Consider the following 144,179-nt stretch of genomic DNA (forward strand, 5'->3'; position numbering starts at 1 on the left):
GACAGTTGAGCCACAGGTAGGGTGGCCAACTTTGCCAAGGTTGTCACACACCCACGTTATCTGCACAGCAGGGAAGCAGACCCATGTACATAACTCTTCCAATTACTGATTTCCACGGAACATAACTGAAAGGACAGGGAATGTGCATGTCTTCTTTCTTCTTTGTTCAAATAAGTCATGTCCCTCAGTTCCTTTTGAGAGGAAACAAGCATCAGACTCTAGTTGTCCAAGTCTGTCAGAGGCTTTTAACTTATGTCTCTCTTTGGCTTTCAAGATCATACTCTGAGAACTGCTGAACTTTAAAGAGCTTATTGAGTAAGTCCAAACATTTTGGCATAATTCTAGTACAATTGTAAGTTTTTACATAAACTGTTTAAACATTTTTTACTGTGTAGGGATTTATTGTTGTTTGTAATAACAATCTGCTAGCATCAGTAAGTGGTAAGTGACTGGTTGGGTCCAACAGTTGATGCGCTGGTTTTGGGAGATATTTGTTTATGAGCAACTTTGACAAGGATTGTGCAGGCATCTGTGGAGACAAGAACCAACGGCATAGGGTATACAGGACTGTCCTGTTCAATGAATTAATTTGGCCAAGCTTTAGCTGTCATACAGATGGCCTCACATTTAACTCTGTTTTATATGAAGAGAACATACAGTTTTCAGTATGATGAAACCGTTATACTACACTGCAGATATAAAAAATACAATAAAAAAAAAAAAGCCACACTGCACATACAGCGCAATAACTTAAAAACGCGTACATCTTAACATCCACAGCTTTTATCAGTTAACTACAAAAAAGGGCTTTCTCCAAAATCACTCCATTACTGGTGCCCGACAAAACAGAGCAGCAGAGATGAACATATCCAAATGTTCTGCTAGCTTACATGTTAAAGTAGACAAAAGAAATGTGAGGCTGTGACGTCTTGATGCAGTGATGCCCACGTTTTCAGTGGGAGAAACGTTTTGTCACTTGCATACATTTGCATACCTCCCAGCCCATTGTTCCTTCAGTGGGCTGCTTTCAGCCATTATGCAAATGTACTGTTTATAAGATCGGGGAAACCTGCAGTCAGCTGAGACTGAAGAAGTCACTTGGATGAGTGACGAAACGTTTCTCCCACTGAAAACGCTGCGTCCAGATGAACAGAATCACCTTTTGGAGATGTGATGCTATAAGCTATTTTACAGACCAGCAGCTCGCCTAGTGGCACACAGCCCAGATCATCACCCCTCCACCACCATGCTTAACAGTTCATATGAGACGTTTTGAACAGAGTAGCCTCTGAATTTAAAAGTCAGAGGCTACTCCGTTTCCACTGAAACTGATACCATTAAATATAAAAATCACCAACAAAGATGGTGGATGAGAACTGATGGATAGACATGAGTAACGCCGTCTTAAACCTTTAACAACTTTATATACTGTTTGTTTTGCATGGATAACTTGGTTTGCCAGACAATTTATCTAATTTAACAGAGAAAAAAAACATTTTCTAGCTCCAACAACATTTTAAAGACGAGATGATATCTGGGATTATTTCAGAGGGTTTCAAATGTGCTGCTAGAGACACATATCACAGGGCACCTTCGGGGGTCTTGATTAGTTAATATCCCAGCTGGTCAGGACTGTTTTGGTGGCACTTAGTGGACCAGCTGTGCATTAGCCAGGGTCATCACGCTTTGGGTCATCAGTGTAATCGAATCGTCCTTTTAATAGGCATACTTAAGCCCTCAGTTATTCTCTTGCTGCTAAACCTGCTGCCACACAGTTCACTTGAAAGCTGCCATGCCACTTATTGTTACTGTTTCTGGCCCTGTGTTTTGAAAGCCTAACCCATGGGGGTGTAAATAAAAGCACAGCAAGGGACGTTATTATGGGCACGCTCCAGTCTGCAGAGCTGAGCTTCGATGCTTCTTCATGCCAGATTAAACCAGGCGATAGAAGTTACCTTTAAATGTGTCAGCACTAATCAAAATTAATATGTCACTTGCCTATTTGCAAAAAAAGGAAGAAAAATCAGCATTGGATGTGATAATTAGAATAAATGAATACTTATCCTAATAATAAACAAGTATAGAGAAAATCAAAATGAAGAGTCAAATTTAAACAAGAAGCTTCAATTAAATAACGCCAACATTAGATCACAACAACTGCTGCTTGTCCTCAGCTTTTTATTATATTTTATTATATATTTTTCTATTATATTCAATTCTCTCTGTCATCTTCCTTTTAGAAGTCTACAGCCTGGGGCTCGCTCGGGCCACTTCGGGGGTGGGGTGCCCTCGGTCACTCTGGCACAGCTGGCTGCCGGCGGAGCTCACGGGCACGTCACTGCAACTCCCCCTGGCTTCTGCTCCGCGTCTGCTGAGTGAGCCCTCATCTGGGACTCTCCTCAGCTCTTACTGGGACAGTGGCGCGGCTGCCCCTCTGTTGGTCTTCCTTGGTCTCTTGTGCTCTGAGGGCCTCTGGATGTCTGGAGCCTTGATCTCCTCCATACCTGCTTCATGCCCTGGAGGACGGGGCAGTGGCCCCCCCACACCCTCTAGCAGATCATTACATGAAGGAACCTTTTAAAAAAACAAGCGCGTCCATGCTCACAGGTGTACACACGGGGACTCACACACACAAACTACACCCTTTTTGGCTCCTGCCTCAAAGCACACTGTGCGCTGTCGATCTTACAATAATGTTTAATATTTAGTATTTACTGTTATATTCCCATATATCATTGTGATGTTGTTTATTCTATTACACTTGTTCTCTTCTGCTTGTTTTCTTTTTTCATTCTCAACAGGTGAAATTAAAAAAGTATCTACTGTTATTTATTGTTAGCTAGTTTATTGTGATGGTGTTGTTTTTATTATGTTGCTCTTTGTTGTTTGTTTTCTCTTCTGGTTTTTTATCTCCATACAGGTGATCCAGGTGTTTTGTTTTTTCTTCCCCCCTCTCTCACCGTCTCTTCTCCCCTCTATTTGTTTTCTCTATTTTTCTTTCTCTCCCTCTCTTTCTTTCATTCTTTCTCCCTGTCCTATCCCCCAGTCATGTCTGTCCCGTCTTTAAAAAATGAAAATAAAATAAATACATAATTATAATAAAGGTCAATCAAACGGACCAATATGGCAAGGCCATGATGATCCACTATTTTTTTTTCCAATTATAGAGGCTTTGGGATCCTTTTGGGATTTCCTGGAGGAGCTCTCTGGATCCTATTGTTTGTCTTAATCAAGTCCCTAGAAGACTTGGAAGGGAAATAGAGACTTGCATGAAAGTGCACACAAAAAAGCCAGACAATGTCTTCCACAGTTTTAAAGTGTGATTGCTTAAAGATCCCAGTCCAGCTTGGTGTCAGTGCACGTGTTAAGTGAACATCGCTTAGCAGTTCAGCAAACACGGGAACAACACGGTGGCCCAACCGTCAGATCGTCATTTTTAAAATGCAGTGCAATCACAAATGAATGTGATTGCCATCAGCTAAAGCTATACGGTTTCCTCTTTGTTTCCTTTATATGTTACAGATATATTCAGATATTCATTACCTTTAGAAAGTACTCTTCCCTGAGAGTCCTTTGGAGAGTTATCCTCAGATTAACTTTTGTCAGAACAAAAAAGCTCAAGTTAATTTATCAGAGCACCCTCCTTTTGAAACAGAACTTAGATCCTACAGCAAAATACTTTTTCCATTTTAATAAAGAAATATCTAGTTGCCTGAGTGATTAACATTTAACATAATCGCTATGCTTTTCTCCACTGACGATAGTAATATAAAAGTAACTTGTAAAACACTCTTTATTTAACAGTGCAATATTACCGGAGTGATCTGTAGCACAGAATCACAGACTGTAGATACCAAAGTTTTACCTTGTACAGCTGAGGGCTGCAAAAATGACTGGAAAGTGTGTCTTTTGTTACTAGCAGTGAATGGACAAGTTTGAATGCAGTGAATTTGAGGTACTTTTTTCAAAGCGGTACCACATCTCATACACTCATCTTCCAGTCATACTGTAGATATATAAATGCCTTCCTGCACTACCCTCCCTCACCTTTTCTAACTGGATCTAGCTGGCCTGCGAGCTGCCCTGTCCTTAATAAGGACCTTCCTCAAATCACAGTCTCTGAAATATCATTATTTTAATTTTTTAAAAGTGAAAATTGTGTAATTGTATTTTTTAGCCCTCGGTGTTGTCACTTTCAGTAAAATTATCTGTTTTTAACTAAATTCAAACTTTGGAAAGGGCCTCAGAGATATCCCAGTTTAGTCTTTCTAATTAGTTTTTATTTTTAATTTCCTTTTGAGTTTTTGTTTTCATTGTGCTTTAGTTTCAGTTAGTTTATAGTCTTGAGGTTTTTTTTAGTCTTATTTCAGTGTTATTTTCCAATTTTATGTACTTGTTCTAATACAAAGTGGGTTTTTCAGCGGCAAAATTAATTAAAATTAAAATAGTCATTAAAGTTCAAATGCAATGATTCATTCATTGTAGGCAGTTCACTCTTCTTTGCTTAAAATCTTCTTAAAAGTGTAGCCTTTTCTTTTCCCAGTTAATGTCAAGTTTGCTCCTGTAAAAGAAAAAAAAAACTTTATATTGTATCAACAAAATATAATTGGTTTCGTGGAAGCAAATCAATCCCTGGCTGCTCCAGCCTGCATGCCGAATATCCTTGGGCAAGATACTAACTACAACTGGAAACGAAGGGCACCCAGCAAGCTGCATCTAAACTTCTTGGAGTAGCAGGAAACAGCGTTCCTTTACTCGAAGAGAACTGAAGTGAATGCGAACCCTGAGGAATGCAAACCTCTGCCACAGAAAATAGGAGAGAGAAATCAGCAAATCAGTGTTGGCCAGAGGGGCCGATGGCGCGATATGGCAACCTCGCTTCTGTCAGTCTGCCCCAGGGCAGCTGTGGCTACAACCGTAGCTGCCTCCACCAGTGTGTGAATGCGAGAGTGAATGAATAGTGGCATTAAAAAATGCTTTGGGTGCCTTGAAAAGCGCTATATAAATCCAATCCATTATTATTATTATTATAAAATTGCCCCGACATTGTCTGTACGGTTTTTTACTAAGCTAACTACCTTTAATTTAGTAAACTCCCACCGTAAGGGTGTGTTTTAACTGCTGAAACTGTGTCGTACTCAGGCTCGGACATCTGATTGCTGCCTTTTATAAGCTTTATTGCACAAGCATAAGCTAACACCAGTACAGTAACCGCGCCTTTACAGAAGCCAGGTAATCAACTGAAAGACACAAAATAAAACAACCATACAACATTAACAAAGCAACACTATTAATGACAGTACAGTTTAGCAATAGTCATATTTATAGCTTTAACATGTTACTTAGTTAACACAGAAACTCACCAGCTCGGCTTCGTCAGTCATAACAGCAATATCAATGAAAAGAAGATCCGGCAGGTAGGATCTATAAGCGGCCGTTAATACGTACCATCCCAGACTTACATAAATCACTCCGTCTTAAATAAATTTGTCATTTAAAGCAAATATGGGTGTGGCTGATAATAAATCACAACAAACAAATTGGCATGTTAGTAATATGGGAAAAAACCACACATTGTCAGTGACACTGCCCTGGAAGCACGGCTTCCTCAAGCAAAGGAAAATCCAAACTACTTGGACTAATTGCAAAATTCTTATTAAACGGAAAGGGACAACAGAAGCACTCATAATTATATGTACAAGAGAGAATACTAGTCATCACAGCACAACTAGAAATGTACCCAACATATACAAAAAGAACAGTGACTGGCTCCACCCATTCAACCATGTTCAAAGACTATACGTTCTTCTCAAAGGATTGTTGAACATGATGTACTGGACAGAATAGGTATGGAGCATTAACTTTTTTACCAGCGCCATTAACACTTGCTGTTACCTCGTGTGTGAACAGTTCCACAGACAGACAAGATAGTAAAATATCAATTACCCACTTTAACAGCAGAAGCCTATTTGCCAACATCAAAGAATATTCAATCAAATTCGCAAATCCTTTCAATGCAACAGCAATAATAGTGATTTGTCTGGAGAAGGGAGTAGATATGGAGCTTGATGGATATATATGAACAGAAAGGGCAGTGAGCACAGGGCCCACTAGAGGACGTTGGGCCCCTCAGGCCACCCTCGCGAAATCGGTTTCTGATTGTTTGGTCAGAGACATTCACACTAGTGTCCTACTGGAGGTCATCTTGTAGCTCTGGAAGTGCTTTTCCTTCTTGCACACAGCAGCAGATACCAGCCCTGCTCATGGTCTAAGGATTTTCTATGGTCTTGTCCAGCTATTGGTGAAAGACACAGCAAACTTCTGGCATTGACACTCTGATTTACCACTCTGGAGGAGTGCAACCTCTGTAGGGTCCAGGTATCGTATCACACTGTCAGTAGTGACACCTACCCTGGCCAAATGCAAACTAGTTTCATCAAGGAAAGATGAAAAATGTCATTTCCCTTCTCCTGTAAAACCATTCCTGTTTTGGAGTTTGTCTCATAGTTGCCCCTCTAAAGCAAGTGAAACTGATCAATCCCCTCTGATACTTACCTGACCAGACGTTTACTAACTAGACCCTATACTCTGATCAGAAAGTGTTCCCTATGATTAGATACATTAAGCTTCACTTGGGAATCAGGTGTTTATAGGCACATGGGATGCACATTATCTCATATGTATATAAAAACAAGTTTAAAAACGGTACCATTCTCAGGGACTGTACAAGGAAGTACAAAGCCAAAGCTGGCCACATGACAATCCTGACCTAAAATAATCTTGTTGATGTTGTTTTTTTATTGTACTATAGGTTCTAGGTGGTAATTCTACAGCTCAAACCTTAAGAGTTGCTGGGGGCCTGATCGGTGTTGAGTTTATGACATCTGATGTAAACCCAATGTTTTGATCTCTAAAAATCGCCCTTGTCAGTTCCAGTTAAGCCTGAACAAAAGCTTCTCTCAACAAACATTTTTCTCTTTCAGGGAATATATTACACTCTGTTACAGCACCAAACTGTTAGACTCCAATCTAATTGGATTGTGAGCAAATTTCACATTAACCTCCTATACCAGGGGTCGGCAACCTGCGGCTCTTTAGTCCGTATAGTGCGGCTCTGCCTGGTTTGGGAAAATAAATTAGAAGTATTTAGCTGAAATGTATTTTATTTATGTTAGTTCTTTTTTAACTTGTAGTTCTAAATTGGAAGATGATTCTGATATTGAAATATAAAAATAAAATTATATCCTATTATTTTTTCATCGCTCAAAATAAGCGTCACACATAGTGCTTTTTTCCAATTATTTTTTAAAAGTCAGGTCAAGGCTCCAAAAGCCCAAAGGCGATATAAGGCTGGCTCACAGCTACATCATTTTAATTCAGCTGGGTGTCTTTCCTTTTGATATATTTCTTTAAAAGTTCAAAGTGTGTTAATTACATAAATAAAATGTAATTTTCTCTGTAGCACTTTATGGATTTCATAAGCAACACATACATAAAGGTAAAAAACAATATATACAGTGTTATCTTCATTTTTCAATTCAATTTAATTCAATAAAACTTTATTGATCCTGAAGGTTGACCCCAATGATTGGGTACATTTTAGATGTCAAAAAGTATTTGCGGCTCCCAGTGTTTTCTTTTGCGTGGAAACTGGGTCCAAATGGCTCTTTCGGTGTTAAAGGTTGCAGACCCCTGTCCTAGGACCTGGCGTCCACATATGTGGACATCACATTGTGGGTTGTCTAGACCAAAATACTAAATTTTGCTCTGCAAGGGCCTGATATCCACTTACGAGGACATTATACTGCCACTGTTCAATCAAAATTTTAAACTAATATCCTCATATGTGGCTCTCATTTTTCTTAGAAACAGAAATCAGGTAAAAAAAGAAAATCTGGTAATTCTTTGTTTTTACATTCATCAGGTCCCAATATGGCCAAATATCAAAGAGAAATTAAAAATGCATGCCGTGGAAGAGTTCAGGTCTTAGGAGGTTAAATTAGATCAAAAGAAAATGGCTTGGCATTGTTTCTGCCTGTGAGATGAGAATGAAGAGCAGGCAGAGGCTAAATGGTCCCAGGTTTAGTTATTTGATGACAAAACCACGTGTGAGGCTTTGTCCACTTAAAATATTCACAATAAACAGGCATCAAGCATGAGTGCAAACCCTGGAGTAGTTTTAAAACTTTTATTTATCAAAAACTAATGATTAATACAAGTACTAGTGGTGGGCAGATCGATCCAAATATCGATTGTATCGTTACCAAGTCAGCATCGGTATCAGATCAATACTAGCCTGGTAAGATGGATTCTTTACTTTAAATTCCGCTCTTGTTTGCAATGGTGTGGTTTCGGCAAAGGCGAAACAGCCAGACTCGCCGCTATCGTGTCAGCGCAGAGCACTTTCCTCCCCCTCCCCCCTCTTGTGTTTAGATGTTGCGCTGTCACGTGACGTGACTTAGACGCTTTTGGGGTTGTTAAGTTGTTTACGTATTATTTATGTTTTCACCAGTTTTTCTTGTTGGGAATTTTAATTGTAATTTTGTAATATAGTTTCTCAACTGTACTAATTTTAATTTGTTTATTGGCTTGTATGCACTTTTTATTTATGATTTTTTCTAAAAAGAAAAATTGATAATAAAGCATTTTCTATTTAATTATAAACTTTGTCGTGATTATGTCCTGGGTTTTAACTATTCAATAATAAAAAACACATAAGGTCATGAAAATTAATTGAGATTTTGCAATTCAGTGATGCATCCACCTTATTTATTGTCAAGTATCGGTATCGGGGATAGTGGCCCGTATTTACTTGGTATCGGATCGATACCAAAACATGTAGTATCGCACACCGCTAACAAGTACATTGATTTAATGTCTCCTAAATAAAAATCTAACAAACACAGGAAATCCAAGGAAAATATATCCACCAATCCTTTGACCAGCTTTTTAAGGTAATGAACTAAAGAAATCTTTGTCCACTCTTCTTTGCAAGCATTCATTTATCCACAACTCTGAAGGTCCCACCATAGCATGTCAGTCGGGCTGAGGTGTGTCCTTGGGATCATTATCCTGTTGTACGAACCAGTTTCGGCCAAACTTTAGCTGACAGACAGATGGCCTTACATTTGACTCTAGAACATTCTGGTTTAAACAAGGCCTAATTACCAGTTCTCCTCCTCTCTGCTTGACATTTGCTCTGAGGTGTTTACCTAGCAAACATCCCCCATTGGGGCCCATGGGTCTGCTCGCTTGGGGCATGCCCTATATTTTGCACCAGTCTGCAAATAGATTGAGTAAGCTCTTACAAAATAAATAAGATTAGAAATTAATTCATTGAATTCATTAAATGTGAGTCAGTATGAACAATATCAGGACACTGACATTGGTGCACCTGAACTTAATGCAAACTGCTTTTGGTCTTTGACAGCTTTTCTAAATATTCTCTATGAATTTTTCATTTGACTCTTTGTGTGAAGTTGAATGACAACACAGACATTATAAGGGAGACCTCTCACACTTAACTCGATATCTAAGAGAATTGTGTCATGCCCAAGATGACAGATGCCCAGTTCCTCCTCTTTAAAAGTTGATCATTTACTATAAAACAGCAAACCAGGTTACAACAGTGTTGCTGCACAAACTCAGATACACAGCTAAGGTTCATGAAATATTCAGTTGTCTGGCAGGAGGCATATGTGCTCTTTATCACTGTACAGATTATGGGGAAAGTACAAGAATCCCACCTCAGTGACAGTCAGCTCATTTCAGCCTGTTTTATCTTTGCTGTTTGAGCTGATTATTCATGGCAGGCCAAAGCATTCTTCAGGCCAACAGAAATGTCCTGGTGCTCGCCATGGCCCTTGGTCATGTGATAACTCACTACAGTGATAGTTTGTTCTTACAGTATAAAGCTGAAAAAGACTATGAGGCTGTTATCTGTGGTATGAACTGTCAAGTTAAAATATGTCACATTTGATCTCTGCGGTCCCCAGCCTTTTTTGCGCCACGGACCGGCCTTTAAGGTGTCGCTGATAAATACAACAAAATAAAAGCAGTACTGGTACCAAAAACCCAGATTTATTCGTAACACATGGGAAAAGACACAGGGAAACCGAGTTAATGATAAAAAATAACGATACAACTGATAAAAACACTGAAAAACATAAATTTCACGCCTGAGCCTCAACTCTCACGGCCCGGTTCCAAACGTCTCACAGACCTGTACCGGTCTTTGGTCCGGGGGTTGGGGACTGCTGATATATAGGGAATGGTTTTGACCTCTGGCTTCTTCAAATAACCTCAAAATTTCATAAAATGTCATAAAATAAAATTTTGTCTTTAAAGCTATGCCTCTGGCCTCAATTTTACATTTCACATCTGCCTTTCTTTAAAGTTGACCCCAAAATGCATTTTAACTTTAAGTACGTTATTATCAAGGGGAAGAGAACGAGCTGGCTGGTTAGTTAGAAATTTACTGTAGTGTAATATTATTAAATAAGCTCAGTTATTATTGTCCAGATATTTACAAATCATTAACTGGTATCCAAGACCTACTCCCACATAATGTTGGTGTAATCAAAGAAAACCAAATACATATATAGAACATACAAAACTATTGCGTAAAGAGTAAAAACTGCTCAGACAGTGAGCAGCCTTGGTGGAAGCTTCTTGTTAATGAACTGTTTTATTAGACAGGTTTGGTGGGTGTAATTGCAGAAATTCTGTCTTAAATTCTACCTTCACATTTTTACACTTAAAAGAGGATTATGAACTAAGGAGTGTTGTGAGCAAAGGTCCTCTCTGCGTGATGGAAGCCCAGAGGGAGCCTGCTGCATTCAGTGCTGGACACTTTGTGAGGATCAGCCGATGTAGTTTTATTACAGACTTTAAATTCCCAGGTGGCATTTAACTTTGAGCCGGCCAGAGGAAATGTGGTGCCGCTGCGGTATGATCTGTGCTGCTGGCAAATTCATCAGACTCACAAAGCTGCCCGGCAAATGTCAGGCTTAGAAAACCCCTGTAGCACTCATGGGTTTCCTACAATTTCTAATGTGTATCTGAGATGCACTCTAAGAACACGTTTGACTGGATGAAACTTTTGTTCCTTCAGCATCGAGCAATTAGGTTTCCTCCTGCTGCTGAAAGAAAAACATTCCAACTCAAGGCTCCCCGAGAAATCCTGAAACTACACAGGTGCTAAAACACTCACTGTGCTGCCCACTAACTCCTATATGTCAATGTTTATGTCTCATATCTGTTCATGGAGGTTTGTACGTTTTTGTTTAACTGCTGCTTAATTTGGTATTTTAAAGATACAGTGAACTTATTTGACATTTTGGTTTAATAACATGGTCCTGACTAATGGTTAATGGGCTCTGTGCAGACATGAGGAATGGATATTTTCAGTGTTGGAAATAGTTGTTGAGGTTGTAATAGTAAGAAAGGATATATGACTGCTTTTAGAAGAGTAGAATAAGAAGGCTAGGAAGCCAAAGGACAAATTATTACCTCTGACGCATGAATGACATTTAAGTGATTCCACATGAACCACATTTTCTTCCACCAGAGCATCATTTTCAAACAGAGATGAGTTCATCGCTATGCAATGTGTGCGCCTGTATGATAAAATACGCCAGCAGATGACTGGAGCATGCTGTTCCTCCCATCAATCCTCCTGCTCTGTGCTGTGCTTTGAAAAGACCTGCTGACCCACCTGACAACTGACACAGTGATGAGGAAGACACTTTTCATCGTTGCTGTCATGTAGCTGTCTCCATGTATTCAGCTGACCCCACGATGTTCGATTTGCAGGTTTCTTTTCCGAGACTCTTATTGTAGGTTTGTTGCACTGATGAAAAATTGGTAAGCTCGCTTTAAGCTCGCACACTGTGTGTGCATAATCTCCCAAGGGTCATGAAAGCATGCGGATGTCTTTTTTACTGCCAATTTGAGATTAAAAAAATCACTTTATGATGATATATATTTGTATAAAGATTTGCCTTACTTCTATTTAGCTTAATTTTACTTCCCCCTATTTTCCCAAAAAAGATAAGAAGCTAAGAAATGTAAAAAATAAATAAAAAATTAAATCCCAGCATGCAATGCTGCAAACAATTTAAAAAATATATATTTTATTTTTTTAATAGTATAAGCCAGCAGCACTTCAAAGAACTCAGAGCAGGGGCTGATTCTCACTTTTTTCACGTCTTCTTTGAGCAAGACTCTTGAAGCGTTTGAGGACTGAGCTGACCGGCTGCTCTGGTTTAGTTCTTGATTTAGAGCTTCAGCTGCTCCAAAGTTCACAGCCTTCTCTATCACATTTTCTTCTCCAAAATGTGCTAAAAGATTATTTCATTGGGTGGGAGGTGTGAACTGCAGGGAGGCACCTGGACAGTTATTATGGAGATTTGCCTTTCAAAAACATGTAGATTTGTAGGTTTAGTGTTGTTTTCTTGTTGTAATCAGAGCTTTCCATGAAAAGGTCACGAAAGAGTTTTGTTTTCTGCTTGGTTAAATCCCCAAAACAGTCTAAGTGTGACAGGAAGCAGTATTAAAAATAGATGGAGGAACATGAGCAGGCTGTTTGGTTGGTTTTAAACACCTTATTGCCAAACTGTTAGCAGGCAGAAGCATAAATTAACTTCAGGGAGAGCCAAGGCCAACACAATGAACAAAACAGTCCTAACTTAAAATAAAACCCCATCAACAGATTAACCTACACCTCGACTCCCTGTCAACCAAGGAAGACCAGGAGAAAAGGGTTGATATTAAAAGAAAATGGCAGCTCTTCCCCTCAAGCTTCTTCTGAAGGTAGAGTCAACAACCAAAATCAAGCTAGCCAAAAACATTAGCCTAGCAAAAACAGGCACGCAAAACTAAGACTAGCAGCATATTCAAAAACACCTACAGTATCTAAGCTTCAGTCAGCTTATATAGGCTCTGTAGTCAGCTTTTATGGTTGCATGACCAGACCTCAGCCAATTACAGGAAAACAGGCTCAGCAGGAGCCAGTAGGAGGGAAGGGTGGGACTCAGAGGTCAGGACCTGGAAGCAGCGTAAACGCTGAGCTTATGCATTTTACATTCTTCTAAGAGAATGTAACAATTGTAAATGGTAGTATTTATTTTATTTTGTTAATTGTTTTTATGTATATTTTTTTAAACCAGATAGAACAGAAAGTCTTTGATATGGATGGTTGTTCTCCTTGTTCTTGAGCTGCAGCCACATCGATACCCCTGGAAAAATTATCCACTGGGTTCCCAGATTGTCCTCTTGCTGACATTAGGAACCTGACCAGATTTTTCTTCAGTCTCAGACTCTGCACAGTCGTTTGTGGCTTATTTAACACATAGAGTGTTTTTAAAAGGGTACTAAACAGGGCTGGATCCAGCTGAGACTACTTGTACATTCCTGCTATTCTGTGTAATTGCCTCTGGTTACAAATGTCATCTGGTTGTTTCTGTTTTTTGTTTGTTTTGTATTGTTTTATATAGAGTGGAACCTTCTTGTTTATCAGAGGATATGCATGTTGTAATCATGTGGGAATTCAATGCAAATAAATTAGTCTGTCATTTGTTTTCAGTTGTTGGAAATTGGTGCAGAGGACCTCTGCTGCTGCTGCTGCAGTGGTGTGTGGGTAGCTGTGTTTGAATCACTGGGGAGTAACTGCATCAGTGTGTGTGCAGTAGTGTGCTCACATACAGACACATTTATCTGCCATCTCTACTGTAGGCTATGTACTAAACCTCAACAGAATCAGTTTTTAGGTTATTTCTTAATTTTCATTTTCTGCTTTTGCAAATTCAAATGCGTAAATGATATTTAAACTTTGTCCAAAGGGACAATAAATGCCCAAAGTTGTGCAATACAATTCAGTGCACTGAAGCTTGCAGCTTGAAATTTGTACAAAAAAATGAAACAAGCGCAACACAAACAGGAAATGGAGAGAGTTCATCTTCAAAATAAAAACTGGATCTTTTGTCAGTTAACGGCAAGTGGTAAAATCTACAGACTGAAGGCACGGTTGGCCTTAGAGATCAAATGCACTGTAACTTAAGAAAACACCAGCAAATAGAAAAACATTGCAAATGCACACAAAACACAGCAGAAGCTGAGTAAAACACAATCAAAGTGCTTTTGATTGGATGGGTCATGGGTCATGATCTACAAGATTGCATTGAAATGAATGCAAACCATCATGCTTGAATGGAGCCGTATTTAATATAATTACTTTCACCTGGAGGTGCATACAAAGTGTTTACAAGGAACAGAACACAAAGTACAATTTATGGATAATACATTGTGTATCATACATGTATATCTGTTGTTCAAGAAAACATAATTGTTCTCAGAAGTAAATTCAACTTTTTAGTAACTAAGCAACTATTCATGCAATGGACAAATTACAGGGAGTGCAGAATTATTAGGCAAATGAGTATTTTGTCCATATCATCCTCTTCATGCATGTTGTCTTACTCCAAGCTGTATAGGCTCGAAAGCCTACTACCAATTAAGCATATTAGGTGATGTGCATCTCTGTAATGAGAAGGGGTGTGGTCTAATGACATCAACACCCTATATCAGGTGTGCATAATTATTAGGCAACGTCCTTTCCTTTGGCAAAATGGGTCAAAAGAAGGACTTGACAGGCTCAGAAAAGTCAAAAATAGTGAGATATCTTGCAGAGGGATGCAGCAGTCTCAAAATTGCAAAGCTTCTGAAGCGTGATCATCGAACAATCAAGCGTTTCATTCAAAATAGTCAACAGGGTCGCAAGAAGCGTGTGGAAAAACCAAGGCGCAAAATAACTGCCCATGAACTGAGAAAAGTCAAGCGTGCAGCTGCCAAGATGCCACTTGCCACCAGTTTGGCCATATTTCAGAGCTGCAACATCACTGGAGTGCCCAAAAGCACAAGGTGTGCAATACTCAGAGACATGGCCAAGGTAAGAACGGCTGAAAGACGACCACCACTGAACAAGACACACAAGCTGAAACGTCAAGACTGGGCCAAGAAATATCTCAAGACTGGTTTTTCTAAGGTTTTATGGACTGATGAAATGAGAGTGAGTCTTGATGGGCCAGATGGATGGGCCCGTGGCTGGATTGGTAAAGGGCAGAGAGCTCCAGTCCGACTCAGACGCCAGCAAGGTGGAGGTGGAGTACTGGTTTGGGCTGGTATCATCAAAGATGAGCTTGTGAGGCCTTTTCGGGTTGAGGATGGAGTCAAGCTCAACTCCCAGTCCTACTGCCAGTTTCTGGAAGACACCTTCTTCAAGCAGTGGTACAGGAAGAAGTCTGCATCCTTCAAGAAAAACATGTACCAAGTACTCCACAGCGTGGCTGGCAAGAAAGGGTATAAAAGAAGAAAAACTAATGACATGGCCTCCTTGTTCACCTGATCTGAACCCCATTGAGAACCTGTGGTCCATCATCAAATGTGAGATTTACAAGGAGGGAAAACAGTACACCTCTCTGAACAGTGTCTGGGAGGCTGTGGTTGCTGCTGCACGCAATGTTGATGGTGAACAGATCAAAACACTGACAGAATCCATGGATGGCAGGCTTTTGAGTGTCCTTGCAAAGAAAGGTGGCTATATTGGTCACTGATTTGTTTTTGTTTTGTTTTTGAATGTCAGAAATGTATATTTGTGAATGTGGAGATGTTATATTGGTTTCACTGGTAAAAATAAATAATTGAAATGGGTATATATTTGTTTTTTGTTAAGTTGCCTAATAATTATGCACAGTAATAGTCACCTGCACACACAGATATCCCCCTAAAATAGCTCAAACTAAAAACAAACTAAAAACTACTTCCAAAAACATTCAGCTTTGATATTAATGAGTTTTTTGGGTTCATTGAGAACATGGTTGTTGTTCAATAATTAAAATTATTCCTCAAAAATACAACTTGCTTAATAATTCTGCACTCCCTGTAGTAACTTGATATTATTCACTCTTCTCTTTTTGCACATTTCATTGTGTTGTAGAGTTTGTTTTAAATGGATAAAATTGGATTTCATGCCGACTCAATCTGTGGGACACACCTGTGTTTGAGGTTCCACAATTCCTATGACATGTCAAGACAAAAAAGAAGTCAGTCAAGTATAACAGGCTCTCTCAAGACCTTTGTGATAAAATTGCGTTGGGATGTTGATCAGGACAGGGGGCATAACATCATATCTAAACTTTGAGTGTTTCTAGCGGCGCGAGTGAGTTAATAACAGCGAAAAATGAGTTGTAATCAAAATTATTTCTGAGAGTACTGTGGGCAAACTAACAACAGGAGGAAGGGGTTTAGTCACTGTAGTGAGTGGTGAATATTAACTGTAGCAGAGCTTCTACAGAGATGGAGGAATCTGCTTTTTGGGAGGGGTGTCTAAGACAATGCTTGGTGTTCTTCTCAGTTTTTATATCTGCCAGAAATCTGCAAGTGTAAGAATTTTTTCTAAGAAATGAAAAAGTATTTATTTTTGAAAACACTTCACATTTTTATGGGATAATTGTGTCTGAATCTGCAGTTTTATCAATTTAAAGCCATTTACTGTAAACACAAAGGCTAACTCTCTTTACTATGAAGTCAGAGAGAAACATGTACCAGGATGAGCAGCTGTTCAAGATTAGTGGGCTATCTGCAAATCATCTTATATATATTATGGACTACACTACATTGTGTTTCAAGTAGCTTTATTTACAAGCCCAAGACAGAAAGACCTACTTGCTTTTAACAGTCTGCATTTGATACCGAGGCAACCAGCAGCATCAGTAGGAACAAACTTCATTCACAGACACTGACAGAATAGCTTTGTGCTGTTCAGTCACCGCCAGAGAAACTCCACACAGATCATCAACCTCCCTTTACTCTTTGGCTTGAATTCCTGTTTCTTTGATCATCTGACTATGGAGCCAGCAAAAGCCAACTATTTATTGGCCGACTGACATGTGGGTGTGTAGTCACATGTGTACGTTCACTGCTCTTGTACATAGTCATAGTCTGACAGCAGCTGGAGGAAAGACCTCCGAAATCTCTCCTTCGCACACCATGGGCGCAGCAGCCTGTCACTGAGGAGCTGCTCAGTGCTGCATGGGGTGGGAGGTGTTATCTAACAGGGATAACAAGTCTCACTACTTTAGAGCCATCTTGAAATGTCTATGGACATTTTTCTAATTTATTATTATTCATCGTATATTTATTTTTGTCTTTCTCTCGTGTCGTCTCGGGTACTGCAGAAGCTGATGGAAGTGTCAAGAGCTTTGCAGATTGGTAAGTGTAGTACAACTAGAACTGCATAAAATGAATAAAAATATTGAATAAAAAGTTAACTCAGTGGAAGTCATCATGAAGTGCCTGTGAATATTCAGCATGGAGATTTTGCGAATTTGGCTCCAATTGATCAAGTAGTCCAGTAGAAACAAAGCACAAACAGGCATAACTGTTAACCTCACAGTTAGAATAGTTGAGGTGTCATAAGGTCATCAAAACCCACAAAGACCCAGCTGTGAACATCTGCCAAATTTTATGTCAGCCCAAAAAGCACTATACGAATTATTCTGTATTGCGCTAGTGTTGGTCAGCTGGCTGATTTTCTGACTAAGTGGCTTTCTGACTAAACAAAGGGCTACAGCAGTGTTTCAGCACATGCCCAGTGTTAGCTGTAGTAGCTGAGTGGGTTTAACTAACAAGCATGAGTTTCAAGTTTTCATTTAAAAAGTTGTTTCTGGAAAAGGGGACTAAATATATTTACAGTCCTGAGCCCCCACTCACTGAAGACTGATGATTAAAAAGAACAAGTCCTTGTGAGCTAACCTGCTTGTTAGTTTACAGAAATGGAAAGGTAAATGGCTTGATAATACCAGTTACTCGTGATGGTTAAAACTGGTACCTGGAAATATTTACAAAGGAAAACTGTGGTACATATCCAGTGGTATTTAATCATTATTTATTTTTTAAATTTTGCATTTTGTGGAGGTTTTTTTTTTAAGTCTTCGATTTAAAGACTATAAGAACAGACAAGCAGATAAGTCACTGCACAGTGTGTATAGATGTTGTGCTGCAGTGTTAACAGAGCCTGACTTTTTTAAGCTAATGCAAGAAGTTGAATAAAAATTAGATAATACTTTAATGACGCTTTAGCAATTCCACCAATTTGAACAAGATGTTTAACACCACTGGCTGATTTTACAGGTTGTAGACACTCACTGCTTTACCTCTGTCCTGATGCCTTTGCTCATCCTCACTGAGGTGATTTCTGATGGCTGTTTCAGCTAATGTGGATCTAGGGCCAGATGCATTTCTGACATCATGTGTAAAGTCTTTGCTGGATTTTTTTAAATTTCATGACTATCAGATACTATTCAATTGCTATATATATATATATATATATATATATATATATATATATATATATATATATATATATATATTGCACATCATGTATATATATATATCATATATATATACACATTATATATATATATATATATATATATATATATATATATATATATATCATATATATATATATATAATAGCTTTTTGGGAATCAGCTTGTTGGTGTTATTAAATTCCGTTCATTTGAATTCTTTTGGCGACAGAGAAAAACTGGACTCAGAGTGGTCAAGCTCAAAAAATGATCTTTATTTTTACATTTCCAGAAATGGAGGCCTGAACAGCAGAAAAATAATATTGTAATGCCTGTAAAACGGTGTTAGCCTTGGCATTTTTTGGTAGATTCAAACAAACTGAAATCAATTATGTGTTTTTCTTACATCCTGCAGATAACAAAGAGCCTTATAAATTGGTTCTTTGTTAAGCCGTTGGTGGAAAAAATGACTCATCTCTTGAGTTGGGTGCTTTCTTTATGCTTGAATGGTTCAGAGGTTAGAGTTAAGTGGTTTAACAAACAAAAAACGTTCCCCTGAGAATAGTCAAGCACAAGACTGGACAGAAAATTAGATAAAAGTCAGCCAATGTCTAAACAAAAACATTAAAAGACCCCCAGAGAGCCTGAAGAAGTATTTTTGAAAAAGAAAAAACAAAGGTTTGTCTCCTCGGATGCAACATGTGTATAAATAAATCATGGATCAAAATCTTTGCACTTTATTATTCAAAGTTTAGTTCCTATATCTGCCCATCTGGCTATAAAGAGGCTTCTAAAACCCCAAACTGTAGTTTATACTGCAGCATAATAACATGGGTGAGGAAATGCATTATTGGTTTGGGTCCATATATCCAGGCCAACAAACTGGTGATATGTATACCAGGTAATTGATTTAATGCGCATCATTTTTAAATTTTAAACACTTTCTCAGCTCCTGTGGTGATCAGCAGTTACTATCACTCAGTATCACTGTTACTGTTTAGGTATAGTCCAATTAATCCAATTTCTAAGCTGCAATCATCAGATGTTTTGCTATCTTGGTACCATTTTCTGATTCATCTCTGCAAAATGATCAGGAGAGCATGCACAATCCTAATCAGCAGTGGATCTCTCGGGACAACATATTGTGCCAATGTCTTCATGGCAAAAACTAAGACACTGGAGCTCACTATCAAGTCCACTACAAGCTTCGTACCATCCATGGTTAAGATAACCATTTTGCTTGAGTGAGAGCAAAAATATCTTGGTCACTAGCTATGGGCTAGTGCTTGCACTGTGGCATCAAATGTACAGAGGAGTCATATTAGAGTTCAAAACCTATATTTCAGTATAAGCCCCAGTCCATCCCATCTGTCCATGAACATCATTAAGGGCACGCCTGACCCAGTTTTTACTAAATCTAGAGGATTTTGGTTAGGTGGCTGAGGGCGGGAGGGAAGGATTTTCTGCAGAGGGTGACTTCAATGTGAGCAGAGACTTCTCAAATCTTTTTAGCTAATGGTGCCCATAGTTAACAAGTGAGGAAAACTGATATGTAGTAGTGAAGTTTGCCTTTAGGATTTTCTGGCAGAGGGGCTCTGTGCCAGAAAGGTTTTAAGAAGTCATGTGAGGTAATATAAAGAATAAGGTTTGAAGTAGGAAGCAGTTCTGTTGATCTTTCATCCAGATGACTTTGGTTTGTGTCTCGTTTAACTTAGTTAGCTTATTATTTTTAAGATTTACTTTATTATTTTCTGTTTTAGTTACAGTTTGGTTGGATGTCAGCCAGGGGCGTAATTTCCACGGGGGTTAGGGGGGTTATGACCCCCCAATAATCAGACCCAAGCAATATAACCCCCCCAATAAAATTATGAATTATCTTGCATAAATAGGCTGTTGATTTTCTTTACTCATTTCAGGTATTACCAGCAAAATAGTTGCAATGTTTAATCATCTGGGAATTTACCAAGATTTATTTATTTATTTAGACAGAGATCTTGACCCCCCCAATGTTCAGCACAAAGTTACACCGATGATGTCAGCACCAGATGGACTTAGTTAGCTGTGGGAAAAATTCATGTTTAGCTTAAATGGATTTAGATGAATATCAGTGCGTGTATTGTTAGCTAGCATGCATGTAATAAACGGTCACAAATGCTTGTGATGGCTTCATTTGTCTCATGCTCAACAGGAAAAAAAAACATGTATAACATGATAAAATAGTAAGTGGGGTTAAAATCCATTAACTCCTGCATTTGATTTTACAATATATTCTATTAAAAAAATAAAGACGGTAATAGGCAGGTCAAACATATTTTTAATAACAATGTACATAATTTATATCACTCACTGTCATCACTGGAAAGCAGTTAACAGACAACATCTGTTTTACACAGTAAGGCCGCTCCAGGTGTCATTATACCCACAGGAACAATGCGATTAAATATAAATACACCATCTGCTGAACTGCACACAAACCCTTGACTGGCCGTGTTGTGATTCTTTTTTTTTTTTTTTTTTTTTTTTTTTTTACAACACTCTCTAATTAAGCAGGTGGAGATTCATACAGTTTACTAAAGAATATCCACCCACAATGAAAATCCCATTTATGGCCACATCAGCATGCATAAAAAAGTTTTCCCTTTGAAACATTTGATTCATATTTCCCAAAGCATTAATAACAGGTGTGAGTAAAAGAGAGAACAGGCAGCTAAAAGGTCCAACCTTTGATTTTGGATATATTAGCTGTACAAATACCCTTTGCTTGTGCATTTAAAAAAAAGAAAAGAAAAACTTAGATTAGGATGGCAAATATTTGTAGTCTTGAGCTATCTTATTCATAGTGGGCAGTTATTAAGGAATTGATTCCCCATGGTAGTTTCACTTAAGCATACCTGAGAAGATTTGCTAACATTCTAATTACATAAGGGCTTTTGGTCCCTTATTGACAATTTCCTGTCACATTAATCTACATAATTCAATCCTATGTGAATATTAAAGGGCTGCTACAATTCCAGGTAAACTCATGAGAGCTGGATTAACAATTGAAAAATCAGTGGAGCAGTAGAGGTCCCAATATCCTTTAGTCTGAGTGTGGGAGCATTCCAAACATGCTGGTCACCAATTCCAATTTGTTTGTTCCTGCAAGGCAAATGAACAGTCTTTGAAACTCTGCACCCTTTGCTTGTAATCCTTGAAAAATGTGAAGTATCCTGCCCCAAGCCAATAAAACTCTGATGAAATCACGAAGTTACATTTTTTCAGTCTTTCGTAAACTCTCAAAAACAAAACCAAATACAAACATCGGCATGCGAAGCAGTTCTGTCAACTGATGCTGATTTTTGAAGGTGATAGAGTTTGCTTTCTGACTATTTAGGGCCCACTGACCTCTATGTTTTATAGATGAAACTGTAGATAAGGGATGGGCAATTCAAACGGTATGATTGGTTGATGATTACAGTTCAAATGTTCTTGTCATTAAAAGAACCTCCTGGCCTTGCCATAAATAACAATTGAAGAATAGTAGAATTTCTCCTTCTTTATGTGTGTATAAACAAATTTAAACAGTTATGGTTATGTGGGAATGAGGCTCAGTGCTATTGTACAGACTAAAAATCATAACCTCCCTCTCTTGTATGGGACTTGCTGTTCACTCAAAGAGTATGAAAGAAACCAAACCTTGTCATGGTCTTTGGCTTGCAGGCAGTTCCATCTGCAGCCAGAAAATAGGTTTATTTATGACATGGCAGACTCAGTCTCAAGGCATGAAATCTGGCTTTACTCTTTTTGCATTAAGCCCAGCATAGAAAACCTCCCAAAATCCAACAGGATTTCTTCAGAGGATAGATTTGTTAAAAAATGCAACAGCCCAGCTCGTCTCTTGCTGCACGGGGAATAGAATCAATAGAGATGTAACATGGTGGCTCCAACCAGTAACTCTGTTAGCTCTCTTTCTATCTTTTCCTTTATCTGAATCGAAGCCATACGATGATTAAACTGGCCCAGAATGACAATGCTGGCCTCAGGGGAGTATCGCAGACCTGAAAGAACACACACAAAAGGCGCCTTTCGCTTTTTCAGTGGGATACTGTAGAAACCGATAAGACTGCAAAGAAGCATTAAAAAGGAACGCTGACATGCAAAGGATTCAAACTATACATAAACAAAAAGAAACTTGTATGCAATATTAATAAGGGGAAATTTTGAGAACATACACGATGGCTTTAAAAAATCCTCAAAGCACATGACTGACAATATTTTCAATTCTCCAGCAAAGAAGAAAAGCTACATTGTGTCAGTTCATCCCATATTCTGTTTTGCGTGTCCATTTGATCATACTGAAGAAATAAATATATCAAGCTAAATTTTGTTTTAAGCTGTAATAATTTGAAGAGCTTCTTATGTTAGTTTATTGTGTAGTAAGTAGTACATTTCTTGCGTACTATTTTCAGCTCTGGCTTTCTGACAGAGCAACAGCGGTATGAAAAAGTGCCCCACCCCCTCGTTTTAACATAAATTAGCTGTAGTGTCTCACATTTTTGGAAAGCTGAGTTTAGTTTCACTTAAATATGACCTGCCTGACAAAGTGGAGTAGACCAAAAAATCCTCAAAAGCCAGACATCATGCAACGATTCAAGGAAACTCAGGAACAAATAACAAACAAAGTCATTAAGATCTTTAACTCTGGGAAAGGTTATAAAACCATTTCTAAAGCTGTGGGACTCCAGCAAACCACAGTCAGAGCCATTATTCACAAATGGTGAAAACATGGAACAGTAGTGAACCTTCCCAGGAGCAGCCGGCCAATCAAGAATGGTGTTGTTAATAGTATTGGTCCAGGACGAACATTGCAACTGACCAGTTGTTGTGACGTCATAGCTTTGCCCATATGGAAAAGAAATAGAAAAAACTCATAAAAGACTTGCATAAGATGTGGCCTACTTCATATAGTGAATCATATAAGGCTTATATGATTTACTCATGAAAGTGGCCACTTTCTCATTACTTTCATATATTGTTTTAGTAAGTATCCAAAACATACAAGTTTCATTTATATAATTTTTCAAGGGATCTTATATCTGTTTTCACTCTTGTATGCTTTTCATACAAGTTTTACACAAGACAAATACAAACTTTATAAGATTTATATATATCTTTTCCATATGGGTGGAATGTGGAGAAAAAAGAAATTAAACGTCTTTGTTTATATAAAACAGCAAAAATAGAGAGAATCCCAACAATCAGATGACCCCACCCCTCCATGTGCAAACACTTTGGTGACAGTGGGAAAGAAAAACTCCCTTTTAACAGGAAGAAACCTCCGCCCGAACCAGGCTCAGGGAGGGACGGCCATCTGTCATGACTGCTTAGGGGTGATGGAAGGAAATGTTTTCTTTATTAATTTGTACGTGATATTGTTGGCTTGCAATAGTTTTAACAGCTTGGCTAATGCTAAGTGAATGCTAAGACAAGGTTGTTGGTCAGTGTAGTGTTGATCGTGTACCAACATTATTATGACAGTCTAGGCAAAACAACAACACAGTGCTATCATGCCGTGCTCTAACCATATTGATGTGTTTTTAGCAGTTTGTGAATCAAGCTAAAGCTACACATAGCTATAAAGACATTTGAGACCTATTCATTCTTTGTTTTGGACTCTTCTTCACACTTTTTCTATGCAAGAAAATACAGGATATTGCAAGCCATAGCGCTAATTTAGATTCAATCCCGTTAAAGACAAAGCTAATAGGCTATATTTGTTCATCAGTTCATGGCAATCCAAGAGATGCAGTGGGGGAACAAACCCATGACTCTGAAAGCTTTTTGCAGAGGAAAACACCAGGTATTAATACGGAATTTGGCAGGAGGAAGAACTCTTAGCTCAGGTGTAGCGTGCAATATGAAATATCCAGATCGCTTCAGCAGTACAGATCGTATATCTGATTAATAAAAACTTAAAGGACATTAGATTTAAGCTTTAAATTTAAAGATTACATTAGAAATCTCCTGTTTTATTTTTTTCACATCTTTTTGAGAAGAAATGATTACACATTAACATTTGTTTTTCTTCCCTGGATAAAACGGCAACTGTTCCCTTAACTTGCTGTTAAATTTTGTGCCAAGCTCCAAATAAAGTGGTTGCGTATCATAAGCTACATGTTGCTCTGTGTGAAACACTGAATTTGAAATTTGAAAAACTTCTGTACCGCTAGCTAGACGCTGCATCACAGGGATGAGATGGAAAAAAGGATTTTCACTGAGCGGGCTGAATCATGTCACCGCTTTAATCTCGCCATGGACCACCGGATTGCAGAACATGAAAACTGAATTTGCATGAAAGATTTTTTTTTGTGCCCCCTTTTCCCTGTTAATGCCCTATCGGCCCCCCTGGCTAAACTTTGCTAGATCCGCCCCTGCACAGTTACCAGCCGTCAGCTACGTAGAAAAAGATCCTCGAGTAGAAAGTAATATTAAATACATTCTAACAATAGCTGATCAAGCTTAAACGTGCTGCTGTTGTTCAGCCGCTGGTTTCCTCTTTCTGGTGCAAAGTGGGCCAAAAGCAAACTAGAGACACGGACTCGCGACAGAAAAGCCGATCAGCTGATCGTTAAGCAGTTTCATGATTGAAGTAGCAGCAAGAAGAGGCAGTCGCTTGTTAAGCTTAACGCAGGAATGCTTTACAAACATTCAGAGATGGACTTACACACTTGCTTTACTTCTCTCGGGATAACTTTGTCGGAGATGAAATGCCGGGTTGCTAGCGAAGCTCCACATGCTATCCAGACCACTGACAGGTCCCGCATGCCACAGCCGCTCTATCACGTGATGCATACTGCTCCGACGTGCTAACCTGAGGTGAGTTACGGTGTGTTGCAAGTTTTGTGAGGTGCTTTCGTGATATTTAATGGATCGGATTACATTTTTTATTTTTCTCCGATATCCGATCCAGTAATTTAGGTCAGTATCGGACCGATACCGATACGTAATATCGGATCGGTCCATCTCTAGATTCTGTAGCTTCTGTGCTCACAGCCAGAGCCATGTGTTTCAGAGAGTGCTGTTTGGGATATCTGACATCAAACTTGGCTCTGTAGAAAAAAAACATGTTTTGAATCCAGGTTAAGACCAGTCTGGAGCTGGATTTTTTGGCTAACAATATCTTTATGACTTAAAAAAGGGGAAAAGAATATAAGATGGATTATTGATTTTTATTTTTGGGCATGGCAGGAAGAGTTGAAATTTCTCCTTTTTCCTGTCGTTTTGAAAAGGCTTCTATTTAAGATGGCTTTACATTTAGAGCGCAAAAAAAATTGCACCTAGCAGCCAATCTACAACAGCCATTCAATTTCCCATCCATTTGTACAGAAATTGGCCGTAATGCAACCAGAGGGTGCAGCAGGGTTGCTCACATAAAAAAGCCTCAACAAGACTGGATGAAGCTAAATGGCTAAAATAGTTATTTACACCTGCTTCTAGACAACAAAAGCACATATTTTATTTTTATTTTCACAAATACACAATCAATAATGTGTCTGCACTGAAATAAAACACTACAAATACCCATTAGTTTTACTTACATGAAAGCTGTTTTTCTAAAAGATGCCAGTATTTTGCTATTTGATGTTATTGGTTGGTAGGAATTCAAGAGAGGAGAAAAGAGGACAAGCATGACTTGAAATTTTGAGTTATTTTGTTGGAATTTTGACTTAACTCTGCAAATCAGGAAGCTGCTTACCCAGAAGCAGATGGCATAGACAAATGCGTACTGAAAATCAGGTAGTGATATCATCAATGTGCTACCGAAATGTAGTAAACATGAACAAGCTACTTTTATGCTAATGCCTGTGAGTCAGCTAATAGCACATTTCATCATTTGTAAAGCCATGCTGAGAGTACTCAGCAGTTTGAACATTTATTTATTTTACTGGGCCATTTTAGCCTTTATTCAATAGTAACAGTGTAAAGAGACAGAAAACTGGGGAGAGAGGGGAAGACATGCAGCAAGGCCCACGGATTAGAATCAAACCAGGGTCTACTGCTCTCCCTGGCCATATAGCATATGGTCACCTGCTCATCCCACTAAGCTAACCCGATGCTTGAACATTTGAACATTTATGACAAGCAGCAGTAGCGCTGGTAACTCAGCCGAATGCTGCTAGCGTAGTTGTAGCATTGCTAGCTTAGCTATAGCACTGGTAGCTAATGCCTTCCATGTTCTGCTTCAGGATAACATCGAAATGATGGTTAATTTTGGTAAGCACCTCATAGTATAACAGTCATGTTGACTACAGCGCTTCCTGATTAGCCGAGTTATTTTCTTAAACGTTTTAGCTGATTAACTCAAAACTTTGAGATACATGAGTTATGGATGGCTAAAAAAAACATTTTCAGTGGCGGAAACAAGCTTCCATACAAACCAGAGCAGATGAGCACATCAGTAAAGAAAAGCAGCTCTTTACGGTGGTTGCAGAAAATCACCACACAATGTACATATTTGGATTACACCTCCTTAGGGCTCCATTAATTTTGGAGTATCTCATGAGCGCTCTTTATAAAACAGGAAATCAAGAGAGTGGGAGTTTAGAAGTTCATAACAGCATTCATGTTTTAGCATTTACAATTTGTCTTCATTTGTAGTCGGTATCTTTTTCTACCTGCTGTTTTGAAGAACAAAACATTTACAGTGCCCTCCAAGAAGGGGTCGCAAGGACCAGCTAAAGACATTGTGTAATATTTTGCCACTTGACCAACGTAAGTACATTGTTTTTTGTTTTTGTTTTTTATGTGTTATTCAAAATCAAACCCTCGATTCCTGTTTTTCCTCCCACTTGTGCGTCAGCAGCATGTACTGTACACCTCTCTCAGTCACCAGGAAATAACAGCTTGACCTGGGCCAGCATGCAGGCTGACCCAGTGCAAGCACAGAAAGCAAGCATGGGAGAAAACCCGAAAAAATATGACGAGTCTGTGTTTTTGAGACGTTGATCTCTCTCTGTACAACAGGAAGTTCTGCAAGTGATGAATATGCATGCGAGGGTGGTGAGGAGGGGGTTCTGTTTTGTACATTGTGTCCAACAGCACTGGTTCCTCCAGGTGTTCATTTAACATAATTGTGTCCGCACATGTTAAAAAACAAAATACTCAAGACATCTTCTCTGTCCTCAGTCTCACTTGTGGTCGAATGGAGTGAAGTGGAGTTCGGGCTCTGCTCCCATCTGTGTCTCCAATTGCTTCTTCTTTTTATGTCCCCTCACAGCGCTCAGTCATATCTGTCAGGGACACACAGGACAGAGCATGGCTATAATTACTGTGGTTGTAAATCCTCTAAAAAAAAACTTGTACATGTACACACACAAACACTTCTCCCTACATGTACACACACAAACACTTCTCCCTACTTGCACAGTGTGTCCTCTTTGGAAGCAACATGGAGGTAAAAATAGCAAAGAAGCTGTTATCAGCTCCAGCGTGCGTTTACGAAGGTAGTCACAGCTTTTTTCTCTCTCTTTTTTCAAGTTGCTTAAACAGACATCTTGAGCTCAAAGAAATCATTACAGTGTGATTTAGAGTGCACAGTAAACAGGATTGCCTGGCAGGATCAGGTTAGCAGTAAACGGTGTCTACAGTTTCAGTGCTATCATCCCTGGGGTGTTTGGTTTTTGTTCCAAAAGAAAGTTTATCACCGTGCACTATGTATAATCTCTTTAAATGAACTGCGCCTCTGGAATATGGAGCTGAAGCTACAGCTTTTCACAGACAAAATGTGTCCATCCTTATCATTCCTGCAGAATTGTTTGAAAGTCCATGAGGGTACTACGTTTCCAAGATTTGTTCCTATGGGTTATAATTGGTAGTGGAGAATCAGAATCTTGCCTATAGGCACAAAACAACTTAGTTAGGTTTGCAGTTACAAATACAGGCTCTTCATTGCCATGGTCACAATCGTAAACACCAATAAAGGCGTACAACAGACATTGTCAAGTAACTTGGACTATGGAAATAAACAGCATTATCTTGCATTAACTTCCAATGTTTGACCAACCCATCCATCCACCCCTCCATCCATCCAACAGGGACTATTCACGCTACAATGTCCCTCAGGCCATCTCCGCACGCATCTTTTTCTCTCGCGTCACAGTGTGGACTGCGAAAACTGAGATTTTCGAAAACGATGACACATTTTAGTCATATATGACTAAAACTAAGACGGCGGGCGGCATTGTACAGCAGTTTTTTTGTTTGCTCCTAATTTTGTCAGCCCTATTACAGATTAATATCAGTTTGGACATGCTCCAGATAGCTCCAGATAAAACTCGGCACTTGACATTTTGCCACGCCGTTTCAAAGAGCCGGAAAGTAAATAAATGGCAGACGAAAATGATGCAGGTTGAATGGTCTTACATTTGATGCATGCGCAGTACAGGGACATTTTCAGTGTGGATGAAACAACTGAAAACGGTCGCGTAGCGTTTTTAGACGAAAACGCTGTTTTCAAATTTATCAGTGTAGACGTAGCCTTACTCACATCACTGCTTCTGCAGCGAGGATGTGAGATACACGAGGGTTTGTGAGATACACGAGCCAAAACCTCCAAATGAGAAATCTTTTTTTCCCCATAGCCACTCCTGAACCAAGTCAACCCAAGCAATCAAAGAGTTGTTACCAGTAGGTAATGAAAGCAGAGATGAGTAGTCATGCTTATAACACTGGAGCCTCCATTTGTACCTGTACTCACGCCAACAGAAGAACTGCTGTGGCCACATTTTCGATGAAGTGATCTATGGGCTGGTTTTCCGCTTTGCTCTTAGCTTTGTGTTAATATTTAAACACCAAAAGAAAGCACTTGTGTGCATGCTGAGTAGGATAGGGATTTGTGCAAGTGTATTGGGAGGAAGCCTAAGGTATGAGAATGCAAAGCAGATCTCACTTCCTGCTCTGCTTTGGGCCAAATTACTTTGGGCACAATGGGGTGTTGCCAGACACAAACATAATTTATGAGTAGAGCCCTCTGCATTACTTCTTCTTCTTCTTCTTTTTTTTTTTTTTTTACAACAGTATATGACTATTGCTAAGGGAACAACTTTTAAATAGTTAGCTTAACCCCAGCTCCCTTTTAAAAACAAAAATCAATCTTCATAATCTGCTCTGTTGTTATCGTCTTTGCAGCTTTACTTGATGGATTTCAATCTCAGCATTGGAAAGCATAAGGTGTTATAATCATAATAATCATCTTATTCAAAAGTAAGTGCACATTTATCTGAGTTTAATCAAAAAGGTCAGAGAAATTATGCTAGAGTCTTCACAGGCCTTTTGCAGGCAGAAAATTTCCCGAAAGTCTGACCACAAATCAAGGATGCTGCAGAGAATGCACATCTGAATCCAGATGTGGAGCTCATCAGTAGAGGAGGATTGCCAGAAGAACATCATTAAAGGTAGTTACGGAAATGTGATCAGAAAGTGTTTTTTTTAAGCAAAAGACAAAAAAACCCCATTAAATAACCACAAAATGTGTTGCAGACTCTTCAATAGTAATTTTACATTTGTGCTCCTCAGCACGTACTCTCATAGATAAAACAAGTTTGCCACATAAGTCAGTCACTACTGAAGCATCCTTGTTTGGAGACAGATAATGAACACACGTGCAGCTAATGAGTTGTGTGATAAGGAGGTTTATGTAGATTATTCACCCATTTTCATAATCCCTCATTTAACTTGAGGTGTGGGGTGGGGAACCTGCACAGGCACACGAACCTGGAAGCTCTATGCAGAGAGACCCCAGTTTACTCCTGTGAGGCAACAATATTAACTCTTACACTACTGTAGTCAACAAGTCAACATGACTGTTATACTATGAGGTGCTTACCAAAATTAACCATGGACTATAATCACTCATCATTCATGGGACTGATTCTTTTTATTGTTAAGGCCTAAAAATAAACGGTGTGAAAACAAAGTTGACATCAAGCGATGATGAGCTGCTCCTGATGGGGTTTTTTATCGGTTTTGCTCCTGATGTTTCAAAGAAAGAAAATTAAGAAACTGAGAATCTGGGTCCATCCAATTTTTCATGAGAAGAGAGAGGGGGAATTTCATGGTTTGACCCAGGTCTTGCTGGCAGTGTTGGGAACACATGTGAGGAGGGAGAAATAATTCCAGAGAGCCGATTGACCTGGAGCAGCATCTTGCTGTGTGTCTGAGGTAAAATAATGTTATTTTACCAGTGTTACCTGCAAGTTCTGAGCTCTGACCGCTTGTGCCAAATGCAGTGGTGCAAATACATTCTGCGAGATTACATGGTCGGCGTGAACAGCGGCAGTAAGAATGAGGGGACTCTCATTCTCACTCTCTTTTTAACACATATTTAATAATATTTTTTAAGTCCTGTCTGTGTTAGTTTAGATTTTACATTATATGTGGTACAGTATGACAATGTCTAAGGGAGGACAGGCAGGAAAAAAACTGCACAGATTTTAGGTGTCTGGTGTGTAAAGGCCTTGACTTTACACAGTATGCATTACACAATACTTTACATTATTTTTGTGTTGTTACTTTAACACGGCCTTGAGATGGATTGTCACATATTTACCATTTAACAAAGTAAACTTTAGGCCATGCAATAACATAAATCTTGATCCTAATATGGACACACACAAGACCTTTTCCTGGTGTTTTAGTATTAACACAAAGCTGAGTGCAAAGTTGAAAAGCAGCCCAAAGATCACTTCACAGAGATTGCCAAAGCAATTCCATTGTAGAAACAGGTGCAAACAGGGTACACATGAAACGAGCCTGACTGCTCATCACTGCTTTTGTTACCTGTTTGTCAGGCTCTGACTGCTTGGCCAGGGTCAGCATACACTTCAGCTTCACTGTGTACTGGCTTAGTGCAAAGAGTCCATGTCAGGTTATCAGCAGTTGTTTCAAGGCACACTGCTCTTTCTTGTCCTTTTGTGAAATAAAATTACACCGTGTGTAAAAGGTTGTGGACTCCTCCTGAAGTCAGATACCAAGTAACAAATCTTTGCCACTGTGTGATTAAACTGCAGTGTGATTACTGAAAATGACTCTATATGTGCTGTTAAAGAAAAATGTAATTACTTTATAGAGATTTACTTCCAACATTGTTGATCAAGATATATATGACTTAATTGGTAGATAAAGGATGACATGAAGTGGGAAGACTAAAGCAGAGCACTGCAGAGAATTCTGGGAGGTGAGGGTTGCATTCGTCACTGAACGCCTTGCCAATCTGATTAATTGCTGTATTACTGATTGTTCCAAATTATTGAATAACTTCATTCACTGCTGCTGTACTAATCAATATATTTTATTTGTGATGAAAACATATAGATTGTACATGCCTCAGCCAAGTCCATAGAGCAACAAGCACATAAGCTCTCGCTAATTGGTCTAGACTCTGAAAATAACACGGAGCTGCCATTACTCATCGTGTGTGCTTTGATATAAGCAGCCCTGCTGGCAGTTTGCAAATGGATTAAGACAATTAACAGATGGACTCTCCTTCACCTCACCTTGTTTTTTTAAATTGATCTTGTTTAATTGATCGTGGAGTCATGCACTGTAGTACCAGAGCAACAGCTTAATGGCATTACAACAGACAGCATCAGTTCTCTTAAGCACTTTCTACAGCTAAGTGCAACACTACTAGCGGCTTATTGAACACGCTAAATAATCATCATGTTAGCATCACCGCAAGCTTTATTGTTATAGATTGAACATTCATTCCTTTTTGGCCTCAACCTAAAATGTCTTCTCATAGCTCACATTTACCTAAGTCTGCGTTTTACCACGGTCCTCGTTGTTATTCTAATCATATGGATGTGGGTCAGATGCAAATCCATCCATTCGGCATCCGTTCATCTTTTTACAGATTTATTGCGGTTACACACAAGTAGAAAAGCCCATGCAGTTGGTGTTATATATGCCATTCCTAGTATACTGACACAAAGAATCAATTAAATTTGGTCTATTCTGGGCTGAATAAAGGCATGCTTAAATGATGGGTGGTCCAGAATAATATTATCTGCTATTTTCAGCGTACTTCTAACTTCATTTAAATTATTAAAGTATAGACAGATTGTTTGCAATGGTCTTTTCACTTGTTCCACAGAGACACTCAATGAAGACAAATTCCAGTGCAATAAAAATGACCTTTCCTGTTCGCTACATCTTGATGAACCCAGGCCCTTTGATTAATGAATATTCATCAAAGAGGCTGTGTTTTTCTCAATATCTGCAGACTGTTCCCAAATGTAATCAGTATCTCCCTCGGAAAAAAGAACAAAAGAAATAAAGAAAAAGACCGGGCACTATAATGGAATCTAAGGCGTAATTTGAACAATGCGTTTAGTATCTTTGAGATGGGAAATATTTAATTAGTCCGTTCCCAGTAAGCTCACTGTGAGAGTAAAAATTTACAAATGGTCCTCAGCTATTTTCTTTTAATATTTTACTTTGAAATAGTGATGCATAAATGTCCTTTAACAGCATGTAAAATACTTAAATACCCTAAGAAAATACTGATGGTTAAACAACTCACATTAGGTTTTTAATGCCAGATTGAGGAGGTGGTAACATTTCCCAATTGTGTGTTATGTACTGTGTGTTGAAATTGTTTATAGACCAGTATCCAAGCCTGTTAATGTTCACTGTTCACACACTGATTGCTGTGACCCCTCGAGGTACCCTAATTTCTGCTTCTTCTGGGCTATATTCTCAGCATATCAGGTCCCCATAAGGAGAATCATGTGCTAACAGCTGTCTAAATGACTCGGGTAAAGTTTGTAGCATGCGTGCTTGTTGTTTTTGTCTGCTTCCACTTGTCTTTGCACTAGGACGATGTCGGCGTAAATGTGCAGTTGTGGAGGTATGTAACAACGACAGGAGAGGTCTCAGTGTCTCACTCCAACCTTTATTAACTGACAGAACTTCACATATAGTCAGCGCCAAAATCTCCACCCCCACACTTCCTTTCAACTTGTGTGTGAGTGGAGCCACCTGGTGGTCCGCCACACAGTCATATTCGTTGTGTTCCCACTAGTGCTGTCAGCGTAAATCTCGTTAAAATGACATTAACGCCACAACGCGGCAAATCTCCGTTAATGAGTTACCGTGGATCGCCCCGTGCGTGGGGCTGGACGGCCAACACCTTAACGAGCTAACTGCGCTAACACACTAGCTCCCACCAATTGAGCATTGCGTGGCACATCCGACATACTGTTTTACTTTTGTCCATGACGCACTTACCATCAGGGTCATGCTTCACATGAAGACCAAGATAGTTTCAAACGAGTCCATCAACCGCTGGAAGGTTTGGGCGGCACCTTTCAGGCCAAACGGCATGCGCAGAAACTCGAAAAGGCCGAAAGGTGTAATTACGGCGGTTTTGGGGACATCCTCCGCGCGCACGGGAACCTGGTGATATCCCCGTACCAAATCGATCTTAGAAAAAACCGAGGTCCCCGCAAGATGGGCGGAAAAATCTTGGATGTGGGGAATGGGATAACGATCGTTCTCCGTGACATTATTAAGACGGCGGAAATCCCCACAAGGTCGCCACCGACCATCAGATTTAGGCACCATGTGTAACGGAGAAGCCCAGGCACTGTTCGAACGCTGCACGATGCCCAGACGCTCCATGGTGGCAAATTCTTCCCTAGCGACAGCCAGTTTGGCGGGGTCGAGGCGGCGCGCGCGCGCGAACACCGGGGGCCCTACTGTAGTTATGTAATGCTCTACCCCATGCTTCGTCACCGTGCTCGAGAAAGTGGGGACAGTGAGTGAGGGAAACTCAGAAAGCAAACACTGAAAAACGTCACCCGAATCTACTGAGTTAGCATGCACCACGGGCTGAGCACCCCGAGTCAAACAGGGTAATGAGGAAAAGGACACAGCATCAATTAAACGTCTGTTAGCCACATCAACCAGTAGTCCGTGAGCACAAAGAAAATCAGCGCCTATTATAGGCACAGAGCTAGCAGCAACAACAAAGTTCCACTGAAAGTCACGGTCGTGAAAGCAAACAGTCACCAACCTTTCACCGAAGGTTTTGATGGGAGAGCCATTAGCCGCTGTTAGCAATGGCCCGCAACCCTCAGCTAGCCTGTCCGAGCCAGCCGGGGGAAGAAGGCTCTTCTGTGAGCCGGAGTCCACCAGGAAACGCCTCCCCGAGCGTGAGTCCTCTAAGAAAAGCAGCCTTTCCTTGTTGCCAGCGGTCGCGGCTGCTACAGAGCGCTGACATGCCCGTTTCCCTGGGTCTGGAAACTGCAAGGCGGGAGGCAGCGCCGTGCCTTCGCTCCAAAACGCTGGTGATAAAAACAAAGCCCCTTTCCGCGGTGCCGCCGTGCAGCGATTCCGGCCACAGTGGACGAGTCGGAGGGCCCGTGGAGCATCGGTGAGGGGGAGGGGGAAAACGCTGGTGGGTCCTGAATAACCGTCTGGACGCCGAAAATCCTGGTAGCCAGGAGGATGCGATCCGCCTCTTCCGCAAGGGAGCGGTAATCCTTCGTGGCCAATAGCGGGGAGTTGGCAAGGCCAGCGCGCACTGGAGCCGGCAGCTGTCGAAGAAAGAGGTGGGTGAAGAGAAATCCTCCGTCCTCCGCGCCCAGCAAGGACAGCATGCTCTCCATGAGCTCGAGGGCGGTGCCGTCACCCAGGCCCGCGATGGAAAGGAGTTTCTCGGCCCGCTCAGCATCAGAGAGGGAGTAACGCCGCAGCAGCAGCCCCTTGAGGGCGGCGTACTTGCCCTGGGCTGGGGGATCCCGGAGGAGAGTCATCACACGGCGGGTTGACAGCGGGTCAAGTGAGGCCACCACATGGTGGTATTTAGTGTCGTCGGCTGAAACTCCACGAAGAGCAAACTGAGCTTCTACGTGCATGAACCATGAAGGAGGATCGTGAAGCCAAAAATCCGGCAATTTAAGCGCCACAGCAAACGCAGCCATCGGCGGAGGTGAAGGTCCGGCGGCCGCCGATGCTTCCAGGCCAGAGCTGGCTTCGTCGTCGAGCCTTAGCATGTTCACTACAGGGGTCACCAATGTGGAGGTATGTAACAACGACAGGAGAGGTCTCAGTGTCTCACTCCAACCTTTATTAACTGACAGAACTTCACATATAGTCAGCGCCAAAATCTCCACCCCCACACTTCCTTTCAACTTGTGTGTGAGTGGAGCCACCTGGTGGTCCGCCACACAGTCATATTTGTTGTGTTCCCACTAGTGCTGTCAGCGTAAATCTCGTTAAAATGACATTAACGCCACAACGCGGCAAATCTCCGTTAATGAGTTACCGTGGATCGCCCCGTGCGTGGGGCTGGACGGCCAACACCTTAACGAGCTAACTGCGCTAACACACTAGCTCCCACCAATTGAGCATTGCGTGGCACATCCGACATACTGTTTTACTTTTGTCCATGACGCACTTACCATCAGGGTCATGCTTCACATGAAGACCAAGATAGTTTCAAACGCCAGATCTGAATGAGGGTGGGGGAGGTTCAGTTTCGGGTAGCGTTGAGGTAGTTGCCATGTTGCAACGAGCTTAGCTTCTGTCTTGCTAGCTTGCGCTGCGCTCAGTGGATCTGCGCTCGACAGTGCAGCCTAAGCAGAGTAGTCGAACGCAGATCCACTGAGTGCTCAACACAGACAGCATCGTCAGAAGAAAAGTTGATAAAATAAATAAAAAAAATTGTATTGTTCGATACATATGCGTACCAAACCGAAAGCACTGTATAGAACGGTTCAATATCGATACGAGTATCGTTGCACCCCTACTGCTTATATCTTATCGCAACGGCCCAGCCACCCCGGTCTTTCATAAACTGGTCATCATTTTCATTTTACATTGTTGTGCAATTTAATTTGCATCAAAAAAATTGTCAAAATATATAATACACGTTTTGCAGCTGTGAGTCATGACTTGGTCTCATTTGTTTTCATCACCCTAGTCTGATTCTCTTTATACCCACTCATTTCCCCACACTTCCTTTACCCTCCAGCACTGTGTTTGTCTTACTGCCTTTATCATTCCAAGGAACTAAACACAAACTAATGTCACTAGTTTCACAGGTGCACAAAAATACTGTATAATTCAAAAATTGTACTAATGGTGCTACTTGTAGGGAGAATTGTCCATTCAGACATTCACAGTCCATCGAGCCAAATTCAAAAACCATCCTGGACCAAAGTGGTGGACAGAGTAAAATGGCCATCTACCTAAGAATGTATATACAACACGTCTATTCAACGTAAATTCATTATATTATTGTCTGAACCTTTGAAACTTAGTGCTGAAGGCAACCAGTGCGGAGGACACAATCTAAAGGCTGGAAGAGACAAATTAAAGCAATGTGAAGCAACATAAAAGAGAAAGTAATTAAAAACAGACTTAGAATGCAAAGACAAACGGAGAGTGGAGCAAAGACAATGCAGGGACAAAGGAAGACATTTAGAAACCACAGGCGAAGAACCAAATGACGACTAAGTAACGCGATCGTGAACATGACCTGAATGTTCTAAAGCACAAAACGTTGAAGGAAATGAGCAAACTGCATTAGTCTTTGAGCTCTCATTATGCTTTAATATCTTTCTGAATATGCTGGACCCGAGCAGTACTTTTAGCTGCATTGACTTTCAAGTGTAATGCGTTCGCCTCCGAATGTGTCAGTACGTATTCGCGTGAGCGGATGCTTTTTGGATGTGGAAACACATGTCAGTGTTTCCACATCCTGTATACTGGATCCATTTGACTGGAACACTTAGCATCGCCCTGCCCTGTAAAGGTAAGCACTCTGCAAAGTGCAGAACGCACACGTGTGCGCTCACAAACTTGGCACACAATAGGGATATTTAACGACATTCTCCACTCTATTGTGTTGTTTGCAGGTGCTGTGACAATTTCTGGAAGAGAGAATCATCAGTTTCTCATTCAGCCTTTCCTCTGATTCAATTTCATTCTGGGTTTTTTTTTCATAGTACACAGCAATAAGAAGTCACGCAGAGACTCAATGGACTCTTATTTGGATGCTTGGATACTTCAGTACCTGGTTTGCTGAGACTAAATGTCCAACTGATCTGCAGTAAAATATTTTAAGGATTTCTGCTTGCATAAATCATGTTTTCCACTTATTTATTTTAATACGCACCAATTAAAATGACATATAAGTGTCTAACAATGTAATAAAAAGAGAGAATACATGTTGGATATACCTAGGGTTAGCGTTAGGAATAGGGTTGGAGACCTTGGAAAATTAAAGGCGATCTATTATAATAATAATAATAATAATAATAATGGATTGCATTTATATAGCGCTTTTCGAGAACCTCAAAGCACTTTACAATTCCACTATTATGATGATTTCCACATCCATGCTTTCATTTTTTGTGCTACTCAAATAGTTTTGCATGATTTGTTGTAAGAACCCATCCCTGTGATATCAAACTGTAACTTATGGCAGGCCATCAGTTCAACTACCAAGCTTTCCATCCATCCATCCATCCATGCATCCATCCATCCATCCATCCATCCATCCATCCATCCATCCATCCAAGAGGCCCCTTACTATAGGAGTTTATTCTGCATTAAACACGTCTTTTCTGCCAATCAGTGGGAGCTGAACATGCACTGATTAGCAGTGTTCTGTGTTTGTGAGGTTAGACAGGTGTATGTGAAGTCACCTTTAGCTCATCAGATGAAGTGGGACTGTGAGTAAAAATTCATTAGGTGGTTCAAGTAAAAGTTCTCAGATCAGTAGGTATTCGCTCCAAATAAAGCCAGCATTCATGCCATCTGAACATATGTCTTCACCTAGCTATTGGTGCTTCCATAATTATCTTTAAAGTGCATGCAGCCCAGTTTGATAGTCAAGCTTAGAGAAGTTTCTGCACCTTAATTTAGCAGATCAGGGGCCAATTGTCTTCACTCTTTCCCTGACAACCACCCCAGTACTCTGTAAATATCCATAAAGATGTGGTTTGATGACCATTTGAATAGTTTCCTGGTTTTGGGTACCTACAAAGACAGAGACCATCCTGACTCATTCCTGATGCAAACCCAGTCATTTTGTTCTATAAGCAAGCCTGAAATATGACAGACACCACTCAGATCAGAGGAGAGCTTCAAGGATGGTCCTTAGTAGGTGTTCAAGGAGCAAAGAGTTAAAACTTGTTACAGTATGTTGCTTCAGTTAAGTTAGAGTAGCCTGATAGGATCCTGTTAAATGACTTTATTATACTAAATATTGCAAACTCAACTCTACTTGCACACTCCAAGTGTTTTATACAGTCTGATCCACCCATTTACACAAGCTCTTGTTTCCTACGTTGAAGTGCTTTCTATCTAAGATTTACACACATTCACCCTCCAATCAGCAATCACCAACACTCTGTCTTTCATGACGTCATGGTTAAGTGTTTTTTTAATGAGGGCACCTTAACTCCATCTATTAGTGACTAACCCTAACCCTGCCTTCATAATACAGTCAACGAACTTTCTGTCCTCAAAGTTCAGATGGTTCTCTCAGGTGACTTTGTAAGCACATTTAGACTCACACAACAAAGATAATAGCAGACACACAGACAAACACTTAAGGAGTGAGAGATATAAAGAGAGAGGGAGAGAGCATCATGGGACCTTGGACATACAAATCCACCTGGCTGAAATATTCAGAAGTGTTAACAAGCCCGAGACGGGATATGTGGGACTTCCCCCTTCTGGTCTACTTATCTTTGCCTCTGCTAAAATGATTTTTATCCCTGGTAGGGACAAGACACACATACCCCTCCCCCCAAAGTCTTTTTTCTTTTTTTTCCCCTTCACAAATCACACTCTGCTGAGGTCTGCACTACGAAGCTCGATTTGGGCCTGAAGGACAGTAACCTCAGGTTTAGCCTTGGTGTGACACAGATCGTTCACTGCTGATCAGTCAGCAAGTATATATGTATATTACCTGCTTATGCATATTGTCCATTGTTGAATACTGCTGTTTTGTATAGTCATATAATGCTAAAATAAACTGAACTTTATAAGCTAGTTATTGACCTTATACATGTTATATTCATAGTTGGTTTGTCCTACAGCTGGATACGGCCCAGGCTGTAAGGCGAGCTGCAAGTTTATATTATATTTATATGGTTTATATTTGAAAAGAGAAAAACAGCTGTACTATGAATGGTCAATCACTGCTTCAGTGGACAATTGTCTGACTCATTGCTGCTGACTAACACAGCCATGAAATATTCATTGTTGGCTTATTATCCGATGTTTTTCCAGCTTCCTGCTTTGGCTGCGAGCACATGCTTTATCTCCTCTTTACTTTGCAGCATGCATGTCCCACTCAGGTCCTAGCGGGCATGAAAGTAAGGAAGATGAATCTTCGCTTTTTGAAAGGATTTTTTCTTTATAGGAGGCACACATTTGGGGACTATTTGACGACAGCGTGCTTATAGGGTATATAAATGAACATTCAAGTGTAGTTTTTCTCCTCAAGATGATGTTTCATTAATGCAAGCTCTACAGTTTGGAGCCGCCTAAGCTTGCTGACTCTTATCCGCATCGCTCTAGCTCACCACTTTGTTCTTCTGCTGTTAGAATAGCACTGGGCAGAAAATAGAAAGTTGAATGACTGCTCATTGGACACCTGTTGACTTGAGATTGCTATGCATCTGGCTTTGCACCCTTGCACTGATCTACCTCCTCCATCACACCCCCTCCCTCCTCCTCCCACTGTCATTTTCTCCACAGTCATGTTCCAGCAAACCTCCCCTGTGTCCTCAGTGGCAGCCAAACCACCTTACAGCCCACTTGGCAGCATCCATCAGGCAAGTTGCACCATCTTTGCCAAAGCCTCATTAAGAGCTCATCAGCCACCATGTGGATCTCAGTGTGCTGAGGAAGTGAGGGCTCACTGATTTCCTCTGCCATTTCCTGTATATCCACATATGTAAATTATTCAGCTAAGTGGGGAAAAGAGCAAACTTCAGCGTGGTTTCTTTCTCCATCTTTAAGGAATTGTGTGACTTTTGTTTGAAGCGCTGAAGGAAGCATTTAGCTACCAGCCCTTCAAACAAAGTTGATTGCAAAGCATATTAGCGGCACAGTGTTATAAATCTCCGTGGAAGGGCTGGGAGAAAATCTTACAGGCTAATTATTGTGGTTATCAGAGTTTCTATTGTTATGTACTTCACATACTCTGGACCATGTTCAATTTGGATGCCAGCTTGTGGAATTTGGACTACAACACTACACTTCTGGACGAGAAATAGATCAAGACGTGTCGAGTGTAAAATCGCGTGTGGGGGTGTGTTTGGGCCTGGGTGGAATTTTAACTGAATGTCCGGGTAGAAGACGGGTTAAAAGTAGAGCTGGTGTTCCAGTTTTGTATTCTGCTTGTTATGGCTTCTTATTCTGACTCCCTCTGCTCTGGCAGGACACACAGACCTAGCTCATAGCACTTGGCTTAACACCCATAGCTCAGTGGCTTGTTCCTATCTTTGCCCTGCAGCACTGCAGGCCTCATCCACACATGCAATCACAACACTGCACACAAACATCTATTAATGGGAGAATGTGTGTGGTTTTTTTTTTCCACAAATACACTTTTGATTTAAGCTTTTATTTGATAATTAACTTTAAACGTTCATCAATTGAATGGTGTTTTGATTTACTCATTACGGTGGTGTGGTAATTAAATTTTCTCACTCATTACATATGCAGATATATTAATATTATTTAAAAAAAAATTTTTTTTTAATATTATTAAAATCGTTATTTATGTTTTGCTTGGTGCTTGGAAAAAGCAACGTAGCAATAACGCTGATCATTTTCTAGCAATGCAATGTTTCTTGTTAATTGTTGTTAACGTGTCAATGCACTTTTCTATATACAGCACTATATATGTGCATGTATGTGATGTACGTAATAAAAATTAAATACTACACTAATGAGTGGTGTAGTATTTAATTTTTATTACGTACGTTCGACTGTTTCATTACAGCAGCAGAATACAGATAGAATTTGGTATCTAGACTGCAAGCTTTTTTCTCCATGCAAATATAATGCACACAGAAATTGTGTAAACATTCCCCCTGAGTCCCCAGAGGGTGGATGCTGGAGTGGTGGAGTGGTTTAAAGTGTGGGCTGCAATGCAGGACAGCAGCAGCACTGACTTGTTAAAGAGAGAGAGTTGCAAAATTTGCAGCTTAAATCAACCACCAAATTGGAAAGGCGTAGTTGGAAAGTGGCAGGATGCCATGTAGCTTGAGTTGCTTGCCTGAACTAGCTCAGAAAAAAAGGCAACATAAATGATATTTAAAATAAGAAAAAGACAAAAACAACTATTCTAAAGGCTTTAGGTTTCCTGTGACTGTTTCCACTGCCGATGGATTACATGCTGCATATTGTCCTCTGAGGCCTCTGACAGTCTGAATCCCAAGTTGAAACAATGAAATCAGCCACTAACAACAACAGATAACATACAGTGATTAGGCTTTATGACCCCCCGCCAAATATTTGGTTGGTCATACAAATATTTACATGCATCAATAAACCTTGGCTGCCCATGACCCTGTGGCTGGTTCACCACTGTTCCTTCCTTGGATCACTTTTGATAGATACTCACCACTGCAGACTAGGAACACCTCACAAGAGCTGCAGTTTCGACAATGCTATGTTTCAGTCATCTAGCTATCACAATTTAGCCCTTGTCAAACTCATTCATATCATTTCAATTGCCCATTTCTACTGCTTTCCTTCTAATGCGTCAACTTTGACATAAAAATGTTCATTTGGTCCCTAATATCCCGCCCATGACAGGTCTCATGATCAAGAGATAATCAGTGATATTTACTTCACCTGTCAGTGCTCATAATGTAATAACAGATCGGTGTTTAAATGTAGTTTGTGCATGTACTGTATACAAGGACACTTTTATTAAATAATCTCTTCTGTTAAAGAAACTCTGTGACTTTCAGCCTAATTAGTTTATGTTGTTTTTAGTGTCTGGGAATCAAAAATGCAGCGAACCCCTGTTCCCAGCTTTTATGTGAAAACTATTTGTGTCCTAAAGCGTGAAATTAGATCACAGTTGCTCCAGGTTACGACTGACTGATTTTTAAAACAGCATGAATTTTCTTGGCTGCACCGTAAGCAGATAAATGAGTCGTTCCTCTGTTGTATTTCTGACAGAGCAGTTCTTCGCTGAGTGTTTGCTTTATTGTTAAACTACAGGTGCTGCCAAACCCAGCAGATGGGCACACATGCATCCTACTGTCAAGGCCAATGCTATTTTTTAAAGAAAATAAGTGTGATCCACGGCCAGTTTTAACTGTTTCTTCACTTTTCCCTTGTTCCACCAAATTTTTTGAAACACAGCAGGGTTTTTTTTCAAGCTCACATACAAACAGACAGACAGACGAGCTTGGCAGGTTCACCTTGGCAGAGGAACGCGCCGGGGATGTCACCGCTGGGTGCCTTCGCTGACAGGTGCAGGTGTGAAGTATGTATGAAACATTTTACCTAAGCAATAACCCAGAGTGTCTGATACACCACCAGGTGTGGATTCCCATGGAATCACTTATGGACAACAGAACAGCAGGCTGACTAACTTTTAAACACTCTTTTGCCATGAATCGCTGTAAACGAATGCGATTTCTGATATGATTACAATACAAGAGCTATACATGAACGACCACTACAAAATACACCCAAACATGATTTTGTTCTTGTGCACAAACAAATCAGTATTCCAGGAGTCACTATATTAATCCACAGTAGGTTTATCTCAAAGCAAGTTGAGGACATTTTTTCATTTTCATGACAACGTACCTAACTAAGACCCTCCATTAGTTGTTTTATAACTGAGAAAGTCTCTTGAATGGAGAGTAGAAACATCTTCATGAACCTAAAGAAGTCCAGTTGCCTTCTTTTCAAGCACTTCAGACTACAAAAAAGAAACCACACCTGGTCAGTACGGGGCCCTGAAATGACTTTCTAACGGATGTGAAACAAAAAAACAAAATCTGAACACAAGAGTTCTGAACACATTTACCACATATACTATATTTCCAAAAGTATTCGTTCATCTGCCTTCACACTGTAAGAACCTTTATTATGGCATAGCACCACTAGGGGTTGTCATCCTATTATTGTAATAGTTGGAAAGTCTCCTAGTGTGAGTGCAGCGGCAGCCATTACAGCCAAACATGCTGCTGTCCGTGCATCTGTTTAGAGAGACCGTACCATTGACCGTACACATGTATGTACAAACAGAGTAGAGCCGTGGAGACCTGGCTTGTACAGGGAGTGCAGAATTATTAGGCAAATGAGTATTTTGTCCACATCATCCTCTTCATGCATGTTGTCTTACTCCAAGCTGTATAGGCTCGAAACGCCTACTACCAATTAAGCATATTAGGTGATGTGCATCTCTGTAATGAGAAGGGGTGTGGTCTAATGACATCAACACCCTATATCAGGTGTGCATAATTATTAGGCAACGTCCTTTCCTTTGGCAAAATGGGTCAAAAGAAGGACTTGACAGGCTCAGAAAAGTCAAAAATAGTGAGATATCTTGCAGAGGGATGCAGCAGTCTCAAAATTGCAAAGCTTCTGAAGCGTGATCATCGAACAATCAAGCGTTTCATTCAAAATAGTCAACAGCAGCTGCCAAGATGCCACTTGCCACCAGTTTGGCCATATTTCAGAGCTGCAACATCACTGGAGTGCCCAAAAGCACAAGGTGTGCAATACTCAGAGACATGGCCAAGGTAAGAAAGGCTGAAAGACGACCACCACTGAACAAGACACACAAGCTGAAACGTCAAGACTGGGCCAAGAAATATCTCAAGACTGATTTTTCTAAGGTTTTATGGACTGATGAAATGAGAGTGAGTCTTGATGGGCCAGATGGATGGGCCCGTGGCTGGATTGGTAAAGGGCAGAGAGCTCCAGTCCGACTCAGACGCCAGCAAGGTGGAGGTGGAGTACTGGTTTGGGCTGGTATCATCAAAGATGAGCTTGTGGGGCCTTTTCGGGTTGAGGATGGAGTCAAGCTCAACTCCCAGTCCTACTGCCAGTTTCTGGAACACACCTTCTTCAAGCAGTGGTACAGGAAGAAGTCTGCATCCTTCAAGAAAAACATGATTTTCATGCAGGACAATGCTCCATCACACGCGTCCAAGTACTCCACAGCGTGGCTGGCAAGAAAGGGTATAAAAGAAGAAAAACTAATGACATGGCCACCTTGTTCACCTGATCTGAACCCCATTGAGAACCTGTGGTCCATCATCAAATGTGAGATTTACAAGGAGGGAAAACAGTACACCTCTCTGAACAGTGTCTGGGAGGCTGTGGTTGCTGCTGCACGCAATGTTGATGGTGAACAGATCAAAACACTGACAGAATCCATGGATGGCAGGCTTTTGAGTGTCCTTGCAAAGAAAGGTGGCTATATTGGTCGCTGATTTGTTTTTGTTTTGTTTTTGAATGTCAGAAATGTATATTTGTGAATGTGGAGATGTTATATTGGTTTCACTGGTAAAAAGAAATAATTGAAATGGGTATATATTTGTTTTTTGTTAAGTTGCCTAATAATTATGCACAGTAATAGTCACCTGCACACACAGATATCCCCCTAAAATAGCTCAAACTAAAAATAAACTAAAAACTACTTCCAAAAACATTCAGCTTTGATATTAATGAGTTTTTTGGGTTCATTGAGAACATGGTTGTTGTTCAATAATAAAATTATTCCTCAAAAATACAACTTGCCTAATAATTCTGCACTCCCTGTATGGTCTTGTTCTGTTAATGCCTGTTTTTCTATTTAACTGAATGGCCTCTGAGTGGTCCGGCTAACCTCCACCCCACATGCCTGCTGGACCTGCTAGCTGCCTCGCCAGACCGCCGTTACAACACTCATATGAACTCGACTGACATCCCATTATTAATCTATAGGATTTAATATTATGTTTCCCACATTTGCAGCTATAACAACTTCAATTTTTCTGGGAAGGCTTTCCACGAGGTTTAGGAGTGTTTATGGGAGTTTTTGACTATACTTCCATTTGATGTCAGACACTGATGTTGGATGAAAACTGGTGGAACCAAGGGGCCAAGTCCAACTCCTAAAAAACTACCCCGCACCATAAACCCACCCCACCCACCAAACTCTTGACTTGGCAAAATGCAGTCAGACAAGTACCGTTGTCCTGGCAACCACCAAACCTAGACTATCCAATCGGATTGCCAGAAGGAGAAGGGTAATTCATCACTACAGAGAACACATCGTCGCTAGAGCCCAGTGGCAGCGCGCTTTACACCACTGCATTCAGCTGGGCTTTCTAATGTGCTTGGTCAAGGCTCAGATGCAAATGCTTGGCCATGGAGACCCATTCCATGAAGCTCTCTGAGTACATGAAGTTTGGAGGTCTGTAGCGTCCAACTGTGCAAAAAGTTGGTGACCTCTGTGAACTACAGAATGCACTTCAGCATCCGCTGACCCCGTGTATGATTTTACAAACTCTAACACTTCGCGGCTGAGTTGCTGTCTTTCCCAATTGCTGGAATTCAATGACCGCCTGAGAGCGACCAATTCTTTCACAAATGTTTGCAAATGCAGTCTGCGTGCCTAGGTGCTTGATTTTATACACCTGTGGGCATGGAAGCGATTGGAACACCGGAATTCATGTCCATATAGTGTAAGCTACCAAATTGGCAACAATACTTCTGAAAACCACAGCGACAGAAAAAATGTCCTGACATGTGACATCTCCTTTTTCCTTCAGGCTCATCAGTGGTTATCAGTCTGTCTGCATGCTCACTGCAAGCAACAGAGAAGAGGAGGAGAGGCTGTGCAGCTGCTGTGCAGTGACACAGTGAGTGTGTGTCTATATGCAAGCGTCGCCAGCGAGTTAGTGATTGTAAGAACCCATAATTCATGTTCATATTTTGGAGATATAAATGTCCAGAAAATGAAAAAAGACCCACGGCATTCCTTGCAGAGCATTGTTGTTGCTATTTTCTTTTTTTTTAAAAGTCAAGTGCTTCTTTCATGTTTTCTTTCCACACCTGTACACACAGTATATTACATCATTTACGTTGTTTAGTCGTTTGTGTTTCTTTAGGAATGTTACAGAGAGGTTATGTTCTCAAATAGATGCACAGAGATCTTCTCTTGAGACTCTAAGTAAGTAACTAGAGGTGCATTATAATTCACTTGTCGCTCTTTCATGAACAGCTCCTATAAAAGCAGTGAAGATCAGAACAGCCTTTTAATATGTCTACATCTCTCTGGATGCTTTTACGGAGCGTCACACTGTGGCTGAGGTTTTGATGTGTAAGAGAACAAAGAGGAGTAAGGAAAGGTCGGCGGGAAATAAAGGCTTTTTTCAGAAGTAGGAAATAAGGAAAATTATAATGACGCCTGCATCACATGGCAATGGGACAGAGCTGAGCATTGTTTCGCTGCAGGGAAGCATCAAATATAAACCCTCAGTGCCGCAACAAGGGCAATCCTTTGATCTCATCTCATATTTGAATGTCACTTATCAAACTGCTCCACATTAACAGGAAATCTCGGCACACCTAAATAAACTAAGCTCAGCCTTTATTTTGGTGTTTTTATTCACCTATATGCCTTTAAGAAAAACTTCAAATCAAGAAGTACTAAGCTTTTTGCAACCGTTTACAGTGGCGGGTCATAAATGTAGAACCGAGCACTTCTTTCTTTTATTAAAATCCTTGGTTTTATTCACAGCTAAAGAACGATCACGCTGGCTATAGCTTCCAATCAAGGAAAAATAGGAACTTGAAAGAAGACAGAACAAAAGACTCCCGTTTGGAGAACAATATCTCATAGTTAAATTTAGCTAATGGTGGGTACTGGTCAGCTTGCTGGTGTAGCAGCCTAAATCCCAGTGTATTGGTTTGTAAGTTGGTAGCACATTAAGCTTGGTGCTGTTTCACTTTGCCAGAGTTACAATGATTGACACAGTCACAGAAATTTGAAATCCAAATGAATACCATGGAGTATTTATTTATTTATTTACATAAACACAGACATGCATGATGGGGTTTAAATTCATAACATTTCTTTAACGAGATAAAATAGATGAGATTAAACAAATACTGGAAAATAAACAGCATAGGAAATATCACATGACATTGAAGTGGTGCAAAGTGCAGTGTGGTGGACCCTCCAGATCACTAAACTGGTTTATTGTGGTGCTGAATTAGTGTGTGCTGTTGCCTGCCTAGTAAGTGGTGCAGAGGTTGCTCAGGATTATCCATGATGGATGACCGTTTGTTTAGTGATCTCCTCTCCATTACTGCTTCAAAAGTGCCAAGTTTTGAGCCAATCACAGCCTCACTCTGTGTGGTCACCAGCAGACCAAAGCAAAGTACAATGTGCACGCCACAACTGAGTGATAGAAACTCTCCAACATTTTCTAAGATCTCAGATTTCTTAGTAAACAGAGCTGGCTGTACACAGCCCCCTGTGTCGGTCGTCCGGTTCAGCCTGTTGTTGATCTGGATCCCCTGGTACTCCACGACATTAACATCCTTTCCAAGGATAAGACGCATCATATATCATGTGTCCTTTTTCATGCGAGGTCAATCACCATCTCTGCAGTAATTTGATTTTTCTTTTAATTTCTATTAGGTTACTATCATCAAATCGGGGGGTCCAATGTTGATTCATCCTTTGGCCCTCTGATTAATGCAGCACAATATCATTTAATACACATTTCCTACTGCTGCAGCTTCATTTGAAAAAACTGAAGTTGTGTAACAGAAATAGACTTATAGTATCTAGTGGTATATAGAAAATGTAGACCAAGATTCTGAATAACCGAACGCCCTTCAACTTCTGTGGTTGCAAAAAGAAACTTGATCATGATTTTCTATTTAGTTTATGGTCCGTACTTCTAGTTTCAATACTTGTGTCCACAGCATGCCACATTATTTTGATGCAAATGTAGCATTTTGAAAATAAAATAAAAGTTTTGACATGTTCCAAAAGGATTAGATCCATTATATTAATAATAATAAGATCTAGCAAAAATATGTGGAGTCAAATTTTAGCAAATACAGGTGTAATATAACAGCTTAAAGGCCTTTTTGACTGGGAAAAGGGTGATAATCCTTTGTGGTTTTATCACTAATCCCGTTTCCCCATGCATGTAGTCATGGGATCAATCTGAAAATAATTTTGAAAGCTGCTTTTGTAGTCTACATGTGATTTGCACTGCAGTCTTTGGGAATCTGTTTTCATGTGGGCAGAGCTGGATCATATTCAGCATCATGAATATGAAATAGAGATGAATGACAAAAGGTATTTGATTCATTTTGAGGGTTTTATTTTGTATAAGATCTTTAAAAAGTAATGCCTGCTCAGCCTACGAGCACATCTTAAAGTGTAGAGCTGGTCCAAATCTGACAGATTACGCTTTCCCTTTAAAGTCCTGGGAGGAATATCACAGTGAAATGCTTTACTTTGCATTTTACTTTTTAAGAGCAAAGTGTCTAAAAAATTGCACCTGGTCAAAAGGGACTAGCCGATGGTAAAGAACACCCAGACAACCACAGGGCTTTACTCCCCCTTTTTGTTTCCATTAGCCACTCTTTCCCTCTTCCTTCACAAGATCCCACGTTAGGTCTTTTATCCCTTCTCCCCCTTCGATCTCCCATGCACTCTTTCTCGTGTGTGCTCATTTCGCAGCTCTCACTTGGCTATTTGTGTCAAGGTGGGTGAATATAGAACAGATATCTTTATATTTCCAAGTGTCACATTTCACAGGATGGATAAGACTTGTGAGCAGAGATCTTCAAACCCGTTGATCCACTTTGAACAATGCCGGCTCAATTCCCAGGAATCATTTTTTGATAAAACAGCCAACCGACTTTCAAGCGGTCCCTTATTTATTTTTTTCTGCAGGTGGTTTGATTGTGTTGACCCCACGACTGCTTTACTGTGATCCCAGGCTCCTTTGGGTCTTTTAATAGTCTGGACTCTGCCAGGGTGACAAAACCAGTTGCTTGAAAGCAGAAGGCCTGGATGCAGCTGATAAACGCAAAGCAGTGGAGGATCTATTATAGAGTCGTGCTGTGGCGCTAGCAAAACTGACTGGAGAAGTTCCGTTCATTCATGGTATTTTAACAATAGCACAATACTGTGGCAGGTTTTATTTTAAGTTATACTTTACCTGCTATCATTTGATCCCAATTTAGTATCTCACTTTGTGAATTTAACAGCTATTCATTTCAATTGCCTTAATGCTGTAGAGCAATTTTAAAAGCGCTCACTTCATGAAGAGCCCTTCGTGAGCCAGGAGGCATCTTTAAACAGCGTAGGCGTGCATTGTTCAGTGAAATGAATTTCTGCTTGAATGAAGTGCTTCCATTAAGCTCCTACACCACTACAACACAAACTGCACACTATCCATGTGCTTTTGTGACATATGGACAATTCAGCTTTTTAGATGCTTGTCAGATGCATGTCATTGTGAATAATGACAGACTGGATTTTTATTTTTAATTGTTGTTTTTGTGTCAGCAGTAGTGGCGCCTGCAATCTCAAACTGCTTCTCAATGGATCAAAGCTTCCTGAATGGCATTTAAGCATTTTCCATTATGCTGTACTTTCAACAGCTTTACACCAAATCACTGTTTTATCCTCCTGTTTTGGTTGATGAAGGAATAAGTCCAAAATGACTGTTTGGCTTTTAGAAAGTCTAGCAGTGTGAAAGACCATCTGCTGGTGTCTGTACTCACTGATCGTTTTGAAAAGGAAATCTGATACTGATAAGAGTCAGACCTGTTGGAAAACCTGACTGGGACTGCCTCCCAAAAAAAGAAAAGAAAGAGAAAGAAACAACAATAGGCTATGTCTCCTGACAGCCTAAATCTAGCCAGACTCAGTATTAGATAAAATCACACTGACTGTCAGTCAGTCTGAGAGAAGATTTGCTTTTGAGGGGAGATAGAGTGTAAGAACACAATATCATGTGAAAATAACTCATTTTCTCTCTGACTTTATCCGTCTCACACATTTTGACCCACTCTCCTTTACAACATTGCTTCAGTTCATTGAGGTTTGATGAGATTCGTGTATTCACAGCTCTCTTAAGGTCCCCTCACAGCATTTCAGTCAGGTTAAGGTCTGGACTTTGAATGGAACCTTTGCAAAACATTGATTTTCCTTTTCAGCCATTCTGTTGTAGATTTGCTGTTGTGCTTGAGATCATTGCCCCATCGCACGATCCAGTTTAGGCCAAGCTTTACCTGTGCATGACGGCTAAGCATAGCCACTTTGGCCTCATCATAGCATCTGAACATATCAACTTCTGAAACAAACCATGTTGCTTTTTTAGGTATTTTATGATTCAATAACGATAACTGTTAAACTATGTAAAATGATACATATAAAAGCAAAATGTTTGGATTCACATTTTAATAGATATTTTGGATCAGATTTGTTTTAAATTGATATTCCAGAGCATCATTTGCCAGCAATGGTTGGTGCTTCCCTTCCAAAGTGTGGGGTAGGGTTAGGGTTAGGGTTAGCACACCTGATGACTTAAGCTGGACATACACAGGGATTTTTTTTCAGTCGCATTATTGAACTCCTGCCCAAACTGTACGATTGAATCATAATGGAAATCAGGGGTTAGAAGTTCGTAGGTCACGATGCAGGGTCTCACACTATACAGCCCAATGCTATGATGCGACCTGAGTGCTCACACTGTGCGTCCATAACATGAAGCTTATAACTTGTGCTGTCAGCGTTAATCTCGTTAAAATGACGTTAACACCATTAATGCGGCAAATCTCTGTTTGCAAGTTACCACGGATCACCCTGCACGGCGCTGACACGTTAGCGAGCTAACCACGCCCACGCCTTGATGACGTGCGGCTCCATGCACGGGACGATTCGCGGTAACTCGCTAACGGAGATTTCAAACAGGTTTGATTTTCTTGCAACCGTACGATGATCGGGAGCTGGTCGTGAGGTGTTAATCGCTTCTTGTTACCCCATGTATGCTACACGATGCACGACTCACGATTAAGGCGAAACTCGGGCCGATCCCCAAAACAGTCGCACGACTGAAAAATCATCTCAAAATTAGCCAAAAATTAAACAGTGTATGCCCAGCTTTAGAGGCTTAACGTGCTAAACGAGGCCTGTGGAATCTGGGGTGTCAAGGGGACGTCACTGCAAAAGATTGGGGCATCATGCTAACACACACCTGACTGTCATACTGTTGCTGTGACAGAGGTGCTCTCACTTGCTGATGATCAGTTAATGAAGTGCATCTGATTAGCAGCACCTGGTTGCTACTTTCACTCTTCTCACACTTTTCACTCTTAATTCCTTTGGAAGCAGTATGAAACCATCATTTCTAGATTGTGCAGGACTGCATCTTTTCCATATGACTGTGATTTGCATCTGATTCTGATTCTGACTCCTCTTTGGTACCAATGGGGGGAGCAGAGCCACTGTTTGGTAATGAAAGGCAAAGGGGTTCAAGTTCCTCATTCCTAAGGGTTTAGCTTCACTGTTGTCATGCGGCCAGTAATCACACAGCTCATCCTTTGTATCCCGCACCCCCACTGAATAACAACGGCTTTGATCGACTTAAAGTTACACGTGTAGCCATAAAAGCAACAAATAATTGCATCCACTTGTGTACCACTTCTTTCATTAGTCTGCGGCAGGTGGTAATTATTGTATAATGTTAGGGCACTTCTTAGAATAGCCCTCAAGCATTTACTTTGAAAACTTGCTATAAGCAGACTCCTTTCATTAATTGCTGTGTTTCAGAATCTTGATTGTAGGGAGAAAAAAAGTAAAAAAAAGTATTACCTCCACTCTGTGTGTTTGTTTGCACGCATGTTTTCAGAGTTTTTCCTTTAGCTGGTCATTATGTAAATAACTCACATTTACATATATGTTATAATAAAATAGAGGCATTCTTTTATTGTCGAGTTAGATGGTTCATAAAATAAAAAACGATTCACGCCGTCTCGCCGAGCTGCGTGCATATGTATGAGTTAATGAGATTTTTCCACACAAACTGATGGCATTTCCAATTAATCACATCTGCGAGTCGAGGTATGTGTGGTGTGTCGCCGTGACATCTTCTGTTGCGGTTGCAGAAGTGGATCCCTAATTAAGGTCTCCATACTGATGACCTTGCTCTTATCTGAAATGGCACACATATAAAATATGCTTCCCGGTGACATTCATTCTAGTCGTGCTGTCACGTTGTGCTCTTTGCCAAAAACCTTCCAACACATCAAGAATTGTAGTCCTCAGAGGAAGTATCTGAACAAAGGACCAAACACTACGCCAACACAGGAAGCATGAATCAGAGTAGCAGCATAGCTGAAAATGGCTTGTTACTTTATTATGTTTCCTTTCCATTTTTCTCTAGAATCAAACCAGATAAGAAACTAGTTTAGTATACAACTCCTCAAAACAAAAGGAAGGATTTCCATATTTTTATATTAACATGATAGCACTGACCATAATAACAACATTTTCCAGTGCTCTCAGAGACTGTATACTTGCTAATATTAAACATAAATGTGTATCATAAAATGAATTTTTTGCACTCTTTATGCCATCTAATTCAAACTTGTATATCTATATATGCATATAAGTGTTACAACAATTTAAAAGCATAGAAAACAGAGCTCTTCCCAACAGAAAGCAACGTTAATGCACACGACCTCAATAATGCACGAAAGAGAATGACTGTGATGTTTCCTGCAGCGCAGTACAAAATGTGCCTCTCACGTCTTTATTCATTGAACAAAGAAATCCGTATGGAAAGAGCCAAGTGTTCTTCAGGAAGTGAGATTATCGAATCTGTGTTGTGAAACAAAACTGCCACAAGCTTCTGGCACTTTAAAACTAATGCCATCTTCCTGCATTCTGTATGAGCAAGCGTGTTGAAAGTTGCTGAAATGATCTAATGCTTATACTCACTCCAGCTCAAGTCCCTCCTTTTTGTTCTATGTTGAGGAATTGTTAAAAAAGCAGCAGAAATGAGAAATTACTGACAGTCATCAAATTGTGTGCATTTACTTCACTAAATTACCCAAAGTGCATAAGCTGTCCCAGAAACTTTGGTCTCTGTTGCTTTTTCATATAGAGGATATTTCTCTCCTGTAAGTGTAACGTCAATCTTTATGTTGGCCATTCAGTCCTGGTATGAACTGCAACTTCAGTTTATTCCACTATCAAAGATTATTGTTGGCTGGTTAACTTACAAGTTACTGACAAGCACTTTAAATTGTTGTCTAAGCAGATAACATTTACCAAAACCTTACAAGCCACAAAAACATTCATTTTAATGAATAATAAGATAACAAGATTATCTTTTAAGTATGTCAACACTTTGATATATGAGAGAGTGAAGGCCAATTATGATGTGATCAAACTGGTGAAAAAGTTAAGAAAAAAGTGGATATTTTAACCAATAAATTATGTCTCTGGCTTTTAGAAGGACAATGAACAGTGTTGTGGACACTAATTACTGTCTTCACTTTCCAGTGTGATTAGCTTGAATCAGTGTTTTTATCTGAAAGACCTCACAGGAATGGATAAAGGGATTATCTGCGACAGTGTTTCCCAACCACTGTGCCACTGCACATAGGTGTGCTTTTTATTACATTTTTGTCTGGTTGTGTGCCATGTGATTTTTCTGATGTGAAATATGTGCCGTGGCTCCAGAAGTTTGGGAAACACTGATCTACGAGACTATGCAGTCCTCATCCTTGTAGAACCACCTTTGGCAGCACAACCCAATTTTAACCAAGCTTTAGCTGTCGAGCTCGTTTGACTTTATTGTACTAGTATAGTTATATATTACAGTAAGTATACTGAGGAGTTCATAGTTGACTGAATGACTACGAGGTGCCCAGGTCTAGTTGCGGCTAAACAAGCTGAAATCATCACTCCTCCAACACCGTGTTTAACAGTTGGCATGTAGTGTTCATGATTATATGCTGTCACAAAACATCGCTATGTGAATTATGGCCAATCATAGCAAATCATTAATCATTCAGGGCATTATTCTCTACTATGATTTCCCACTGCTAGGCAAAAAGCTATATCCCTAATAAAATCTTCTGATACTAATACTATCCTGATAGTATTAGTTAGAATTTTATCCTCAAGTGAAGTCTTGTTATTCTCAGAGACAAAATCAAAACCAAACTTTTAACAGCTATGTTGCAAAACTACAGAACATAATTCCTCGAGCTATTACAGGATCAAGCTCAATAACCTTCATTAAAAACCAAAACTATGTTCACTTCTTTGAGCTTTAGTTAGCATTTTAACTTCAGGCTTTGCTATTTATTTGGTCATGGTTTTAATTTTCACCAAAAAAGCGAGGTAGTGTGACGTTACTTTACATCTCTGTGTGTCTAAGAGTGTGTGGGCAAAAGATCTGTAGTGTTTCTGTATGTTTGCATGTTTTAGCTTTGTACTGAAGGAATCTCTGGGGGGGCTGGAAAAATTTCACATTAAGCAGACCGCAATGTCCGCCCAACCTTCGCACTGTGTGATCTAGCTGTGATAAGCACAGCATCTGTCTGCCACCAGCCTTCACTGCCCTAACGTCAGCCTCCTTCCCCTCCACTTCTCTCCTCTGCAGGCCCTCTTCATCTTTCAATAGGCTTAGTCCAGCTCTTGCATATGCTTCCATCACACCCTGACTCACATGGGTAATCTGTTTAGTGCGGCGAAATGAAGATGGGCAGACTCTTTATGAGATTTCATCTCACCTAAGTTGACATCAAGAATGCTTTGCTGTAATATAGCATCTGCAAGTCCATAATTGGGATGCAACATGCTGTGTGTGAACAGATTTCAGAAAGGGTAATGAAAAAGTTGTCACATGCACCAAGTTTGATTTACAGTAATCTACAGCGTCAGAGAGCTATTTCTGTAATCAGGTCCAAAGGACACTTTTAATCTTCCAAGGACTTTGAAGGACTCAGATATCTCAAAGTACTGTATGAAAGTGTGCAGGATGTACTTCCCGCATCTCACAGTTCTGAATGTCACTCCCCCCTTGTCAGCTATAAAGTACCAGAAACCACATTTGTGCCAACTTAAAATCTCTGATTGAAGAGTTCGTAAACAAAGTTAACGATCTTCACCCATCAGGGTTCTGCCTTCATCCACAGCAGGACGTTTAAGTTTTATTTGTTTATTTTTTGCACACTTTTATGAAGTTTACTTTTGGTTGTGGATCACTTGAAAAATAAACTTTGATCAGAACATGCAGAGGACCCGGTGAACTAAAAGTTAATGGAAGAGAAATAAGCTGCATGCTGAGAGATGAATGGTCTTTTCACCAAGCTCAAACTTCAGAGCAGATAGCAGGTGGCTTAAAAGTGCCTTTAGTTTCCTACAGTGAACGATATCCTTGCTTGGACCAAATAACAGATGCTTTGGAGTTTAGGCCAAATTAGCAAGAATCCAGTGCGGTCATCAAATGTACCAGTAATCTATTATAATGAGTCCAATGTCACGGTCTGCAGAGACAGGCCGTGCGGTGGTGTGTGTGATGGACCCAGGTGCATACACAAGTGAGTAGACGGGAGTGAACTTAACAGAAAGCGAGCCTTTATTATGGCTGAAGACAAAGTGCACAAACAAAGCAGGGATGGCGTGACTAGACTATAACTAAACTGGGAAACTAATACTGCGACAAACTAAGAAAACTCAGACTATGATGATCACTGCAAGGACTGACCGTGAAAACATGGAGGTGAGAACACAGACGACGCGACACAGACTGTACGAAACACAGAGACTAAATACACATGAGGGATGATCAGGGGAAGTGGATGCACACGGGGAACACAGGTGACACTGATAATCATAACAAGACACGGCAGGAGTGAACGTAACACTGATGGGAGATGGGCAAAGTAAAGCAGGAAGTACACAGAGGTTCAAACAGGAGGAGAGAGAGCACGGGGAGAACGCAGACATAACGGGCTGGGGAAAACATAGAATAAAGCACAAAGAGAGACGAGGGCTCATAAATACACAGAGGGGCACACAGGGGGTAAGAGTCACGAAGGGAAAACACATAAGGAACAACGTAACAGATCAACCCAGGAAGCATGGCCTAAATAAAGAACAAAATACAAAAATACATGAAAACTAAGAATACTGGGCCCACATGGCCCAGGACCATGACACCCAAAACCTGTGAAACAGAAAAGGCAATAGTACCCTCCCTACTGTCAGTCTGTGAAGTCCAAGATAACCATTGTCTAAGACTAAGGAGCTTGGAAAGAAAAGCATCTGGACTTCTTTAAGTTGCTTGAAGATGTTTCACCTTTCATCTGAGAAGCTTCTTCGGTTCTAAGGCCAAAAGGTGGAGAGTCCCAAATTTAGGTCCTAGGGGAGTGCCCCCCAAGGGCGTCAAGAAACCCCCTAATGATCCTCTACCTAATCACATGAGCCAAGGTGTGAAAACGGGTGTAGGTCACAATCAGCCAAGGTTTCGCGTGAACCCGCTGTGAAACCTAGCCCACCCTAGCATGTGATTTCCTGATGTCAAATGCGAGTGGGTGTCAGTGGGTGATGGGATTCTATGTTTTTCTTGCTAAGAGCAAATAATTTGAAAATATCAGGAATTATTCCAAATATTTACTCTCCTGACCCGGAGACTTCAAGAATCTCGGGGTCTTGTTCGTGAGTGATGGGAGAAGGGAGCCGGAGATCGACAGACGGATTGGGCCTGTGGCTGCAGTGATGCGGACGCTGTACCGGTCTGTTGTGGTGAAGAGGGAGCTGAGAGTAAAAGCGAAGCTCTCAATTTACCGGTCGATCTACGTCCCTACCCTCACATATGGCCATGAGCTGTGGGTAGTGACCAAAAGAACGAGATCGCGGATACAAGCGGCAGAAATGAGCTTCCTCCAAAAGGTGGCTGGCCTCTCCCTTAGAGATAGGGTGAGAAGTTCAGCCATGTTCAGGGAGGGGCTCAGAGTAGAGCCGCTGCTCCTCCACATTGGAAGGAGCCAGCTGAGGTGGTTCGGGCATCTGACAAGGATGCCCCCTGGGTGAGGTGTTCCAAGCATGTCCCACCGGGAGGAGGCCCCGGGGCAGACCCAGGACACGCTGGAGAGATTATATCTCTCGGCTGGCCTGGGAACGCCTTGGTGTTCCCCCGGATAAGCTGGAGGAGGTGGCTGGGGAGAGGGAGGTCTGGGCTTCACTGCTTAGGCTGCTGCCCCCGCAGACCAATTGAGGTCTATTGTGTACTTGAGTAACTTTAGTTTGGGGCAGTCCTCAATAGTTAAAGACTTCACAGAATCATGTCCATGAAGTGTTTAGATTGGATACCATAAAAACTTAAACTCTTTCAGTTCCTATAGAGGACAAAAATACCATACATAAGAGAATACATAAATAAAACAACAATTCAGAAATATCTTTTAAATTACTTCATATTAAAAGTTAAAATCTTATATAATATCAGCAAAGAATACAATATTTTTTAAATCATGTGTAAGTTAGACATCTGTTCCAAATTGTTTTGAGTAGCCCTTCTGCTCACATCAATGATACTATAGTTTTTGAATGAAAAAATAAACTTATAAAAGCTTGTGTTTCTGTTGAAAGGAAAAGGGCAAGTGGTAAAAAGAGAAAACTCAGATGTAGCTTTCTTTGCGTGTCCTTTGCTGGGATTGGTATTTGTGCTGTTTGTGAAAAGGAGACCTCACTTTACTGATGTTAGTCAGACTCTAAACTGTTCAATTCATCGTGTTCTCAAGATTGTTTCCTTAGAAAATAAACGTGGACACATGACAAATATAAAAGTGCCAGTCTTGTTTCGTGGCAATTTCTTTGATGGATTTTAATAAAAACAATGCAACCAGTGGCTTAAGGTCCAGTGTATTGATCTAAATTGATAATTCTTGAGTTCCTTTATTTTCAAACTGGGTAATCACTGTGAGGGTCAAGACTGGAACGAGTGCTTTAGGGATTTCTTATGTGTGTGTGTGTGTGTGTGTGTGTGTGTGTGTGTGTGTGTGTGTGTGTGTGTGTGTGTGTGTGTGTGTGTGGGGTCTTGGAAAGTTCTCCATATATCTATGGAGACATAGCACACTAATTGCAACTGTGGCCGTTTCAGAACAAATATGTCTCACAGCAAAATTAGTCTGTGAGAACCAGCAGTAACAAACATTCAATCTCGAGTAGAATATTTAAAATTATTAATGGTTTGAAAGTAACCCTGTGGGTATTCGTTCTTGGCTTCCATTGGTTTCTGTCTCTGATTACTTGTTACACTCCCTTCCATTACATTGAATGTCTTGATTACTGACTCTTTTCTACCATTGTTTTTTCCCCATTTGTCTTTCCCTCCCCAATTTGCCAGCTAGTTTGTGGGTGAGAGCATTTTATGAGGTTTAAAGGTGCATGCAAGGGTATGTACTCTGGATTTGTTATAAACTACAAAACACGAGAGCAAACTTCTGAAATATCCTACACTTGGCTGCCCTTCAAAACCACTGGGACCACCTTAAACTTGTTTTCCTCACATAACCACCATATATGGTGGTTATTAACGCCACCTCCTGCTGTTATCAGTCTTTATGGGCTCACATTCACCTCAACAGAAGTTTAAACTTGTTTGTATTTTTTCAAGGTATTGTTGAAAGGCCGGCATTGTTAGACGGTGAATCACTCTACCCCTTTAACCAAGACTGAATTATCGGAAAGGAGGAGAATATTCAGAGCTTTTCCAGAGCTGTAATGTTTATGGTCTTACACGGAAACATCTTAACTCAATAAACTTTGATGATCCATCAACTTTTCATAAAGCCAAATAGGTTTAAAAAGAAATTTAAAAGTTAACCGATGGATATTCAGAGTTACACTTGGAATTGAACCTGTGGTCATGTGAAAAAAGTTCTCACAAGACTCTTTTTAGTCCTGTGACACTCTGATATTTACTGTAGTAACTTGTTGATGTGAATGGCATTAATGTCTCTCAAATTGTTGTTTTGACCCACTGATCTTTATAGTACAGCTTAAAGCTTAAATTCATTGAGGTTTGCAGGGAATTGTTATGTTCTCCTAAGGCTTCACCCTATAAGTTCAATCAGGTTGAAGTCTGGACACCCTAACGCCTGGATTCATTTTTCAGTCATTCTGTTGTAGATTTGCTGTTGTGACAGGGGTCCTATTGCATCCATCCAGTTTTGGCCACATATCAACTGTAAGACAGATGGCCTCACATTTAAATACTGTGGTAAAGAGAGGAGTTCATGGTCGACTGAATGACTGCAAGGTTCCCAGCTGTATTGGCTGTGAAGCTGAAATCATCACCCTTGCACCACAATGGTTGAAACTTGGCATTAAGTGTTTGTGCTGATATGATCTGTTTGGTTTTTGCCAAATATGGCATAGTGCTTTATAGCCATGCATCTCTACTTTTGTGAAAAGGACATTGTTTCGGGAGACTTGTGGTTTGCTCAGACACCACTTTGAAAATTGAAGCTGTGCTGCCATGTTTCTTTTGGAGATTTGAAATGTTCTACTGGAATCTCTTCCAAACAAACCATACTTAATCAGTGTTTTTTCTAATTGTATTCCCATCATTTTTTAACATTAAACATACTAACTGAGGTCTGCTGCCAGAGCTCTAAGAGTATATACTCTGAGCATTGCAGAGTCTAACCTTGAGGTTTCCAAAGTGTAGCCTTTGTCTTTTCCATCCAGCCAGAGTCCCAAATTTGATAAATATCAACCGTTTCAATTTATGACAGTGAACGGTTTGGATATGGACTGTAAGGGCTGTATATTTTTTGGTGACCTGGTAAACATCATACACTTATTTTGAACTCTGATAAAAACTAAGTTTAAATATATATTAGAAATCCTTTGAAATGTGTCAAACACAGAGAGTAGATTTGCAATGGCTTTCATTATGAGATGGGATTTTGATTGGATAGAATTTATGGATTATCTTAACTGGAAGTCTGCTCATAAAATGACTGGACAGAAAGAACAGGTACAGGCATCTGTTCATGACTCTTCCAGAATACCAGACATCAAGTTAGGCATCAAAAACAAACAAAACACATGCATTTTACATAGATTCACAGGGATTCTGCTATAAATTATCCCTACCAAGGGTAACCGCATAAACTGTCATATGCTGAACAGACTCTATAGTTGCTTCAAGAGAATTAATAATTTATGAAACTGGGCTAATCATTGATTATCCTTCTTTTTAGGTTCTCTGTGAAATTGAACAAGCTTGGTTTTCACACACACACAAATACATTTTCAGTTAACCATTCACAGAATTAGAGAGAGGAGTATGTACTCTGATCACAGGCAATATAATGTATTTATAAATGACAGACCCGTTATTGATTTGTTAAGAGTGATGGTAAAGATAGCTTGGCTTTTCCAGTGAGAGTTTCCCAACAGTCAAATCAGGATAAAAATCTACATGGAAAAAGCATGTTATATTTAACAGTTCATTTTCACATTTTATTTCCCAAAGTTATAGCAAATAAGACAACTAACAGTAAAACCTATAGTTGAGAATATGAATTGCCACTGCACATATACACTGGAGGCCTTTAATAAAAAGCAGCAGAATCTTGTTAAGCCCTGAAAGAGCATTTGTAAATTCCACATTAAACAGTGTTTCTGTTTCACTCTCAGCGGCAGCATACCGATGTTTTAATTTGATGGATCACTTGATCCCCTTATTTGTTCAATTAAGGTGACAAAGCAAGGGCAATGCTCAATGTGTCTCTGGGGTGCAAACTAGTCATTAATCTGGGGGATTACAGGAGAGCCAGCTATTTTGGAGCGCTGCATGATGGGATGGGTCAAAAAGAACAGTGGGTGTGGGCTAAACGATTAAAAAGGAGAAAAGAGACCAAGCAACTGGCCTTTATATTTATTCAAATATGAATGCTACACTGTAAAAATGTAGACTTTATGAAGAATTAAAAAATAAAGCAGCCCACTAAGGGGGCAGTTAGGTGATGGTCACACAGGTCCTGAGACCAGTCAGCAACCTTCAATCACCACGGGAAAAATGTGCATTCCTCATTGGTTTACAAGTGGTTGCTGGAGGCTGCTGGTTGTTGCCGGGTGAATTCAGTTGCTTAGAACAGCATTTTTGGTACTGGTGGTTTTAATTTGTTGTATTTATCTGCGACACGTTAAAGGCCTGTCTGTGAAAATATTGTCGGACATAAACCGGTCCAAAAAGGTTGGGGTCCGCTGACTTAGAGCTGTAGAGAAACTCTGTGAGAAACTGTAACGCAAACCTTCGAAGTAAAATTTGTGCTTTTAAAAAATGTTGGATTTAAATTTCCAGTTTATGTCACACTTTTTATAGTTTCACGACCAATTCAAGCAGTTTAAATGTGTTTGCAGACAAGTCAGTGTCTTCCATGTGATGACTATGTCAACATGCTAATCACCAAGCAAATCGCAAATAAGTTTTCCGTGTTAGTACACCCGTTTGTGATCAGTTTCGCACCAGCGACTGCCAACAACCACTTGCAAACAGAATGTACATTTTTCCTTTGAAACAAGTGGTTGCCTGGTGGTCGCAAACTAGTTTCTAGAGCTGTTACTTAGGTATTTATTTTATCAAATCAGTTTAACAAGTTTGACTGTTTTAAGTTGACTTTGATTTAACAAATCTGCAAACTGGCCTTTGTTAGTTCCGGCACAGCATTTACAAAGATTAAAGGACTTAAAATGTTCATTTGGAAAGCCACATCAGTGGGAGCTTGTGTTTTCATTTTATGCAGATTAAAATAGACATTTATTTAAAGACATGTAAGAAATGAACTCTTTTAAAATTAGAAATATAGGTATGTTGGTTTGGGCACTGACGAGTAGCCTTTTGTGTGTCTTGCTGATGACTGCTCTACTGTTGTACACCAACTGTGTGTTTTTAACAGCTCTTAACTTTGTTTGTGCAGTTGGTTCTTTCCTTGCCATTTTCTTACGTTTCTCTTTAATTCAGCTGTACACTGTTCCAAAAAATAGTAATGTCAAAGTATCTTACTGTATATTTTACAGTTTTGTACTGTCTTTCTAGAATATCATGAAATGTACATAAGTAGACTGTGATTTTACATGTCAAAGGTAAAATAACATAACATCACTGTACATATAGTAAAACACAATTTACTTTATTTGTACATATGCATATTTGTACAAATAAAGTATATATGCATATTTATTTGTAAAAATACATAACTGTATTTTCACAAATATTTGTCTGTTATGTGAGAGAATGATCTGTTAAATTCAAATGTAATACTATGGAAAAATATATAAAATGATCGAAAATGAATGAGAATAATCAATAATTAAAGGAGTATTTGAATTATAATTGTGCTGAAAATTTCATGTCATCTAGGTCTGATTCAATAATTCAGAGGTAACAAGTGAAAATATAATTAATAGGAATAAAAACTAAAAAAACCCATATAAAACATTGCATGGCCACGCTGTGCTAATTATATATTTTAAAAAATAAATATAGAGCTAGGAATTGCAATTAATATGAATCTCAAAGTATTCACAACATTCCTGAACAGAAATAGGCCTCTGCACCTGGGTGAGGGTGTGGCCATGAAAACAATGTGACGTGCCATTGGATGTTGGGACACATAATAACATGACGCTAAGCATCGGCCAATGAATGTGAACTAACAACCACAAGGTCGCGGGTATGGCTGCACTGTAGGAAAAAATCCTAATATAAAAGTATTTTACTGTGCATTTTACAGTTTTGTCATTAAAGTTACGTAAATAGACTGTGACTTCACATTTCAAATGTAAATTAACGTTAAATCACTGTAATGTAATAAAACATAATTTTCATGATTATTAAATGTATCTGTCTGTACATATGCATATTTAGATTGTTAAAATACATTCACAAATGTATCATGATTTCAGAAACATCTGTTCGTTATTTGAAAGATTGAACTGTTGAATTCAAATGTAATGCTATGGAAAAGTATATAACATGATTCCTATAAGCTTGTGTTACATCACATAAGTATTATTATCATTGCTATTTAGGGCGATCGTGGCTCAAGAGTTGGCAGTTCGCCTTATGATCAGAAGGTTACCGGTCCGAGCCCCGGCTCGGACACTCTCGGTATTGTGTCCGTGGTCAAGACTCTTCACCTACTGGTGTTGGCCAGAAGGGCCGATGGTGCGATATGGCAGCCTCGCCTCTGTCAGTCTGTCCCAGGGCATGCAATCCATTATTATTTTAACCAACTGTTAACTGTATATTTCTGTACATTTACGCATTATGATTCATATTGCCACATTCATTGACCTTGTTTACAGGTAATTTCATTGTTTGATCACGTTAAAATGTTCCTAATTTAATGTCTAAAAGCAATTGGAAAAGGCAGAATCCCATGTAAAATTAGCGCAACAAACTCTATTTTCATTACTGAAAATAACTGTATTTTCATGAGAAAGTTATTTTCTGTTATTTTACGGTAGTTTTTTGGCGCCCCAGCTGCCGGAATATTACCGTTTTTTTAAGATTTTTTTGTAACAGTGTAGTTTATTTATATTTTGAGCTTGTGAAACGTTAAAACAGAATGCAGTTTCATTTATAACTCCAAAGCCAGATGGTATTTGCTTTTGATAATGTTTCAGTAAACTCTCAAAGCAAACTAAACTTCTGATGTGGGAATTAAAAACCGAAGTGCCTTGTTGTTTACACTCTTATTTTGAACTAGTAATGACTGCTCTCACTTATTTTGTTTGCGACTGCAATTTCCATTTCAACTCCCTATCTACATGTTAAGGGTTAGAAATGTGTAGCTTGTAAACTGATAACTATTAATGTCACGGACCCGGCTCTGGGGACTCGGGGTCCGTGGGCAGTGGGGACTGTGACTATTATGGTTATTATTATTATTATTATTATTTGGTGTGTTGTCTGCACTGCCCCTATGCACATCTGTATGTAGGCAGGTATGTGTGTGTGTGTGTTTTGCCTTTCTGCTGTGGCCAAGTTACAGGCACCTTCAGCCCTGGGGGCGTGGTCTAACTTGAGGGCTGGCCACACCCGAAGTCCTGGCCGCACACCTGCTCCTCATCTGGGCTCGTCGGGGGAGCTATTTAGATGAGCGATGGAGCTTCCACCGACGCTGGATTATTGCGTTTGACTACACGTCAGTCTTCAAACAAGTCAAGTGTGAGTGTATGCCTGCTGGGATAAGTGTTAACGGCTGCCTCTATTGTTTTCCCCTCAGGAGGAGTGTGGGACGAGAAGGAGCAGTGAGCACGGGGAGTGCAGGGACACTGGGGCAGAGAGCACTACACGGGGACTTTTGGGAAGAAGACACTACACGGGAGTCTGGGAAACTGGGGATTTATTGTTGTTTACTTCACCACCTTGTAAATAAACACTGTTGCACTGAAGAGTCCGGCGTTTGGGTCCTATTTCCCCATCTCCCCACGGTCTGCCAGCCAGACCGTGACAATTAATAACAACAGCAGCAGCAGCCAGACTGTGTCTTAGTGTCCTGAAACACAACAAACCTTTTGAAAAACATACTTTAACGGTCCTTGTCTCTTCTAACCACACTATATTTTAATTTTCATGCAAGGCTCTGCTTTTTCCCCTTTCATTTTATTTAACTGTGGTTTTAATTTCTTACCGTGTACCTCTTTTATAAGTTGATTATTTTTTTAAAGTATAGGCTTTCATTTGTACAGTTTTTCTATTTCTAATAACTATATTGTTTGTAGGATTGTTTGTTTTCATATACAAGCCACATTCATTCATTTATACTGTACTTTATTCTGTGCCCTTTGAGCAGCAAGATTTTCTTCTACTGAAACCGTGAGATGCTCAGTGATCAGTCAGAATAATTCTTTTGAAAACCACAGTCCAGTGTCCAAGTCCATTAGAACACGTTTGCTTTGTTGTCAACTGAATGAAAAAGAACACAGTAAAGAGAGTCGTCTACCTTTTATAAGAATAGCAGAAAGAAGACTTCCTGGCGAGACTAAACCCAAATGTAGTTTATGGAAGTTTATACAGGCTCACTGTTGTTGAATGTAATCGATCACTTATAGTGATGTACTCTGCAACACTCTATGTTGAAGAGATTTGGATTCAAGCAAGGCTTGAAAGTACATCGTGCATGCCTGTAGCTTATTGTAGACTCTACCTTAGAATATAAAGCGCCTTGAGGCAACTATTGTTGTGATTTGATGCTATATAAATAAAATTGCATTGAATTGAATTAAATTACTTGAGATAAAGAAATTCTGGCTAATCTTCTCAGTGTAACTTCAGTGAATGAATAATAAACAGGTTTTAACCAAACATGCATGAGTTACAGTTTATGTCAAAGGGAGATTTCTTGTTTGTACATAAGGTTTGCTGTATTAATGTTATTCTATCTGCTGAGCCTGCTGTGCCATTTGGAGAAGTGAAGTAGCACCATATACAAATATTAGTTTAATAATGATTTGGAAAAGTGTTTCTTCTACTTCGATTTATTAGATCGTAATCATGTTATTTTTATATAGTATTTTATTTTTTGCTTATCAGTCTTTAAAATACCAACATTTGCACTATATTTATGTAACATTTTTGTCTCTCTAATTATATAATTTTTAAACATTAAATCAGATGTTCTGATCAATTACGCAGTACTCAAGTACCCTTTTTTACTGAATAAGTTTTTTACTTAAGTAATTTCTGGCTACCTTTTACTTTTACTTCAGTAAAACTACGTTGAGGTAGAGCCACTACTACTTGAGTACAATCTTTTGCTACTCTACCCACCTCTGATTATAAGTGTGAAAGAGTCTGTTGTGATGAAAAGATTTCATAGAGGTTCCAGGTTTCGCACTTTTTTGCTTAAAGCAGGCGGTTTTCTAAAAAATATCTAAATATATGAAGCCTTCTGTTGAATCCTGCATATTTTTAAAGAGTGCAAAAGTGGGAGAGATATTTGACATGTAGGCTGTTGGATGACCACATTCCCAGACATCCCATTGATTGTATCGATAGTGATTTATTGCAGCAGATTAGATCCTGCAGAGTGCAGATCCCTCAGCAAACAGACACACGCAAACCTGTACACTGATCTTTGTTCCCATGGATACTGGTTCAGTTTTCCCTGGTAGCACTTGCTACAACCTGTCCATCAGTGGTTAATATTCTGTTTGGATGAGGAGTTAGGAGACAGGAAGCTAAAGCAAAAGAGAGATAGACTAACTAGAAACTTAACTGCGATGTACACTTCCAGTGTTCTGATATATAACTTAGTAAGACAAATATATGGCATCTAGTAGTTAATGTTGTTTTTCTATTATAACAGTACCTTTTTTCCACTACCACAATTCACCATGTTTACCATGAAATAGGGCTCATTTGTATCTGAGGTGAGTGTGTGGGTGAGAAATCACTGTGCCGTTTCCCAGAGCTGTAACTCAAATCTCAACGCACAGACATCATGTTTCTCATTCACTGTGACTCAAACCCCATTATTTTAAAGAAAAGCACATTTGCATTTATTTAAAACATTTACATTTGCAAATGAAAACATTTTAATGAGTGTAATCATAATTTTAATGAGACATAAATTATTTATGAATTTAAATAGGCGTAAAAAAAATCAAATTTTCTGCATACATCGCTTCTGTTCTCCAGTGGCATATGCTCTCTAATACAGGTTTATTGTATTATTTTTTTCAAATTTAAATAACAAAAGCTTTTCCAATTATGTTAGAGCCATTAAAAAACATTGTGCTGATTAAAGAAGCAATAAATTTGGTTTATAGAATGTCTGAAGCATCAGACTTTCAGGGTTCAATTATATTCTTAAAGGGCAGAAACAAAGCTTGTTTGAAGAATAAAGGGTAGTCAATATGGAAGCTTGGCAAAAACTCAATATTCCATGCAGCACTGTGTAACGTTTGCTTCACAGACTAGCTCAAAATGAGAAAAAAAGGCAAATTTATCAGTAGTTTCTCTGCTGGAAGCTTCATTGCATGGTAGAAACAAAACCCCAAACTGAATGTTACCAGTCATGAGGCAACTGGAGGATGTAAAGATTTAAACAATCTCACAGGAACAGAGACATAGATAGCTGCTAATTATTGCTAAGTGATGGACTAAAAAACAGATTTTTACTCATAAACTGAAGCCAAAACTTTTTAGATGGTCTGTATCATCCATTAAGGGATAATATTAATCAGATAACCCATTAAAAATGCCCCCAAAGGCACTAATAGCATTTCCACAGTGGAAAAAAAAGCTCCAGTGTGATGACTTGAAGGAGTGGCTGAGGCCCGGCAGATGCTGAGCGGCTTTATTGAACCCACAATCAACACAGCCACTCTCCGACTCACATGGACTTTAAAAAACAAACAAACAATGTGGCAGCATGTGAACCTGCTTTTTAATGCTGTATAGTTGCACACGTTAACATGCCTATAGTAGTCACAAGACGAACTGTAGTTTTGTCCACTTATGTACTGGCTTAATTTTTTATGCTTCAGAAGCTGCCTTTGGAACTTAACACAGGTGATATGTGAAAAAGTAGGAAGCAGACTAAATTCAATAAAAACACTTAATTTAGAATTATGTTGTTTTTGCATGACAAAGGTTCTTCAATTATCTCTAAAACGTGTGGACAGAAAGAAAAATGTGTTTCAAATCAAATCACTTTTATTGTCACATCACATGTGCAGGTACACTGGTACAGTACATGTGAGTGAAATTCTTGTGTGCGAGCTTCACAAGTAACAGAGTTGTGCAAAATACAATAACGTAAAACAAGCAAAATATAAGAATGGCTACATCTGAAACTAATAAATATATGTACAATATATATATATGCATACAGTATATGCATTTCTGGATGTGTATACTAAATATGTTTTTCTGCGTGTGTGTGTGTGTGTGTATACATATTTTACAAATTAAATAGAGTAAACAATAAAATAAAATATATAAAAATATACAGAGTTGAAACTTTTGATATCGTGCGTAATTTGCGCTTGGTGCCGAAATTTGATGAAAGAGAGCCAGATGCCTTTTTCTCCCTTTTTGAACGCATTGCCAAATTGAGAGGATGGCCAGAAGCTGACTGTGTGATTATGTTACAGTCTGTGTTGACTGGAAAGGCTCAGGAAGCTTATTCAGCACTCAGTGCAGTTGATTGCCAGAGTTTTGCTACTGTTAAAGAGGCAGTTCTGAAGGCATATGAGTTGGTACCAGAAGCTTACCGTCAACGTTTCAGATCATGGAGGAAGTCTGATAAGCAGTCGCATATAGAGTTTGCGAGGGATTTAACTAAACACTTCAACAGATGGTGTTCGGCACTGGGAGTGACAACTTTCCAGGATTTATGTGAGTTGATGGTATTGGAGCAGTTTAAAGAGTGTGTTCCTCCTGTGGTTGCCACTTATATTGCCGAACGGGAAGTGACAACCGTTTCTGACGCTGCTAAATTGGCAGATGAATATATCTTGGCACATAAGGGGCAGGTTGGTAGAAACTGTTTTCCAGTTGGTGCTCCCGCTAGAGCTTTTTGTCAAACTAAGTTTATGGCATCGGACCCTGCGAAGGCCATTGGTGGTGTGAAGCCCAGTAAGTTTGGTCAAGCATGCAACTACTGCCATGGCGATGGACACTGGAAAGCAGAATGTCCCTTGTTGAAAAGCAAGTTGGCACGTACAGGTAAACAGGTTAAGCCTGCGGCTCTTACCATTCCTGCACGGGAAATTTCAGTAGTCTCTCGGGAGACGCCAGTTTCGACTAAGTCTGACTCGGAGAGCTATTCGGGGTTTGAGGATTTTGTGTCAGATGGGTTTGTATCACTCCCGGGTGATGTTCATAAAGTTCCTGTAAAGATTTTGCGTGACACAGGAGCGAAGGATTCTTTTATCTTAGCCTCCGTGTTGCCATTTTCACAGGTTACTGATACTGGTGAGTGTGTGCTTGTTCAAGGCATGGGTTTAACCACTATCTGTGCCCCATTGCATAAAGTCAGGCTGTCATGCAGTTTTGTGGATGATGATATCTGCCTTGGTGTTCGTCCTGCTTTGCCACTTGAGGGCGTACATGTGATTTTGGGGAATGATTTGGCTGGAAATCGAGTCTGGGCTGACAATTCTTTACCTGTTAAATCTAGAGTTCTGAATGAGTCCCATGAGTGTGAACAGGGTTTTTCTGACTTTGCAGCTTGTGCTGTTACGAGTAATGCCACTGTTTTGCACATGTCTCAACTCTGTATATTTTTATATATTTTATTTTATTGTTTACTCTATTTAATTTGTAAAATATGTATACACACACACACACACACGCAGAAAAACATATTTAGTATACACAGTATGGAGTGCATAATGTTGAAGTTCCAGTAGTGAAGCTGAGGTGTCTATGAAGTGTTCAGCAGTCTGATGGCCTGGTGGAAAAAGCTGTCTCTCAGTCTGCTGGTACGGGACCGGATGCTGCAGAACCTCCTTCCTGAGGGAAGTAGTCTGAACAGTTTATGGCTGGGATGACTGGAGTCCTTGATGATCCTCCCTGCTTTCCTCAGGCACCGCTTCCTGTAGATGTCCTGGAGGGAGGGAAGCTCACCTCCAATTATCCGTTCAGAGCACCGCACTACTCTCTGGAGAGCTTTGCGATTGTAAGCGGTGCTGTTGCCGTACCAGGTGGTGATGCATCCAGTGAGGATGCTCTCAATGGCACAGCGATAGAAGGTCCTGAGGATGCGGGGGCTCATGCCGAATCTTTTCAGTCTCCTGAGAAAGAAGAGGCGCTGCTGCGCCTTCTTCACTGTTTTGTTTGTGTGTACTGACCACGTAAGATCCTCAGCCAGATGTACCCCAAGGAAGCGGAAGCTGCTCACTCTCTCCACAGCAGCGCCGTTGATGGTGATGGGGGTGTGTACTTCTCTGCACCTCCGGAAGTCCACTATCAACTCCTTTGTCTTTGCGACGTTGAGGGTGAGATGGTTGTCTTGACACCAGTGGGTCAGGGCGCTGACCTCCTCCCTGTAAGCCGTCTCATCACCATTGGTGATAAGACCCACCACTGTAGTGTCGTCCGCAAACTTCACAATGATGTTGGAGTTGTTAGTGGCTGTGCAGTCGTAGGTGTAGAGTGTTTCTAACAGTGTGTTTCTAACAGTGTGTTTTTCTACCTGTGCACTTGTGCTATTCAATTCAATTCAGCTGAATCAGTTTTATTTATATAGTGCCAAATCACAACAGTTGCCTCAAGGCACTTATTGGTGCTACAATCAACTGATTTCGCTTCAGTGTTTTCCAGAAAAAGTCAAGAGTGCAGTGATAAAGTACAAACTTCATCAACGACAAAAGCAACACAGAACAGTGACTCTTTGCATTTATCTGCACAAACAGCATATTAACCCACTGCTAGATCCCAGAGTGATGTTAAAGTTGAATATAAGCCAACCAAAGCCTGATACTCCACAGGTAACAGAAGCAGTGATGACCAGTCAAACCTGCATGTTTTAGCCTCCATTTATACTGGTATATGTTTTTATAGCATCGCTTTGAAGTCTCTTTAGACTGGTTTTCAATTTGGCAGTGCAAGGACAAACACTGATCCTGGCCTATGCAACTATTAGCCAGAAATCAAATGATTCCCAAAATGTTAATCTGTCTAGTTAACTGTTAAGCTCTTTAATCCCAGTTGTTCCGTGTGGATATAGCGTGTGAATGTAAAGTAGACACCGCAATCCTGATGGTGGTTCTGGAGTAATAGTGAATATCACTGCACATCTGGAAAGCATTCACAGCAGTTCAGTTGTTCCACACCTTGTCATGTTACAACCTTATGCCAAAACACATTCAGTTCATTGTCACTACAAAATTCTACACAAAATAACCCGTAATGATAAAGTCAGAAAAGTTTGCTCAAATTTCTTGCAAATTTAATAAAACAAAAAAACAACAACAAAAACATGTACATAAGTATTCACCGCTGTTATTCAGTCCTTTGTTGAACCACCTTTGGCTGCAGTTGCAGCCTTAAATGTTTTTGAGTATGACTCTACAAGCTCGGTACATCTATTTTTAGGCAGTCTTTCACACTCTTTTTTGCAAAACCTCTCAAGCTCCAGCATGTTATAGTTGGAATAGTTAGTACACAGCTATTTTCAGACCTCTCCAGAGATGTTTGGTCAGGTAATAGACATTCACAGAGTGGTCCACTCTGTGGCCAATCCTTTATTAACTTGGCTGTGTGCTTAAGGTCATTGTCCTGGTGGAAGATGAGCCTTTGCCCAGTCCGAGGTCCAGAGTGCTCTGAGCATTGCTGTACATTGCTTTATTCACCCAAAAACCATCCCCACAGTATGATGCTGCCACCAGAATGGTTCACTGCAGGGAATGTACTGGTCAGGTGATGACCGGTGCCTGGTTCCCTTCAACCATGACCCTCTGCATCCAGGCCAAAGAGTTTAATATTAGCTTCATCAGACCAGAGAATTTTATTTCTTATGATCTGAGATTCCTTCAGATGCCTTTTGGCAAACTCCAGGGGGGCTGTCATGTGCATTTTACTGAGGAGTGGCTTCTGCCTGGCCCCTCTACCGTACAGGCCATATAGATGGGGTGCTGCAGAAGTGGTTGTCATTGGAGCTCTTCCAGAGTGGCCATCGGGTTCTTGGTCACCTGACTGACTAAGGGCCTTCTAACTCGACTGCTCAAATTGATAAGTTGCGAATACTTATGTACATGTTATTTTTTTTGTTTTGTTTTTTATTTCTAATAAATTTGGAATTTGAAAGACTTTCAATAAACTATCTATTTTGTAATAATGCTGTAACATGACAAAATGTGGAACAAGTTAAGCGCTGTGTATATTCCCTGGACACACTGTAAAGTTTCTGTTTGGTCACTGAGTTGAATGCCAGAATGCTATGAATATCTACTGCCTGGGGACACGACTTCTATGCAATCAATCAATTTCAGCACCTTTAAAAATACTATTGCTCATTTTTCAAGGTCAGCATCCATCCAATGATGTCAGCCTGAACACAAAAACTGATGTCTCTGCAGGTCCATTTACTACTACTATGAGATGCAGTAATACTTCATACTGACTGATGCCAATGTGGAGAGAATCTTCATGGCTCAGCAACTTCCACTGAACTGTATCACACAGTTCTTCTCACACGCTTCCCTATAGAGGAGCTAGGGGATGCAAACGGAAACAGAAGGAGTTGAATAGGGAAACAAAAGCTAGCTGCAGTATTTGGAGGTGTTCAGTACATTAGACGTGGATTCACAGAAACTAGAGCAGGGCTTATTTTTAATGCCTTGTTGTTGAATGTGAAATTTATTGGCCACTGCTCGAGGATGCCAAATTGTGTGCAGATGCCAGACACTTTTGTCCAGGGTCAGAGGATAAGTATTTACAAGCACGTGTGCAGCCTGTGGACTATAAACACATACAGCTGTCCTGGGTCAGTCACACACTTTTTACACAACCCCAAATCCATAGCCTCTTCATCTTCCTAACCCAAATGTCATCACACTCCTGATAATGTACAGAACATCACCAAATTCCCTAGGCTAGATTACCACAAAGACAAAGTAATCAAAACTGTATATTGGTTATGTAATTCATATAAATGCAAATTCATTGGATTTGGGCAAAGAGAAAAGTACAATAACAGCTATCACAGTTCTCATTAATTCTTAATGTGAGCTGTTTTGATGTGAGTTTTTTACTTTGTTTATTCTTTGACTCTTAAATAATTTTCTATTAAAAAGATACTTGACACCTTCATGGTGAACACGCCTCTGGCAAAACTGTGTTTAATAGAGAAAGCAATGCAAGTCTCCTAACTTTTACAAATAAACCTTTAATTAAGGATCCCAATCAACATGAAGCGGAGCGAGAAAAAAAAGGCTGAGGCAGAAGGAAGAGCCTGTCTCTGTGGCTCATCCAACATTCAGGCAGATGAGTTGCTCTCAGCAGTAACCCCAACACGATCACTGGCACATTGTTTGAGCTGGTTTAGCCTGTCCACGATAGCTATGCGTTGCAACTTCCTCCTTAGCTCCACCTTTTATGCTGTTCATGATGTAATCAGTGTCCGCAATGCCAAAAAAAATTACTGCAGTTAGAAAATGTCTTTTGACTAAAGTAGTCCCGATTTGTTCAGGTTTTTAAAGGTTTCCAGAAAATTAATCTTACTGACTTCAGCAACACCTGCTTCCCCTGATTTTTTATTGTTCTAGTACCTCTAATATTGATGACATTACCAGCAGCCTGACCTTGCATTGCCACTATGAATATGAGAACATGTTCCTCCTTGATAGTGGACTTCATGAAGACCAGGAAACACTTGACCCCTGTTTCAATCCAGGGGGTCAGTGTTGACATTGTGGAGGACTATAAATACCTTGGAGTTCACATTGACAATACACTGGACTGGGCTAAAAACACCACAGCACTTTACAGAAAGGGCCAGAGTCGTCTCTATTTTTTTGAGGCGACTGAGGTCCTTCAACATCTGCCAGAAAATGCTCAGGATTTTCTACGAGTCTGTTGTGGCCAGTGCGATCCTCTATGCTGTTGCATGCTGGGGGAGCAGGCTGAGGGTCGCAGATGCCAACAGACTCGATAAACTGATCCCTAAGGCCAGTAATGTTGTGGGGATGGAGCTGGACTCCCTTAAGGTGGTGTCGGAGAGGTGGATATTGTCCCACCCACTCCATGACATGCTGGTCAGTCACAGGAGCACGTTCAGTGAAAGACTGAGATTACCGGAAGCACCACTGAACGACACAGGAAATCATTCCTGCCTGTGGCCATCTCTCTGTACAACGCATCCACTTAACACACTGTTTACTGCTACAGCTACACATGTTTCTTTTTCAGCTATTTATTAATAAGTGACTTTTATATATATATATATATATATATATATATATATATATATATATATATATATATATATATATATATATATAAAAAAGTCACTTATTAATATATATATATATATATATATATATATATATATATATATATATATATATATATATATATATATATATATATTGTACTATTCTTAGTTAGTGTATTGTCTGTCTTGTTAATGTTTGTTTATAATGGAGCACTGTAACAAAAAATAATTTCCCCCAGGGATCAATAAAGTATTCTGATTCTGATGTTGATGTTACGATTTAGATCCAAGAACCATGGTGCAACTTTAGCCTTACCTAGATACTAAAGCATTACAGCTGACATCTTGATTTTTTTTCTTTTAACAGTTCAGTAGATACTCAGCCACGGCTGATTTTCCTATTTGTCCATTGAAGACAAAACACTTGAGTCTTAATGAACATCGCACTGGACCAACAAGAACTTTCGTTCCAATCAGTCTACATATGTTTTATGTCCATAAAATGTCCATATGGTCCATAATTTTGGGCCATTAAGTCCCTGTACAACCATAGTTGAGGCTCAGTTATTATTGCACCTCTGCTTTTTGCAAATAATGTGGATTTTGCCATTGTATTGGACTTCCAGGTCACAAGTGGGGGCAGCTTGCAGCCAAAGAGTCTCCTGGCTGTAGCTCAGGAGGTAGAGCAGGTCATCTACTGATCAGAAGGTTGGTGGGTTAATCCCTGGCTATTCTGCAAATACCCTTGGGCAAGATATAAACCTTAAGTTGCTCTCTAATGCATCTATTGGAGAAAGAATGGTGGTGAATGTTAGTTAGTAAGCACTTAAAAGCATAGAAGAAAGTTCATGTTGCATGAAGTGCTTTGAGTGCTCCAGGAGAGTAGAAAAGCGGTGTATAAGAATCAATCAATTTACCAAATGAGTTAACTTATATGAAATATATCAAAGCTTCAGCTGAACAGTATAAGATTTCCCACAGATTTCTGCATTTAAATACCAAAGGCAGCAAACAGTGTTTCCAACAAACTGCTGGTTACTAAAAGAAAAAAGAAAAGGAAAAAAAGAAAACAACAGGCCACCAACCATAAATGGAGAATGAGCACAGACTTTATTGTCAACAAAATTCATTTTTTTGAGTATGTCAAAGGTTGATTTGGTTAAATTAAATTGATTACATTTTGTCCACAAAAACTTCAAACTCTCCCACAGAGAACCTTCCTTTTGCTTTCTCTTCTTGGTCAGTACTGCCATGCAGTTTCCTGAGAGACACTCACAAACATCGTAAAACCTATATTATGTTTCACACATTGCAAGTAACAAGCTGTAACTGTGTCATTTGTAGATTACTCATACGTCAGCTCATTTACAACCCTAATTAGGTCTATGATGGTCATTTTGAAAAGGAAATGACTACAGCTCTCTGTTCGTGAATTTAGAGAGAATCATCATCGCAGGACCTTTTACTCACAGCTATGGCTTTTCTGACTGAAGCCTTAAAAAAACACCCTGCTCAGTAAATCTGGCCATAAATCTTGTAATTGTCTTATTATCAATGTTGCAAGAAATAAAAATTTCCATCACTGTAAATAATCAAGTTTGAGGCCTAATAAACAGGTTCTCTCTTCTTTTTTTTACTGTGCCCATTTAGACTAACTCCTTTTGCAGGATCTGAAATGGGCTGAAATGTTTTCATTGGAAACTGAATGTGTAAAAATCACACATATACTGAGTAAACCATATGAGAAGACAACCCTCAGCAAAACTGCTAAGTTTCTTATCAATTCCTGTGCACTTACTTTGCTAAACTCGTGTAATTCCCAGTCCATTCAAAGTGTCTGACTGGAATCTGGGACAGAAAAAATAAATATAACATGAGCTCTTTAGGTGCTGAAAATTCTGTGAGTGTGACCCGAATCATCTGTGGAGCCAATGTTTCATCAGCTTATGACCTTTCTAAAAGAGCGCTGGACCATTAACATGAACCCTGGTAAGATAAGGGAGGCACTCAATCAATCCACGTCTCTATACTGTATAATCTTGTTGAACAACAGAAGCGGGAGAGTCAGGGTGCTTATTGATCACACCAGAGACTTTCTTTGACAACACAGTCTTTAGCTATTACACTCAAAGTTTCCTATCACCTGCGACCAGAGAATAGCAATTCCCATTTCCAATTCCCAGGTTGAGCCAAGTCAATGTAATCAGCTTTCAGATAAATGACTGGGCGATCAATAAACCTTTTAGTGTCATGAAAGGAAGGAAGAGAATTAGCATCTGCATTTCTGGAGTGACCTCTGCTTGATTCAACCAAGCCATGACCAAGTCCAAATGCATTTTCATTTGGCAGCTGAAATTAAAGCGTTATGGGAAAGGGGCTATAAGATGATAACCGAGTTAATGAGTGGCCTATCAATAACTCTATAACATTGTCTGCTGCAGCCTGTGAGAGATGGGGATATCTTTTAAGTGGTGTTGATGTGCCCGGCTTTGGACATGGGATTAAAGTAATTATAATTAAAGTTGGAACATGTCTGGTCTGACAGGGAATGATTATGCAGCGCTCTAGCAGTCAAGGATCCTCCTGTTTGATCTTCCAGTTCATCTGGAAAAAATGTGTGCATGGCTGTATAGGCTATAGAGGCTGTGAACATGTAAGACCTACTAGACATATTTTATAGCTTTGATCATTTATTGAAATAACAAGCATAGCAACCAAACATATATGCATAAACAACTTTGAAACTGGTCATACAAGTTGGACTTTGGCCCTTACAAAGCTGTGGTAATCATATGGTTAGCAAAGATACATGAGAAAGAAAGTCTTCTGTTTAGATTCATAACTCAGGTATCATGTGTATCACTAAAATGAGAAAATAGCAGCTCTTTCCAAAATAATGTTCACCATATTTTTAGTTTAGTTTAGTTTGTTAGCATTAAACCAAATAACCAGTACTCTAGTTTATAAGCCAGAGAACGTGTCAGTTTAAAGATGTCTACCGTATTTCCCGGACTACAAAGCGCACCTGAATATTAGCCGCACAAGCTAAAATCAGGGGAAAATCCTGTTTTGTACATACATTAGCCGCACCTGACTAAAAGCCGCAGGTGTTTCAATGTTGACTTATCATATGTAAGAGAATATGCACAAAGGGAATTGTCAGGAAAGAGATGGCTGTTTGGAGACACATCACTTTTATTAATATTTTGAAAAACAAGTTATGGGTACATATTTGCACATGTAGTACATAACAGTAACCTATAGCACACCAGAAAAATAGATTCGGACTACCTTTTAGGCTCAGGTGCAGTGACACGGCTTTAACAAGAAGAAAAGTCAGTCATTCACCACCATCTTTCTCTTCTTCCTGCGCACTAAAACCACCAAAGTCCTCTCCTCCAGTGTCGGATACAAACAGGCTCAGGATGGCTTCGTCATCCACTCTCCGCTTCTCTCCTTCGTTGTCACTTTCAAAACCAAAGAAATCCTCGTTGTCAGTGTCAGAGTTGAACACCCGTGGCGGTGTCCTCCTCTCCATCATGCAGCAGTCCAGCCCTTCAAAATCCGTTGGTGATCGTGGATGTTTTCACACTTTTCCACGCTGTCAGAATCCACCAGTGGAGTTGGGCATAACTTGCTTTTCGCAAGTTTATCGCCGCTCATCATCCACGCCTCCAGCTGAACGCGTAGTGCTACTTTGAAGTTTGTTTTTCGCGCTACTTCGTACGGCACTACGTTGCCTGGCGGACGGACATGTGACTAACATACCACTCTTGAACCCCGATCCTTCCACCAGGCAACGTAGTGCCGTACAACAGCGGAACAAACAAAACAAATCGTCTTACGATATGACAAAAATCATGGACAATCCATAGAAAAGCCGCACCTGACTAAAAGCCGCAGGGTTCAAAGCTTGTGCAAAAAGTAGCGGCTTATAGCCCGACAATTACGGTAAATAGTTCTAATGCCCATATGAAAAAAGTTGCATCAAGTACAATGGAATCAGAATGTTCACTCATTAAGCATCACTGAGGTTGAAGACATGTTTCTAAATGAATTCCAACTTAGAACAAAACTAGCTTTCAGGATTTGTTTAGCCGACTCCTCGTGCCTGCTTCCGTCCTTAGACAGCATCAAAGATGGACGTGACTATCGCGACGTCATTGGTGGTTTGTGTAGTTCTTCATGTCTCTAGCGTTTTCGCTGCTATTTTGGTTTACAAAACAAATGGATGCAGAGAAGGCGAGTCTGACAATAACACCAACTAGCAATGCCAGTGACTTGTCTGTCACAAGTCATTAGCCACAATTTCTTATTCAGCATGACCTGAAATGAGGAACTGATCCTGTAATAGTAAAATATTTACATAGATCAAAGCAGAAAGGTTTTTTTCGTAGACTTCTAATGACTTGACGCCTCCTGAGTGAGGTGTTCTTGGATTGTCCTACCGAGATGAGGCACCTGGGCAGACCCAGGACATGCTAGAAAGATTATCTCTCGGCTGGCCTGGGACAAGCTGGAGGAGGTGGCTGGGGAGAGGGAGGTGTGGGCTTCTCTGCTTGGGACTGCTGCCCCCGTGACCCGGCTCCGGACAAGCGGAATAAAAATGGATGGATGGACTTCTAATGACCAGAAGTGTTTTTGCAACCACAGCTATTGCCAGCTCGAGATGTTGAGGTAGAACTCAGGTTTAAGGCACTTCCCAGAAGCTACTACAAGTTTGTTTTAGGCATGTAGCTTAAAGCTACGTTAGCTACGACTAACATGACACAGTTGAATAAGAAAGAACATCTGGTGTTCTACACTGATTTTTAATTTGTGAATGAGTGAAATTGACAGTTCTGACTATGGCAAATATAAGAGAAAACGCTAAATCGTACTTTTTCAATAAGTGCGCACGTTAAAGTAAATTGGACTCTGACGTTAAGAAGAGTTCTCAAAAATGATTATTTTATTGTAATGTGCAAAAGTTGCACATAAACTAATGGTAGTTAAATAGTTTGGTGCACAATATTTAAAGCTGAAAGTGCCTGAAACCACAGGGCAAAAACTTTGGGAGAATAAAATATGTATTAGCTGTGTTGTTCTGAGACTCAACATTTTGTGCAAAGACAGATATTTGAATAATTAACTACAGAATCTGATCTGAGCTTACTTACAATATAATATGATTCGCCATTGTCAGTGAACTATTAAAGCTTCACAATAATCCAGCAAAAATGTGTTGAGATATATTAAATGACGTCTCTAACTGAAGATAATTGCCACAGAAAGCATAAAAGCATACTCATGAAACTTTATTACATAATGATGCAATGTTTCAGATGAGATCAAAGTGGCAGGCTCTCACGCAGACCTGAATTTCCATTTACAGAATGGTAGGAGCCCTGAATGAGATTTTATCAACAATTGCAACTTTAATCCAGGAGTCTCTCTTTTCCCTTTGCTTTATTTGTTTTCCTTTGCCTTATTTTTTCCCCCTAAATAACTCACAGGCTTTTCCTGGGACCAAAATGAACATATAAAATCACTGAAAGACAGTGCTTTAAAAGTAATGAATAATTTATTGGAGGCAATTGTCTGTTTTTGTGTATGAATTATTCACTTTTTATGTTCAAGCACCGACAATCATTACTGCAAAATCATTCATGCATATTCCCACATCCCTTGCTGACTAATTTCCTCTGCTTATCTGGAAGGAAAAGGGCAAGCATTTAGACCTGCCACTGCAATAATGACATTTTACTGTATTTTTAGAGCATGCTACACAAAGCTGCTGTTCAAAATCATATGATGTACACACAAAATATGTGAATGTATAATGTTGTTGTATATATGTATATAAAAAAGAAGAGACTACCGTTTCTTTTTCTTTATAGCCATTCATCTTTTACAGTACAAATATAGAAGAATTCAGTTTGTCAAGGACGAGGTTCCATATGGTCATGCACTGACTGTTAAACCATTGCCCTGTTTAACAACAAAACCCTACGGGATACATTTTCCACACTAAGTGCATAAAAATCCCAGTTTCCACCTATTTCTGGCCTAAGCTGCAATAAACATGCTTCTACGAGGACGCATTAGGAGTTAGAGCACTTTGACACAGCCTGCCAGGCAGCTGTCACCATGTACAACCTTTAATGGAGGGAAAAAATTATCCATTACCTTCACATTTAGTACAAAAACGTCAGGTAGCACTTGCGCAATGTCAAGGGGCCATTTTACAAAAAGTTGCTTTGGCCAACCAAAGACGTATGTGGACACTAATAAAAAGTAAAGTTACAAGTTTAAAAAAAAAATTAACAGACGCAATGAGCTCATTTGTTACAAATTTGTCTCTCAGAAGGTGTTTAAGTCTCACTGGGCCAGCCTTCAGCTGGAAACATGCAGCACTTTTCATTAGTCAGGAGTGTGAAGCAGCCTTTGGGTGTAGGGAGGGGAAGATGCCACTATGCAATAGTTGAATGATTGAGATAAATTAAATATTTTTTTCTTTGACAGCTACGTATCTATCCTGAAACATTTTTTTTTTCTTTGTGAGAGTTGCGCAAAGTATATTGCTGTTTGACAGTCAAAGAATCCTGGCACATCCACATTTAATTCCAATCTACAATAACATGATATAAAGTCAATCCACTTGGTGATAGGGGTCCAAGTGCCTTTTTCCCCCCTTGGCAAAGTTTATGATAGCTTTTAAACCCCCCTGTGTTTCTTCAGGGAATGTAAGCTGTTCAAATGGCATTATAATTAAAAGTTCATACTTAAAACAGCAATTTAATATATTTTGCTGAATTAAATTAAAAAGTGTCAGGGGATGTTGTGATTGCCTCTGAGAGGGCCAGCGCTTAGCAGCCACCTTAAGACACACATGTATTTTCTGTATATAACACAAGTAATAGACTGTTTAGAAAAGAAAAAACTTTAAGCATGTGCCAGGTTAGAATTAGCCAGTAATGCTTAATGCTAACCTAGCTTAGTTAGGTTTATGTTAGCTTGTGTATTTGTCTAGGCTTTTGTTTTTGTTAGCAAAACAATGGTTATCAAGTGTAAAATCAATAATATATCTATATTTTCTCTGACTGGTACCCTATAGTAGTATACGGCAACACACAGACGATTATATGTTATAGACTGTTTAGAAAATGAGAACTTTAATTATCTGCCAGTTTAGCATTAGCTAGTGCTAAATTCTAACTTAGCATCTTAGCTAGTATTTACTAGCATGCGTGTTTACTGTAGGCTTGTGTGTACAATACAGCATACCCATATTTTTCTGTATTTTTTGGTCCTACAGTAGTATAGGGCAACGCATGGACAATTGTACTGTTTTTGTTTTGTTTTGTTATACTTTTAGCAATGTAAACCTATTTCTGTTTCAAATCATGTTTGTCAAGTATTCTGACTAAATATTCTTATCATGAGTAGAGTTTCAATTGACCATAAGACAGTATAAGATGATTTCCTTTTAACCACTAGTCAGCCCAGACTACCATGCGTGTCATTTACATTAGGTGTTCCAGCATAAATCCAAAATAAATGGAAACTTGTACACCCAAATCTTGTTTTTTTACATCCTTAAAGATGATTGCTGTACAATCATTACACCCTGGAAGAAGAACAGTTCAAAGAAAACTTTAAAACCCTCAAATTACTATGACATTCATGCCCATGAGTGGCTGTAAACCACAACTGTATACACATGAAAGCCTTACTTTGATGGTAGTGGTTAGGGCATTAGAGAAGAATAATATGTGCATGCATATATGTGGTGGGCGTCACTCAGCACATTGTTATCCAACAGTGGTAGCAGAGGTGGGACCAAGTCATTGTTTTGCAAGTCTCAAGTAAGTCTCAAGTCTTTATCCTCAAGTCTCAAGTCAAGTCTCAAGTAATGTCAGGCAAGTCAGAGTCGAGTCTCAAGTCACTGGTGTAAAAGTCCGAGTCAAGTCACAAGTCTGAAACTTTGAATTTCAAGTCCTTTCGAGTCTTTAAAAAAAACAAACGAAAAAATAATGTTGCAGTTATGCTAAATGTAAATATTAGACCATGTAATTTTAAAATCTGTGTTTTTCTCAACACATGACAAAATAGTGAACTTAGAAAATATACACAAATTGTGAAATTGCACCTCTTTAAAATGCAGCTCAATTAAACCTAGCTCCAAGAATAATTTTCACCGACAGTTCTGAGATAAGCTGCATGTTATTCTTGGATGCGCTTGTAGGACCGGCTTTAAAATCGCATGACAAAAATATCATACACATTAAAAAAAAAACTGTATCACCAACGTAGCCTGGACAACATTTACTAGTTAGATGAAGTCAGCTATCTCATCGTAGCATATTTATATGCATATTTATAATTATACGGTTCTTGGAGTGAGTGCATACACTCATGAAGTTTAGTAACTTCAGGTCACTGCAACAAGCCCAGGTACAGTTTACCGACAGATGGGTACAGGACCTTGAAATGCACCGTGTAGAACGAAAGACCATCGTACGTATCATAAGTTTACCAGTCTCACAAATTGTCGTCATAAATACACATTCCTTAACCGTTTATTAATATAACCTTTGAGCTCAACGGTAATTAATTAGTAGTGGAAATAATTTCTGGTACCCATCACAGAAATGTAGCAGTGACAATAATACTGTATGCTGTAATCGTACTGGGCAATTAGTGATACAAAAAAGCTGTTTTATCCTGTGAATAAAAGTATATGTTTTTGTCAATGTACCATAATAACAGAAGCGAAACGCAATATTGTGTCAGGACAATTCACTATTTATGCACAATAAATAAAGGAGCATAGCGCGACAATTTCTGTTCAGCGCCAGACTTGCTTGTAACCTATATCACCAATTATGTTATGAAAATGACGTATTAAGTACTAAAAGACACTGACCTTCGTGTAAATGCTTGGAGCAGACTAACCTGTGAGCTGGAGTGTTCTGGGACGTTATATTTGGTCTTTGAATGGCTGCAATCCAGGCCACCCGTCGCGTCTTTGTTACTTCGGAAACATGAACAATTTCTCTTCAACGACGTAATCCGATAACAACCGATCTCTTTACCCGTCGGCTTCCCGTGGCTGTCATGCGACCGGCTATTGCAGTTAATAATACAACAGCTTCTTGACATTTTTGTGTTTCTTTTTATCGCTGTATAACTGATTTTAATTGAAAGCCTGCGTGCGCTAGTACCGCTTGCCACGAGTTCCCAGAATCCTTTGCGGTTCTACCCGTGAATGACGTCACATTTTCAATCTCCATATAATATGCATGTTAAATTTTATATTTGGGGTAAAATATCAAGTCTTTTCAAATAAACCGGTTCAAGTCCAATTCAAGTCCCAAGTCATTGGTGTAAAAGTCCAAGTCAAGTCACAAGTCTTAGAACATTTTTTCAAGTCAAGTCTAAAGTCATAAAATTAATGACTCGAGTCTGACTCGAGTCCAAGTCATGTGACTCGAGTCCACACCTCTGAGTGGTAGTATATGACACACTGCTACTCTCATTGACAAACCACCAAGTAATCAAAAGTAAAGCCCTACCAATATATTAGCTGCTCGTAAATATTGGATTTTCCTGCTATTTGTCATTTTGTGGAAAGAAAGAATCGGGATGTTATTGTGAAACATAAATGAGATTCGTTTCATTAGTAAATGTATGAAGATAAAAGCTGAGCTGAGCTGCTCAGCTGTGATATCCTGTCGTGTCAGTCTGGACTTAGATATGATCTGCATTATAACTGCAATGCAATCAGTTATTTCTATAGAACATAATCTGTAAAAGAACAGCAAGTTTTGCATTGTACATCAGCTGGCTACACCCATAGCAATCCTTCCAAAGCTCTTATTGCCAAGCTGGTCTTTGTGTGTCCTGGCACCTCCACCTTTTCTAATCCTCGCGCCCCCCTTCCCCTGAGTTCATCCTCTGTTTCCCTCTGCTGCACTGTCGCCATTTCTCCAGCTTCCTCTGTAATGAATAGTTGTAACCAAAATTTTCAGAAGTCAAAAATAGGATATTCAAGTACTCCAGAGTTACTGTTAGGGTACTTTATATCATAAGGGGTGACTCCACGATTTATGACTTATGTAGACTTTTGCTAACAATTTTATTTATAATAATACTAATAGATTGCATTTATATAGCACTTTTCGAGACCCTCAAAGCGCTTTACAATTCCACTATTCATTCACTCTCACATTCACACACTGGTGCAGGCAAACCACAGTTGTAGCCACAGTTGCCCTGGGGCAGACTGACAGAAGCGAGGCTGCCATATCGTGCCATCAGCCCCTCTGGCCATCAAAAAAAAAAAAAAAAAGCAACAGCGCTATTTCAGAAATACCATCTACCTCTGCCCTTGAACTTGAGGTCAAGGTCACTGAGATTCAAATTTGTCAGATATTTTTAGTAGATATGCCTATGGCAGGGGTGGCCAACTCCAGGCCTCAAGAGCCGGTGTCCTGCAGGCTTTAGATAACACCCTGGGTCAACACACCAGAATCAAATGATTAGTTCATTACCAGGCATCTGGAGAACTTCAAGAAATGTTGAGGGGGTAATTTAGCCATTTAAATCAGCTCTGATGGATCAAGGACACATTTAAATCCTGCAGGACACCGGCTCTGGAGGCCTGGAGTTGGCCATCCCTGCCCAATGGTATCAATGAAACTCCTTCGTCATGGACAAGCTTGGGTCATCGCACCACCTGCCCGGCAGGTTGACGACAATACTCCATCAGCCTTTTATATCAAATTATTGACATTTGTCAAAGCCCACAGTGAGGCTATAGTGAAACAGACCTCTCTTCCATTTCATGACATACAGATACCTGATCATGCCCCTTTACATCACATTTAAATGCACTGGACATCGTAGGCACAGTCATGATAAATGTTATGAAAGAGCATATGAATCTTTCACCACAGCTTCTGACAAAATATTAGTGTGAGTGAGTTGTAACCTGTTAGTCCATGTAGATTTCAAATAACTATAACAACTTAGGACTTACTAAGAATTCATTATTCATGATTTCTGATGTTTTACCAGCTTTCTAACTTTTCCGTATAAGATGTTATCTCCGTGCCTAAGAAATAAGAATACTAGTCTGCATGTCACATCAGCATACAGAGCTCTGTCAATGCAATCAGTGAAGAGTAAAATGTCCAATACACACATTGCGACAACAGTAAAACAAAGCAGTTATGTTAATGATATCTGTGAGTCAGACATGACGCCTGTCAGGTCCATTTAGTTGACGACTTTTTTAAGATGTTTGGTTTGGCAATTTTGATTTGGCTCTTAGATTGTTTATTGGTACATTTCAGTCCCTATGAAAAGTTTTGTGACAACACCCACACACCCACAATCTCAGTACTACTGATAAATAGTTTCCTTCCCACGCCGACTGTGAGCCAACAATAATGACTGAGATGATTGTGAACAATTACCTGTCAGCGTTTTGGGAAAACGATTGCTTAATATTGATTTGCTTTATTCTACTTAGAAAGCTCCTTTTCTCAGCTGTGTTGTCTGTACAATTGTGCTCTTCCCATTGGTGTTTGTAGTCCAAAATGATGGCAGTGCTAATATAGATGAATCAAGCAACAGTTATCAAAAAAGCGCCACAGTTTTGATGTTGTGCATACCAGCAAGTAGGAATTCTGAGAACATGAATAGACGTGTTCAGCACTATCTGCAATCACATAACTCAGTCTTTCCTGTTATAGAAAACCCCAACAAAGCCACCAACTCTAAAGCATGCAATGACTCTCATTTTGCTGATGCCTAATTGCCAGAAATGACCAAAGCACAAAGCTGTACTTAGCAAATTTTATAGCACGTCTTGTCTTGTTCTCTTATCAGTTAAAATTTTAGGAATGTTAGAGAAAAAGCTGCTCCTACCTCACAAACTGCTGTTATGAGCTCGTAGTGATGCCGTGTGCGTGAGCATGAAGCTCTCAGTGCACTGCTGACTGCTGGCAGATGGCGATCTACGCGGTGAACGTTGAAAACGACTCCTCCTGTTGAAGTAATTGCCAGTTGTCCACAAGCGCTTGTTCTTCCTCAGATACTCCTTGTAGTTCTTGGTGAGCAATGTGTAGAGGAACGGGTTGATGCAGCTGTTGGAGTACGTCAGGCATGTGGTCAGGTAGTTGATGTTACGTTTGGCTTTGGTGGAGAGAGGCAACGAGGGGTGAAATTGACCCAGCAGTTGCCAGATCCAGAAGGGCAGGAAGCATGCCCAGAAGAGGAGCACAATTGTAAAGATCAAGTAGAGCACCTTCAAGGACATAAGAGCACAAAGAGGTGCCATCAGAGAGACTCAGATTTCACTTGATATTGGGATGTAAAATGCCAAGCTAATGTTAATGCATACATGCCAACCCTCCCGAATCCCGAATTTCAGTGCCCCTCCCAAAAATCTCCCGGAGCCACCATTCTCCCGAATTTCTCCCGATTTTTCACCCGGACAACAAAATTGAAAAACCATATCCCAGAATTCAAAGCGCGGCCCAGCCAATTCCAGTTTCCAACAATGGCGGCAGCTACTTAGTTTTAATATTACTCTTATTTCTCTTTCTGGGTCGCAAAATAAACTTTTAACATATTGTCAGGCGAGAATGTAGCTGTGTACACTTCAAATATTTGAGCCGGCGAGAACAGCAAACCCCTGTCTTTCACTACTCAGGTTAAACATGATAAGTCATTTAGATAACTTAAAAATGTTATTGTTTGGCTTTTTTCAGTGTTTTATTTGTTCGTGAGTAAATCGGTTTGGCTGAGATTAAAGTTATTAGATTAGATTAGATTAGATTAGATTAAATAAAACTTTATTAATCCCTCAAGAGGATTCGTCCGGGGTTTTCACACAACTGAATAAACGTCAAACAGAAAACTGATTAAACAGAAATGTGAGACGGTCGAGAATTTACGCCAGCATCCGGTTATATTTTAGATAGCAAGGAGCAGACGGCTGAGTTTCACTCCACCTAGAGATCTCGTGGCGTAATTCTGACCGTCCAGTATATATATATATATATATATATATATATATATATATATATATATATATATATATATATATATATATATATATATATATGGGTGGATGGATGGATGGATGGATGGATGGATGGATGGATAGCAAACATAATGGGCAATACAATGTGCAGACTTAAAGTCTTCCACACCAACTTGTCAAACATCACAATAACGTGCTATAGCAACATATATTACACTAACTTTGATTTGCTGTAAAATAGTAGCAAGACCATAGTAAACTATTAGTACTGTTCATAACCGAACATCTGCTTCTTTAATGTGATGCCTTATGTGGTGCTGCTAGGTCAAAAGACTTCCGGTAAATGTCACTATATCATGGCTATTTTGTAGAAGGTCTACCGCACTAAGAAAAAAGACATTTCAGTCATATCACTTTAGCCAAGTGAAATGACTTAACCCAAACCCTACAAAACCCCTATATTTTGGAGAAAGGCAAAACCAGCTTTTGTGGATAGAGTGTAAATAGTTTTTGAGTTGTATCAGTTATCAGAATGATTTGTTCCCTAAGTGATAAGACTTTGGAGGACAATTTAATAAAAATTACATATTTTGATTGGGTTAAAGGTCATTATTAATGATGAGTTAGTCGTCAGAGGGTAAATAAGCTACCAACCAATTTCTGGTTATAGGTATGGTTAGGATTATGTTAACATAAGTCAGATTATGATTTTCACCTATTTAGCATACTTAAACAAAAAACGTATTACAGAAAGGGAAAATGCATGCATAAGATGTTTTGGCGACTCAAATTATTCGTGCACTGTAATATCAGTGACCAGTAAATCTGGTTGGCCCCAGATCTTTAATAGTGTCCCTACACAGTAACTCGTCTAAGGTATTGTATGGAAGCCAATGTTAACTCATTAATCCTTTCAGTAACTTCCTATAGACTTTGGTTGTGTTGTGTTTCTTGTACTCTTGTGTGACTTTAGCAACTATTGCAAACTATTTCCCTGTGGGGAATACTGATGTAATTTTCTCTCATTTCTTGGTGCAGCATGATAACAGCAAGAGATTCACAGTGAAGCACAGCCCTGGTAGGGAAGGAGAGAATTGTTAGGATATCAAATAGTAGCAATTTTAAAGGTAGGGTAGTCTATATTTTCCCTTGCGCTTCAAGATTCTCACCCTTAAATGCAAGTGATGGGTTACATTTAAGCGTGTCGGGAGAGAATAAAACCATCTTCAGCCCTGCTATGAAACAAAATGGAATGTGCATCAGACAAACACTGCATAAAGTACTTCTTGTTTATTAGTGGAATATCTATGGAAGTTTGTACAGCATCACTGTGTCTAACTTCAAACATATTCATTAGGTTGGTGTTGATGGATGTGTTCATCTCCTGCTGAGCTGAAAACTGGGAAAGATGCAAGAGACGAGGTCGAAGTTGAGGCAGCTCACCAAAAAAGGAGAACTGAGATCGAGTTGGAGAGTCTGTGTGAAAATAACTGAAGAATTTTTAAGATATTATGTGATGCTCTCTTATTGATATAGTTGTTTCAGAGTATTGTACATAACTTGGCCTAAGAGTAAGATTTATTTTTTCATTCCAGCTTTTATATATGAGGATGTGCTTGGCTGAAAAAATAATGAGCAGATAAATCTAGAACATTATAATTATCTGTAGACTAATAAAGAGTTTATCTAATAATAATCATTTGATACAAATAGTGTAGTAGTCGCACGCGCCATTTCTCTGTGGTTTTTGTTCTTAAACTAAAGTTGTGTAATTATAATTACATATTCTTAGTTATGTAACATACTAATACAGGATCTTTAATAGTAATGGAGTCACTAGCAGATGACAGGAAGGTTTTTATCTCATTGTTATCAGTCTCACCAAGCAACCTCTTGCAACCACTTGGCAACCAGTCAGTCATGACATTGACTTTTCTCTAACAACCGGTGGTTACCAGGCAGTCACCAACCAGTCTCTAAACCTGTGTGACAAGGGCTTTAAATCTGTGGGAAACACTGTATTGCCCTTTTGTTTCCAGGAAGAAATGTGGGTTTGAATAGAATTGGCATAGATAGCTGAGTAGTGGCATTTAAATATTCAACCCACACAAAAGGATTTGATAAGTGGTAAGACAGTAAGTGCAATGATAAAGCAAAATAGTCACATTAAACACATTAATTTGTGCTTAACTTACCTTTTGATTTGGTAATTTTTTGGTCTGCTTGAATGTCTCTGTCTGTGAAATCCAATAAGTGCGTGCAAGCTGGATGTAAAGATAGCCAATAATCAGTCCTGGAGCGACAATGCTAGTGCAAAACAGGAAGGAGATGTAAATCTTGTAGGAGAGCGGTGACAAAGTGGACTGACACATAGGCTTGGTGCCCACTGCCATCAGTTGAATTCTCACGATCATCGGTAGGGTGAGGATTAGAGAAGCTACCCAGACAAGTAGGGCAATAGCTTTCCGATAACTTTTCGATCGTTTCACTGTGTCGAGTGGCTTGAGCACTGCAAAGTAGCGTTCTGTACTCATGATTGTCAGAGTAAAGATGCTTGCGTGCATAGTCAGGAAGTCCATGCTTATCAGAATCCGACACCCTGCATCTCCAAAGTACCATCCCTTCAGGAAGTGTGTGCAGACTACGAAGGGGATGGTGAGAAGATACAGCAGATCTGCTAAAGCTAAGTTTATGATGTAGATGTACATGGAGGCTGCAGACCTCATGGAGTGGCACATCACCACCAGGGTGTAGATGTTCCCGGAGACTCCAATGAGACACATGATGGAGAGGATGGTTCCAATGGTAAAGGTGGCGGCTGTATCTTCAAGTGAGTTCAGAGGAGGGTCAGTTGCATTGCCGCCCCTTTCCACCAGGACTCCCACAGGCTCCATGGACACTGTTGTCATGTCTGGATGCAAGAGAAATGTATGGGAACAGGGAAATGATATATTAGCTCTCCAATATAGCCAATGCATGGAAGCTATTTTAATGAAGTGGATCTTTTGGGGATTTATAAACAGATTGCTAAAGTGTTAAAAAGACTATACTGGCATATTTTCTGCAAGCTATCATCTCCATTTTGAAAAAACACGCCAATAGGTAGAGATCTAAACCATCTCTCACTCTGAGTCTCTGACTCATTGCATATTTACAGAGGTGGAGACCAAAAAGTGTCAAAACTACTAAACAAAAGGTTAAATTTCTGTCTGACTAAAGTTTAATCTGATTAATAAAAATTACCACAGCAGTGTTTTAGTAAGACCAAGTTGGTCAAGAAGTGAGGTGTTATCCTAAGTTTTGAAACTGTAGTACTAATGTTTAGATTCAGTCTGCACACTGTGACTCAAATGATGCAGAAAATCTGACACTGAAATAATCTTTGATGGAAATTAGCGCTCTTGTTATTGAGTGTTATCTGTCTGATTAACATTAGCACAATCTTAAACTCTGGTGACAAAAATGTGTCATAATTCTCTGCAAGTTTTTAAATGGGAAGAAGTTCGTTTTTTTTTATCATGCACTAACAAATATGTAGCCTATGGTCTTGTATGTTATTCTTTGAATAAGCTATGACTCCGTGTTATGAATCAGAATTATGACTTATGTGCTGAACTTAAAGTAAACATACTGTGAATTTCTAACTTGGTCAGTTGGTTACACATTTAGGTCTAGGCTGGAACCATGAATCTTAGTTTCTAAAGAAAATTTTGCTTATTCCCATTTGATTACCGCACAACTTAAGAAAAAGAGTCTCATGAACATTGCACAACTGAAAAATGATCCAAGTCATTTCTCAGAAGTAAGACTAAAGCTAAATGTATCAGAGTTGATCCAGTTGTTGCACTGATGTCTTTACTGAGTCATAGACATCTTCTTGTCAAGATTAATGCTCACCTGTCAAAATTCAGACAGAAATCACTAAGATGTAATTTCTCCGTTGTGACTTAAGTAGTACCAAAAAGCACCAGGGGCAGAGATAAAGTCAGGCTGGACTTATATTACATTTTAGCCTTCAGTAATAGAATTTCCTGGCAAGCTCAGAAAAGAACAGCAGTTCCTACTACATGCATGTAAATGCACAATTACAAATCTATTTGGGAAATAAAGTGAACTGGCTGACTTACCTGGGCTGCCTTACTGGACAGAAGAGGTTCAACACTCAGCTGTGGTTCCACTGGCCATGCTCTGTCAAACTTCACACTTGCTGGACAAATTTCACACTCCATAAAAGTCCCCACAGAGTGTAGAAAGGAAACCCACAGGTGGAGCAAAGGAAAAGAAATTTATATCCAGGAGTCCTGAAGGAGGAAAATGACCTAAATGACTCATCGACTACAACAAAAACCCTTCCACTGTTGACTCGTCTCTCGACAGCAAATCAACCAATCTAACGTGTCTTGATTCAAGAGAAAGTGCACTGATAGCAGCCTTAAAAGTTCTCTCCTATTCCCTTCACTCTTTGTGCACCTTAGCAGCATCCACGTACAGGATGTCAGCATCGGCAGAATCGGAAGAGAGAGAGAGAGAGAGAGAGAGAGAGAGAGAGAGAGAGAGAGAGAGAGAGGGGGAAGAAAGCATCAGTGAAACAATCACAGAAGTGAGAATCACGTTCAGCTACAGCTGGCTATGGAGAATCCTCTGTTTGACTGAGAGAGAGAGAGTTATAGAGAGAGTGTGAGTGTCAGAGGTAGAGAGGGCTGAGCAAAAGCAGGGAGAAAGGGAGGGAGGGAAACAGAGCTATCAGTGAGGTACTCTCGCTGAGAAGCCTGAAAGTGGGAGGGAGAAGACGCAGAGAACGGACAGCAGAGAGGTATGCAGGAAATGCATTCTGCTCTCTCTCCTTCTCGCTTTCACTCTGTAACCCCTGTGCCCTCTATTTCCATGTGACAGGGGCGTGTGCAACAAACTGATATGCAATAACAGGACTTGAGACACACTCGCATGACAGCCTCACAGACACACAAAAAAACATGCAGTAAATAAAAGATATACAGCAATGGCAATTTGTTAGATTGTGTTTGTTATTTTAACTGAATGGTTACAAAGTCAGCGTCAACTACCACTGCAGCAATTTGCCTCAGACTGCTGCAGAGAAGCTGATATAAATTAAACAGTGTTGTTGGCTTTCTGTCACTGCTACATGCTGAATATGGACTACATGTTAATACAACTGCATGTCAGGTCAAAGACGCGTAGTTCCCCCTTTTTACCTAGAAGAGCAATTGTAAAATTACAGTGTATAAAATTTTACCACTAGGTGTCAATAAATTGCAGTCAGCTGAATTTACCCCCACCATTTAGCCTGTGTAATACTAGCTATGGTGACCACTGCAGGACAAAAAAGGACTAGCTGCCATTCATCTGTAGTGAGTGCTTGCTGTTAGTTAGCCGTTTATCTTAGATGTCAGTATACTGGTTATCCTCGCCTATTTTCTGTAGGGAAGACAGTAAAACTTTGTGAAAAGAGTCTGATATGAATCAACGACTTAGTGAACCTCTCTTTTGTCTGATGATAGTGATACTGATGAAAGTTGTTGAGGATATCCTGAACTTTTGTCTTAGTAAGCGTTGTCAGGCGATAGCTGCTGTTAGCCTCCGTTAGCGGGCATTGGCGAAACTGTCTTTGAACATTGTTGGACTTTTACTCTTAGCTAATAAACTTTCATAAGATGTGAGAATGTTATAAAACTGTTTATCAGAGGGGAAGTGTGATTATTAGACTAGAGCCTAACATTAGCTGGCAAAATTTTAGCTTATAACCATCTGTTGCTGAGGTGAGGAGGTGGAAAAGAGGAAGAAGAGAGAACAATGGAGGAAGCATAGAAAAACATAATCAGAAAGAAATAATAAAAATATCCACGTACAAATAAAGAGCTCTTTATGATCTTTAAATTAAAAGTAACTGATAAGGCGCACATTTATTTACAACAATAAATAAAATATATTATACCTTATAATATAAAGTGCCTTGAGGTTACTGCTGTTATAATTCTGCACTATATGGATAACATTTAATTAAAGCACAACAGTGTATTTTTTCTATTAAATACCCACCACCCAAAAGTACTTGCTGTAGCTTTAAATAAAGCAGTAGCAGATAAAATGCTTTTATCCAATGAAAGAGAAACAGGATGCAGGTCAGAGTAGAGGACAGATGTTTAATGTGCTTACTAAACAACTTTTATTGAAAGGAATGCGGCACAATCTTTAAATGAAACAGCTCTATTACGATTATTGTAATAGGTCCATGGGGGACGTGCAAAATGATCCACAGGCAGAGGTTAATGATCATATTGGACAGAAGTCAAAAGACAAGTGCTGGCACATGCACATTATCCATAACATGTATTAGCAAGTGGATACGTCAGTAGGGTAGAGTAATACTTCAGCTAAGGAGTTTTTGTCTGCAGAGTATTAGGCCAACTCCCATTACAGCCGTGTACTCTATATTGTCTGTTCTTGGTGTTGTCTTACACTCTAAATATTAACTTCAGTTTGTCACAAATGCCTGACAAGTCTTTTTTTATCCTGTGCATGTTTAATGGAATGTGACAGCTTAATAGTTCTTCTCTTAGAGGTGTGACACCATGAGTGCAGTGGGTTACTACCAAACAGATCTTCCATTTGATGCTATTCAGGCTTTTTCCAACTTAATCTGTGTTATGTCTGGTGCCACTGACGCCTGCTCTATTCCAGAATATATACATGGAATGGTGCGGAGGGCCCATAAACAGCAGGATGATAATATGAACACTGTTTTATAGTAGAAAACAATTTAGGCTAATGCGAGTGTAACCCCCACCGCTTTCTGTTTGCTGTTTCCCACTTATCTGATCGGAGTTGGGCTCCAGGCAGGCTGATTTTTCACAGAGATGGACATTCAGACAGGCTCTCACATTTATAGCGGTTACCTTCTGACCTCAAAGGTTGGAACTCCATTTATCACAGTACAGCCTCTCTTCACTGCGAGTCAATGTACACAGACACTCTAGCTAGATGATAAACTGTTTTCAACTAGCAGCCATGAAGTATTCATGAAACTTCAGCAAATGCATGCTGGCAACAGAGGTGAAATGACAAGTGGCTGCTATAAAAGAACACTTAGGAGGCTCTAAAGAGACAGAAATCTTTTTGACAGTGTGCATTTGCTTTTTGGATGGAAATGAATGTTAAAGAATTGCTATCAAAATCGAGCGGGTATAACCGGATGCATGCGCATCAGTTAAAAAAGGCAAGCGACCTCTCCAAAGCACTCTGCACAAACAATAGAAAATAAATTATCAGGTGTTATGCAATCCCCTGCTCTGGGGGAGTGAGTGTGTGAAATGGCCCTGGAGTTCATAATGTCTGTCTGTGGGGTCTTATCTCGACCTGGGTGACATTGCTTCTGCATGATGTGTGTGAGAATGTTTAGACATCACCCTCACCAAAAAGCTATATGGAAAAAGGGGTTAATAGAGCTGTGATGAGCAGCTATTACATCCAGATTAAGACTGCCCATGAGAAGTGATTGCATGGTAAATTATGCAGTGCAACTGCCTCTTGCAAATTGCTGCAGTCATGAGATTTTACAGGATGACACTCACATCCGTGTCATTACCCGCTACACGCTCACACACAGGAAGGGCCAATTGAGACTAGACTAGTAACAAAAACAGTAATCAGGCCGTACACAAAGATAGATTGTTATCCCCATCAAACTGGCAGCTCTGTTGCATATGTGTTCACACATTAGCGTGCTTACCCTCATTCACCATGCTAAATGCCAGGCCAGTCGATAAGGTGTAGTCACCAGTCAGAGGCTCAGAAAATTACACACTTTAACCTATTATCTTTAATCTGAGCTAAATTGCAATCTGATAGAGTAAATAAATGCATCTGCAGTCACATTCATAATTCCATGACCGTGTGTGTGTGTGTAATGACAGGTGTGCATGTTGTGTCCACCATTTGACGCCGATTGTATGAGCACATAGGATGCATAATGTGTCCTCATTGTGAAGTACTTTCTACATCAAATGTAGAAATACAAGGAAACAAATATTAATGAATAAAAATGGGCTGCAGATACACGTGGTCATTCCAACTGGCTAATTTGTGTCAGACCCAGGTTTTCCAGTTTGGTGACTTTGCATGAATGATATGGTCATTCTGGCATCACCGACTCGTGAAGTCCAGCTCATAGTGGAGCCAAAGCAGGAGAGGTGAGAATTATCACCTTCATGATGGAGCCCATGGATTCTGAGTATAAAAAAGGGTAGACTACACACTACGGGTTGCTTTGTCCCAGATTGTTGATGTCATGAGTATACAGGGGAATAGTGGAGTTGGAGTCTAGATGGGAAAGTCATTGGTGCCAGTCTGTTATAGTATCATAGAGTGTGAAAAGGCAAAGTTGTCGATTTACTGGTCGATCTACATCCCTACCTATAGCAACATCACCAAACAGTCAAATCAGTAAACAGTAAAAGCAGTATTCCAATTTAGGACACACACTGCTGTCACATGTTACAGGTTTGCATTTAATGGCGCTGAGAGCTTTGATGATGGGATACAAAAAATATGCAAATGAACTATGAGTAGGAATCTTTATAAACTTTAAAAAATAACGGTTATGATGGGTGAACATTTTTGTACAACATGCAAAAACTTGTTCACAGGTGTTAAATAAATTAAAAATGTCCCTTATTATTTAAACTTAGTGCTCAAAAAAATGAAAGGAACCATATTTAATCAGAGTATAGTATTAAGTTAAAGATAGATCTGATCAGTTAAGTAGTAGAGGTGGTGGATGGTCAGTTTTGACTGCTTTGGTGTTAATGAAATTAATATTAATGTTAATGTAACAATGAGACAACCCATCCAAAACAAGAATGGTTTTAAAAGTGTAGGCCACTGACATTTTTCCTACCTCATTTGTTCAGTTGTTTTTATTTTCTCTAGTTTTGCATTTGGCTAGGGTCATTGTCACTACTGGTAGCATGAGACAATACCCTGACCCTAAAGAGGTTAAACAGGTCGTCTGACTTCTCTAGGATCAATATTTGCCATTACCAGAAGGTTTACTGTGTCTCCCAGCACACTCTCAACAACATGGAGGAGATTCCAGGAAACTGAAAATTACTCTAGGAGAGCTGGACAGGGCCGTAGAACGTCCATAACCCATCAGCAGGACCGCTATCTGCTCCTTTGTACAGAGGAAGAAGATGAGCACTGCGTAAGCAAGAAAAATTACCTCCAGCAGGAAACTTGTATGAATATCTCTGATCAAACAATCAGAAACAGACTTGAGGGGTGTGTGAGGGTCCATGTCCTTTAGTGGGCCCTCTACTCACTGCCTGGCACTATGGAGACCGACTGGCACTTTCCATAATACCAGACTGGAAGGTCAGCAGATGAGAGTGTAGGATCTGACAGCTGTCATTGCCTCAAAATGATGAAAAAGATTCTTGATCTCAGCACCCAGAGGGCCTGGTAAACAAAGTGCGGTTTGAAGTTCAACAAGGATTTGGGCACAAGGGAAATTAAGGCAATCTGCACCTCAAACCATGTAATTCACCATCAAAAGAGATGAAAATGGTCTTAAATATGCACAACAGGCTTTCAACCAGCATAAAGAATCACAATGACTCACATGAGAAGACTGAACAGAGCACAAGGGGATTCATGTATGAGCAGTCTGACAATCCTTTCTGCCCGTAGAAGGCTGGTACTTCCAAGGGTAGGCAAGAGCGATACTTCTCTGTCCTCATCCTCAAAAGAAAATAGGTCCAAGGAGTCATCCATATTTGGCAATTGGGGATAGCAACTATTTTCTGTGAAATTTTTTTTTCAAGTTATTAAAAAAATCCATACAATTAAATCTTCAGTCACATAAGAGTAAACATAGGACAGCAATACCTTGGAACTTGGAAAAATCTGTCGTTGAATAATGATTACACTGAATCTTTTTGACCTATTGGTGACTTATTGTTGTGGCAACCAACTGGTCACCCATAGATTAAACTCTCTGAGGCACTTTTAAATGGAAGATGATTGCACAGGTCAACCTGTGGGAGGCAAACAATGGCGGTCCGGGTTCGACGGATTGCAGATTGTCAAAGGTTTGCAAATAACTGCCATCTAATTAATCAACTGCAATCAGTCAGAGTCAGTCTGTGACCAAATGGTAAATGGTCTGTATTTGTATAGCACTTTACTTGGTCCTAAGGACCCCAAAGCGCTTTACACTATACACAATCATCCACCCATTCACACACACATTCACACACCGGTGATGGCAAGCTACAGTGTAGCCACAGCCACCCTGGGGCGCACTGACAGAGGCGATCAGTTGCAAAATAATTGATAACTTATGACAGTCATTGGTTTTTGGGGAGGTCCTCACCCCTTTTAGTCCCTAGTCCCACCACTGTTCATGTTCCATTTCAACTGGTTATGCCACCATTATACTATCACTGTTTTGGAATAAAAACTACCACTGACTATATAAAGATAAATTAAAAGGATTGAGTTTCAGATTTAAAAGCAGACTCAAAGAAACAAATCATAGAAATAACCTTAATAAGTGTCAGATACGTGCCTGATCATCTACATCAGAATTCTCTACAGCTTCCTTTTTGATCTTGTTGAAATGCAGTTATACAGCAGGGTTTCTGTCTGTCTTTAATATCCCACAGTTAGAAAGCCTTGCTATGCAGCGGTCTGTGAAAAACTCTGTGTACAATGTTGCTTTTGCAGTTGATGGTCTATAGCTGCTGTGAGGAGCCACACTCCTGTGAGAGAGGATTAGGCCTGACCTGAACATCATTCACTGCATCATTCACAAGTTAGAACTTGCATCTGATAACGTTGCAGAGTTGACTCTTGAACACCACAGGTCTGCTCATGAATAGAGATTTAAATTTGTGGGTTAAAGAGGGGTGATGATACACAAAAGTAGGTAACTAATGTAAATTGTTTTATTCGAAATCAGGTCCAGCTTATTGGTGTTATTTTCGTCATATTGACGAACAAAACACACTTTGTAGAAACAACTGGTCCATGTCCTCACAGCAGCCATTTCACAGGTAACAAGATCACAAGTTCACATTCGCAATAATATTAGTGCTGCGTTCTCCAACCACTGTTTTCTTTAACATGCATTCTACCATAAGCTATATGTAGGGCAGTTTTCTATCGTTAACCAAAGCTAATATTTATAATACATAATTTGATGTGACTTTATGATTCCCTAAACGGCCAATGGGTGCAAATAATCACGCAGCGTAGTCAAGAATACAGCAGTCCCCGATCGTTTATCACGGGAGTTATGTTCCAAAAATAACCCGCGATAGGTGAAATCCACGAAGTAGCCAACTTTATTTTTTACAATTATTATAGATGTTTCAAGGCTGTAAAACCCCTCACTACACACTTTATACACTTTGTCAGACAGGCATGAACATTTTCACACTTTTCTCTCTTGTTTAAATGCTCTCAAAGTTCAAACCTTCGTAGAAAAATAAGTTCAGTATTATAGAATGAAACCAAAGACACCTTACCTGTGTCTTACCTGACGGTCCAAAATGTTTTGTCAACATTGTTGTGTTTGTTGGGGAGAAAACTTACAAACATACAGTACAGCACTTCTAGGGATGGGTATCGTTTAGGTTTTATCCGATACCGGTGCCAAATCGGTACTTTTGAAACGGTGCCGGTGCTCAAACGGTGCTCAAACCGGTGCTTAAAGAATGGAGAACACAAAATTGGTCCAAAAACCTCTCATGTTCAGCTGTTTTTTTGTAAAAAGATAACAATGTTAGCCTTTTCTGCAGCTATGGGGCATATATGGTATCACTCTTGGCTGGAAGCAGTGCTTAAACAATGGAAAAAACACAAACTTTGTCCAAAACCTCTCATATTTAACTGTTTTCCACTTTTTCTTTGGTCATTTTAGCCTTTTTGGCCAGGGTGAAGCGAGTATCTGCCATCAAACAAGAAGACAGCTGCATGATGATGTTTGCTAGTTCACCTTACATGCATTAATGTAATAACGTGGTTAGCCTACTCAACGTAAATTACACTCGAACAACATGAAGCTACTCACGCAGAAAAGAACGGCTGCTGCTGCATCATCATCCTCATCATTTCTGCTACACTGGCAGGGCTAGGGGCCAGGACTCTCCTCTTCGTGTTTTTGGGGGATGTTGCATAACAGGCAACCCACCCGCAGTAGATGCGCTCGGTGTGAGGTCTCGCAGCAAGCTATCAAATACGGCGCATTTCTGGGCTTTTAAAAAAAACGCTATGCGTCGCCAGGTGTTTCATCGGATTTGAGGTGTTGCCTCCTTTGACAGTATCACAGTATCAGCTTAAAGCACTTGTTGCAGGCTGCTGAGTTTGCATCTTTTGCTGTGAAGTACAGCCAGACTTTTGACCGCTTCGCCTTGGACATTTTTAATCTGTAGCTCTGCTCTAACAGAACGTACGTACCTGGGCCCGCCTACTATTCTCGGAAACTAAAATGATTGGCTAGAAGTGTATCACAGCTCAGGAAAAAAAAGCACCGAAATAAAGCACCGAAATGTGCGCTGCTTTTCGGTCTGGTTACTACCGTTTATGTCAGAACCGGTGCCATCATGGCACCGTACACCGGTACCCATCCCTAAGCACTTCAGAGTGCTAGTGATCGAAGATTTATGTAAATTTGACAAGCTGGAAAGATTCTGTATTGGACAGGAGACACGGCACGAGAGTGATTGACAATGGTCTACAGCCAATCGGGATGCAGGACACAATGTGCTTTTAAAAAATAAAACAAAACAAAACATGGAAAATTTCACCAAACAAATCCGTGAAACACTGAGGCCGCAAAGGTAAACCGCGTTAGCGAGGGACAACTGTAATGGAACCAGCCAACTTCTAAATTAGTGCAACCACAGTTCAGAAATTTGTTAATCAGTATTCTGACACAAGAGCCTCATTATTAACATAACTGTCACCAAGTGAAGAAAGCTGATGCCAGAGATTATAAGTAACCAAAACTTGGTGACTGGGGAAGGTGGAGTGACTGGGAAATATCTTCACCTCCCACTGCCACACTTTCACCTAACAAAAACAGCAAGCCTGGAAGCAATTGTCAAAATCATTCTATGCATAATAATATTATTTAAAATAAGAAAAAACATCTCAAATCACTCTGCATTGTGAGGTTAACACCCTGCAATTTCACCAAGAGGACCTCAATAGTCTGATAATTGCCTACGAGCATTTCCTACTGAATCAGTTTTTTCAAAAATGGCTGAATAAATTAACACTAAACAGAAAAAATATTACATAAATCTGTGAGGTTTCAGTTTTTATTTTATATTAAAAAAAAATCTGTAATGGCATTTTTAATACTTTATCACATACTGCAATATTTGCTACCATCGTTTAACACCAATAACTTTTTTCATGGACATGGAGACTATAGTGAATCTCACAATTTCTTCCTGTTTAAGAATTAATATAGAATAGCAATGCAGTGTAACTTGCATAATATACTATGCATTTTAACACAACTTTGTCATAAAAAGATACTTTTGCATCTATCAAGCATACTGATAGAAAAAAAAGCCAATCTTAAAATCACATAGCATGAAGCCTCTCTCAATAAAACATACCATTCAGTTAGCTTCAAGATTTATGTCTATATGCACACTGAACAACAGCAACACATTACCAGCAGTCACTACTAACTATGGCTTTATTTTAATGTGCTGATAGTTTTTCATTACATTATTTAAAGCTCTCATAAGAAACTGGATGCTGTGAATAACTTTTTAATTTTACAGTATTGCTTTTGCTACAAAAGTTTTTATATTTTAAACTGGATCGACAGTGTCTAACAACATGGCTGCTCCTCCATTATTATTTTTCCTATTACTAGTACAAGCTACACCTCTCTTGCACTGAGACGTGAGCTGTCTTTTTATGCTCTACGCGTAGTGTGAACTTTGTGACACATTAGTGGGCAGAAAGCTGGTCCACTTGGTTTTGTGGGTGGGTTATTATACTGCAGCAAATTGAGGCTTTCTTCCAGGTTGAATAAAGCCAACTACTTCATTATTAGATCTGACTTATTGGCCACATCAAAGCTGCTTTCAGCACAAAAACAGAGGCGGCGACCACAAAGAGAGAACAGCAGAGAAATGAAGTCTTTGAGTTATGTAAGGATTAGTTTGCCACTAAAGGCTGGCATCACCGTTCATTCATTACACTGACAGACAGTCAATCTTCCCACATGGACAAGTCTCAATCAAGACATGTTTCCAATACACACACACACATGGGTGTCAGTCATTCTTTGAGATTGGGAAGGGATTTGATTCAAAGACAAATCCCTTGTTTTATTCTCTTATGGGTTTGAATGTACATCTGCAGCCTATCAGCATGACCTTCATTACTCCTTCATAGAAAACAGAGCAGCAGGAGGCTGCATTATAATGAGATATCAGGGAAATTCATAACATGGGTGCAGGTTGACTCCCGTTCAGAACAATGCCGCTTGTATCATCAGATATGGCCAGAATCAATTCCTAGATGTATCTTGTGAAAATGGAAATTTCATTCATTTCATTTCATTTATTTGTTCATTTCCAGGCACAACAAATACCTATATTGAACATAAAATGCACAAAACAAAAAACAAAAATTGCCTGAAAAAGGAGTGGGACGAAGAAAACTTATTAAATCCCACATATTAAATTACATATAACTATCAAAGCTTCAAACTATCCATAGAGTGGGGATCCAATCATCTCGCACAAAAAGACAGACATGGTTAAGAATAAATGCAGCAACAGAAGATGCAGACTGGTAATTTTCGGACTAAAAAGTGGGCAGAGAATGAAGAGGTTTCACAAAATCTAATCTTTAAGCATCTAATGTATTTCTGTGTTTAAAAAAATATATATAAGAGAACTGAAGAACAAAGGACATCAGGGTGAGATATAAAAATCGATTTTCCTTACCAGACAGGTGGATGGCCTCGTTTCAAGATAATAGTTTTATTCTTCTTGTGACTGCTGTTAAACACGCATCGTCCATAGCAGGGCTTCCAGAAATATGATTAGTTCACTCAACGATATATGTATAAACAAATCTGCCAACTTACCAAGTGAAAGCAACCTGCCTACTTGCATCTTGAACTACAATCCATCCAGAAACTTCTGGATGTTTGCATCCAGCCTCTAAACTACCACTTTGTACCTGCAGATGGCTTTTGTCTCCGGAAGCTAGCTTGACATTTCGTGACTTGGAGCTACTGGAATCTAAAGTTTCTGTTATTCTCTTGGGAATGTCTGCGTCCCAGACTTTTTCTGGTTGTTTGCACAAACATCTAGTCTTTGAGCGTGAGAATTCAAGGAAAGCAGAATGCTAGACAAGCTACACTAGTCTTGGCTCAGTTTTTACTGCTCTCCATGCTTTTGTGCAAATGCACACCTATCTACAAGAAAATTAGTCTGTGATTTATCACCAAAAGAGATATTTTTCTCTGACTAATTTCCTTGGCCAACATGTGTTATCTAGAGCAGCGGCCCCCAATCCCCAGACCACAAACCAGTACCGGTTCGTCAGTGTTGGGAAGGTTACTTTTAAAATGTATTCCACTACAGATTACAGAATACATGCCCCAAAATGTATTTTGTAATGTATTCCGTTACTCAATGAGAGTAACGTATTCTGAATACTTTGGGTTACTTAATATATTATCATGCTTTTTACAACTACATGAATGTACTATTGTTGTGTGACTTATTAATTTTACTGAAGGTTATTTGCCATACCAATACCAACTAGATTTTAAAACTTGATATAAAATGAGTAACAGTAGGTTGACATTAGGTAAGGCTGCACTTTTTGCAGCGATCTCGTATAGAAAACTATTCCGCACCTGTGAAACAGGTTCGCAGCTCCGAACCGTCAAGGCGTAAAACCGTAAAGGGACCTCTGGCTAATACGTTGGGTTCTGTCAGGCTCGTAGCTGAAAACTCCCTCCCTCGCGCTCACAGACACATAACGGGTATGGCAGTCCATTCTCCCTGCAGCACAGACTACACTGCTCATAAGGCTACATTCTTTAAGGCAATGCTCTGCCTATTACCTTCACATTGAATAATTTTTGTGAATAATTTTTAAAAATATTTCTTCACATCATTGAGTAACATATGAAATGGGAAAATACCGCCGTGTAATCCATTAATTTCAACAAAGTAACTGTATTCTGAATACCACCTTTTAAACAGTAACTGTAATGGAATAAAGTTACTCATAGTTTGTATTTTAAATACGTAACTCCGGTACATGTATTCCATTACTCCCCAACACTGTGGTCCGTGAGTTGTTTGGTACCGGGCCACAAGAGTTGAGGCTCGGGTGTGAAATTCATGGTTTTGAGGGGTTTAATCAGTTTTTAGCTTTATTTTTTTTTTTAACATTTTTATCGTTAACTCAGTTTCCCTGGGTCTTTTTTTAGATCTTCTTTTTTTGGTACCGGTACTGGTTTTATTTTGTTGTATTTGTTCCCGACACCTTAAAGGCTGGTCCATGAAAATATAGTCGGACATAAACCTGTCCGTGGGGCAAAAAAGGTTGCAGACCGCTGATCTAGAGGAGTTAGAACAAAGTATCAAGAAACGTTAAATAACTTTAGCCTCGGAAAGCCTTGATTGACAGACCATGTCAACTCTTGTCTACTACGATTGAATATATCAGGCAAGTTTAACAGGTGCTGTCTCCACCAGCATTTTCAGATGAATATATGTGAGAAATAATGTGATTACACTTAATCAGTTGTGTATTTAATGAAGAACCATTCAGGAAACCACTTTTTCATTACGGTTTGAAGGTATTCACAGTCAACCTTCTTAATTCAGCATTTTCTGTTTGTTTGCATTTTATACACACCATGTCCTCACAGGTGAGTCACTACAAACATATAATATATTTAAGTATTTAACCTGAGTTCACTCTTTAGCAAATACAGCAGTGGGTGCCGGTGAGCAGATGCCCGTATGACGCTCGACTAAATGGTGCATGTCTTCCACCGCTCTCTCTCTCTCTCTCACCACTTTCCTTTCTAATCTTCACTGTGCTGTCAAGTAATGGTGAAAAAGCCCCCTCAAGTATTTTCCAGGGAATACTTTTCTGCAGAATAATTGCTTTTCTTGTACTTGTACAGAAAAAAGAAAGAAAATTTTGCCAGAGCTGCACGATTTTGAGTCTAACTGCTACTTTTACTGAAGGAACATCCTCCACAACTCATCTTTAGTTACTGTAAATAAGCAGGGGTGGTCATCATGTCCACTTGCCTTTGTTTAAAAGTTACTGCGCACCACTGCCTTTTTTAAATGGCCATCACAACCTCAGGTATTTTTTTTTAACGTTTCATGTATTTCACGATAACCTTGCAGTTAATTGAGTTAACCTTTACAGTGTAAGGTTGTTAAGCCTGTTTTGTGCCTCTGACATTCGTTAATCAACACCTCTGTGCATTGTGTGAGGAGTTTTCGTGTCTTGACATCAGTGGCATCCATCTCCTCCAGTGGTCAGCTTATTATTCATATAGCTTTTTAAGGCATACGTAGGGATGGCTGTTCATCTGGCTTCTCAGCACCGGACTTATCTTCTGCAGGTATTTGGTTGTCGCTGACCTTCATGAATTTTGGTTCCTGTTGGTCCACCATTCTGCCTTTTGGAAACGTTACCTTTTCTGTCCAGCTCACCGTCCGTCTCTTTGCAATTATTCGGCCACATTCTCCAGTCCAAATGATATCCCAAGATCTAATACGAATATCATATAACACTAAAAGCAGCAGCAGAATAAAGACACCGGGCTTCTCGTAGTCTAATTAGGTCGTGGGGACCTTTTGTAAAACTGTTGTGTGACTGTGATGAAAAAGCCCCTAATTAGCAGTTTTATAAAGAAGCCAAATTGGCACCCTGGCCAGTTCCAAATTCTAGTCTTATTACAGGGAGTGCAGAATTATTAGGCAAATGAGTATTTTGTCCACATCATCCTCTTCATGCATGTTGTCTTACTCCAAGCTGTATAGGCTCGAAAGCCTACTACCAATTAAGCATATTAGGTGATGTGCATCTCTGTAATGAGAAGGGGTGTGGTCTAATGACATCAACACCCTATATCAGGTGTGCATAATTATTAGGCAACGTCCTTTCCTTTGGCAAAATGGGTCATAAGAGGGACTTGACAGGCTCAAAAAAGTTAAAAATAGTGAGATATCTTGCAGAGGGATGCAGCAGTCTCAAAATTGCAAAGCTTCTGAAGCGTGATCATCGAACAATCAAGCGTTTCATTCAAAATAGTCAACAGGGTCGCAAGAGGCGTGTGGAAAAACCAAGGCGCCAAATAACTGCCCATGAACTGAGAAAAGTCAAGCGTGCAGCTGCCAAGATGCCACTTGCCACCAGTTTGGTCATATTTCAGAGCTGCAACATCACTGGAGTGCCCAAAAGCACAAGGTGTGCAATACTCAGAGACATGGCCAAGGTAAGAAAGGCTGAAAGACGACCACCACTGAACAAGACTCACAAGCTGAAACGTCAAGACTGGGCCAAGAAATATCTCAAGACTGGTTTTTCTAAGGTTTTATGGACTGATGAAATGAGAGTGAGTCTTGATGGGCCAGATGGATGGGCCCGTGGCTGGATTGGTAAAGGGCAGAGAGCTCCAGTCCGACTCAGCAAGGTGGAGGTGGAGTACTGGTTTGGGCTGGTATCATCAAAGATGAGCTTGTGGGGCCTTTTCGGGTTGAGGATGGAGTCAAGCTCAACTCCCAGTCCTACTGCCAGTTTCTGGAAGACACCTTCAAGCAGTGGTACAGGAAGAAGTCTGCATCCTTCAAGAAAAACATGATTTTCATGCAGGACAATGCTCCATCACACGCGTCCAAGTACTCCACAGCGTGGCTGGCAAGAAAGGGTATAAAAGAAGAAAAACTAATGACATGGCCTCCTTGTTCACCTGATCTGAACCCCATTGAGAACCTGTGGTCCATCATCAAATGTGAGATTTACAAGGAGGGAAAACAGTACACCTCTCTGAACAGTGTCTGGGAGGCTGTGGTTGCTGCTGCACGCAATGTTGATGGTGAACAGATCAAAACACTGACAGAATCCATGGATGGCAGGCTTTTGAGTGTCCTTGCAAAGAAAGGTGGCTATATTGGTCGCTGATTTGTTTTTGTTTTGTTTTTGAATGTCAGAAATGTATATTTGTGAATGTGGAGATGTTATATTGGTTTCACTGGTAAAAAGAAATAATTGAAATGGGTATATATTTGTTTTTTGTTGAGTTGCCTAATAATTATGCACAGTAATAGTCACCTGCACACACAGATATCCCCCTAAAATAGCTAAAACTACAAACAAACTAAAAACTACTTCCAAAAACATTCAGCTTTGATATTAATGAGTTTTTTGGGTTCATTGAGAACATGGTTGTTGTTCAATAATAACATTATTCCTCAAAAATACAACTTGCCTAATAATTCTGCACTCCCTGTAGATCAAGGTTTATAATTGTTTGGATGTGGGTTTTGGGTCATGTCTAGATCTTATATCTTTATTAATTACATGTCTCGCTGTGCTGTGTTGCATGACTTATCTTCACATATGAGTTTGTGACCTACCTATTAAATATACCTATATACCTACCTATTTGTTCTCTGATTTCTTTGCAAATTTCTTTTTTCTATTTCTTTTATGGCATTCCAACCATTTACACACCAATGTTACATCCCTGTGTATTACCAGCAGCTGATGTACACATGTCGTGTTTAATAGCCACAATGAATGTTGCAGTATGATTCTTGGATTCCTGGATGAACTTCATATTTCTGCAATTGTTGAGCACTTACTTGTATCACGATATTGTGATCATTTCTTTAGATTTCTTCAGCAACTATCTGCAGCATCGATTGGCCTGGCATTTGTTCAGTGCCCTGATAAAACAAGCTAGACATTATTAAACATAAAAACCTGCGAGAGAAAAGTAAATCTCTTTAAACCTTGCTTCGGGAAGACAACATTCTCTCCAATTTCCCCCCCGGTATTTACGAATTTAGTCGGCATCTTCAAAATAACTGCCTGATTAACAGCCAGGAGGTGTTGTTTTCGCGGCACACCCCAGAACCTATAAGTTAGTGGTCTGAGCCCACAGGCAACACTGTGGAAAGCTCTCAACCTGAATAACAACACAGGAAGCTATCACACAAACACACAGTAGCTGTTATGGCTTCTGGAAGACAGAACCCCATTCAAGCCATTAACATACTCAATAAATAATTAAGACATTTTATGAGCAAATATGTGCAGAGTGCTCGCTGTAAATGTGCCTGCATTAGGTAGTAACAGAGCATCTTGTTGTTAATATAGTGTAGACACAAAATAAATGATGTTTAACAATAACAATAAAGGATGTGTAAAGATGTCAGTGCACTGGCTGTTTAAGCTTTGTCGCTTATAGTGTATGAATTTGTAGGAAGTGAAAGGAATGGTGAATGCTTTGATTTAATAGAGTATGAGCAAAATGATGAAGCAGCAGGGCATTTGGCAAGTATCCACAGGCCCGAACGCACTGCCTTTCACCTTTAAAGGACACAACCGCAGTGTGAAATTCACTTGATCAGTTAAACTGGCCCCCAGGCTGATTGTGTGTGGTTCGTGTGTGTGCGTACGTGCGCATGAGGGATCAAGAGGTCTCATTGATTCCCAGCTCAAGTTAAGCTGAGATTACATTACATAGAGAGCACTGTGATGGTCTGCAGGCAGATGTGACCACAGACGCAGATAAAAGCTGTGCGGGGTGGAACCATTCGTGGTGATGACCACGATTTAATTGAAATGATACACAAACAGTGCTGTAAGACAAGCCTCCCTGTGTGAGAGCGAGCATTGTGTGAAAGACGTCTGGTTGCCTTTCTGTCAAAACAGAGATGGTGTGGTTTGAAATGTCCACTTTTCTTTGTTACTTTTCATTTCCTCTCTTTAAGTGTCACGTTTCTCACATATAAAAAGGAAACAGAAAAGAAACATAAGAATTTTGCATTCCAGTAAAATGTAAGTAGGTTTATATTTCATGCATGAATCTATATAAGACTTCTGTGCCTTGGAAAACTCATGTAAATTTTGCCTCATTCATATTTAAACTGTTAACAGGCCTTTGTAAACCATCTTTGGAGATTTGAGTAAGCCACATGCCAAAGACACTGGGAGATGGTACACGTCAAATTAAGTCTTGTACATTCTGGCATTATGGTTTTTCTCGTTTTAGCACTCCTTCTATTCCGAGAAGGCAGAAAATTATAAAATAGAGGTAGACAAAGACTGAATGGGTTTTAATGTGTTTCAGTTACAATGATAAATAAAAGGTTCCATAATCTGAATGCCTAAGGCTACAGTGTCAGGGTTAGAGATGAGGTTGCCACTGATGATGACTCAGACCAAGAGTTCATCCTTGCCCTAACCTCTAGGTCACTAGGTCTCACCTATCAAAGGTCACCAGTAAACTGGTGGAAGATAAGAGATATGCAAAACAGAAATACTTTTGTGAGCATAACCATAATCCTGGCCTTTAAGTAAGAGACTTACAACACTTATGAGATGTATAATACACAGAAAACAATCGATATAGTGTCATAGTGCTGTAGTATCTTAGAGGTGAAGGCAAAGCAGACAGATCTGAAACAACACTGCTTTGGAGGAATAAACAGTCTCTGACAGAAATCTGCAGACTCTCAATATTTGCCAAAAATTGTCTAAAGAAATTCATTTAACTGTGAGACTAAATGCCCTTAGGTGCTCCGTGGGGTACTGCGGACATTCATAAAGTAAAAAAATGCTTCTTTTTAATAAAATAAAACTTTTCCCCGTTTACTGGTTTCTGCTTGTTCTAGTTTGAGACACTTTAAGTTTGCGAAAGTCCAAACTGTGTCCATCGTTGTCTTATGATGAACATTACGATGTCACTCATGGAGCGAATGTTGAAACTAGCAAAGTTTTTTTTTTTTAAATTATTATTATATTAGCATAATCAGATGTGGCTAAATGTCACAAACTAATTCTATTAAAATAATTAGTGACATCATTCCTGTTTTGTTTCTTTTGAAATATTTCTTTGCTGTGGTTATCTTATTTTTGTTCTCTGCACTCTTGTTGTGGCTTATCTGTTCATATGCTCTCAAAGCCTTGCTGTGGCTAAAATCACACATCATGCTGACCAAGTCCAATTCTAAACCATATTCATCAGCCCATAGCCGAATCCTACACTCGTGCATTGTAGCCTCCAAGAACAGTGACCTGTGTTTTTTGGTTTTATTATCTGGTCTCGTTCGGTACTGTTTATAAAAAAAAAAGTCTTGAGTAATAGAAAGTAGTGTATGCTTTCTTAAAAGTTATTCACACACAAAGAAACACGGGGCTGACAAACTGTCTGTGAAGATCTCAAGTACATTCACTGCCAGCTCAGCATCATTAATCACCATTTGATAATTAGTCTGTAGAAGCACAATCACTTGTAAAGGGGAACAGTGGGGATGTCACTAATGAAGCTGAAGAAACTGGTGATCAGAAGCACATTGAGTACAGTTGTATAATAACTTCAGCAGATCTGAAAGAGCTGTATCTCTCAGACTAATTCATAACAGCGTTATCTTGACTTTGATTTAGACTTCACATCTTGGGCTATACTGGGAATTTGAAAGACGGCAAAGCTGCTACATGACTATAGACTGTCCATAAAAGATGGACACATCCATCAGACAAAACCCTTTAGTTTGTAGGATACGGTTTTAAATCCTCAAGTTTAGCATTGTTGCCATTTCCAGCCTAATTTTCAGAGAGAAATAGTGACAAGGTTAGAGAGTGGAATACTAACATCCATTGGAGGCCGATTACGTCACAGCTAGGTGACGAAGGCTGTCCCAATTCGGACAACAAATGCATCCTTCATTTCCCCAGATTTGAAGAATGGGTCGGGTGTATCCTTCGTGGCCCACCCTATTCCTGAATTCATAGCGCGGCCCAGCCAATTCCAGTTTCCAACAATGGCAGCAGCTACTTAGTTTTAATATTACTCTTTCTAGACCACAAAATAAACTTTTAAGATATTTTCAGTCGAGACTGTAGCTGTTTAAACTTCAAATATCTTTTCGATTTATCAGGACATCACATATTTGCAAAAGTGTTCCGAGACATCTGTTACCCACCAGCTCGATAGCCGACTGGGAGGTCGAGGCTCATTAGAGCCAGCGAGAACATCGGACTCCCAGCACATCGTTTTCAGACCCTCTTTTGCTACTCAGGTTAAACATGATATATAAGCCACTGTATCGAACGGTTCAATATCGATACGAATATCGTTGCACCCCTAATATATATATATATATATATATATATATATATATATATATATATATATATGTGTGTGTGTGTGTGTGTGTGTATACATACATACATATATATATATATATATATATATATGCAGCAGCTGGATAGTGTAGGCAGCAGCTGGATAGCGTAGTGGTTTGACTACACGCCTTTGGAACAGAGGATCGCAAGTTCGATTCCTGCCTGGGCCGTCTGTATCCAGTAAGGGTCCTAAGGCTAGACCCCCTATGCTAAGCAAAGCCTACCGCAGACATGAGCGAGACAGATAAATATGAAGGCATGCCGGCTCGGACGTCGCCCGGATCAACAAGGTCCGCGTCAGGTGTTGAGGAACCAGGGCACCCTGACGAAAAGTGGGCTACTGGAAGAAGAAGGCATCGGTGGGCAAGAGACGAAAACAGGGCGTTGTTGGAATGCTACTACCCAAGTACTACCCCGGCGGAAGGGGCTACATGAATAGGATGAGGGACCTATGGATTCTTCGATACCCAACATCCACAATGACGGTGAAACAACTAGTAGCTCAGTGTTCCAACATTCGAAAGAAGGGACTGCTCTCACAGCTAGAGATTGACGAGGTGCAACACAAATGCTACGGCAAGGAGGAGTCAGGACGCCAGGTCAGGGGGGAGATATCATCACCCCCACCCGAGATTGGGTACATAGCCCCAAGTGCGATAGGAGAAGGATCGTTGAGTACGAAAGGAACTGACCTGAAAAATAGGATCATGGCCAAGCTTGAAACCTGGATCCCCCGTAGCCGGTTACCAAGATTACGTGAAGTACCCTCAGAAGGTCTGCTAGATGATGTTAATGCAGCACTACGGGCAATACCTACAACCACGATTACCGACACTAACAAGCTGATCTACAATACGGCAGCAGTGATCAGTGAGATGCTTGGCTACAAGTTGAACAGCCACAAGGGGCAGTACCCCCCATGGAAAAGGAGGCTAGAGGGCAAGATCAAAGTAGTACGGAGGGAGGTTAGCCAACTAACGGAGTTGCAGAAAGGTGCGACAAATAAGGTGCCTAAGAAATACAGCAAGCTGTCCATACCTGAGGCCTTGGAAACTGCCAAGCAAAGACTCACAGCCTTGGCCAGCCGCTTGAGGAGGTACACCAGAGAGATAGAAGGCAGGAGAATAAACCAGCTGTTCTCCACAGAACCAGTGGCAAGGGAACAGCACCACCAAGGCTGGAGACGGAGCAATACTGGAAGAGCATATGGGAGAAGGATGCAACCCATAACGGCAATGCTCAGTGGCTAGAGGATCTGAGGGCAGACCACAGCGACCTCCCTGAACAGGGTCCAGTAACCATCACAGTGGCAGATATCCAAGAAAGGGTCTCCAGTATGAAGAGTTGGACAGCACCAGGGCCCGACATGGTTCACGCCTACTGGCTGAAGAAACTGACTGCACTCCACGAGCGTCTGGCAGCACAAATGAACCAGCTGTTAGTTAACGAGAGACACCCGGAATGGCTAACCGAAGGCCGGACGGTCCTGATCCCCAAGGACCCCAAGAAGGGACCGGTCCCCTCCAACTACCGACCAATAACCTGCCTCAGTACTACATGGAAGCTCCTGTCAGGCATCATATCGGCTAAGATGAACAGGCACATGGGTCAATACATGAGCGGGACACAGAAAGGAATTGGCAAGAATACCAGAGGCGCAAAACACCAGCTACTGGTAGACAGAACAATCAGCCGAGACTGCAAGACCAGACTGACCAACCTGTGCACTGCCTGGATTGATTACAAGAAGGCCTATGACTCAATGCCCCACAGCTGGATACTGGAATGCCTAGAATTGTACAAGATCAATGGGACCCTAAGAGCCTTCATCAGGAACTCAATGGGGATGTGGCGTACAACACTAGAGGCCAACTCCAAGCCCATAGCACAAGTCACCATCAAGTGCGGGATCTACCAAGGAGATGCTCTGTCCCCACTGCTGTTCTGCATAGGCCTGAACCCCCTCAGTGAGATCATTAACAAGACTGGCTACGGATACCGACTACGGAACGGAGCAGTTGTCAGCCACCTCCTGTACATGGATGACATCAAGCTGTATGCCAAGAGTGAACGAGACATCGATTCACTGATCCACACTACCAGGCTATACAGCAATGACATTGGAATGTCGTTCGGACTGGAGAAGTGTAGTCGGATGGTAACAAAGAGAGGGAAGGTAGTCAGAACTGAGGGGATTGAACTACCAGAAGGCAACATTGCAGACATAGAGGACAGTTACAAGTACCTGGGGATCCCGCAGGCAAATGGGAACCATGAAGAGGCCGCTAGAAAGGCTGCAACCACCAAGTACCTGCAGAGGGTCAGGCAAGTCCTGAGGAGTCAGCTGAATGGTAAGAACAAGATCCGGGCCATCAACACGTGCCCGTGATCAGGTACCCTGCTGGGGTAATAGGCTGGCCAAAGGAGGAGATAGAAGCCACTGACATAAAGACAAGAAAGCTCCTTACCATGCATGGAGGGTTTCACCCCAAGTCCAGCACCCTGAGGCTGTACCCTAAGCGGAAGGAAGGGGGCCGGGGACTGGTGAGTGTCAGCACCACAATTCTGGAATATTATGTTTTTGTTGCTGCAAGTGCTTTTATGCAATTTTTGCAAAGCTTTATGTGGAAGGAAACCGTGACCTAGGACAAGCCGATGGCATAAGATGTAAGTACAATTCCTCCGGTTTCATATGCAAAAAAAATTATTGCACTAGCTTACATGGTTGCACTTCTGTGAGGACAGCATTGTGCCATCACGCACCAGGGTGAGTTATAACAATGACAAACCCTGGTTTACTCCTAAACTCAAAAAGCTGTGGCTGGAAAAGAGTAAGGCGTTCAGAAGCGGAGACAGGGACTGCTACAGAGAGGCCAAGTACAGGTTCACTAAAGAAGTGGACATTGCCAAACATCAGCACTCTGAGAAGATGCAGCAGCAGATCTCAGAGAATGACTCGGCCTCTGTGTGGAAAGGTTTTAGGAATATTACAAACTACAAGCCTAAAACCCCCCACTCCACTGATGACTTGCTCTTAGCCAACACCCTTAACGACTTCTACTGCCGTTTTGACGAGCCATCAGGCAGCCTTCACACCTCCAACGACCCCAACAATAGAGGCACTTTGGACACTCATTCCCCCACCTCTCCCCCCTCCATAGAGCCATCACCACCTTCAAACTGTTCACCTGCAACACCCGCCCCCTCACCCCACACAAAAGAGGATTTCACACCACCTCCTCCGACCACAACTCTTCATATTCATGAAGCAGATGTGAGGAAGCAGTTTAGGAGTCTGAATGCTCGGAAAGCTCCCGGCCCAGACGGTGTGTCTCCTGCCACCCTCAGACACTGTGCAAACGAGCTGGCCCCAGTGTTTTCTGGCATCTTCAACTCCTCACTGCAGGCATGTCATGTGCCTGCCTGCTTCAAGTCCTCTACCATAATCCCTGTCCCCAAGAAACCTAGGATCACTGGACTAAATGACTACAGACCCGTGGCTCTGACATCTGTGGTCATGAAGTCATTTGAGCGCCTAGTTCTCTCCCATCTCAAGACCCTCACGGCCCCCCTCCTGGACCCCCTGCAGTTTGCATATAGAGCCAACAGGTCTGTAGACGACGCCATCAACATGGCCCTACACTTCATCCTGCAGCATCTGGACTCCCCAGGAACCTACGCCAGGATCCTGTTTGTGGACTTCAGCTCTGCCTTCAACACCATCCTTCCAGACCATCTCCGAGGCAAGCTTTCCCAGATGAATGTGCCTGATCCCATCTGCCGGTGGATCACTGACTTCCTGACGGACAGGAAGCAGCACGTGAGGCTGGGAAAGAATGTCTCGGACTCCCGGACCATCAGCACCGGCTCCCCTCAGGGCTGTGTTCTTTCTCCTCTGCTCTTCTCCCTGTACACCAACTGCTGCACCTCCACCCACCAGTCTGTCAAGCTAATCAAGTTCGCAGATGACACCACCATCATTGGGCTCATCTCGGACGGGGACGAGTCTGCCTACAGGAGGGAGGTTGAACGTCTGGTGTCTTGGTGCAGCCACAACAACCTGGTGCTGAATGCCCAGAAGACAGTGGAGATTATTGTGGACTTCAGGAAGCACACAGCCCCACTCCCCCCCATCATCCTGACTGACACCCCCATCACCTCTGTGGACTCATTCCGCTTCCTGGGTACCACCATCACCCAGGACCTGAAGTGGGAGCCCACCATCACCTCCGTCATCAAGAAAGCCCAGCAGAGGATGTACTTCCTGAGGCAGCTGAAGAAATTCAACCTGCCAACACGGACGATGATGCAATTCTACACTGCAATCATCGAGTCCATCCTCACCTCCTCCATCACCGTGTGGTACGCTGGAGCCACTATCAGGGACAAACAGAGACTGCAGCGTGTTGTGCGCTCTGCTGAGAAGGTGATTGGCTGCAGACTCCCATCTCTGCAGGACCTGTACACCTCCAGGACACTGCGGCGTGCAGCCCGGATCTCAGCTGACCCTTCTCACCCGGGACACAGTCTGTTTGACCTGCTCCCCTCAGGCAGGAGGCTCCGGTCCATTCGCACCAGAACCTCTCGCCACAAGAACAGTTTCTTCCCCTCTGCTGTTGGACACATGAACAATAACCACATGATTGTCCCCGCCACTAACACATGACCCTACGCTGTGTCACTGCATCATTTCATGTTTGGCACTGATCACCACCTGCACTCATGTATATATCTTTCTACGTAGCACTCATAATTCTTATTCTCATGTATATATCTCATGTATATCTCATGCACATATCTTTCTTTCTACATAGCACTTTAATTCTTATTGTCTGCACTGAAGCACCGCAGCAATTTCCTAATGTTGTAAACCTCAACATCTGGCAATAAACCCATTCTGATTCTGATTCTGATTCTGCAGTGCTACCGGGATTTAAAAATAGTTATGCAAAATGGAGCGTGCCCGCTCCGACCGCTTTAAAGGGTTAAAGGCTGCTGATGAGAATAACTTTTAACAATTCAGAGTTCATTTATTCTAAAATGTCTGCTTTTGCCCATGTCTTCATTGGAAAACAGCAATTCTGCTCTGGTCTAATAGATAATTTGCCTTCAAGTTGAATATTGGCATAAACAACATTTTTTTTCTGCTTTTCTGGTCTTGGCTCGATTGCTACACACACTTCAAAAGCAAAGACAGATTGAAATAAGATAATGAGAATCTAATCACTGACTTGTAATCTGATCCTTTTTGAAACTGTGCCTTAAATAAAATAACAGAGGTTTACTTGTTCAGGTATGTTGAAAACATCAGCAGTTACCATGGGCTATACTTATGTATATTAAACACACTGTCTATAACTGACAGTCCATCTGTGTTTGTTAATTGACTGAAGTCTAATTAAAATCCAGCCCCAGACTTTTGGCCAATTTCACAGAACTCCTCGACTGTTATTAAACCAGCTGGTTTATCACAATTGCAATCAGAAGGGGAGCCGTTTCTTACAAATATGAGCAGACACAGACACAAGACCTAACAGAAGTGACTCCACATTAAATACTTGTAAAGCAGCTGATACTGTAGATCTGTTTCATGTAGGTGTATTTAAAGAATCTGACTGATTACTGCAGATGGGACTTGTTTGCCATGTTGCCTACTTTAGAAGCAGAAACTGCGCATTGTTGGTCCTGGAGTGCAAGATATAAATTACATGAGCAAAAATCACAAATTCATGAAAACAGTCGGTTGTGGTGAATTAGCCACGAGCTTCTCAGGCTGAGTGAGTGTTACCCTCACAGCACCATCCCTCCCTCAATGCTCTGACCCATGTTCTGATGGTTTTAGACAAGCAATTATGTAACCCTACCTACAAATGATACAGTAATACAGTATTAAAAAAAAAATCATCAATGACTTTAAATAGAAATTAAAAAGGAGCACAATTAATTTAGTAAATTATTTAGATTTGGCCTGTAAGCCAGGGTGAGGAGAGGTGTGACTCCATGTTGGTGCCATGTTCTTCACCCTTCTGGCAGCTGTAAACAAACATAGATTGCGTCCAATACCACAGCACCTATCTTGCAGTTGGACTAATTTAAACTCAAAGACATTCAAAGGAAGGCTGGAGGGGAAATGACCATAGTAGAATTTTGCCTCCAGGTGCGTGTCTCCCAGTAGCTCTGACATCACTTGAAAACTATGGACTCATTTGTGCAACCAGCTGCCTCATCCCAGACTAGGGATGGGTACCGGTATCTGGTGCCATGATGGCACAGGTTCTGACATAAACGGTAGTAACCAGACCAAAAAGCAGCGCACATTTCGGTGCTTTATTTCGGTGCTTTTTTTTCCTGAGCTGTGATACACTTTAGATTCTAGCCAATCATTTTATGTTTCCAAGTGTAGTAGGCGGGCCCAGGTACGTACGTTCTTTTAGAGCAGAGCTACAGATTAAAAACGCCCAAGGCGAAGTGGTCAAAAGCCTGGCTGTACTTCACAGCAAAATATGCAAACTCAGCAGCCTGCAACAAGTGCTTTAAGCTGATACTGTGATACTGTCAAAGGAGGTAACACCTCAAATCTGATGAAACACCTGGCGATGCATAGCGTTTTTTTTAAAAGCCGAAAAATGCGCCGTATTTGATAGCTTGCTGCGAGACCTCACACCGAGCACATCTACTGCGGGTGGGTTGCCTGCTTTCAGACCCGGAGTTAGCAACATCCCCCAAGAACCCGGAGAGGAGAGTCCTGGCCCCTAGCCCTGCCAGTGTAGCAGAATTGATGACGGATGATGACGGCAGCAGCACCACCATGTCTGATTGTTGGGATAATGTTCTTTTGACTTAACAGCTTTAGCTTCACACTGAAATGTGACACATCTCAAAACTTCCAACAAGTTCAACTTTGGTCTTGTATTGTGTACGGCAATGTTAAAAAATAATTCTTAAAAGAAGACTTAAAGCCAGAAAGAAACAAAATGAGTGTGAAACTTGACAAACACGGTTAAGTGAAATTGGTTTGGAAAAGTAAAACAAAGTAAGAGTAAAGTGCTAGTTTTTTATTTACAGGCTGTCATCTTTACTTTGCTTCAGCTCTCCTATGAACCTAGAACTGGGCCTGTACCTTATACATCTTTGTTTTACAGTGACACAAGTGCTGCAATTACACAGTTTAACTTACTGGAGACCTCTAAGGTGTTGGATGAAAAAAAAGTTATAATTGGAGACAGTTTAAAGGAACACGAACAGCTCTCATGAATCAAAATGATTATTTTGACAGGTAATTTCAGACTAATTTTCCACTGCTGACAGGTTGGTTGACATTGTATCAACCTATATATGAATCACCATATGTGGCACATTAGGAACAAGAAGAGAAGCCCTTTTATTCCAGAAACACTGCTACCCACTTTTAACAGTCTGTGTTACGTGATATCATGCCTCAGTAGAATAAAGTTTTCAATGTGACTTTTAACAACAAAGCTTATAGAGACTTTGTTGATATTTGTTAAAATACTGTGAAACAGCTTTCCAATAGACGACTACAAGGTGCCCCATTACGTGAGTGGCTTGTGACGCATGCTTCACAGCTGTGCGCCCAAGACAATTACAAGGACAAACACCTTTTGACGCCACTTCCTTTCATTTAAATGGATACAACATGTAGTTCTGGTTCCAGCTGCTTAAATTAACTGTGCTGATACACCTGTTGTAGAGAACATATCCAAAGACTGTTGTGCTTCCCAAGTTATTCCCAGAATAAATTAACCTTCCTGTGTAAATCCAGTGACTGAAGGGGTTTACTAAACAGGGCAAAATAGGGTGTGAGCGCAATTGATATATAGTGTTCATAGGTGTGGGTAATTTACAGGGTATTTACTCTGTTTCCTTAATCCAGGTGCAGTCAGTTGAATATGGAGTATAAAAAATAAGACTTGTTTGGGGGGGCATTAAATATCGGGACAATTAGCAATAAACTCAGTGTAACAAAATGTTAGTAAATCTCTTTGTGCGCTCCATTTAAAACCTCTCCTCCATATATTTTGCCCATTGAGAAATGAATGAATTAATCTCCCACCGGAAATCTTGTCATTGCATCAAACTCCTCTGGATGAATTTTGCGTCTTTTTGGAGTTCGTTTATCCACCTCATTATTTATGCAAATTTGAAAAAGAAAAAAGTGAGTAGACCTAAGCTGACATTAGCTTAGGTCTGGTAACTGAACGTTTCAGCTAAAATTCACGTGTTCCTCAGATAGCCCCAAGACTTGGAAGTTTTTGTCACAACGGGACACGCCGGTATATTTATGGAACGGATCCAAATGCAGACACGGGAGAAACAAACTAAGGTTTAACAAAGAGCCCAAAAAACCCAAACATGAACACAAAACAGGCCAAGGTGAATAGGAGCGGGAACTAAACTAAAACCTAAACTGGGAAAACTAAGACAATAAGACATGAACATGGAACTGAACAGGAACATTAGTAGTAGTACTTTCACCCTCTGTGTTTCTGCATGAACTACATTTATGACATTAACACCTCGACAGACTGTCTACAACTATTTTTTTTATTTGCTGTTTTTTTGTTGTTCCCACCTAAGAGGGGCTTATGTCCATTTGGCAGGAGTGGAACACATTTTTCTAGCGTGACCTGCTCTTTTGAATATTAATTTAATATTCAGTTTATCGAATATTTATTTCAATAATTTATTTTAGATTTCTAAATAAAATATGGGTGCATTATGGAGAAGTGCCGTGCAGTTTCACTAATTGCCTTGCGCATTAATGCCCACTGGTATAAATTAGCTGCAAACCTGAGTGGCACTGCTGTATCAGCTCCATTATCACATCAATGCCGAGACCATAGAGCATTTGGTCTTGTTGGAAAAGCATGATGTCAGCATTTCTCTGTCCAAAACATGCTAAATTACTCAATATCAAAATTCGGTTCAAAGCCAGATGATTATTTGATTTAATCCTTATGTAGCTTGAAGAAACGTCTTCAGATTTTATATTGGGCCTACATTTTCTCTATTGGTCAAATTTGCCAGCGTGGAAGATTAGAGGAAGTTTGATTTTGCTCTTTTAAAGCTGATTTATTTGAATGAATGAGAGACCATCTTTTCATTATGTATCCAGTTCTTAATACATCCATCCACTGGTAACTGTATGCCGTACTCCAATCCTGCTGGAGTGCAGGCAGTCCCACAGCTAGGCAAACACCAGGTTACACACTCAGAAAAACTTTTGCATCATAGTGCATTTTGACACGTCAGGATCAAAAAATGTCATTAACACTGATTGTGTTACATCAGAAACATTATTTGAGTCATTTACAATTTACAAATTTCTAAAACTCTAATATAGCATATTGAACTCATTGTACCCCCGAGAAGCTTAAGGAATAGACAAAATTGCAGGAAAGTATTAAACACCAGCAGCAACAGCAACTCAGAGTCTGCACCAAGTGGGATCCTATGGGAATGAAAATGAAACCAAAGCAATGCCAATAACTGCAGTTCCTGGATTTGCCAGTTGAAGCCAAAGGGGAGCCAGTCCCCAACAACAACAACAACAACAACAAAGTTTAAATACCCAACTGAACAACTTTTAAAAGCACATTTACAACTTGGTACAAACCCGTTCTCTTTAAATACACATCAACACACATCCTTAAAATCGAATTTACTACAGCAGCAGTTGTTTATCATGTAGACAACCTGAGACATACAGTAGGTTGTTTCTCTAATATTAAAATATCTCACTGATTAAATGCATAGTTAAACTTTTTACACAGACAGAAATTGGAGTTTCATTCGCCAGGCTCACTTAAGATCAAAACCCACTGTATGTGGCTCATGATATAAAATAGTTTAACATGCCTGGCCTAGACAATCGACAGAACAGCAAAATCAAGCTCTCTGTAATTTAATGCTGTGATTGGAAAACTTGCATTAGTTGAAAATATACAAGTGATTTACCTGTAGTCCAACCAGTTGAAAACAGAAAGGCACCCTGCTAACTTGAAAATCTTTTCTTGCAAAGACCCCATTTGAAGAGAGCGCCTGTCAGAGAGACTTCATCATCCTCTAATTGCCTGATTTAGTTTCTGTGGTGAATTAGCTACAGGTGTTATGTAAATTTAGCAGCCCTTCCACTCTGTCATGGCTGTGAGCACAGAGTCTTTCTATGTTAATTTAAGATGATTCGTTGTTCACAGGAAGTGTAACCAGGGGACAGTGTGAAGAAAATGCTGTTGGCAGGGAAGTGTGCATGAAAAACTTTCAAAGCAACAACAAGGTGTTTACATCCAGAGCTTGAAAGCGTCTCCATTTCCTACAATCTCCCAGTGGATTAAATCTCTTATCCTGGAAATCATGCTATTGTCTTTGGTTTCTGTTGGGTAAACAGAGGATGTGAACAGCTATCTGTTCATAACTTGACCACACGGTTAAACTGCAGTCAATTTACTTACTGATAATACCTTAAAGTGGCATTGAATTCAGTTATCTGGTTAAGGGAAAAGGAAAGGAAGAAAGACAAAATATTCAGCTCCGGAAATCTTTCAGTTTAAAGCAAACGTGATAGCATCTCAGCAACGGGGCGTCTCATGGTTGACCCGGTCAGTTTGTCTCAACAAAGAAAACTGCAGGATCTGTGTTGTGTTTATTGCTCTGCTTCAGTGTGGTCTGTTAAACCTCATCCCTACATTAATTACCTTTCTCTGACCTTTGCGTTTTCAGCAACTCTACAGACTGTCATACAATAAACACTCGAGATTTTAGACTCTAATTCTTCTGAAAAATGTGAAATCGTGACAGCTTAGTAATGTTGCTTAGGTGTGATAACTGCTCTCTTTTGCATGTGCAAAGGTTGTATCTGTGTGATAGTGTTGAGTTGGCAGTAGACCTGAGATGCTCCGGAACGAATAATTGCTGAGGAAACATGCATACAGAGTTAAACAGATGGTTGCCTTGTCTATTTGGCCCTAAATCAGTGGGAAATGGTAAGACTGCTGCTGCAATCTAATATTTCTAACTGCTAACCTGCGGTAGTGAAAAAGTGAGTGACAGATGCACAGGCATCTCATCAGTAATGCTCTCACATTCACAACAACAAAGTCTAGACATTTAGAAACCTTGGAAGAATTTTCCTTTTCTTTTTTTTTTTTTTTGCCTGTCCCGTTTGGCTCTTTTTCCATCAGAATTATTGTCTAAAGACAAAGAAAGATGCCCAACGGATTTACTTTACCAAATTGACCATCCCAGCCTTGCCATAATGGTCTATTTGATTCACCTTTTATTGTTTATTTTATTTTCACTTACTGAATACGGGACAGACTTGACTGGGGGAAAGAAGGGGAGAAAGAAAGAGGGAAAGAGAAACAGCTGAGAAGAGGGACGGGGGAGAAGGGCAAAAACAAAAACCAACAGAATGAGCGGGAAAAAATAATAATAATAAAATGCATATATCAATCACCTGGATCACCTGCTGAGAAAGAAAAAAGAAAACAAGCAGAAGAGAACAAGAGTAATAGAATAAACAACATCACAATGATATATGGGAATATGACAGTAAATATTAAACATTATTGTGCAGCACATAAGATCAACAGAACACAGTGTGCTTTGAGGTAGGAGCCAAAAAGGGTGTAGTTTGTGGGTGTGATCACCCGTGTGTACACCTGTGAGCATGGACACACTTGTTTTTTTTTTTTTTTTTTAAAGGTTCCTTCATGTAATGATCTGCTAGAGGGTGTGGGGGGGCCACAGCCCCGTCCTCCAGGGTATGAAGCAGGTATGGAGGAGATCAAGGCTCCAGACATCCAGACATCACTGGGACACACCCACCTGGAGGGCAAAACTGGACAGGCTTTCCAGCAGTTTTCAAGGAGGACAGAGAGGACAAGCAGGCAAGTACAAGGTGCACAAGAGCTTGAACTAGCAGACAAGTACATGGAGAGATGCAACATACTACCACATGAGTAGAATGGCAATCTGGCAATGAGCGGAAGTCAGAGCCATGTTCTACTGCTAGTTATTGTAAGTAGTAGCGATTGCTTCCAATCACTAATACATACTTTAAAAATAAATTATCATTTCTTTTTTTCTCACACAAGGCCTATATCCTGCTGTCCAGTCAGGTGCATGTTTCAAGATTATTACATGTCCAAAATGGCTGACATGTTAATGTCACATGGTAACCGGTCATGTCTCTGAAAAACCTACAGTTAGCTAGGCTACATTAGCTAACGTACCATTAGCTAATGTACCGCAACCGGCATTTTCAACATTGTATGTTTCTGTAACTTGTCAGAATTCAGATTTATTAAAGAAGCCAAATAGCATGCTGATACTTTGTCATTAAAACAAAAGGTAGTTGGCTAGCCATGACAGCATAGCCAAACATAGGTGCACTAAAGTAAGCATTGCATCTGTAGTGCTTTTTCTTGGCATGATGTCGTTTTGCTTCTTGTGGTCTCTCTTCTTAAACTAGCTTAAACAACTCTTTCCCATATATTCATGGTGTGGCTCATCAACTAACACATACACACACCTCAAATAAAACTCACTATAAGCCTTTCCTTTTACATTTTTCACCTCTCTCTAGCCTTCATTGCTAAGCTCTACTCCTAGCCTCCCAGTACTCCTGTCTACTTTCTTAATCTCCCTGCAATCCCACTTTTTCTTTGCTAACCTCTTCCTTTGAATACATTCAAGCACTTTCTCATACAGCTACCAGTTCTCCTTGTCCTCTTTCTTTTGTCCAGAGGAAACACCTTCATGGCACGTTCCCTCACCACACCAGCTGTAATTTCCCGGTATTCTGACAACTCTTCACTACTACCCAGAGCCAGTTTTAACTCTTCCCTCATCTCTGTGCAACATTCTCCCTTTTTGAGTTTCCACCCTTTAATCATGACCTCTGCTTTCACTCATTTCTTCTTCTTGATTTCCAAAGTCACCCTACAGATTACTTTCCAGTGCAGATTAGTGACATTCTGCTATGACACCACCTTGCAATCGTTGCTCTCTTTGAGTTCGCACCTTCTGCTTAAAATGTAGTCCACTCTTAAATCCTATGTAAAATCCACCACCATCTGCTCTTCTACAATTCTCTCTTTAACACCATGTCTACCTCAACATCACCTCATCCCCCCTGTTCCCCTACATGTCTTCTCCAATCACAGTCTCTCCCCTCTGGGAACCCTTTACTACTTCATCCAGCTTATTCCAGAATGCTTCATTCCTCCTCCTGACATCCACCCTGTGGGGCATATGCACTGACAACATTCAACATCACTCCTTTGATTTCAACCTTCAAACTGTCTGAACTTCTCTTCTACTCTACAACACTATAAACATACTCTTTGTTCTCATTCTTTCCACTACTTCTACTCTTTGTGTAGATGAGAAGAACCCCATTGTTCTTCCCATCTACACCATGGTAAGTTCAAATGCTCCTAGCGTTGATTCTCTTCTTTACGGTCTCCTGCCCACAAAATGTACCTGACTGTCACCACCCCACCGAGGGCAGTCGTTGTTAACAATGGGCCCTGACCAGTTTGGGATGGAACTCATTTATAACCTGTATGTTTGATTTAGCCAAGGTTTTATGCCCGATACCTTTCCTGACACAACTATCCTTCCTATTTATCTGGACTTGGGACAGGCACTAGGAGTGCACTGGCTTGTGTCTGCAACATTCTGACAGAAATACGTTATTTTTGATCTTCCACAGTGGTTCTGTCATTTCTGTGATGTTGACCAATAAGAACACAAAGTGCTGGCAAGCTAGTGAGATCTTCTGTCCTACCACTCACCTGTGTAAACAAGCTTAAGGGAAAGACAGACGATGGTACTAGAGTAGTTATGCTGAAATGGAGTAGAGCAATGCTGTCATATACACCAGCACGGGTCGCCACTGTTTAATCATAGTCGGTTTCCAAAAATCACTCACTAGCACTTCATTTACGATGACAAAAATATTGTATTTTTATATATGTATTAGTTTTTTAACATTTGAAAATATTTGTCGTTGTAGTCACTTCGTGGCAATATAGGATGGGTGGCAGTTTCTTATATTGCAGATTCAATATAAGGAAAAGATGCTTATATTTAAAATATGCAAAGGTGCACCAGGAAAGTTCACCAAGAAAAAAATAGATATACCTGGGAGCAGATGCAGTGAAGCATGGAAGAAGAGATCACAGATATTTATGAATCAGTTTTTGCTCTGAAACTCCCAAAATTGATTCTGGTCCAGTGAACTTCTCAGCTGGATAACAGAGTTTCAGACATATTTGTTGTTGAATGAAGGCTCATTTTAGTTCACCAGTTCATGTTGTTTCCATAACATCTATAACCTAAAGTTTAGTATGTTCTGCTTAGTTTAACTTGGTGTTAAAGAGAGAGAAAAAGAGATCATGGTGAATAAAGACAATCGGATTACAACATATTTTAACCTCTTGCAACAGTTACATGGTTCAGACTGTTGGCCCACAGAGACACACTCTGGATTTATTAGAATTAAATCAAGTGAGAAGGATTTTAAATAACCACTCTCCAAAATCCCTGTGGAACATATTTCACTAGGTCTGAGATTCTCCGCTTAGATTCAACCACTGGGAATAAACAGGGGGAAGTTCAAATGAACTCGACAGTGATAGATAATTAAACTCCTCTGGCTCCTGCTTCAGGGAGTTAATACTGGCATGCAGTACCACTCGTTTGCTGTCGATCACACAATAAAGCATACTCTCCTTTATCTGTGTAAGCCTAATTGGGACTATATTTTACACCAAGAAAATATGCTGTATTAAATAATGACTCAGACGAGAGAGTCAGACCATAAACATGTTGGGAACATGTTGACTGATAGAGGTAGTGAGAAGTACGGCAAGGTAACCAAAGGGCAATTTTCTTACAGAAGTCTATACAATCCTTTTTGAAAATACAGAAGGCGACTTTGCATGTTAGACCCAAATGATAAACCCATCTTTTACATATAGTCCTTGGCTGCATCTTCTCTGGCTTTAGCTTTGCATTGACACATATATCGTGGCCATATTGATTTATTTCTCTGACATACTTGTTTATATCAATTACGGTAAAACTGTATAATATAGGGAGTCTTTTGTTTCAACATGCACACACACACACACACACACACACTGAGTCCTCGACCAATGGAAATCTCTTTTCTAATCAATGAAAAATGTTACCATGGCGACACACTTGACTCTCCGACCCTAGATATTGCGTGCTGCTGCCAAACGATAGAACGATAGAAGTCTAACTCACCTAAGCAGCACCTTTTTATTCAGCAGCTCACACAGCTGACCCAGGTTTCGTATATGACTCCGACTGTCAGAAGATGAGCTTTGTATCATCAACATAATATGTAGCTTATAGTTGTTAAAAAATAATTTGAAAAGTTTTCACAGGACTGTGTGCAGATTCAGTAGCTTATATAAAAGTCTCTCACATCAATATGGAGAAATTTAGGCCCGCTCTTCTTCACAGTGTTACATCAGTTTGTTGAGTTTGCAGCCATTTTTTATGCACAGACCTTTTAAGGTCGCACCACAGTATTTAATGTGGACTGAGATCTGGACTTTGGCCCATGGCAATACCTTAATTTTTTTGCCTTTTTTTTCTTATTCTGTTCTAGATTTGCTGCTCTGCCTGTGATCATTGTTCATCATTGTTGTTTAGACAGATGTCCTTAAATTTAACTCTAGAGTACTCTGATTCTAGGATTTGTATTTATGTTTCGCAATTTCGCAGCCTGAACTGAACGGGTGAATTTGCTGGGACTCCTGGAAATGACTGGCAGCTGTCTAGAATTTTGTCCACTTATGAATAGATTCCTCTCATTTTTAAATGATGAACATGAAATGGCCTTACAACCCTTCCCAGATTGATGGGCAGCAACACTTGCCCGGGAGGCAGGTGAGGCCACAGGTGCTGGCGATTGGACAAATCGAGGAATGCCCAGACCTCTACATTGCAGAGACCAAACAGCCACTTCACAAGTGCATGGCACAACATAGAAGAGCCACCTCCACGGGACAAGACTCAGCTGTCCATCTGCATCTAAGGGACTCTTTCGAGGATGCCAATGTTCACATTTTGGACAGAGAAGACATATGGTTTGAAAGAGAAGTGAAAGAAGCCATTTATGTTCACTGTGAACGACCATCTTTGAACAGAGATCCTCTACCTAATCACACGAGCTGATTAGGTAGAGAATCATTAGGGGATCCGTTGTCCCTCTCGGGGGACACTCCCACGGGGCTTAAATCTGGGACTCTCCACCATTCGACCTTAGAACTGAAAAAGTTTCTTGGATGAGAGGTGAAATGTCTTCAAGCAACTTAAAGAAGTCCAGACTCTTTTCTTTCCAAGCTCCTTAGACTACGATGACCTGGATGACTGAGAACCTTCAGAGACAGATTGGACAAATCACAGTCTCTACTTTTTACAGTGAAAGGAGAGTCCAGTGCGAGGGTGTGCAGAGATCAATTCTGAGCATTGTGTAGCTGTACATGTGAAAGTTGGCAACAAATCTGAACTGTGAACACAAACATTGTGGGAGTGTTGGGTCCATCTTACAATCAGATTTTCAAGTCAATATTAAATCAAGAGAATTGAATTAAGACAATGAGATATAGTTTATCCATTAAAATAATCAAATACTGAATGGTAAATGTTACAAAATCATTTGTAAAATTAGTGCGATTGTGTATAAACAGAGGAAATTAAAGGCTTTTTACCCGAGTTGTGTCTATGCAGAGAAACTTACCCCAGCCACGTCTTAAAGTTCATCTGGGGTTTACACTGAGTTGTTCCCAAGCCACACTAGAGAGTTCTATGTCTTCCCCAGAAGACCTCCTGCTAAGGCATGCACAAAACATCTCAAGTGGCTCCTTTCACTGTGGAGAAGCAGCTCGCAAACAACTGAGCTTCACACCCTATCTCTAAGGGAGAGCCCAACCACCCTTTGATGGAAACTCATTTCCACCTCTGGCATGGATTCAGTGTTTTTGAATGACTATGGCTACGTCCACACGTACCTGGGTACTTTTGAAAACGCAGATGTTTCTATGCGTTTGCACCTTTCATCCACACGTAAACGGCGTTTTCGGTCACTGAAAACTGAGATTTTTAAAAACTCCGGCCAGGTATTTTTGAAAACTCAGTTTTTGCATTTACGTGTGGACGAGAAAAACTGAGAAAACGCAGCGTCAAAGGTGTGCGGCTTTTTTGACGTCACACTGTGCGCCACGTTATTGTTTCGGTGAAATGGTAAATGGTAAATGGCCTGTATTTATATAGCGCTTTACTAGTCCCTAAGGACCCCAAAGCGCTTTACATATCCAGTCATCCACCCATTCACGCACACATTCACACACTGGTGATGGCAAGCTACATTGTAGCCACAGCCACCCTGGGGCGCACTGACAGAGGCGAGGCTGCCGGACACTGGCGCCACCGGGCCCTCTGACCACCACCAGTAGGCAACGGGTGAAGTGTCTTGCCCAAGGACACAACGACCGAGACTGTCCAAGCCGGGGCTCAAACCGGCAACCTTCCGATTACAAGGCGAACTCCCAACTCTTGAGCCACGATCGCCCCACAATTGAATTGAATTCCTACAATACTGTTAGTCAAAGGAGCTTGCAAAGAAAAGCGTCTGGACTTCTTTAAGTTGCTTGAAGACGTTTCACCTCTCATCCGAGAAGCTTCTTCAGTTCTAAGGTCAAATGGTGGAGAGTCCCAGATATAAACCTAGTGGGAGTAACCCTCCACAGAGGGACAAAAGGACCCCCTGATGATCCTCTAATCGCCTGAGCCAAGGTGTGAAACTGGGCATGGGTCCCAATCAGCCAGAGTTTCGGGTGTGTTCGTCTTCAAGCTACAATACTGTTACTGTTAATTTTACTCTCTGCAGAGTTTAAATGCTTACATATACACACACAGTAACTGTCCCTCCACACATACGACTCGGTTCTGCTTCTATGCCCCATCCTTGTTTACTATTTCCCACCGAGGCTTCTAGACTTCTGATTGGTCAACATTTCTACACAGTTAGGAATATATCGCCACCTGTTGCTTTGGCATGTTCATAGCAGCGTTTTCCTTCATTTCTGTGTTTACATGTGGACGGGATTATTTTTTAAAATGAAAACGAAAAATCTCAGTTTTCAAAAATACCCGTGTACGTGTGGACGTAGCCTATAATCCAATAGAAGTATTGTGAAATGACCAAAGGTATCCCTTCATAACCAACATCTCACAGCTGAAGCTGTTCTGTAGAAAGAAAAAGTCCTCCAAGTAGATGTACAGGACTAACGAACACAAATGTTAATGAGGTTAATGGGTAACTGCGGATACTGAAATCAAAACAATAACTAATGCCAGATCTCCTTCCTCAATACCCAAATGCAGTATTGGTGTCTTATTAACTTAACAGGGTTCCCTGTATCTACTTTAAAGACTTGTGTAAAAAGCAGGTGACTTTGAGGTCATTTATGTAGAAAATTGGAAAATTCTTAACCACCGTTAGGCTTAATTATATCTTAACTAGCATACAATGAGCCAATCATTCTTGTCATTTACTTAATTATAACAATTTTTAACCAATAAATTGAATATCCACTTCCTTCAGCCAGTCTATAAACATCAAGAGCAGCATCCAGCTGACATTGTGAGTTATTGCTAGTGTACTTTATCTTTCCACAACAGATGCAGCAGTCAGTTACTAGTACAAACAACACAGCAGTCTGTCTGCTTAATAACAAGAACAGATGCAGTTATTAAGCTATAATGCACAGTTAACAAATGGGGGAATGGAATTCTTAGGAGTGAAAATACTGTCTCAGCATTGGCTCAGCAGTTGTAAAGAGGCTAAAATTTGCAAATGACTTTAGAATTTGGTTAATTTGTCTGTGTTTTTCTCCATGAACTTGCACACTTTGTTCTAGTATTCAATCAATAATACTTTAACAAATAAAAGAAACACACCAAAAAAAAAAAATCTTCTGGGACATTCTGTTTGGCAAACAACTCAAATGTGCAAATTTAATTAACGTGTTTGCACTCCACATTTCGACTCATCTCTTTCTAACTGAACCATAATCCCTTTCCCCAACAGGCACCAGTCCTTTCTCTGCAACACCCCAGATAATCCCCAAACACACATACGTACACATAAACACATACGCAGAGAACTGTCATCTTCTTTCTGTTTATTTCATCGAAGTTGCGTGCATACACTCTATCAAAGATTTTTTTGGTATTCGGTAGGAGCGCTTGGCAGTGGACAGAGGACAGACTGGGGTCGGTGTACTGGAACAGTCCACACTCGAACTATGCAGCATCCCACACGACCTTCTTAGCCTGCTCTATCACCACAAGTGGAATGAAGGGAATTGGATGAGATGCGTCGGAGCATATCGTCTGCAGGGGCATCATGTGCCGTGGGTTTGAATTTCTCTGTGAGTGCATACTGGTAATAACAACAGAGATAGATGGCACAGAGAGAAAGATTGCTTGCTTTTTTTCAGTAACATCTATCTTTGCTCCATGACACCAAGCTAAACAGCTCATCTCATACTTTAAATGTTAATATAGCACTCAGTGTGTCTTCATCTGAGAAAAACAAAACAGAGTTGAACTTCAAAGCAGAAAGACGTCACAAACGCCAACTTTTTCTCTTTGAAATTAGCATGTGCTACATCTTTGTAATGAAGGCGGCATTCAGCAGGGACTGCATATGAAGCTCCAGCTGGGTCAGCTCATCTCCTTCGTCATCCATGAGAGCTCTCTTCTGGAATTAGAAATGTCTCTCCGATGTTCCCATTGGACTAAAGCCCTCCCTACTTCCTCTGGAAAGCCTGAGTCAGACCCTTCAGGCCAACAGCTCTTGTAGCGAGCGTTATGTCATCTGTTTAGCGCAACAAGTGTGAATCCTCTGTAGATTTTCAATCCAGATCAATGCCATGTTGAGAAGTTTATTACTTCATGACAACAGGAAAGAAAAAAAGAGAATAAAAGGGGTGTGTTTCAGGGAAAATGTTTAACATTTTTAGGCTTTTTTTAGATTTAGATAGAAAGTGCACAAAAATATGCTTACACACTCCCCTCCCCCCATCATGTTAGCGGCACAGATTTCTACTGGGCATTCTTTGAATGGCACATCTGTCTGTAACGTCTCTGGTGTAGCATGACTCTGAAGAACTGAGTGCTACTTCTCTTTGATCAAGAAGTAATTTGTTTGGTTTACGTTGCCAGGCTTGACTATTCCCACCACCATATTTCTCCGATGTATTGTTTGCTCTCCAGTTTATCTCCTTACAGACCCTCTGCTACGACCCACAATTCTCAGTTTGGACTCAGAGAATTGTGGGAAGCAGCCTACCCACCATCAGCAGCACTGACATCAGTGCATGTAGAGAAAAAAGCCTCCTGAATCACGAGGGACTCTACTTACCCAGGAAATTGACTTTATGCCCTGGGAGGCTACATAGGCTCAGAGCCAGGAACAGCGTCATACCCTGATGATGTATAAATTCAGTGGCTGATTCACCCTAAAATCTGTGATTTTACTATTTGCTTTTATGTTTATGTCTTATTCCTATTTTAAACTCTTAAAATTCTATTTTTTTTACATGCATTTATGTATTTTTAATGTTGTTTTAATGTGTTCACATTCCTGGGTTATTCCTGCTTTTCGTGACTTTATCGTTCCCAGGCTGTCAAACTTTCCCCATCCTCAGTTCTGTTGTTATTACTCCCATCCAATTATATTCTTGGAAACTGAGTTTTATTCTGTCATTCTGCTTTTCAGACCATCAGACCTGTACACCTCCAGGACACTGCGGCGTGCAGCCCGGATCTCAGCTGACCCTTCTCACCCTGGACACAGTCTGTTTGACCTGCTCCCCTCAGGCAGGAGGCTCCGGTCCATTCGCACCAGAACCTCTCGCCACAAGAACAGTTTCTTCCCCTCTGCTGTTGGACACATGAACAATAACCACATGATTGTCCCCGCCACTAACACATGACCCTACGCTGTGTCACTGCATCATTTCATGTTTGGCACTGATCACCACCTGCACTCATGTATATATCTTTCTACGTAGCACTCATAATTCTTATTCTCATGTATATATCTCATGTATATCTCATGCACATATCTTTCTTTCTACATAGCACTTTAATTCTTATTGTCTGCACTGAAGCACCGCAGCAATTTCCTAATGTTGTAAACCTCAACATCTGGCAATAAACCCATTCTGATTCTGATTCTGATTCTGATTTGTGCAGCCTTCACCCTGAACTCCGTATCATTCTGGATGTTCAGAGAGCCAAAGTTTGCATCTCATATCTGCTCCACTGCCACCACCAGCATCTAGACTCTGGGGTGCTGCCCTATTTACAACCTTCATTGGAAGCAGCACTCTGCTGTGCCGCTTCACTCGAGTCTGAATGTCAGTGCCCTAATGTTCTTATCACTCGAACTCTGCATTGATAAATTATGTTTTTTTTTAAAATTTCAAATAATCCTTTCTTATTAGAGCTGATTTTATCAATAGATTGACAACCTGAAACAGCAATTTTACTGATCATAAAATTATTTTTGCATTGGAGTGTTTCCAGGTTTCTGACAATATGCCAGTATGTACGTCTATACTAGATAGTACATAGTCTTATGTCACTTGCATGCAATAAAAACTAGTCTAAATCTCAAAGTCAAATGCATAGGGAAGGAAAATAAGGTTTAAAGTTTCCAGTACTGTGATAGAATTCTGCATTTCTTTCAGATTTGACAACAGAAAATGATTTTTAGTTAATTGTCCTCATATCTTGACAATACTGTAGTACTAAAAAGTACATTGTAGTGAGGCTTTTTGTTTGCTTTGACATCACTACTGTTTTCAGACTAACTTGACAAACACTGAAAAGCTTGAAGTTAATGTTCTTTATTCTTTGTCTTTGAAAGTTATGTTTTGACTTGGATACAGTTAGGCTCCCTAATTCTGCTGTGGTTTCTGACTAAGGAAATGGTGGTTCCCGTAGTGGCCCCAAAAGGTCCACCGCACTGTAACTTAAGAAAACACCAGCAGAGAGAAAGATGCCGCAAAAGCACACAAAACCCTATGGGTGTTGAATAAAACAGAAAAAAAAAACCCAAAATCAAAGCACAACAGGTGTTTTGGGGGTGGAGCAAAACAGATGGCTGCTCCTCCCTGAGCCTGCGGTTTCTTCCTATTGAAAGAGAGTTTTTCCTTCCCACTGTTACCAAGTGTTTGCTTATAGGGATCGTGTGATTAGGGTTTGAGGTTTTCTCTGTTATTATTTTTTGGGTCTTTACCTTACAACATAAAATACCTTGAGGCGACTTGTTTGGATTTTGTGTTATTTAAAAAATCGAATTGAACTTGTTTAAATTGCAGTACGTCTGACCTTTCAAGCCCAACACCGTTTCCTGTCGACTGACATTTTATGCTAATATGAAGATTCATATTTAGAAAAGATTAGTTTGTTTTCATTGCCCATGCAAGAATAATATTAAACAAAAATCTTATTTGAAAGCAAAACCCAACCTTCATTGCATCATACTTTTTGCAATTTGTTGGCAAAATTTTGCATCAAAACTGCACTAACATTCAGGGATCATGCAATGTGCAGCTCCAGTTTGCACATCCTAGAGGTATACAGCTTTATCATTGCTTCATTTACTGTAATATTTGTTACATATCCTTAAATTGTGACACATTTCATTGTTTAATACTTGAAAGCTAAAAGATGGAGGTCCCAGCAGGATTATTTAAGAAAGAGAGAGACATTTAAGGGGCAATAAGTTGTTAAAAGGATAACGTTAGAGCAGCTGATCCCTTATAATCTTCAATATACTGAATGAGACATAACTTCAGGAAGTGACAAGGCTATTTCTGGAATCCATGCATGGAGAGGAACACCACTGTGTGTGTGTGTGTAAGCGTGTATGAGGCTGTCATATTGATATTCAGTGCTGAATGTCACCATTTAAATTATAGTGTTTTCAAATGTGCTGTGATTAGCATCTCATTGGTTCTCAAAGGGAATGAATCACAGCAGGTTTAGAGCCTGGTAGCACACATTAGCTTCAGATATATGTGGAAATCATTTCTTTATTAACATACTAAAAATATTTCCTCAATTAAAATTAATAAATAAGCCAAATGTATGTAGAAATGTAGGTCACAAAGCTGCCTTAGTTTCTGCTCTCTTACACTTTAACTGAGATGCCTATGCACCAACATTAAAACATCTTCCCAGCAGAAATGTGTTAGGCATATGCAGCAAGGCTTGCATGTGTTTCTATATTTACTGAGGCAACAACATTAATTGCCCATAAATAAAAGTAGAAAAAGGATTGCAGTTTGTGTTTTTATTAGAATTCTAATTTTAAGCTATTGTAAGGGTCTCCAAGCCATGTAATCTATGTAAGTAGGGCATCAGCTCAGGATCCCATCATCACAAACATGGTAGCTTTGTTATTTATGTATATATTTTTCAGAGAAGCAAACCGTTACATTAGCTTATGTGTTTTGAAGCTCATGCGTAAGTTCAGTAAGGTCAATCTGTGTCATGCTTTTGTCCCACGTGTTGGGTGGGTAATCTAAGCTTTACATCGCTTCCTCTTTCCCACGCTGTCAAGCTCATTGCGATATCACTGGTCTAGTCCAATCATTTTTCTGCCCACCTTCATCAGGCCAATCAGCTTCCACCCCACCTACCCCATCTGTCATTGACTCTTGCACACGCCTTTGCACAACTGACCTCAGGCCAATGTTCCCTCTAAGCTGCGCGCGTGTGCAATTGCGCACTGCTGGCACGGTCTCTGCGCACAGAGAATCTGCGTTGCGCACAGAAAAAAAATCTAACCTGAATTGAAATTAAAAGTAATACTTTAGCAATTCTGTTTTGCAGTGTTAGTCAGTAAGTGACTGGCTGCTCCCATATGCGATTACAACGATGCCACCTTATTCCATAGTCCAACCATTGATGCGATTCACATTCGTATACACGCAGCTAATCAACGTCGCTGACAGGCTATGACAGCGTCCTTATGTCCCGACACCAGTGTTTTAGCTAGCAAAGCGGCGTGGCTGATGCGGAGTGGAGCCGCGTTAATGATAACGTGTACAACCATTGGAGATGTGAGCAGGACAGACAGAACAATTGACGGAAAAAGTGTGGACTTTATACCAGTTTTTAAATTGTGTTGATAGGCCACGTAAAACCAGAGTTATAATAAATATATATGCAATGTTTGGTTTTCTTCCTGAATACTATCGTTGTTTATATTTACTGCGGGAAGAAACGGTAAAAACAGCGTTTTATAAGGAAAACGCTCGAAAGCACTCTCCACCTGTGAGCAAAACCAAAAAAAAACCCACCCTTTCCTATTGGTCGAAAAATGTACCATGTCAACCAATCAAAACATGGCATTTAGTTGTTTAGGAAGGGGGAAGTTTTAGGAGTGACGGCGGTGTTTTGAGATGTGAGAGATTTGCGACGTTGAGCGCAAATCTTGTGTAGTTAGTGTGTAGTGTAGTCAATAGTTTTGTTGTGTGTGTCAGAACAATGAGGCGACTGCTGAATGTTACAGGTGTTACAGCAGTGATACATCTCCTGCTGTCAGGCCTGCAGGTATCAGGCTTGTGATGTTCTCCTTTATCTCATAGTGAACAGAAATTATTTTTTGGAGTGGCACAAATAATTTGTGTGGCATCAAATTTGATGCAGAACAGCTGATTGTTCTGTAAATAGTTTGAAATGTTTGTTTAAAAAAACGCCTTGGCTGCATTTTTAGGTAAACACACTCAGTAACTGTTTTGAAGAAGTACCTATACAATGAATTGCCCAACATTGGTCATTATATACTGTATTTTGCAGACAGAGAGTTACAGACTCTCTCCCAGACCACAGACTCAGACTCATAATACAAGTCAGAGCTTTATTAAAAAAGAAAGTTGTGTTTTCAAAATTGGAGTTCAAGTTATGATTTTACTTCCAATAGTGTTAACATACTACACAGGTCATGAACAAGAGTTATTTAAATTTTCATTGTAAGTGGGCTAAAGCAGGTAATTAAAAGTAGTTAACATAAATGTAAATGCTGTAATTTGATTATTTTAATAAACCATGTAACTTGGATGGATTCGATGCTGGCGTGATCACAGTGCACACGTCTGCTGTTGCTCACAGTGGTCCAAGGGATCGCTCAGGGAGTTTGTGTGTTCGCTCAGACACATGAAAAATTAGAGGGAACATTGCCTCAGGCCCCACTCAAGCCTTACTCTTCATCTCCACCACCGACGTCTAGATTCCAGGGGGTTCAGACCTAATTATGGATTATGGATTTCTTTCTGCTGTGATGGCCAATCGGAGTCTAATTGCCAAATTCCTTAACTGAATTCTGTAGATCAATAAATTATATTCACTTCCTTCTAATGATATTGATGATAATTATTAAATTATTCTGTTATTATATGTTACCTTATATATGTAATCAAAGTAGTTGAATTAGAATACTGCTGTAGATCACATTATACCCTTTAATATAGAGTGTGTGAGCTGTATGTAGTTTAGTTCTCATTATACTTTTGAGTTAACAGAACATATTCACATATTAGTTCATTAGATAAATGTGCATCACTCTGTATCCTTGATCTGCTGGGAATGTGTTACACTGTTTTCTTGACATGCTTAATTGTTGAATCATGAAGAGAAGGTTGTAAGCAGGAGACTCTGTGTCTAAAGACAGGGGAGATAGATAGACCACATTCCACACCCCCACCTTACAGAAAGCAGAGAAACAACTGCCGAGGTCATAACTTAGGCGCTGTAACAGAGAAAAAATGTGATGTTTTGGCTTTTACGACTAGCTGGGGGCCACTAGAGACTATAAAAAGCTGAGCAACCCGTCACCATTTTGAGACATGTGCCTGACCCTCTGGTAGCATCTCTCCCGTCCGGACGTTGTAATGCTCTTATTGTTGAATTGTATGGAAATAAATGATTGTTGATTGAGCATTTATACACCGAGTATTGTCCTTCCTTCAGCCCAAAGATACAAAGAACTGCGTGTTTTCAACAACTTGGTGCCGTGTGACCCGGATCTTTGGTGTGTTGAGGAGGTGCAGATTTGACCTTTGGTGAGATCGTGAGGCGAGGTGAACAGAGGACCGGTCCAAAAATAAAAAGGTAAGCACAGCCTGTTGTATTATAAATACCAAATGTGCATATTGGGCTTTCCAAATTAATCTGTTCACTGAGTCACATGTATTTTCACAGTAAATTTGTCGGTGTCTGGTTTTTGGCGCAAGATACTAACAACATAAGTTGAGGCTGAATTCCAGTGTGTTAAATAAACTGCTTCTACCGAGATACTAATAACATACTACGTTGGACTAGATGCAGCCACTTTACCTTCCACATTTAATTTTGTCTAATACTGGCTTCTGTAGCAATAATACATTAGAATTTATTCTGAAGACGCGGCCATTAGTTCAGTACATTGAAGTCGAGGTTTGTTTATTTTGTTTATGGTGTCAGTGATGTCCTGGCTTTTGCCGGCTATGAAATAGAAGTTGATTTAAGGAAAAGCAGATGCTGGCTTCACGGTGCAGTTGGACGCTGGCAACGCGAGAGCGAAACACGTCCGTAGGTTTGGTTTATGATACAGCGTGTTCCGGTGGTGCGGCCGTGAAGTGCAGTAGTGGTTGGTGCTAGTTTTAGTACATTTGATAGAGGTTTTGACGGTGGTTTGTGGCGTCAGTCGAGTATAAAGGGCTGCGGTCATAATACAAAGTAAAAATTTAAGTACATAGCAACACCTGGTTTATGATGTCAGGTATAACTTCGGGGATGCAAGCATCACTTTTATGATGCGACTTTGCCCCGTGGTGGCGGTCATAATCGCAGAGAAAGGGGTATTTTGGTCTATGGTGCAGTGTGCTTTCAGAAGATCTAATAGTTGAGCTCAGAGGTTTCTGTGTAAAATTCCCGCTGAGGAAAAGTGTTGTGTGTGTGAGTGTGAAAGCGCGCTCTGGGTGAGAGAGTGTGTGTGAAGCTGCGAGGCGCGCTCTGGGTGCTGTCTTGTGGGTAAAGCGCGCACTGAGTGACAGTGTGAGTGAGGCGCGCTCTGAGTGTGTTTTTTATGTGGAGTGTGAAGCGTGAACACAGTGACAGTGACGGTTAATGTGTTTGATTAGGAGGACATTAGAGCAAATACACATTTTAGGATCAAAGGTTGATGCCTAGTGTACCTGTGGAACATTTGCCTATGGAGTAGCGACCCTCCTGTCCGTGGACGCGTGGCCAGGACCGGCGTTGTCCGGGTGCTGAGGTGGTGACTTGGGGAGGTGAGGGCCCCCGCATAGCCACGGAAATAACACTGGAACGGCCGTGTAATCACGGGTTCACATTTATTTCCGGACTAGAACAAGACACATTTTGCGAACAAACGTTGAGTCTAGATTAGTAAAGAAATATAAAAAGGTTGAATTCCTCGTTTCAGTGGTTGAAATTGTTGTGTGCCTGTCCCCTGACGAGTGTGAAATTAGAATAAAGAGGGAATTCGGAGCCACATAGAGATAGACGGGCATAATTGGGTGTATTACTCTGTGGTGTAATAAAAATAAAAAGGAGAGATAGTAAGAGGTGTGCAGTGGAGAATTATGGAGGAGTACAGAGAGGAATGTGTTGGGAGACTGGCGTACAGTTTACGCTGTCAAGGTAGGCGTGTTGCCTGCTTATCTGTTTAACAGTGATGAAAATGAAATTAAATAAATCTCTTAGTGTGTTAATACAGGAAGCTGCGGACCTGGACCAACTGCCCCCACAAGCACAGCGGCCGAAGCAAAATTATAGGTAATGGGAACCACACCCAGCACGAATCAGCAGCTGTGAAAAAGACAGCAGCGAGGAGAGAATGAGAGGAGAAATTAAGAGAAGTTTTAACACATAAAATTGGGGCCAACGGACTTGTGGAGGTTGGGAAGGCGTCCGGAGCATCACAACAAAAAGGTGAAACAAAAACACACACAAGCAGAGAAATCTGAGAGAAAGGCTCCTTTTAAGGTAACGCCTAGTTTGAGAAAAGATAAAATTAACCTGCTTTTATACAAATGCACATACACGCAATGAAGAAACAGCTTACACTCATGAACACGTGAAGATTTTCCAGCAAGGTTAAAGAAAAATTAACATACTTAAATGATGAAGTCTATACATTACTGACAAAGAAACCCTCTGGGTTGCAGGACAACAATTTAACTAAAAAAAAAAAAAAAAAAAGGAACACTGGTCTAACCAACCAGGCAAGACGCAACAAATTTAGTGGTTAAAAGATTCAAATTGTGACATGTTTTCTGTTGATTGATTAATAAAAGTGATTACTGAATGAAAGAAAGTTCCTTTTTTGGGCTTTTAAACATGATCTTAAGAATTTTAATATGTACCTGTGTTGTCCTGTCAACTTGGTGGGTTAGGAGTTGATTATATCGGGAGACAAAAAACAAAAAAAGGGGGAGAGAAGGCTGACACAGGGCCTGGCCCCATTGTCTCCCCTCTGAATAACACAGCCAACACAACATCATTTTCCTGTTCGTTTGTTTTTGTTTTTTGTTTTTTGTTTGTTTTTGTTTTGTTTTGTTTTTGTTTTTTCTATACATATTTAATTACAGGCTGCTTTGCCGGCCCTGAAAGCCGAGGCTGACTGGACTCCTGCTCTCCCCCATACGTGACACTGACCAAATGCTGCAACAGCTGGACCCACAACAACGACCTGAGAATGTCAACAGACCTGCAGGAATGTGATCTCATGCAGCCGAGACGGAAAGCACTAAACCTAAGGCCCGTTTCACTACACGGGGGAAAATTCCCAGACTGCGTCAGCTGACAGAGCTGTGACGAGACGCCCGCCAAGCCCGAATGAAAAATAAGGCCGAGCGAAAGAATGCTGACCTTGATAACTTTGCATTCACACTGTGCAGGACAGTGATGGACCAACACGGATGATCGGGTGGCGAAAAAGGGCGTGACCGAGATAAGAGGAGTAACTGAGGACAGAAGGCACCTCAGAATGGACAAAAACACAGAAGAAGATGCAGGTTTCACCTGCGGTGAACATCGACACTGGAGAAAGGACTGCCCCAATTGGGGTCAGAACCAGGATGGACTGAATTTTGAGCAGCAGCAGCAGCAATGGTCGCAAACAAACTGAAAAGGAGGGGGGCAGGACCCCAGGGCATGCTTCAGGCCGTGGTTTACCCAGAACACCAGAACAGGAAAGTGATGAACACACACACACACACACGTCTCCAAACACACAGATTCAGAATGAAGTGAAATACACACATGAACACGCGCACTCGTTGAGTGAGTGAGAAATGACACACACACACATATACACACACACACACACACACACACACACACACACACACACACACACACACGCTGATGCAATGAAGAATGCTTTGCTTATGCTGATATGCAAAATGCTGCACACAAACATCCCAATGCATAATTTTTATGAGGAGCCATTGATTACTTAGAATGTGTTATATGTCACCCAGAGGGCATTTATGTAGATTTTAGGAATAAGCTCTAAAACGGTTTGGTTATGAAAACAATGTCTGTGCGTGATGTCTGTTTATGGCTCAAGGCCTTGACTGAATTCTTTGCTGTGCTTCACACAGCCCTGATGAGGAACAGTGGCACAGAGTGAAAATGATGAATTAATAGTGTAAGTTTAGGTTGGAGTACGGCATTTTCTGTGATTGAGTTTTAATTCAAGGAGGAACAAAAGGTGTTACGGCACCTGAGGTTCTCATTCCCACACAATATTGTCCCGGCAGGAAGCAAAATGTTCCTGTGAATTTCTGGTTGATTGTTTGGTTTTGTTTAGCGCTAGCTTGATTTTATCAGTGAGCTTTGGCTTGTGTTCTTTCTCGTAAGCGAGAGAGGGATAGTTTTATGCTTGGACATGTCTGCAACGGGCCCTAGTTTGTGTTATTTTAGTAGTATTTTGTTGGTTATGTCTGTTTTCGTTTTTGTTACAGTGCACTGGAGAAAAAACATCTGAGAGGTGTGATCCACCGGTGGTGATATGTTGATATTTTGTGAGTTCATGATTTAACAATCAGCTCTTTAAACCAGGCCTGAAAGATTGAAATTTAAAGCGCTATAAAATATTATTACTGTAAACAGTTGCAAAGTGTGCTTCTCCATGATTGTAATTGGCTTGGGAGAAATTCACTTATAGGGAACACTGATCTAAAAGGATTGTACTGAGTCAATCCGGCCCAAAAAACAACAAGGAATTGTTTTCCTTTAAAATGATGACGTCATCTTGCTGGTGATGGAGGCTCGAATAGGTTGCGCGGGAGACTCCATTATCAGCAACATCTGGTATGAATGTGTATGGAGGTATGCATGCGAATGGACTGTGATGGACTGACGACTAAAAGTTTTGACTGACTTGATACTGAGACAATGACTGCACCCACTTTAGGATTAGTAAATGCCAATAAACAATTCACCCAGCCGACAAGAGAAGGGTGGATGCTTCGCTTTGTTTTGTTTTGTTTTTTCAGGAGCAGGAGGATAAGAGAGACTGGAGGAGGAGACTCTAGCTTCACATAAGTATGAACTGCAGACTTAACACTGTGGTTGCTGATTTTGAGTTACTGATGTTTGCATCAAGAAAACTGTGCTATATTAGCTGTGTTTTGATTAAGGTATCATGTTATATTATTGGGAATGCCAAATGCTACAGTGGAGAAGACTTTTGATACCACTCATGACTGGAATATGTTATTATTAACCATAGCAGGCCACTGTAAAAAGTCAATTAAATGTTATAGAGGAAAATCGCCAAAATTGAACAATACCTATGAATGACTGGCCACATTCAGAATAGAGATATGCAATAATAAACATTGGTCCACATGATTTAGGTTCTCACTTGAAATAGTAAGTTATTAAATGTAGAATATAATCGACAGGGACATTTGATAGGATGTGGTACTGCAAAAGAACAAGAGCAAAGTAAATAAAGAAAATATTGTGTTTAGTTTGGATAAATTCAAATTAAAATGTACCATTACACTCAGAGGATCAATATGAAATAAAACATATGCAAAATTTGTAGGAAGTACATGACTGATAACTGTTCTGTCCTGAGCGTTTGTTTCTAGAGCACCCACTTGACCACACCAACAGTTTCTCGCCACCGAGGAGGGGTACTTGCAAAAAGAATAAAATAAAAATCTGAGTTTAACAAAACATTTTAAATGTAAATATCAAGCTTACCTTTCTTTTTCCATGAAATGTGCTTGTGGGCACGCCAGCCATTTTGAAAAGGTGGGCAAAACAATTGGCAAGGCCACACCCCCACACATGTGATATAATTTTAAAGGTACTGTTGCCCTCTCTAAGGAACATCAGGAATTAGAGGAGTGGCAAGTAGAGTATGCGAGCTACAAGCAAAAACTAAAATGTGTACTACAGTGTGCAAAAATGAAATACTGGGTCATCAGGGGGTCATGAGGGACATTTATAAAACTAAAAGTCCCACTAACCTTAAAGTGCACTTGAAAAGCCCACACAAGAAGGCTAACCTAGCTTACCTAGAAGACCTCATCAGGGGGAGCACACTCCCCCTCCTTGAAGAGCTCACCCACTCAACCCGCATCCCTAGAAAACAGCTAAGCCCAGATAAGGCAGCGTGATGTATCCCGAGACAACAGGACTGGGACATCTAAATAAAGGTGTGAAACAATCGCCTTCAAAAGGTTATCAATTCACTTGAACCAAAATTAGGACCACTCGGTGCGGCAAGAGTTAATAGTTATTAGTCTCAACACCCAAGGATAACCAGAAGAGCATGACTGATATGATGGAACTGGGATTTTGTTACACTTAATTTTTGCAAAACACAAATAAAACTAAATTGAAACTAAGGATTTTCAGAAAATAAAAACTAAACTAAACTAGTAAAGAATTGGTAAAAACTAATTACAACTGGTAAAAATTTAAAATCTGGAGTCGAAACTAAATAAAAATAACAACTAATGGAAATGGCGAAAAGTTTAAAACCCTGGTGCAGAGATTGGCAAATCTGACCAGGAAACGTTATAAAATGGATTGTCAGGATAGTCAGCGTTAAAGCCACTTTTGACAGTCCATACTAGGATGGCATTGGACATCTTCGGGGCGGAAGAGGGTTGGTGTGACCAAGGTGTGGTTTGGCTTGTTGTATGTACATTTCAAAATGTTACAGCTCTGGATGGACCAGTTACCAGATATGATGTCACTAACCTTCTCTTTTAATTGTCTAGCTCCAATGAATTGACACATGGGAGTGTGTCAAAAAGGGGGAGTTGAGTCCGAACATCAAACAATGGTGTTATGAACATTTTATGACTTTATTTGTGTGTTTAATAAATTAGCGATGGTAAAACTTAAGCTTATAATGTGTTAGACTTAGAAAGGGTTCACTAATTTTTTATTTCTTTTACACACACATAGATTATGATTAGAATAAGTCCTGAACATAATATTTTAAACCAAATTTGAATCATTAGAAGAACAATGGATAACAATATTAGATTATCAAGGCTAGGGAGAGAGGTGTTTTGGTTTTCTGTCTCTTGCAGAGAAAGGAACAGACACCAGACGGGGACCCGGAGATGTGAGGACCCTTCACAGCAGGGACAGATGTAGGGACTGCCGAGACAGCAACTGGGGTCAAGTGTCATGACGTTTGGGCTCCTGGAGAAGATGGATCCCACAAATACAGCAATAACCATGAAGGGGTTGGCGAAAACCAGGAACACCAGACCAACGAGGTTCGAGAGGCTCTTGGCAGAAAGGGGGACACGCCGGTGAACCCAAAACACACAGATCCTTGTTTGAAATCGGGGCAGAATAATCCCCAGAACTGTGCAATGACTAAAGGGTGGTCTAACCCCGGAGGTCGAAGAAAGAAGCTGAGAATCACCCAACTGGAAGACACTGGTAGCTGCAGCAATAAAAATAAAGGTTAAAAGCTCCTTAGACAGAGGTTCTAGTCTAAGTACATTTGAAAGGTATAAGGGGGCATTAAAATGGGAGTGGAAAACTGGAGCACCAAAATAAAGCTGTGGGAGAATTGGGGAGTGATGGGAGAGTCATCTGTAACTGCTGTTATGGTTCTAAATCTAACTTTGCTTGCATCTGAACTGCGTGAACACAGAGGTCATCCCACATATGGTCCACCCG

The 144,179-nt window shown here is 40.3% G+C and overlaps 1 protein-coding gene and 1 long non-coding RNA gene across 8 annotated transcripts; one reads left to right on the forward strand and one right to left on the reverse strand.

Annotated features, from left to right (window-relative positions):
* Nucleotides 1–20,661: 20,661 nt before the first annotated feature.
* uts2r (urotensin 2 receptor) lies at nucleotides 20,662–102,949 on the reverse strand. 7 transcript variants are annotated; one of them, XR_014278348.1, is made up of 6 exons: nucleotides 91,526–92,161; nucleotides 89,594–90,309; nucleotides 86,279–86,657; nucleotides 25,071–27,636; nucleotides 22,043–22,076; nucleotides 20,662–21,505 (listed from the first exon to the last, which is right to left on the reverse strand). XR_014278348.1 is itself a non-coding variant. In XM_082543678.1 (5 exons), the coding sequence occupies exons 3-4, from the start codon at nucleotides 90,305–90,307 to the stop codon at nucleotides 86,280–86,282; spliced, it is 1,092 nt and encodes a 363-aa protein (XP_082399804.1). In that variant the 5' UTR covers nucleotides 90,308–90,309; nucleotides 91,526–91,699; nucleotides 102,398–102,949; the 3' UTR covers nucleotides 20,662–27,636; nucleotide 86,279. The 7 variants fall into 7 exon arrangements, 2 of the variants coding, with proteins under 2 accessions (XP_082399804.1, XP_082399805.1); XR_014278347.1 differs by lacking the exon at nucleotides 22,043–22,076; XR_014278349.1 differs by having other exon boundaries at nucleotides 20,662–22,076.
* Nucleotides 25,159–46,279, forward strand: LOC309712695. Its single transcript, XR_014278363.1, has 3 exons — nucleotides 25,159–25,222; nucleotides 40,127–40,203; nucleotides 46,168–46,279. It is a non-coding gene; the product is annotated as an uncharacterized lncRNA (long non-coding RNA).
* Nucleotides 102,950–144,179: the final 41,230 nt, after the last annotated feature.

This window comes from Aulonocara stuartgranti (assembly GCF_965226115.1).
Source record: "Aulonocara stuartgranti genome assembly, chromosome: 8".
In the NCBI taxonomy this organism is placed as follows: domain Eukaryota; kingdom Metazoa; phylum Chordata; class Actinopteri; order Cichliformes; family Cichlidae; genus Aulonocara; species Aulonocara stuartgranti.

Excerpts from the sequence above, each read along its gene's own strand:
- uts2r (XM_082543678.1), bottom strand. The coding sequence starts at position 90,307 with ATGACAACAGTGTCCATGGAGCCTGTGGGAGTCCTGGTGGAAAGGGGC. Across the intron at positions 86,658-89,593 it reads AAAAATTACCAAATCAAAAG|GTGCTCTACTTGATCTTTAC; the intron begins GTAAGTTAAGCA and ends ATGTCCTTGAAG.